The sequence below is a fragment of the Ranitomeya imitator genome, chromosome 1, assembly GCF_032444005.1.
Source record: "Ranitomeya imitator isolate aRanImi1 chromosome 1, aRanImi1.pri, whole genome shotgun sequence".
Lineage (NCBI taxonomy): Eukaryota > Metazoa > Chordata > Amphibia > Anura > Dendrobatidae > Ranitomeya > Ranitomeya imitator.
In genome coordinates, this window is record NC_091282.1 from 446,714,169 (window position 1) to 446,858,347 (window position 144,179).

Consider the following 144,179-nt stretch of genomic DNA (forward strand, 5'->3'; position numbering starts at 1 on the left):
CTAAATGCAGTTCAAAATTGTTAACAGGACTAAACAGGCGGCATTGCTTTGTTCAGTGGAGGACAACTGTAATGAGTGGCAGACACAGTTAGTAGGCCCAAATATTAAAGTAGGCTAAATGCAGTTCAAAATTGTTAACAGGACTAAACGGGTGGCATTGCTTTGTTCAGTGGAGGACAACTGTAATGAGTGGCAGACACAGTTAGTAGGCCCAAATACTAAAGTAGGCTAAATGCAGTTCAAAATTGTTAACAGGACTAAACGGGCGGCATTGCTTTGTTCAGTGGAGGACAACTGTAATTAGTGGCAGACAGTTAGTAGGCCCAAATATTAAAGTAGGCTAAATACAGTTCAAAATTGTTAACAGGCCTAAATGGGCAGCATTGCTTTGTTCAGTGGAGGACAACTGTAATGAGTGGCAGACAGTTAGTAGGCCCAAATATTAAAGTAGGCTAAATACAGTTCAAAATTGGCAACAGGACTAAACAGGCGGCATTGCTTTGTTCAGTGGAGGACAACTGTAATGAGTGGCAGACACAGTTAGTAGGCCCAAATATTAAAGTAGGCTAAATGCAGTTCAAAATTGGTAACAGGACTAAACAGGCGGCATTGCTTTGTTCAGTGGAGGACAACTGTAATGAGTGGCAGACACAGTTAGTAGGCCCAAATATTAAAGTAGGCTAAATGCAGTTCAAAATTGGTAACAGGACTAAACAGGCGGCATTGCTTTGTTCAGTGGAGGGAAACTGTAATGAGTGGCAGACACAGTTAGTAGGCCCAAATATTAAAGTAGGCTAAATGCAGTTCAAAATTGGTAACAGGACTAAACAGGCGGCATTGCTTTGTTCAGTGGAGGACAACTGTAATGAGTGGCAGACACAGTAAGTAGGCCCAAATATTAAAGTAGGCTAAATGCAGTTCAAAATTGGTAACAGGACTAAACAGGCGGCATTGCTTTGTTCAGTGGAGGAAAACTGTAATGAGTGGCAGACACAGTTAGTAGGCCCAAATATTAAAGTAGGCTAAATGCAGTTCAAAATTGGTAACAGGACTAAACGGGCGGCATAGCTAGGTACAGGGGTGGGCTCCTATGCTGAGTAGCAGACAGTGGTAGTAGGCGCAAAGTATTAACTGGTCTAAATGGAGGCCAGGGCCCCTGTATATTTTAACTATCATCTATCATTTCAACAAATTTGTATTGGCAGTGCCATTGAAGGATTTAATAGCACAGACTACACAGTGGTGGAGCAGGGAGAGGTAAGTATTGCAAGTGGTAGAGCACTGTTCGAGCTGGGGGGAAACACTCTCTCGTGGGCGGCGGTACTGGCACAGGGCCCCACATATTACGACGGTGTGTCTGATGTTGGTTGTGCACCACCACCGTCAGAGACACTTCATTGTACTATGAGGGACCCTGTGCCAGTGCTGTTGCCCAAGAGTGGGCCCACCCACCTGTCCAGGCAAACAGCACTCACAAGGGTGCTTGCGCCAGGTGGTGACCACGGCCCTGTGGGGGGAGTCAGCCCATTTAGGGAGGTATAAAAATGGCCTATGGTGGACATTCAGCCACTGCAAATGGAGGAATTGGAGAAGTCAGTAAGAGGAGGCCAAAGCAAGACATTTTTCCGGCAAGCTACGTGTCAGCAGGGGAAGGTGGGGCAAAATAATTTGAAATCCATGATTGGTTCATTTTAATGAAGGTTAGATCATCAACATTCTGGGTAGCCAGATGTGTCATTTTTTCGGTCAGTATTGAACCAGCAGCACTGAAGACTCTTTCTGATAGCACACTAGAAGCCCAGTAATCAAAGGGGAATGACCTATGAGGGAGAACATCGATAAGGGAGGAAAAGTAGTTCATAACCATACTGGACAAATGCTGTCTACTGTCACTTTGAATGGTGCAGCAGTACCTGTCGTGTCAGCGGTCATTGCAAAATCACTCCACAACCTGGTTATAAAACCCCTCTGTCCAACGCCACTTCGTATTTGTGCACCTCTAACACCTCTGCCATGTTGCCCCCTACGGCTCGTGTGAGAACCATCACCGCCGCTGTGTGCTGGGAATGCCTGAACCAAATGGTCTACAAGAGTTGCTTGTTTGATAGCCAATATTTGCTCAAGGTTCTCATGTGGCATGATATTTTGTAATTTTCCTTTATATCAGAAAAAAAAAAAAATGGCCGACGGGAGCGCTCACTGTGTGACGTCACAAAAAGTGTGGAGCAACACTGGGACCAAGCAGACAACGGACGCGTTTCAAAGGAACGCAGTCCTTCTTCATCAGGGACCCGGGGATGAAGAAGGGATCAGGGATGAAGAAGGACTGTGTTCCTTCGAAATGCGTCAGTTGTCTGCTTGGTCCCAGTGTTGCTCCACACTTTTTGTGACGTCACACAGTGAGCGCTCCCGTCGGCCATTTTTTTTTCTCTGTTTTGCTTTACTGTCTCCAGGGACGCCACCGGCCGGGGCGTTCCTGGTTTCCACGCCGACTCACCGCCTTCCTGTTTGGCTGCTGCCACCTGGCGCTGGCTTCCTCGCCCGGTACCTGTTCCTCAGGAGCAGCGTCTCATGTGCTGGACTCACGTTCCAGGCGCTCGGATCCTTGGTACCTCTGGCACTACGTCTATCATCAGACCTCGGTGAGCCAGACTCGTATTGTTTAGTGCCAACACCTTTGGTACCACGTTGTGCTCAGCATAGTATTTATCACAGTGCACTTATCCTTCCACTTTTTTCCCATCACATGTAGCAGGGACTCAGCGGGGAGTTTATTCATAGGGGCAACTTTTGTATACTCCACCTATTGGTATATAGATTCCTCAGCACAGACATTTCCCTTTAGCGCGGTATCATCCTGTTTTACTAATATTGTTTACTTTCATTGACAGCCCTGGCATCTGGCTGTTTTGATACCAGCAGCAAAGGGTATCTTTTTTATTGGTAGCGCTGGTGTTTTCCTTTGTTGTATACACTTGGTCCATGCATCTGTTGTGAGGTGCACCTTTCTACTGACTGATTGCCTCAGTGCATGGACAATGCGGTCTTTGACATGCTGGTGGAGGGCTGGGATTGCTTTTCTCGCAAAGAAGTGCCAACTGGGTAGGTCATAGCGTGGTACTGCGTAGGCCATCATGGCTTTGAAAGCTTCGCTTTCAACCAACCAGTAGGGCATCATCTCTAAGAGATTAGTCTAGCAATGTGGGCGTTCAAACCCTGTGTACGCGGATGAGAGGATGAGTACTTTCTTTTCCTAACGAGAGTCTCTTGTAGGGTGAGCTGGACTGGAGAGGTGCATATGGTGGAACTAGCAGTGGTGGTGGTGGTGGACATGGCGGATTGAGAGAGGGTTCGTGATGGTATTTTCGATGTTGGCCTAGATAGTGTTTCCTACCAATGACCTTGTGATTCCCTGACTGCTTTGGCCTTGCGACGATACCTCCACATTTGCTGCTGGTGGTGTCCTAACCGGTGGCCTTACAGTGAGGGGAGCAATGTAGCGTTGCTGACTACCTTCATTCTGAGCAGGTGCACCAACGGTACGGGACGTTTGGTACTTAGTCCAGGCTTGCAAGTGCATGCTGGTTAAATGTCTAAGCATGCATGTTGTATTTAAATTTTGAAGATTCTTCCCTCTGCTAAAGGTCTTTGAGCATTTCTTACAGATAACTTTTGACTGATCATTCGGGTCTTGGTTAAAAAATTGCCACACTACACTCTTCCTACTATGGAATACCTTTTCAGGCATTGCACGCTGTGCTACTTTCACCGGATGGCCACGCTGTCCTAAAACTGTTTTTGTTTTTGACAAACGTTTTTGGCCTGATACGGGCCTGCCAGATGACAGCTGTTGCGATGTAGATGGCTGCTGCGGATCATCCTCCTCCGCTTCTGAGCTACTGGCAGCGGCACCCTCTTCCCCCAATGGCTGCCAATCTGGGTCAACAACTGGATTATCTATCACCTCCTCTTCAATGTTATGTGCACCTTCCTCTGTGTCACCGTGTAAGGTGCTATAGCGTTCGAGACGGGGCACCATAGTCTCAGCAGGGTCAGATTCTGGCTCAGTACACTGCGAGGGCAATGTGGTGATCTGAGTCAATGGAACAGCATAATAATCTAGCTGTGGCTGTGCATCAGTGCACTCCATGTCCAATTCATCTTGTAATGGGCAGTTAACAATTTCCCTTTCTAACCCAGGCACGGTATGTGTAAAGAGCTCCATGGAGTAACCTGTAGTGTCGCCTGACACATCCTTCACTTTTGGTTTGGGTGAAGGACACAAGGAAACGTCTTGTTCCTGACCGGGAGCATCCACTGACGACTCGCTGCTTTTATATTTGGAACTTTCTGAAGAGGAGGCGAAAGAGCTAGAGGCTGAGTCAGCAAGGAAAGCCAAAACTTTTTCCTGCTGCTCCGGCTTTAAAAGCTGTTTTCCTACTCCCAGATAAGGGAGCCTTCGAGGCCTTGTGTAGCCAGACGATGACGCTGGCTCAACACCTCCAGCTTTAGGTGCTATTGTGCTTTTGCCACTACCACCAGATGCACCACCACCATCAGTACCAGCTGGCAACCACTGCCCACGGGCTCTTCCACCAGACTTCCTCATTTTTTGGAAAATCTAACCAAAATAACAACCGTTATATGGTACTGTAAAACAAGGTAGAAAGTGTATATAAACTTGTTGAGAATTTAAATCTCACTTTTTGTGGGAGGGGGGGGACTGAATCAAACCTCAGGCCCTGTGCATAAAACAACACAAGTATTTTTCCGACCATAAGACGCACTTTTTTCCCTCCAAATTTGGGAGGAAAGTGTGGGTGTGTCTTATGGTACGGATGTAGCATGTGGGGAGGGGGGCAGCAGTGAGTGGGATTGCACTGTTATCCCACTTCAGGATGTCCCCGCTGCCCAGAATCGGTGCTGGGGAAACCATATGGTCCCGATGATTAAGTGCAGTGAATATTCATTAGTGACTCCCCGCCCACCTATCAGCTGAGCGGTGAGCCGGGAGCAGCAAATGAATACTGCACTTAAGCAGGGACACACATGGCTTCTCCAGCGCTGATTCCTGCAGCAGCTGGGGAGGTCTGTGTGTCCGGGGGAGAGGAGGCAGCAGCAGGGGCCAGAGGAGAGAGGAGATCGCTGCATACCTGCCTGCCATGCCTGGGCTGGACGCCAAGTGCTGTGCACAAACAGGACCTGTTTGATGTCATGAGTGGGTGGGCTGGAGCATCACATGGCAGCTCAGAGCCCTCCCTCTTCTTGACATCATCACAGGTCCTTCAGGCTCTCCACTAGAATCTGCAGCTTCCTCATAACCTGTGCTTTGGAAAGGAAACGAGGGAGGGCTCTGTGTGCAGTCATGGGATGCTTTTACCTCACCACAGTGTGGCTGGCTGCCACATTTAAGAGGTTAGTCTTTACAAAACACAATAAAGCACTCTGCCACTCCTTTGGTGAACTATTACTCCCAGCATGTCATAGGATCTGCAGGACATGCTGGGAGTTATAGTTCTCCCATGGGATTTTAAAGCAGCACTCCAGTGTTATTTTGCAGTGCTGGAGTGGTGCTTTCAATATAAGCCCTGTGCCCCCATTCTTATACTCACCCTCCAGCATCTTCATATAGTACTGTACAGACACCACACTGGTCCCGCAGCTTCCAACATAATAACATACTATTATATATAATAACACCACATATAATAGTATGTTATTTATGTTATTAAATATTTTACCACATTTTTTTGCTTCAATTATTTTTTGTTTCCCTATTTTCTACCTCTACAACCTGGGTGCGCCTTATAGTCCGGTGCGTCTTATAGTCCGAAAAATACGGTAAGTGGCAGAAAGTGGCTGGCTGATATGCTACGAATTAACAGGACTGAAATATATCCACTTTGTGATAATTTGAATATCACTTATTGTTTGGGGAAACTGAACCAAACCTCTGACCCTGTGCATAAAACAACACAATGTAAGTGGCAAAATGTGGCTGGCTGACATACCACTAACTAACAGGACTGCAGTATATCCACTTTGTGAGAATTTGAATCTCACTTTTTTGGGGGGGAGACTGAACCAAAACTCAGGCCCAGTGTATATAACAACGCAATCTAAGTGGCAGAAAGTGGCTGGCTGACATACCACAAACTAACAGGACTGCAGTATATCCACTTTGTGAGAATTTGAATCTCACTTTTTTTGGGGGGAGACTGAACCAAAACTCAGGCCCAGTGCATAAAACAACACAATGTAAGTGGCAGAAAGTGGCTGGAAGATATATGAAAAAATACAAGGACTGTAGTACAATTTCAATCTCCCTACAATGATCTCAGGACAAGTATGGCAGCAATAAAAAGGACTGCTGCACACAAAAGTGTGGACAAATAAACAAGATAACTGTGCAGAAAGGAGCAACAGGATTTTTGCTTTTAAAAAAGCAATTGGATTGCACAGCAGCAATGCAGCTATCAGGGAGCCTTAGAATGCAGCCTAAGAAGCTACAGAGCTGATGCACAAAAATATAGCCTCCACTGTCCCTGCAAAAAAATGGTGGTGTTGGACAGTGGAAATCGCTACAGCACAAGCGGTTTGGGGGTTAATCTTCCCTCCCTAACTATATCCCTTCTTCTGATGAAGCTGCAGCAACCTCTCCCTATGCTAACATTGGCAGAAGTAAGATGGCGGCCGGCGTGCATGCCCCTTTATAGCCCCGGTGACGCCGCAGAAAGCAAGCCAATCACTGTCATGCCCTTCTCTAAGATGGTGGGGACCAAGACCTATGTCATCACGCTGCCCACACTCTGCGTCCTCCTTCATTGGCTGAAAAATGGCGCTGAAAGCGTCATACAAAATGCGACTTTTGCGCGCAGATCGCCGACCTCATGGCCGATCCCACACTAGGATCGGTTTGGGTTTCATGAAACCCGACTTTGCCGAAAGTTGGCGATTTTTTAATTTGTCTGATCCGTTTTGCTCAACCCTAATCCAGACTGATGAGACTAAGCCATTTCTGGTAGAGGTGGATCCTCATCGGTAGGGGTGGGAGGAGTTCTGTCCCAGGAGGGAGAGGATGGGGTGCATCCCTGTGCTTTCTTTTCTAAAAAAAATTCAGAGACTGAGCTCAACTATGACGTTGGTAACCGAGAGTTGCTGGCTATTAAACTCGCGTTTCAGCATTGACAACATTTTTTGGAGGGGGCTAGACATCTGATACAGGTTTTTACTGATCATAAGAATCTGATATATTTGGATGCTGCTAAACATATGAATGCCCGTCGAGCTAGGTGGGCACTGTTTTTTTTCCCGCTTCCATTTCTCTGTAACTTATATCCCTGGGACAAAGAATGCCAAAGCAGATGCTTTGTCTCGTAGTTTCTCTCCAGCTGTTAATACTGAGAAGGAGGAATGTATTTTGCAGAGAGGGGTGGTGGTGGTGGAAGCATTGGATTCTGAGTTGGAGAAGAGCATCTTAGAAGCCCAGAATGCTGCACCAACAAACACTCTGTATGGTAAATTATTTGTGCTTAGAGCCTTGAGGAGAGCTTTGTTTGCTGAATGTCATGAGTCTCGTTTGGGGGGTCATCCAGGGATTTCAGAAACTAGAAAGTTGATCAGTCGAAGTTTCTGATGGCCAGGGTGGCAAAGAGAAATCATCAAGTGGGTGTGTCAGTGTACCGTGTGCGCTAGGTCTAAGGCCTCACATGCCCCGGCTGCAGGGTTGCTTTGCCCTTTGGAGGTTCCTAGTTCACCATGGATACATCTTGCTATGGATTTTATCACCGATTTGCCGGTGTCTGAGGGTTTTTCTGTCATCTTGGTTGTTGTGGATCGGTTTAGTAAGATGTGTAATTTGGTTGCGTTCAATAATTTACCCTGCGCCAAGACTCTAGCTAAGGCATTTGTGAAAGAGATTGTCAGGCTCCATGGTGTTCCCACGGACATTGTTTCCGATAGGGGACCACAGTTTGTGGCTTGATTTTGGCATGCTTTTTGTGACAGATTAAAGGTTCATTTCTCATTTTCGTCAGGTTATCATCTGGAGTCCAATGCACAGACCGAAAGGAAGAACCAGGATGTCGAACAGTTTTTGAAATGTTTTGTAGCAGACAATCAGGATATGTGGTCGGACTATCTACCACTAGCTGAGTTTGCTCTTAATAATCATACGTCTTCCTCGGCTGAGTGTTCTCCTTTTTTTTTGCAGTACAGGGAGACATCCATCTTTCCGTCTGTTTTCTAAGATTGGGACAGCGGTGCCTGAGGAGGGAAGTTTTTCTGGAAATTTGGAAAGGGTTTGGACCAGGGTGGATTTAATTTAAATCTAACTGATTTAAATCACGATTTAAATCACGATTTAAATCACTAGTCAGTAAGGCTTGATTTAAATCAGTGATTTAAATCAAAGTTTCTACCTAAACTAGTTCTTGCTACTTTAACATGCAAGTAGATGAAGATTTTTAGAATCACTTTTTATATTACTTTTTTCTCCCCAGTTTAATGGGTTAATCATTCATATTTGGACACCACTGTTCTGTTGTACTTGGGAAGGAGAAAAATAATCCTGACCTTAATAACAATTTAAATAGATTTATTCAAGTGAAACAATAACAACATTACAGCATAAGTTATTTGCTTAAACAAACATCCATGTTTGTTAACTAATTTGGCTAAACAAAAAATATATATATTATAAGAAACTTAGACTGTCAGCCCAGCCGACACATGAAAAACTTAAATACTACTGTCCCTGTTGTCCTCTGTAGCTCACTTGTCGTCATCTTCATCATCATCTTCTTCTTTGTTCCTATTCATAATCTGGAAAAGAAAAACAAGCTTTCCTGCTTTATTGGGTCCCAACCGATTTCTCAATTTAGAATGAATGAGTCCAAAGGAAGAGAATATTCTTTCAACGCCTGCAGAAGAAGCTGCAGATGAATTCCCCTAAACAAAAAAAGTCAATGCTGTTATTTTATTGTTTATACAATTTCTGCTTATTGTACACAACACATCACTGCCCCTGCCCCAAAAGGAATATTTGTTTTTCTTCATAACTGTACCAAATGACAGTAACATGCAGTAATAATAAGAAATATAATTTTTCTCACACATGACAGTTCAGTCTTTAGAAATAGGATTCAATAAAAATGTTTACCAACCTGAAGATCCTGCCTGTTCAGAAGTGTTTCTTTGGTCATCTTCATCACCGCACTTCTCATGATGTTGCCTCATTCGCGCCACCAGGCCTTGCATCTCTTTGTTGCATCGTTTGCATTTTGCACGCATGCCTGCCTTACCGATAGGCGAAGGAGCTTCATTAAAATATTCCCAAACTGGGTCTCTTTTACGGCCTGCTGCCATTATAAGGAAAGAATGTAACAAACCTCAGATCTCATCGTACACACAAACAGATCCAGACTTGTCTGTGGCTATGCTGCAGTATTGTGCTCAAAGTTTCACTTTCATTTTCTTGTCTGCTTGCCCTTCCTCCTCCTCACACTTAGATTCACATTCTTCTTGTGTTGTGCAGATCTATTCCACTCCAAACAATCAGAAACATATTGTCTAACTTCTTGGACTTGGCACTGAAGGGGTTGATTCTGTATTCATAGGTTTGTAGAACAATAGGATTAAGGTCTTTTTCTCAACTCTGTTCATGTTGTAACATTTTTGCCGTGAAGAAGAGGCTGGGACCTCTGCGGAGTCAAATTCAGTTTTGAGAACTGCGTAAGTAAAGCGAGCGTCTGTGATAATATAGGAGAGAAACTGCCCACTAATCCTACAGAAACCTCTGGAAGAGCATGGCATTGTGAATGTTACACATATAGAGCCTTTATTCTACTGAGTTAAACAACTCAGCTTTATCTCATGATGGAAGAACCTTTGGATGGTAAAATATTTTCCTCAAAAAGCAGTTTATTGAAAAAAATCCGATTTAAATTAAAAATATCCGATTTTTTTGATTTTTAAAAAAAAAAACCATTGATTTTTATCCACCCTGGTTTGGACCAGTGTACACCATAATTTGAAAGAGGCGAATAGGGGGTCAAAGAAATATTTTGACAAGAAAAGAAGGGAGGCGTTGTTGCAGTTGGGGACATGGTCTGGTTGTCCTCTAGGAATCTGCGTTTGAAGATCCCTTTTAAAAAACTGGGGCCCACGTTTGTAGGACCCTTCAAAGTGGTTCAAGTTGTCAACTCGGCAGCGGTGAGATTGGACATCCCCTTGACCTGGAGAATTAATTCAGTTTTTCACGTATCTTTATTGAAGAAAGTTGACACGCCAGAATGTCATGCAGCTGCAGTGCAGTACAGCACAACCTCCACAAGGGGGAGCTTGATAGGGAAGCGAGACTGCACACACTGAGCAGCAGGACAGATGTCACCAAGTGGCGAGAGAGTGGTCAGAAAAGCCGAGTCAGAGCACGAGATAGCATGACAGTACAAAAGGATTTAGATAGAATGGATAGTCAGGACATAGCAAGAGATCAGTAAACCAGGATGGGCAAAATAAGGGTACAATAGGGACAAAACAAAACGGAGTCAATAGCGAAGCCAGGAGGTCAGAACCGGAGAATCAAGCAGATCAACAGACAAACAGAGAAACACTGGGAAAGGGCATACAGAAGAAGATAACAGACACAGGACAAGTCAGGGTTCACAGCAGGACAAATCAAGGGCTTCCAGAGTCAGGTTCACACGCCGAAGGCAGAACTATAGCGGACACCACCCTCAGGATACCTGGGAGCTAAATAGCAAACCTGAGCCCAGAATGAGGCAGAGCAAAGTTAATCCTTGACATGATCCGCCCGTAGAAAGAGCAGACAGGACTGAACTCTGGAATGGATCATGACAGAGACGATGCCGATTGCTCCTCCAATTGATGAGGACGGCGAGTTTGAGATTTCACCCATTATAGATTCCAGGTGGCACAGAGGAAGGTTGCAGTATCTTGTGTGCTGGAAGAGTTTCGGTCCCGAGGATAACTCCTGGGTGAAAGCTGAGGATGTCTCATCCTCAAGGCTGATTAAGGCTTTTCACAGGAGAGTTCAGAACAAGGCTCAGCCAAGAGGATCCGGAGGATCCTCGTAAAAGGGGAGCTACTGTTAGAATCTATTTAGTTTTGACCATCCATCATCTTGTAGTGGTTTTCAGGCTGCTGGTCTTTTTCCTCTAGTGCTGGGTTTGTCCTAGGTCAGGTGATTGCATCACCCTTTATTACCCAGCACATGCCTCCTAGTCCATGCTGGAAAACAGTGTTAATCTGCTAGTATTCTGGCTTGGTGCCTTGTTAGCTTTCTGTGTTTAATATTGTGCAGTTCTGGGATCTCTAGTTCTGCCAGTTTTCTTTTTGGTTTTCCTTTCGTTTCTGCGGCTGCCTCTATTTTCCTACTAGGAGGTTAATTGTTTTGTGTTCCCAGTCCCTAGATCTTTCAGGGACTCCCTTCTCCCCTTCCTGTAGGTCTTCATTTGAGTCTAGCCTAGGAAACGTCGGTGGGTCTATTCACAAGGAATAGGTCGCCCACTCCATCGTAGGTTTTCAGCCTAGTCCATGTACAGGGTCCGCTTTTCCCCTTCTACCCTAGTCCCGAGATGCAGATCCGTAACAGGGCATTGAAGATGAAACGTGGATGGGTCTTTCAGCATGATAATGATCCCATGCACACTGCCAGGGAAACGAAAGAGTGGCTTCGTAAGAAGCATATGAAGGTCCTGGAGAGGCCTAGCCAGTCTCCAGATCTCAACCCCATAGAAAACCTTTGGAGGGAGTTGAAAGTCCGTGTTGCCCAGCGACAGGCCCAACACATCACAGCTCTAGAAGAGATCTGTATGGAGGAAAGGCCCAACATACCACCAACAGTGTGTGTAAACCTTATGAAGACTTACAGAAAACATTTGAACTCTGTCATTACCAACACAGGATATATAACAAAATATTGAGATGAACTTTTGTTAATGACCAAATACTTATTTTCCACCTTTTTTTTTTTGCAAACTAAATCTTGCCAAATCAGACAAGGTGATTTTCTGGATATGTTTTCTCATTTTGACTCTCATAGTTGTGGTCTAACCTATGATGTCAATTACAGGCCTCTCATCTTTTTAAGTGGGAGAACTTGCACAATTGGAGGCTGACTAAATACATTTTTTTCTCCACTATACGTGCAATGCACAGCTATGCATTCCGCTTAAACCAACATACACACGTGGTCAAAATTGTTGGTACCCCTCGTTTAATGACAGAAAAACCCACAATGCTCACAAAAATAACTTGCATCTGACAAAAGTAATAATAAATAAAAAAAAACTATGAAAATGAACAAATGAAAGTCAGACATTGCTTTTCAACCATGCTTCCACAGAATTAAAAAAATAACTCATGAAATAGGCCTGGACAGAAATGATGGTACCCCTGAAAATAATGTGACAAAAGGGACATGTTAAATCAAGGTGTGTCCACTAACTAGGATCACAGGTGTCTACAATTTTGGAATCAGTGAGTGGGCAACAGCAGTGCCTGACTATGGCTATGCTACAGAGGAACGCACAAAATGAACTATATGATGAAGGAAGCACAGGTGCAAAATACTAATAAACATACACATGGGTCATTTATGAGGGGCTGGATAATTAGTAGATTAATTGCACACAAATAAGACTTTTATAAGGTGACAGACACAGTTATGTGTAGTGCAATGTGCTAGCTATCAGCCTATTAGAGGGGCTTTCGAGCATTTCTGTAAGTACACCCCTTTTCCTTCCATGGACCATTTCCCACCAACATTAGAGGGTTGGGCTGCAAGTTGAAAACATGGATATTTGTTGATATTTGGGCCATCCCAGTTGATATCAAGGTTTGGCACTGAAAACCAACTCAAAACCACAGCAGATGATGAGGGATGACAATAGTCCAGAAATTTCTGGACAGTCGGTAAATTGTTTCAGTGCCCATCAAAAAAAATGTAGTGTAAAGAGGGTATACGGTACTCATGGTTATAAGATGAGGTCTCCAAGTAGGGTTCCAACCCATAAATCATATAGTAGAGAAATTTGACACTCAGGAAGTAGCAGTGAAAAAAACAATTTTTTCAATGATACATGAATTATATACAAAATATATACAATATACATATACACATGTACCCAAACTTGTCCAATTTCACATTCTTATTTGCACTACATAATACGGTGGAAATCCGTATATCTTAAACTCTTGTTAAGGTAAAATAGATAACAGTAAATCTTGTGAGTCGGTGCTTGATTTGAGAACATATAGGACAAAGTAAGACTAAGGCTGGGTTATCATTACGTTACTGGCGTCCGTTAGATGGACTACGTTACACCGCGGCATAACGCAGTGTAACGCAGTCCGTTAATGCTGCCATTGAGTCCAATGTCGGACGCATCACTAGTGCACGCCCACAATGGGCGTGCGCTAGCGATGTGCCGTCATTGAGTGACGGACCCTGGGACGCGGGCTGCAGCGTTTCCGGGTCTGTCACTGCTAGCGCAGATAGAGCATCTGCTAGCTCTATCTGCACTAGTGCGCTGACATATCGTCCCTTGCGTTAACAGCAGCCCGTTAACGCATGTGTTGAACGGGCGGCTGTTAACGCAATGTGAACCTGGCCTTAGAAGGATATTTGAAAGGATATGCCGGTGATGTAGTTGTGAACTCAACTGAGCTTCCAGGTTCTGTCACTAGGTGGTAGCCTGTCCAAAAGGGAGAAAAGGTAGTGCAGTCTTGTAGAAGTGCAAGTATAGGAATTTCTCAATCCCAGTTATAAAATTAGGAAATACGTATAATAGACCAAAAGAAGAAAGCGTACGACAAGTTGTTCCTTGGGGAGGTGAACAATTTGTGATTTGGTACATCGTACATAAAGATCAGTCAAGGGAAAGGATTACAGTAGGCTAGAGTAAGGACAGAAATGGCCATAAAAATGAAATAGTACAGTAGGTACAGTATGAAGGACTCATATTTGGGTAAAGTTATAAGGGCACATGATTGCCTCTGAGTAATGAAAATGTCAGTCCACATGTAGCAGCGCGCGGTAACCCAGATGCACTAATCAAAACCTGCAGAGCTAGGATCTAACTCAAGCCTACCTGGCATTGCTACAGTATAAATAGAAAGTAGGGTTTTTTAAAATTAATATAAAGAGTCTTTTTTATTGGCTTTCTAGGCAGTTTTTGGACTGGACCCACTCCAAAAGACTCCTCATAATACTTCAATGCCCATATTCCCTAAGGCTACATGCACACGTTGCGGAAAGTCCTGCGGATTTTTCCAGACTGATTTAGTTTTTTTTGCGGTTATTGTGCAGATTCCACCTGCGGTTTTACACCTGCGGATTCCTATAATGGAGCAGGTGTAAACCGCTGCGGAATCCGCACAAAGAATGAACATGCTGCGGAATAAACAACACAGCGTTTCCGCACGTTTTTTTCCGCAGCATGTGCACTGCGGATTTTGTTTTCCATAGGTTTACATGTTACTGTAAACGCATGGAAAACAGCTGCGAATCTGCAGCAAAATCTGCAACGTGTGCACATACCCTAAGGTGTTAAAATGCAAGCTCACTGCATTTTCATTTGAGTGCAAGTTTCCAAGTTTAGGCTTTTTATGCAGTTTTTGAAGCTAGAGCAAAGCAGAACCACTCAAAAAGAAATAATTCTGTGCATGCAACATTTTTTCAGGTGGGTCCGATCTGCACCTCACCGGTAAAAGAGCTAAATAAACTCTAAGAAGAATGAAAATATTCATTTATGTTTAAGGGGGTTATCCAGGACTTTGCTTATTTTTCTTTAAGGCCTAAGAACTTACACGCAAATAGTTACTACCTATCTGTTCTGCCCCACACCATTCTCTGCTGACATAGCACATTCAAGGGCCACTCCTGCTGGCAATTCTGCGACTTTTGGTAATGTCACAGTTCAGCTTCTTCTTTTTCACTCTGCTCTTTTGAAGGGGCATGACCGCCAATGTCTTGCTGATTTGTAATAGAAAAACGGGGCACTACTGTGTTAGGTGCTCAAGTAGGGTCCCAAATCATAGTGTATAAGTAGAATTAACCTGTCACTCAAAGACAGATTATCAGAAGATAGTTTTAATGCAGTCCACACATAGTACAAAATACATACGTTTCGGACATTTAAACGTCACACTTCTCACTTTTCTCAGCTTGAGAAAGGACACTTTGCGTTCGAAACGTGTAGCCATTTATCATGTCACATCATGTCTGTCATCATCTTCTTTTTTAATTTTGATAAATAAAATTGAATTTTATTAGAAGCTGGAACAACACCTATTTTTTGATCACTGTATGTGGGACTAGGCCTTGGTCCCGGACGAACTTTGCGTAGACCAAATTAAACCCCAACCCACTGTCCAGGAAGGCGGAAACGTTCACCTTATTTCCACTCACGAGTAATGTAGCTGGTAAAATAAAATTAGTCTTACCCACCGAGGTAACAAGTACACCCGGGTTGCAAACCTCCCCGCAACCAGGGCCCACTTGTTTTACGGTGGTTGTTTATAGTGAAGTCGGGAAGGACATGTGCTCACAAAATGACCCTTCTTGCCACAACAGAAACACACACCTCCCCTATGCCGGACAACTGTCGATTTGCCAGGTTGAGACGCCGCCCTCACCTGCATGGGTTCCACCGTTGGCTCAGTAAAGATCAGACGACTCGGATTTTCAGAGAGAAGCAAGGGAGCTCACAAATTGCTTCAGGAATCGGCATTATCCTCATAGAAGCATTTCCAGGGCATACCAGCGAGCCAAGGCTCAGACGCAAGACTCTCTTCTGGAACCAAGAGCTAAGGTATGTGACAATAGGCCCAGATTCATCACGGCCTACAATAAGAGTTGGGACAGCCTGGGTGCCATCCTACGGAGACACTGGGGCATTCTAGCTACTGACCTTAGCACATCCAGAATAGTGGGGGAATGTCCTTTACTCACGGCCAGGAGAGCCCCAAATTTCTGGGACCTCCTAACCAGAAGCCACTACGTGAGACAATCGACTAGGACAAACCAGGGGATTAGGCTTTGTGGCTCCTTCGCATGTGGGAGTTGTAATGTCTGTGCCCATGTGGGGGCAACTAGGGATTTTTTTATTAACCCCCTGGGTGGCAGTCAACACAGTCTACGGTCCTACATTAACTGTAAGACTACCTGCGTCATTTATGCGCTGGTTTGCCCCTGCCGGCTGGTATATGTGGGCCAGACCTCGCAGGAGTTGCGACGTAGAGTGCAGAAGCACTTTTCTACGATTAGCTTGGCCGCGGCTGATGAGGCCAAGGGTAGGACTCTCACTCCTGTGGCGGCCCACTTTTTGGCCCATCATTCGGGTCGAGTATCCACTACACAAGTGGTGGGGCTGGAGAGGATCTATTGTTCCAACAGGGGTGGTCCTATCAAGCCCCGGCTCCTTAGATCTGAGGCCCAATGGATATTTGATTTGGGTCCGGTGGCCCCGGCGGGACTCAATGAGGAGTTGCTGTTCACAGGCTTCCTGGGTTAACTACCTCTGTCTTTTTTCCGCTTTTTAGGTTATATGCCAGATCCTTCTTGGGATCCCTTTGGAATCTACTATGGTGGACCTTACTGGTGTCGTTCTGGAATTGAAACGGTCTAATGGAAATTCAATATCGGTGGTCTTCTGATCATCCTTTGGCACACTCATGGATTTTGTCTATACCCATTTCTCCTTGGACTTTGAATATACGTGTTTTTTGTTATCTGTTTTCCTTCTATACTTTGTATACGTTTCTCTGTACTATGGTGGATTTGAATTACAGATACGCCGTCCCCATCTGCATATGTTTGGGTACATTGGGCATTTCTGCATGTTTTGTGTATGGGGTCTATCTAGTGGTCTTTGGTTGGGTAGACCAGAGGTCCCCAACTCCAGTCCTCAAAGCCCACCAACAGGTCATGTTTTCAGGATTTCCTTTGCATTGCACAGGTGATGCAATTATTACCTGGGCAAGACTAAGGAAATCCTGAAAACATGACATGTTGGTGGGCCTTGAGGACTGGAGTTGGGGACCCCTGGGGTAGACTTCTCAGTATCACCTGATCTTGATACTATTCTTATACCTGGCTCATGGGGCTTTTCTTTGCCCGATTGTTAAAAATTTGGTGGGATACTGGGCGCCCTACTTTACATTGTTAGGCATGGTTATTATTTATTATTATTTTTGGCTCATACCCCTTTCTCTCAACAACATTATCCTGTGGCAGGGCGTGGACAGGGGACTCGTATGTTCCTGGCACGGGAGTTTTCTACCTTTGGGCGCTCAATCGGCCACGGAACTATCTTTTGGGCTCAAGTAGGGGGATACTTAAATATATATTTTTTAGGCCGTATTATGGGTCATGTGCATTTATAGAATTTTATATTAAAGTGTAGTCTAATATTTATATGTCTTTGATATTGTGATATTTAATAAAACTGTTATTACACAAGGACTTATTTGGGTCTTTGCAGGTTGTATGGTTTTATTTGTCTTTACGTATGGTTCGAGTGAATTATGCATGCTGTATGTGTTGTATACCCTCGGGGGCTGTATGTGGCCTGTATGATCATGAACCAATTTTCGGTATATTACTTGGGCTTCTCTGGTGTGTGGGTGTATATTTGGGAGGAGTGACAATTTGTCGATTTCTCCAGTTTTCATATACACATTGTTTAGCCCTGTCTATATATATATATATATATTCCTATTAATGGGGGGATTGCCCTCACGGTTTGGGTATTATCGATATCATATGGTGTGTGCCCCATTTATGGGCTGCTTGTATTTATGCATACATATAGTGTTTTTTGTTTTATTATATACAGTGGGGCAAAAAAGTATTTAGTCAGTCAGCAATAGTGCAAGTTCCACCACTTAAAAAGATGAGAGGCGTCTGTAATTTACATCATAGGTAGACCTCAACTATGGGAGACAAACTGAGAAAAAAAAATCCAGAAAATCACATTGTCTGTTTTTTTTATCATTTTTTTTGCATATTATGGTGGAAAATAAGTATTTGGTCAGAAACAAACAATTAAGATTTCTGGCTCTCACAGACCTGTAACTTCTTCTTTAAGAGTCTCCTCTTTCCTCCACTCATTACCTGTAGTAATGGCACCTGTTTAAACTTGTTATCAGTATAAAAAGACACCTGTGCACACCCTCAAACAGTCTGACTCCAAACTCCACTATGGTGAAGACCAAAGAGCTGTCAAAGGACACCAGAAACAAAATTGTAGCCCTGCACCAGGCTGGGAAGACTGAATCTGCAATAGCCAACCAGCTTGGAGTGAAGAAATCAACAGTGGGAGCAATAATTAGAAAATGGAAGACATACAAGACCACTGATAATCTCCCTCGATCTGGGGCTCCACGCAAAATCCCACCCGTGGGGTCAGAATGATCACAAGAACGGTGAGCAAAAATCCTAGAACCACGCGGGGGGGACCTAGTGAATGAACTGCAGAGAGCTGGGACCAATGTAACAAGGCCTACCATAAGTAACACACTACGCCACCATGGACTCAGATCCTGCAGTGCCAGACGTGTCCCACTGCTTAAGCCAGTACATGTCCGGGCCCGTCTGAAGTTTGCTAGAGAGCATTTGGATGATCCAGAGGAGTTTTGGGAGAATGTCCTATGGTCTGATGAAACCAAACTGGTACTGTTTGGTAGAAACACAACTTGTCGTGTTTGGAGGAAAAAGAATACTGAGTTGCATCCATCAAACACCATACCTACTGTAAAGCATGGTGGTGGAAACATCATGCTTTGGGGCTGTTTCTCTGCAAAGGGGCCAGGACGACTGATCCGGATCAGAAAGAAAGAATGGGGCCATGTATCGTGAGATTTTGAGTGCAAACCTCCTTCCATCAGCAAGGGCATTGAAGATGAAACGTGGCTGGGTCTTTCAACATGACAATGATCCAAAGCACACCGCCAGGGCAACGAAGGAGTGGCTTCGTAAGAAGCATTTCAAGGTCCTGGAGTGGCCTAGCCAGTCTCCAGATCTCAACCCCTATAGAAAACCTTTGGAGGGAGTTGAAAGTCCGTGTTGCCAAGCAAAATGCCAAAAACTTCACTGCTCTAGAGGAGATCTGCATGGAGGAATGGGCCAACATACCAACAACAGTGTGTGGCAACCTTGTGAAGACTTACAGAAAACGTTTGACCTCTGTCATTGCCAACAAAGGATATATTACAAAGTATTGAGATGAAATTTTGTTTCTGACCAAATACTTATTTTCCACCATAATATGCAAAAAAAATGTTAAAAAAACAGACAATGTGATTTTCTGGATTTTTTTTTCTCAGTTTGTCTCCCATAGTTGAGGTCTACCTATGATGTAAATAACAGACGCCTCTCATCTTTTTAAGTGGTGGAACTTGCACTATTGCTGACTGACTAAATACTTTTTTGCCCCACTGTATATATATATATATTTTTTTCTTTGAATAGTATCCCCTATTGCGCCCTCTAAGGGGCTACGCATGCACGCTTAGGTCCCGGGGCCTTGTCTGCTCCCTTAACTGGGGGGCAGATTAATTGCTTTTGAGTCCGTGCCCGCATGCGCATTCAGTGTTATTTTTTTATTACTGCCCACTTTTCTGCTTATTGGTGCTTTGGACCGTACTGTGCCTGCGCATCGATGTCTTCCTGATATCCCATTGCGGAGGCCATTCCCGCATGCGCACTTAGCATTATGTTCCATCACGGCCCACGCTTGGTTCATTGGCGCTTCATATTGTGCCGCGCCTGCGCATTTCCTTTTCCAGGTCTCCCTTCTGCGCCGGCAGGGAAGTACGTCATATCTGGGCTTCCCATGTTCCGCATGCGCAGTAGAGGCAGTGACACTCTTCCGTCCGGTCCATGCTCCTGTCCACCTGACTTCTATCAGGTTCGTTATGATAATAATGGTTGTTACATAAACGGGATATCATGTGTAAACCACATCTTCCCCTGACGAAGCCCTATTTGGAGGGCGATACGCGTGGGGTCACGTTAGCCTTGGTCCCTGCCTGCCTGCCTATGGGGAGTTTTTCCCCTATCACGTGTTCAGGTAATATTGCCTTCCTTGGCTCAATCATGGGTCATTTGACTCGTTAACTACATATGCTTTTGGCGCTGTCTGGGCTGCCCATTCATTTAGGGGAGTTTGTTTTTCCCCGTATACTTGGCATCGGTGGTCTTTTATGGGTCACACCATTCTAGCCAGGCACCCATTTCGCTCATTGTGTACACATTTCCCACCAGTTGGGTGGTTTGGGGCGGTCAATGTTGGTCGCCAGGACATGGTATGTTCTTAATTCTGTCCCATGAGCCAGGAGATAGTTGTTCTCTTCATGTGTTTTGCAGGCATATGACTGTATATTGAATTATTATATTGTACATTTATATATGGACCAAGTGGTGTATTTGTATTGTTTTTAATTATGTTTTAACATTTTGTGTGGATTACTAATTAAATTCCTGTTTTTGTATATGATTTATTGTTGTCTCATATATCCGTGGTGTGCATACATATAGTGGCTTCCTTTTGTCTTTCTTTTGGCTCAGTAAAGATCACTCTCAACCCTGGACCTCCCGCCCCCCAGAGGTGACTCCGTATGTCTCTGGCGAAGACGGCGATCTACCCGGATCTCCAGAGACTTGGCTGCCTCAAGGGAGTCAGAAGTCTCACAGAGTGCTAAAGCATCTCTTACTGTCCTTGAGATGCCCTTACAGAACTGACTATGGAGGGCCGAGTCATTCCACCTAGTGTCTGTGTCCCACCTCTGAAATTTGGCGCAATATTCCTCCGCCAGATGGTCTCCTTGCTGGTGTTGGCATAGACAGGACTCAGCCAGGGTGACACGAATGGGGTCATCATACACTAGGCCCAGAGCATGAAAAAATCCCTCTACTGTCAGAAGTGATTGTGAGTCAGACGGGAGAGAAAAAGCCCATGCTTGAGGGTCCCCCTGGAGGAGCGAGATTACAATCCCCACCTGTTGCTTCTCTGTACCTGAGGATACTAGATGCACCCTGAAATAAAGTTTGCAGGCCTCACGGAACACCACAAACTTGTCACGCCTCTCAGAGAACCTGTCCAGTAACGTGACCTTGGGCTCCACAAAGGTTTGCCTAGAGAGTGAGATCCTCACACCAGATGTAGTAGGGTGCTGTGAAACCACCGTGTGCAAATCCGCCACTGACCTCCTGCAACTGCCCTGTCAGAGCCACAATAGGATACATCATGGATCAGAAATATTGATTGCAGTCAGTGTTAATGTCACAATTCGACTGACCAGTGACCTGGGACCAGAGGGCACCTTTCCTGGCCCTAACACTAGGGGGCGCCCTAGCTCACCCTGTTCCCCGGGATACTTCAGATGGCGAAGATGCCAGGGCCTGCGCCCTTGCCTTATCTCCAAGAACAGCCCTACATCTGTCCCTTCCCCTACCGGGGGAAGAGAGGCGCTACTGTGTACCACAGTACACAAAGCCGACAGACAGGGTGACGAAGACAAGGGTAAACTGAAAACTCCACACACACAAAATATACACTCACATGTAATAGAAGTATTCACTAGGGTGTGTAGGGAGGGGGAAGAAAATAAAGCAGGGAATGATAAGGGATTTCCAAGCGTACAAACCAGCCAACAGTCGCTAATAAACTCCTTCAGCTCTCCTTCACAACACCAGCTTCTCCCACTCCAAGATCATGCAGCAAATTGCGAACACTGACAATGACTAGGTAAACGAGCCCAGATTTTATAGGGAAAAGGAGTGGCTAACTGAGCACAGCTGAATGTAGGAGTTTTCCAATATGACCAATTAAACCCTGTTCTGCTGGAAGAAATAAACACGTTTAATACACTGGAGAAGTGCTTTTTCTCAGCATAGTAGGAGCGACCAGACTCTGCAGTCTTCTGGCTCCACTCTGTTGCAGCAACCCCGTACCAGTTTATTTTTGCTAATGATGATTATGGCTTACAGCCAATGAAAACCCAAATGTCATTATCTCAGTAAATTAGAATACTTTATTACACCAGCTTAAAAAATTATTTTAAAATCCGAAATGTTGGCCTACTGAAATGTGTGTTCAGTAAATGCATTCAATACTTGGTTGGGCTCCTTTTGCACAATAACTGCATCAATGCGGAGTGGCATGGAGGCAATCAGCCTGTGGCCCTGCTGAGGTGTTATGGAAGACCAGGTTGCTTTGATAGCAGCCTTCAGCTTGGCTGCATTGTTGGGTCTGGTGTCTCTCATCTTCCTCTTGACAATTGAAGAACTGAAATAAATTAACTTTTTGATGATATTCTAATTTAGTGAGAAGCACTTGTATATTACTAGAGTCAGCGATCTTATGTTAGTGACACCACTCCAGCACCGAAATAAAAAAAAACACTGGAGTGGAGCTTTACCGAACTTAGCACATTGTTCACCTGCTTTATTCAACAACAAGAAACATACACCAGTCGGTAACTAGCGTACATTGCTATTGTAATTTGGGTGTGTGCTAGGCTACACCTCCTGCCAGGCCGTGGTTCGCTTACTTGTCAAAAAGATTGAAATGGCATAAAAACGCTTATTCTAAAAGGCCCCTGAGACCACGCCTTCTATCTGCTATTTTAACCCCATAGCGACTGGTCCATTTTCTTTTTACGTGTTGATTTTTCCTCTCTCTCTTCCAAGAACCTTATTTTTTTATTTTTTTATTTTAACACTAGATGGCAGCCCGATTCTAAAGAATCGGGAGTCTAGAATCCATATATACTTTATTTATTCAAATGTAAGAATAATACAATTAATAAATAATAGTAAGAAAGAACAAAAATAATAGGCAGTACATGGAGAAAACACCAAACAAAAGTTCAAAATTGGTGTGAAAATGTCACTGAACCACTTCACAACTAAATATATATAGTTTTGGTAAATGGTATTATCATTTTTTTGACGAAATTCGGCAGGAGCTTGAAGAGCAACGTCACTGGGCCCGCCTCCACGCAGTAGAAACTTGCTGTGAGGTAAAAATTCAAAAATCACACCAAAATGGCGGGCGGAGTGTGTCACAGTACGGCACGTTTCTGATTGGTCGCTCGCAGCAGGCGGCAACCAATCAGACACTGGACACTGTTGACGTCACTTATCTCCGGACATTAGCTCCGGACATTAGCTCCGGACATTAGCTCTGGACATTAGCTCCGGACAAAGCCACGGAAGTTGGCACAAATTGCAGGAAGTAGTATTCTAGGCAATTATATATTAGATAGACATAAGAGAGCTTGTTTTTTGTAGGACAAGTTCATCAAAGCTTTGACGCTAACATTCTGATGTAAAAGCTTTGAAAAGTTGCAAAATTGTGTCACAACTGAGCCAAAATGTTACAAATTTTGGCATTTTTAAGACAGTTTCTCCCAGCTCAGCCAAAATGGGCAGAGAGGCACAGAGGGCATAGCTTTCAGATGTAGGGAATGCCACAGTTCATCATGAATTAGGATCTACTGGAATAAGATTTGTGGCGTGGCGCACGAAGGCGCACGTCACTTGTCAGACAATCCTTATTCGTGAGGATTCATGAGGAGATGTGGACCTTTTCATGAATCTGGAGGATCTGACTCTTGCACGCCCCGTCATGAAGACCTGCATGAACAATGCCAGTCTCGATGAATTGTAGTAGATGCAGCTTGAGTTTTTGCATAGTTAGCTGACTTTTTTATTGGTACCATTTGGGGGTAAATTTGACATTTTTATTAGTAATGAGCGAATATACTCGTTACTCGAGATTTCCCGAGCACGCTCGGGGGTCCTCCGAATATTTTTTAGTGCTTGGAGATTTAGTTTTCATTGCCACAGCTGAATGATTTACATCTGTTAGCCAGCATAAGTACATGTGTGGGTTGCCTGGTTGCTAGGAAATCCCCACAAGTAATCAAGCTGGCTAAGAGATGTAAATCATTCAGCTGAGGTGAGGAAAACTAAATCTCCGAGCACTAAAAAATACTCGGAGAACACCTGAGCGTGCTCGGGAAATCTCAAGTAACGAGTATATTTGCTCATCACTAATTTTTATTGCTTTTTATGGCATTTTTTCGGGGTGGTGTGGCAAGCAAAACAGAAATTTTGGCATTTCAAATCGTTTTGTTTTATGGATGTTACCTAATGGGTTAATTAATTTTCATATGCTGATTGATCAGACTTTTATGAATGTGGTGAAACAAATTGGATTTTATTTTTTATTTCTCTAAACTTAAAATGGGATAAATGGGGGGGGGGGGGGGTATTAGAATTTTTTTATATATTTTTAAAACTGTTTTCAACTTTATATTTTAGCGCTCCTGCGAGAACTAGAATTTGTGATTGTCTGGTCACTTGTTCTATATAATACAACACCTAAGTATTACTGTATAAAGCTAAAATTGCCGTTTCCTGTGAAGTCCTGCCTGTGCCTTGGCTTCACAGGAGTACAGACATGGCAGTCATGAGGGCCTTCAGAGGGAAGGGGCGATAGGCATGAAGCAATTTCAGCAGCAATTAAAGGGTTAATGGCAGTGATCACAACTTTAGCTCTGATTTCTGCTGTTACAAGCAAATTCGTCTGCCGGAGTACCCCCAACCCTGTGACTACACAAGCAGCTGACATAGGATGTACTTGTATATCCTATGTTGGAAAGAGCTTATTAACACTATTAACCTGCAGATGTAGGTTACGCCTCCATGATTGAACGCTGGTGAGTCACCCGCCAGGGCCTAGGGGATACTCGGTATCGGGCCCGGTACTTAAAGGGGGATGTCACGGTGGCAGTGACCCGGTCCGTGGCCCTGGGTGCCCATGTTAAAGAGAATGTCTTTAACCCCTTCATGACCTTGGAATTTTCCATTTTTCCGTTTTCGTTTTTCGCTCCCCTCCTTCCCAGAGCCATAACTTTTTTATTTCTCCGTCAATATGGCCATGTGAGGGCTTATTTTTTGCTAAAGTTGTACTTTTGAACGCCATCATTGGTTTTAGCATGTCGTGTACTAGAAAAAGGGAAAAAAATTCCAAGTGCGGTGAAATTGCAAAAAAAAGTGCAGTCCCACACTTCCGTTTTTTGTTTGTCTTTTTTGCTAGGTTCACTAAATGCTAAACTGACCTGCCATTATAATTCTTCAGATCATTACGAGTTCATAGACACCTAACATGACTAGGTTATTTTTTATCTAAATGGTGAAAAAAAATTCCAAATTTTGCCAAAAAAAAAAAAAAATGTTTTGCCATTTTCCGATACCTGTGACGTCTCCATTTTTCATGATCTGGGGTCGGTTGAGGGCTTATTTTTTACATGCTGAGCTGGCGTTTTTAATGATACCATTTTGGTGCAGATACGTTCTTTTGATCACCCGTTATTGCATTTTAATACAATGTCACGGCGACCAAAAAATCGTAATTCTGGTGTTTCGAATTTTTTTCACGCTACGCTGTTTAGCGATCAGGTTAATGCTTTTTTTATTGATAGATCGGGCGATTCTGAACGCGGCGATACCAAATATGTGTAGGTTTGATTTTTTTATTGATTTATTTTGAATTGGGTGAAAAGGATTTAAACTTTTATAATTTTTTTATTTTTTTCATATTTTTTTTAACTTTTGCCATGCTTCAATAGCCTCCATAGGAGGCTAGAAGCTGGCACAACTCGATCGCCTCTCCTACATAGCAGCGATCATTAGAACGCTGCTATGCAGCAGAAATGCAGGTGTGCTATGAGCGCCGACCACAGGGTGGCGCTCACAGCTACCGGGGATCAGTAACCATAGAGGTCTCAAGGACCTCTATGGTTACAATGCAGAAGCATCGCTGACCCCCGATCATGTGACGGGGGTCAGCGATGCGCTCATTTCCGGCCGCCCGGCCGGAAGCGCCGGTTAAATGCCGCTGACAGCGGCATTTAACTAGTTAATAGCAGCGGGTGAATCGCGAATTCACCCGCCGCTATTGCGGGCACATGTCAGCTGTTCAAAACAGCTGACATGTCCCGGCTTTGATGCGGGCTCACCGCCTGAGCCCTGCATCAAAGTGCGGTATCTGACCTTGGACGTACTATCCCGTCCGAGGTCAGAAAGGGGTTAAAGGGGTTTGAAAAAAGTTTGTGTTTGTGACGCCACCTGTGGTATTCGGTCAGTGGCAACCGACACTGCTTAAAGGGGTCCTCTGGGGTGATGTTATGACAGCTAAGATGGTATAACTTCCCACAGGTGAAGTTGGTCCCTAGGGCTCCCGCTGTGTAGATGAGGATGGTGAGTGGTGCAGTAAAGAACTGAGGATACAGGTTTGCAGTCTCTACCTGGTTTACCGGAGACTTCAGAAATCCACAGTCCAGGGCACCAGATCACAGGTACAGGCAGGGTCCAGCCAGCTTGGAAGCGAGTTCAGAGTCCCCTTTACCAGGTGGAGATGAAAGCCTTCCTACCAGCACTTTGGTGTAGTCCCTTGCTGCCTGTGGCTTCTATCAATGTCCTCACAGTTCTCTCTGTCCTCCATAAAGGTGGGACACTAACCCGTTTGACAGGTGGCTCGAGCCTTTTTTCAGGGTTTCTATCACGACCCGGGCTCTATGCGCCACTGTGTCTCCTGGGTATTAGGGCGGACAGGTGACGTGTAGTCCAGCTGTCCTGCTGGTTTCTGCTGTGCCTCCTAGAGTCCGACACAACTTTGGTCTTCTGGCTACCAGAATCTGCGCTCCGCAGGAAGGTAGCCCAGTCACAGATATCCCACCCAGTTGTCACTCTCCTGTGCTTCGCTCTCCTGCACGCTCTCTACAAATCTGTTCTTCCTTCTGTATTCTCTCAATCCTGGAGCTGCACGGCCCTTCACATGTCTCTCTTCCTCAAACTGCTCCAGTCTGCTGTATGGCACAAACTAACTGACTTTCCCTTTAGACCAGAATATATATATATATATATACAGTTAGGTCCATATATATTTGGACAGAGACAACATTTTTCTAATTTTGGTTATTGACATTACCACAATGAATTTTAAACAAAAAAATTCAGATGCAGCTGAAGTTCCGACTTTCAGCTTTAATTTGAGGGTATCCACATTAAAATTGGATGAAGGGTTTAGAAGTTTCAGCTCCTTAACATGTGCCACCCTGTTTTTAAAGGGACCAAAAGTAATTGGACAGATTAAATAATTTTAAATAAAATGTTCATTTTTAGTACTTGGTTGAAAACCCTTTGTTGGCAATGACTGCCTAAAGTCTTGAACTAATGGACATCACCAGACGCTGTGTTTCCTCCTTTTTGATGCTCTGCCAGGCCTTCACTGCTGTGGTTTTCAGTTGCAGTTTGTTTGTGGGCCTTTCTGTCAGAAGTTTAGTCTTTAACAAGTGAAATGCTGCTCAATTGGGTTGAGATCAAGTGACTGACTTGGCCATTCAAGAATACTCCACTTCTTTGCTTTAATAAACTCCTGGGTTGCTTTGGCTTTATGTTTTGGGTCATTGTCCATCTGTAGTATGAAATGACGACCAATCAGTTTGGCTGCATTTGGCTGGATCTGAGCACACAGTATGTCTCTGAATACCTCAGAATTCATTTGGCTGCTTCTGTCCTGTGTCACATCATCAATAAACACTAGTGACCCAGTGCCACTGGCAGCCATGCATGCCCAAGCCATCACACTGCCTCTGCCGTGTTTTACAGATGATGTGGTATGCTTTGGATCATGAGCTGTACCTCGCCTTCGCCATACTTTTCTCTTTCCATCATTCTGGCAGAGGTTGATCTTGGTTTCATCTGTCCAAAGAATGTTCTTCCAGAAATGTGCTGGCTTTTTTAGATGTTTTTTAGCAAAGTCCAGTCTAGCCTTTTTATTCTTGATGCTTATGAGTGGCTTGCACCGTGCAGTGAACCCTCTGTATTTACTTTCATGCAGTCTTCTCTTTATTGTAGATTAGAATACTGATACGCCGACCTCCTGGAGAGTGTTGTTCACTTGGTTGGCTGTTGTGAAGGGGTTTCTCTTCACCATGGAGATTATTCTGCCATCATCCACCACTGTTGTCTTCCGTGGGCGCCCAGGTCTTTTTGCATTGATGAGTTCACCAGTGCTTTCTTTCTTTCTCAGGATGTACCAAACTGTAGATTTTGCCATAATTGCTAATATTGTAGTAATTTCTTGGATGGGTTTTTCTGTTTTTGCAGCTTAAGGATGGTTTGTTTCACCTGCATGGAGAGCTCCTTTGACCGCATGTTTACTTCACAGCAAAACCTTTCAAATACAAGCACCACACCTCAAATCAACTCCAGGCCTTTTATCTGCTTAATTGAGAATGACATAGCGAAGGGATTGCCCACATCTGTCCATGAAATAGCCTTGGAGTCAGTTGTCCAATTACTTTTGGTCCCTTTAAAAACAGTGTGGCACATGTTAAGGAGCTGAAACTCCTAAACCCTTCATCCAATTATAATGTAGATACCCTCAAATGAAAGCTGAAAGTCTGAATTTCAACTGCATCTGAATTGTTTTGTTTAAAATTCATTGTGGTAATGTCTATAACAAAAATTAGAAAAATTTTGTCTTTGTCCAAATATATATGGACCTAACTGTATACATATATATATAGGGAAGTTACCATGAAAACCAGGTTTAGAACTCCCCCTTCTGGCCTGGAGTGTGAACATGTTGTGCATGTTTGTGTAGAGAAGATCCTCGCTCGCTTCCAAGCGTGACATCACTCTCCCCGTGAGGAAAGCAATACCACTGTGACAACCAGGACCCTGGGGTGTTACACTGGTGGCTCCCAGAAGAAATAAAGTTAATTTTTGCTCAGTGTGCCACACCTTCATAACGCTATTAACCTATTAAAACATGACAGGTTTCCTTTAACCATGTACTGCTAAGCTCCGATCGCTAGTGTTACAGGCAGATGTCGGTCGGTCGTGTAACACAGCTGACATGTCCTGAATATGGCACAGGCTCAGCTACTGAGCCAGGTCAATACACAAGGCACCTGAGACGAGACGTCCAAGTACATCCTTTGTTGACAAGGGGCTAACTGGTTACTGGTACAGCTTTTTTTCAGTGATATTTTGTGGTTTTGATTTCATTTCAGGGACTACGCAGTAAAAATCAGCATAAATAAGGCAGCTTGGTAATCAGGTGGTGTCTCTGCCACAAAGGGGTCAGAGGCAACTCAAGGAAATATGTGAGCGTATGAAAATCCAGACTATGAGGCCACATGCACATATTGAGTATCTGGTGAGGTTTTTACCTCAGTATGTGTAAGCCAAAGCCAGGAGTGGGTGATAAATACAGAAGTGGTGACGTGTTTCTATTAGGCTATGTGCACACATCAGGATTTTATGCGAAAATTTCCTGAGTAAAACCGGAGATTTTCCGCATAAAATCCGCACGCGTTTTTCTCGCGGTTTTGACGCGTTTTTGCGTGGATTTTTCACATTTGTTTCCGGAGCTTCCCAATTCAATCACATAGTGGGAAATCTGCAAAAAATCCGCAAAATTAATGAACATGTGTCACGCTCACGCCCTGACTGGTGGGCGTGAGCCAGGGGGTTTGTGGCCCCACTGTGCCACGAACCAGACTACCCTGGAAGGGGCGTGACTATGACAGCTGCCTTGGTCTTCTCTGGAGCCTCTGATGGTGAGGTCAGACTTGAGCGGCAGGCAGCTGCCAGTAGCTACTCCAGGATGGTGTCTGGCTGTGGCTGCTGATCCCACTTGGAGATCAGGAACACTAGGACAGGTGCGGGCATCAGGCAGGACTAGCAGATGAGCATGGATGAAACTCAGACGAGTAGGCTGGCACGGCTGAGACACAGGGCGGGCAGAGACACAGGGCTGGCAGGAACGGCAGAGACACATGGCTGGCAGGAACGGCAGAGACACAGGGCTGGCAGGAATGGCAGAGACACAGGGCAGGTTGGTGTGGTGTATAAAGGAACAGGTAGGGACCTGTTCACACAGGAGGTGCAGGTACGGATATGAAGTATGAAGGAGACAGGGCTGGCAGGAACGGCAGAGACACAGGGCTGGCAGGAACACAGGGCTGGCAGGAACGGCAGAGACACAGGGCTGGCAGGAACACAGGGCTGGCAGGAACGGCAGAGACAGGGCTGGCAGGAACGGCAGAGACACAGGGCTGGCAGGAACGGCAGAGACACGGCTGGCAGGAACGGCAGAGACACAGGGCTGGCAGGAACGGCAGAGACACAGGGCTGGCAGGAACGGCAGATACAGGGCTGGCAGGAACGGCAGAGACAGGGCTGGCAGGAACGGCAGAGACATAGGGCAGGTTGGTGTGATGTATGAAGGAACAGGTAGGGACCTGTTCACACAGGAGGCGTAGGTACGGATATGAAGTATGAAGGAACAGGTTGGGACCTGTTCACACAGGAGTTGCAGGTACAGAAACAAGCCGGAAGGAAAGGAGTATGAAGGAACAGATTGGGACCTGTCCACACAGGAAGAGAACCGCAAGGCTGTAGATAGGGGCGGTAGAGCAGCAAGAGAGAGCAGCAACAGAAGCTAAACAGAGCGGAACCGCAAAGAATGCGGAGAGGAGCTGTAGCAAAAGATTCCTGCAGCAACAGGAGCAGAGCAGAGTAGAACGGATCATATCATATGTCCATAAATAGTGTAAAGCACACCTCCAGTAATTCATCTCTAAACCAATTTCCCATCACTTCATATGATAGGAATTAAGAGGCAAATGACAAAATACATAGAATAAAAAATATTATTTATTAACAATAATTAAAAATATTCAATAGCAGAAAAATTCTAACATAAAAACAAACGCTAGGAACAACACACAGCAGAATCATAACGTATGCAAATGAGGCATAATACGAGATGGCCTTATATTGCCATATATGCATATGTGAAATGGAAGAAAAAACCTATGCTCTAAATGGGAAAACAGCAGGAACTGCTAAATATAATCCCCATAGAGACTAAAAAGTACTTTACTCCCAAATTAGTAACAACAGCAACTAAGCTCTAAGAAAATAACTAACACAGCTGAATGTCCCCTAGATAATAGGCTAAATAACCTCCCAAATACTGGGGAATACTAGATATAACAGCTGTCTGCTAAATGCAAAGTGCTGCACCTGTGACAATGAAAATACAATGACAGGCTCGTAGTGCCAAATGATGTAGCTGTAAACTTACAAAGTCAAATGATCCAGCTGAGTGTGTTCCACAGCGACCCCGACAGCGCCGTTTCGCCTACCGGCTTCCTCAACAAGGGGGGCGTATTATGCCTCATTTGCATACGTTATGATTCTGCTGTGTGTTGTTCCTAGCGTTTGTTTTTATGTTAGAATTTTTCTGCTATTGAATATTTTTAATTATTGTTAATAAATAATATTTTTTATTCTATGTATTTTGTCATTTGCCTCTTAATTCCTATCATATGAAGTGATGGGAAATCAGAGTAGAACGGAGCAGAACCGCAGGAGTGCGGAACAGAGGTAAAGCTGGAAGAGAGCAGAGCACAGGCAAAGTCACAAGAGCCGCAATACTGTGGAGCATAAGCAAACAGAGAGGACACAAGGAAAGACACAGCAGGGAAAGAAGCCACAGACAGGGAGACAGAAGTAGGACAAAGTTCAGACAAGGTACAAGAACAAAGACACAGGAACCAGGATATTCTGCCTCCTGCAGGGCAGACAACAAGATCAAGGTAAGGCTAGAACAGAAACACTGAGACCAGTATATACAGCCTCCTGGAGGGCAGATTGACAAGATCAAGGCAAAGCTAGGAGTAGAACCTCCTGAGAAGGAGGAACACAGAGCAAGGTCTGGCAACTCAGAAGCAAAAGACTAACTGAGTTAACACATTGCACAGGCACAGTCCACAGGGTGGAGCTGCCCTAAATACTGGAGGCCTCTTGGTAATTGGTCAGGAACAGATTAGACAGGTGCACCTTGATTCCATAAGAACCAGAGAGTTCAGGCGCCGGCCCTCTATACACACAGCCAGGAAGCAATCAGAGAGCAGAGGCACAGAATATGGAGCTTTCAACAGACAGAACACAACATGATATGGAGCAGTGAGTAAGATGGTGTGGGAGGGATGGAAGGCCATGTAGTGATGCCAGCAGAGTTGTTACAACATGCTGCGTATTTTTCCGCATGTGTTTTTTTTTGCGGAAAAATCTGCAACATGCACAAAAATTGCGGAATGCACTGGAAATGATGGGATGCATAATGTATGCGTTTTTCATGCATTTTTGCCGTGGAATACCGCCGAAAAAACACAAAAAATCCGCGAATAATCCAGAACGTGTGCACATACCCTTAGGCTATGTGCACACGTTCAGGATTTCTTGCAGAAATTTCCTGAGCAAAACCGGACATTTTCTGCAAGAAATCCACATGCGTTTTTGACGCGTTTCTTTCAGGAGCTTCCCAATGCATTAAATAGCGGGAAAAACGCTAAAAATCCGCAAAATTAATGAACATGCTGCGTTTTTTACCGCGATGCGGTTTTTTTTTCGCGGAAAGAAAATGCATCATGTGGACAAAAATTTGCATAATGCATTCTAAATGATGGGATGCATAATGTATGCGTTTTTTTTAGCGACGCAACGTGTGCACACGGCCTTATACGTTTCCTGTGGTTGTTCCTCTCCTGGCTTTGGCTTCGAACTCCTGAGGTAAAAAGCGCACCAAACACTGATCGTGACCAGTGGGGTCTGGACAGCACAAGTCCATATTTCACTCCTCTTACGGTCTGAATTATTTGGGGGTCTGGTCTGGGGTATATTTGTGCTGCTCCAGAGGTTGTGACGAGTCCGAATAAGAAACCAACTTCAGCCTCGTTGTGTACAGGAGGAATGGCCGGGCTGGGAATGTGACGACTTAAAAATGTTGTCTGTCAAGCAGTTGTAAATAAAGTTTTTATAAGAACAAAAAACCCCTTCTGTTTGTGTAGCGTGTTCGCTCCACCCCTTTCACATGACCTGTGACCTCAGTCTCTGCGCTCCTCCATCCGACTTCCCGTTCCAAACCACGTGTGCTGCTGTGGCTGCTGCACCTCGTCCAGGCGGAGGCGGCATGGCGGCTGAGGGGCACTGCCTGCGCTTCGAGGGCTGCAACTTCTTCAGGCAGCGGCTGGTGCTGTCCACCCTGAGCGGGAGGCCGGTGAGAATCCAGGGCATCCGGGTGAAGGACGAGAGCCCGGGAATAAGGGGTAAGGTGCCGCCTGGGTCTGGTCCCCCGCTAATAGGTTACACCGCAAGCCTCATCCCTTTAAGACATGCCTGGTATCTGTTGTTCCCTGGTATCAGCCATGTGATGCTGACGAGATGGGGATTCCTCTGCCATATGAGTACCCGCCATAACTAGAGTTGTGGATCAGCCTGCAGTTTACAGCTGCCATCTGCTGTTCTCTGGTATCAGCCATGTGTGGCTAGGCACAGGCTGACTGTGGGAATGCTGTAGTAAAGTCTATAGCTAGAGGTGTTCTCACCCTGTAGTGTCTGGTTGTTGTTCTCTGGTATCAGCCATGTGTGGCTAGGCACAGGCTGACTGTGGGAATGCTGTAGTAAAGTCTATAGCTAGAGGTGTTCTCACCCTGTAGTGTCTGGCTGTTGTTCTCTGGTATCAGCCATGTGTGGCTAGGCACAAGCTGTGGGAATGCTGTAGTAAAGTCTATAGCTAGAGGTGTTCTCACCCTGTAGTGTCTGGTTGTTGTTCTCTGGTATCAGCCATGTGAGGCTAGGCACAGGCTGACTGTGGGAATGCTGTAGTAAAGTCTATAGCTGGAGGTGTTCTCACCCTGTAGTGTCTGGCTGCTGTTCTCTGGTATCAGCCATGTGTGGCTAGGCACAAGCTGTGGGAATGCTGTAGTAAAGTCTATAGCTAGAGGTGTTCTCACCCTGTAGTGTCTGGTTGTTGTTCTCTGGTATCAGCCATGTGTGGCTAGGCACAAGCTGTGGGAATGCTGTAGTAAAGTCTATAGCTAGAGGTGTTCTCACCCTGTAGTGTCTGGTTGTTGTTCTCTGGTATCAGCCATGTGTGGCTAGGCACAGGCTGTGGGAATGCTGTAGTAAAGTCTATAGCTAGAGGTGTTCTCACCCTGTAGTGTCTGGCTGCTGTTCTCTGGTATCAGCCATGTGTGGCTAGGCACAAGCTGTGGGAATGCTGTAGTAAAGTCTATAGCTAGAGGTGTTCTCACCCTGTAGTGTCTGGTTGTTGTTCTCTGGTATCAGCCATGTGTGGCTAGGCACAGGCTGTGGGAATGCTGTAGTAAAGTCTATAGCTAGAGGTGTTCTCACCCTGTAGTGTCTGGCTGCTGTTCTCTGGTATCAGCCATGTGTGGCTAGGCACAAGCTGTGGGAATGCTGTAGTAAAGTCTATAGCTAGAGGTGTTCTCACCCTGTAGTGTCTGGTTGTTGTTCTCTGGTATCAGCCATGTGTGGCTAGGCACAGGCTGTGGGAATGCTGTAGTAAAGTCTATAGCTAGAGGTGTTCTCACCCTGTAGTGTCTGGTTGTTGTTCTCTGGTATCAGCCATGTGAGGCTAGGCACAGGCTGACTGTGGGAATGCTGTAGTAAAGTCTATAGCTAGAGGTGTTCTCACCCTGTAGTGTCTGGCTGCTGTTCTCTGGTATCAGCCATGTGTGGCTAGGCACAAGCTGTGGGAATGCTGTAGTAAAGTCTATAGCTAGAGGTGTTCTCACCCTGTAGTGTCTGGCTGCTGTTCTTTGGTATCAGCCATGTGTGGCTAGGCACAGGCTGTGGGAATGCTGTAGTAAAGTCTATAGCTAGAGGTGTTCTCACCCTGTAGTGTCTGGTTGTTGTTCTCTGGTATCAGCCATGTGTGGCTAGGCACAAGCTGTGGGAATGCTGTAGTAAAGTCTATAGCTAGAGGTGTTCTCACCCTGTAGTGTCTGGTTGTTGTTCTCTGGTATCAGCCATGTGTGGCTAGGCACAGGCTGTGGGAATGCTGTAGTAAAGTCTATAGCTAGAGGTGTTCTCACCCTGTAGTGTCTGGCTGCTGTTCTCTGGTATCAGCCATGTGTGGCTAGGCACAAGCTGTGGGAATGCTGTAGTAAAGTCTATAGCTAGAGGTGTTCTCACCCTGTAGTGTCTGGTTGTTGTTCTCTGGTATCAGCCATGTGTGGCTAGGCACAGGCTGTGGGAATGCTGTAGTAAAGTCTATAGCTAGAGGTGTTCTCACCCTGTAGTGTCTGGCTGCTGTTCTCTGGTATCAGCCATGTGTGGCTAGGCACAAGCTGTGGGAATGCTGTAGTAAAGTCTATAGCTAGAGGTGTTCTCACCCTGTAGTGTCTGGTTGTTGTTCTCTGGTATCAGCCATGTGTGGCTAGGCACAGGCTGTGGGAATGCTGTAGTAAAGTCTATAGCTAGAGGTGTTCTCACCCTGTAGTGTCTGGTTGTTGTTCTCTGGTATCAGCCATGTGAGGCTAGGCACAGGCTGACTGTGGGAATGCTGTAGTAAAGTCTATAGCTAGAGGTGTTCTCACCCTGTAGTGTCTGGCTGCTGTTCTCTGGTATCAGCCATGTGTGGCTAGGCACAAGCTGTGGGAATGCTGTAGTAAAGTCTATAGCTAGAGGTGTTCTCACCCTGTAGTGTCTGGCTGCTGTTCTTTGGTATCAGCCATGTGTGGCTAGGCACAGGCTGTGGGAATGCTGTAGTAAAGTCTATAGCTAGAGGTGTTCTCACCCTGTAGTGTCTGGTTGTTGTTCTCTGGTATCAGCCATGTGTGGCTAGGCACAAGCTGACTGGGAATGCTGTAGTAAAGTCTATAGCTAGAGGTGTTCTCACCCTGTAGTGTCTGGCTGCTGTTCTCTGGTATCAGCCATGTGTGGCTAGGCACAGGCTGTGGGAATGCTGTAGTAAAGTCTATAGCTAGAGGTGTTCTCACCCTGTAGTGTCTGGTTGTTGTTCTCTGGTATCAGCCATGTGTGGCTAGGCACAAGCTGTGGGAATGCTGTAGTAAAGTCTATAGCTAGAGGTGTTCTCACCCTGTAGTGTCTGGTTGTTGTTCTCTGGTATCAGCCATGTGTGGCTAGGCACAAGCTGTGGGAATGCTGTAGTAAAGTCTATAGCTAGAGGTGTTCTCACCCTGTAGTGTCTGGTTGTTGTTCTCTGGTATCAGCCATGTGTGGCTAGGCACAAGCTGACTGTGGGAATGCTGTAGTAAAGTCTATAGCTAGAGGTGTTCTCACCCTGTAGTGTCTGGTTGTTGTTCTCTGGTATCAGCCATGTGTGGCTAGGCACAAGCTGTGGGAATGCTGTAGTAAAGTCTATAGCTAGAGGTGTTCTCACCCTGTAGTGTCTGGCTGCTGTTCTCTGGTATCAGCCATGTGTGGCTAGGCACAGGCTGTGGGAATGCTGTAGTAAAGTCTATAGCTAGAGGTGTTCTCACCCTGTAGTGTCTGGTTGTTGTTCTCTGGTATCAGCCATGTGAGGCTAGGCACAAGCTGACTGGGAATGCTGTAGTAAAGTCTATAGCTAGAGGTGTTCTCACCCTGTAGTGTCTGGTTGTTGTTCTCTGGTATCAGCCATGTGTGGCTAGGCACAGGCTGTGGGAATGCTGTAGTAAAGTCTATAGCTAGAGGTGTTCTCACCCTGTAGTGTCTGGTTGTTGTTCTCTGGTATCAGCCATGTGTGGCTAGGCACAAGCTGACTGGGAATGCTGTAGTAAAGTCTATAGCTAGAGGTGTTCTCACCCTGTAGTATCTGGTTGTTGTTCTCTGGTATCAGCCATGTGTGGCTAGGCACAGGCTGTGGGAATGCTGTAGTAAAGTCTATAGCTAGAGGTGTTCTCACCCTGTAGTGTCTGGTTGTTGTTCTCTGGTATCAGCCATGTGAGGCTAGGCACAAGCTGACTGGGAATGCTGTAGTAAAGTCTATAGCTAGAGGTGTTCTCACCCTGTAGTGTCTGGTTGTTGTTCTCTGGTATCAGCCATGTGTGGCTAGGCACAGGCTGTGGGAATGCTGTAGTAAAGTCTATAGCTAGAGGTGTTCTCACCCTGTAGTGTCTGGTTGTTGTTCTCTGGTATCAGCCATGTGTGGCTAGGCACAAGCTGACTGGGAATGCTGTAGTAAAGTCTATAGCTAGAGGTGTTCTCACCCTGTAGTATCTGGTTGTTGTTCTCTGGTATCAGCCATGTGTGGCTAGGCACAAGCTGACTGGGAATGCTGTAGTAAAGTCTATAGCTAGAGGTGTTCTCACCCTGTAGTGTCTGGTTGTTGTTCTCTGGTATCAGCCATGTGTGGCTAGACACAGGCTGTGGGAATGCTGTAGTAAAGTCTATAGCTAGAGGTGTTCTCACCCTGTAGTGTCTGGTTGTTGTTCTCTGGTATCAGCCATGTGTGGCTAGGCACAGGCTGTGGGAATGCTGTAGTAAAGTCTATAGCTAGAGGTGTTCTCACCCTGTAGTGTCTGGTTGTTGTTCTCTGGTATCAGCCATGTGTGGCTAGGCACAAGCTGACTGTGGGAATGCTGTAGTAAAGTCTATAGCTAGAGGTGTTCTCACCCTGTAGTGTCTGGTTGTTGTTCTCTGGTATCAGCCATGTGTGGCTAGGCACAGGCTGTGGGAATGCTGTAGTAAAGTCTATAGCTAGAGGTGTTCTCACCCTGTAGTATCTGGTTGTTGTTCTCTGGTATCAGCCATGTGTGGCTAGGCACAAGCTGACTGGGAATGCTGTAGTAAAGTCTATAGCTAGAGGTGTTCTCACCCTGTAGTGTCTGGTTGTTGTTCTCTGGTATCAGCCATGTGTGGCTAGGCACAGGCTGTGGGAATGCTGTAGTAAAGTCTATAGCTAGAGGTGTTCTCACCCTGTAGTATCTGGTTGTTGTTCTCTGGTATCAGCCATGTGTGGCTAGGCACAAGCTGACTGGGAATGCTGTAGTAAAGTCTATAGCTAGAGGTGTTCTCACCCTGTAGTGTCTGGTTGCTGTTCTCTGGTATCAGCCATGTGTGGCTAGGCACAAGCTGACTGGGAATGCTGTAGTAAAGTCTATAGCTAGAGGTGTTCTCACCCTGTAGTGTCTGGTTGTTGTTCTCTGGTATCAGCCATGTGTGGCTAGGCACAGGCTGTGGGAATGCTGTAGTAAAGTCTATAGCTAGAGGTGTTCTCACCCTGTAGTGTCTGGTTGTTGTTCTCTGGTATCAGCCATGTGTGGCTAGGCACAGGCTGTGGGAATGCTGTAGTAAAGTCTATAGCTAGAGGTGTTCTCACCCTGTAGTGTCTGGTTGTTGTTCTCTGGTATCAGCCATGTGTGGCTAGGCACAAGCTGACTGTGGGAATGCTGTAGTAAAGTCTATAGCTAGAGGTGTTCTCACCCTGTAGTGTCTGGTTGTTGTTCTCTGGTATCAGCCATGTGTGGCTAGGCACAGGCTGTGGGAATGCTGTAGTAAAGTCTATAGCTAGAGGTGTTCTCACCCTGTAGTGTCTGGTTGTTGTTCTCTGGTATCAGCCATGTGTGGCTAGGCACAGGCTGTGGGAATGCTGTAGTAAAGTCTATAGCTAGAGGTGTTCTCACCCTGTAGTGTCTGGCTGCTGTTCTCTGGTATCAGCCATGTGTGGCTAGGCACAAGCTGTGGGAATGCTGTAGTAAAGTCTATAGCTAGAGGTGTTCTCACCCTGTAGTGTCTGGCTGCTGTTCTCTGGTATCAGCCATGTGTGGCTAGGCACAAGCTGTGGGAATGCTGTAGTAAAGTCTATAGCTAGAGGTGTTCTCACCCTGTAGTGTCTGGTTGTTGTTCTCTGGTATCAGCCATGTGTGGCTAGGCACAGGCTGTGGGAATGCTGTAGTAAAGTCTATAGCTAGAGGTGTTCTCACCCTGTAGTGTCTGGTTGTTGTTCTCTGGTATCAGCCATGTGTGGCTAGGCACAGGCTGACTGTGGGAATGCTGTAGTAAAGTCTATAGCTAGAGGTGTTCTCACCCTGTAGTGTCTGGTTGTTGTTCTCTGGTATCAGCCATGTGTGGCTAGGCACAAGCTGTGGGAATGCTGTAGTAAAGTCTATAGCTAGAGGTGTTCTCACCCTGTAGTGTCTGGTTGTTGTTCTCTGGTATCAGCCATGTGTGGCTAGGCACAGGCTGTGGGAATGCTGTAGTAAAGTCTATAGCTAGAGGTGTTCTCACCCTGTAGTGTCTGGCTGCTGTTCTCTGGTATCAGCCATGTGTGGCTAGGCACAAGCTGTGGGAATGCTGTAGTAAAGTCTATAGCTAGAGGTGTTCTCACCCTGTAGTGTCTGGTTGTTGTTCTCTGGTATCAGCCATGTGTGGCTAGGCACAGGCTGTGGGAATGCTGTAGTAAAGTCTATAGCTAGAGGTGTTCTCACCCTGTAGTGTCTGGCTGCTGTTCTCTGGTATCAGCCATGTGTGGCTAGGCACAAGCTGTGGGAATGCTGTAGTAAAGTCTATAGCTAGAGGTGTTCTCACCCTGTAGTGTCTGGTTGTTGTTCTCTGGTATCAGCCATGTGTGGCTAGGCACAGGCTGTGGGAATGCTGTAGTAAAGTCTATAGCTAGAGGTGTTCTCGCCCTGTAGTGTCTGGTTGTTGTTCTCTGGTATCAGCCATGTGAGGCTAGGCACAGGCTGACTGTGGGAATGCTGTAGTAAAGTCTATAGCTAGAGGTGTTCTCACCCTGTAGTGTCTGGCTGCTGTTCTCTGGTATCAGCCATGTGTGGCTAGGCACAAGCTGTGGGAATGCTGTAGTAAAGTCTATAGCTAGAGGTGTTCTCACCCTGTAGTGTCTGGCTGCTGTTCTTTGGTATCAGCCATGTGTGGCTAGGCACAGGCTGTGGGAATGCTGTAGTAAAGTCTATAGCTAGAGGTGTTCTCACCCTGTAGTGTCTGGTTGTTGTTCTCTGGTATCAGCCATGTGTGGCTAGGCACAAGCTGACTGGGAATGCTGTAGTAAAGTCTATAGCTAGAGGTGTTCTCACCCTGTAGTGTCTGGCTGCTGTTCTCTGGTATCAGCCATGTGTGGCTAGGCACAGGCTGACTGTGGGAATGCTGTAGTAAAGTCTATAGCTAGAGGTGTTCTCACCCTGTAGTGTCTGGTTGTTGTTCTCTGGTATCAGCCATGTGAGGCTAGGCACAAGCTGACTGGGAATGCTGTAGTAAAGTCTATAGCTAGAGGTGTTCTCACCCTGTAGTGTCTGGCTGCTGTTCTCTGGTATCAGCCATGTGAGGCTAGGCACAGGCTGTGGGAATGCTGTAGTAAAGTCTATAGCTAGAGGTGTTCTCTCCCTGTAGTGTCTGGCTGCTGTTCTCTGGTATCAGCCATGTGTGGCTAGGCACAGGCTGACTGTGGGAATGCTGTAGTAAAGTCTATAGCTAGAGGTGTTCTCACTCTGTAGTGTCTGGCTGCTGTTCTCTGGTATCAGCCATGTGTGGCTAGGCACAGGCTGTGGGAATGCTGTAGTAAAGTCTATAGCTAGAGGTGTTCTCACCCTGTAGTGTCTGGCTGCTGTTCTCTGGTATCAGCCATGTGTGGCTAGGCACAAGCTGACTGGGAATGCTGTAGTAAAGTCTATAGCTAGAGGTGTTCTCACCCTGTAGTGTCTGGCTGCTGTTCTCTGGTATCAGCCATGTGAGGCTAGGCACAGGCTGTGGGAATGCTGTAGTAAAGTCTATAGCTAGAGGTGTTCTCACCCTGTAGTGTCTGGTTGTTGTTCTCTGGTATCAGCCATGTGAGGCTAGGCACAGGCTGTGGGAATGCTGTAGTAAAGTCTATAGCTAGAGGTGTTCTCTCCCTGTAGTGTCTGGCTGCTGTTCTCTGGTATCAGCCATGTGTGGCTAGGCACATGCTGACTGTGGGAATGCTGTAGTAAAGTCTATAGCTAGAGGTGTTCTCACCCTGTAGTGTCTGGCTGCTGTTCTCTGGTATCAGCCATGTGTGGCTAGGCACAGGCTGTGGGAATGCTGTAGTAAAGTCTATAGCTAGAGGTGTTCTCACCCTGTAGTGTCTGGCTGCTGTTCTCTGGTATCAGCCATGTGTGGCTAGGCACAGGCTGTGGGAATGCTGTAGTAAAGTCTATAGCTAGAGGTGTTCTCACCCTGTAGTGTCTGGTTGTTGTTCTCTGGTATCAGCCATGTGTGGCTAGGCACAGGCAGACTGGGAATGCTGTAGTAAAGTCTATAGCTAGAGGTGTTCTCACCCTGTAGTGTCTGGCTGCTGTTCTCTGGTATCAGCCATGTGTGGCTAGGCACAGGCTGACTGTGGGAATGCTGTAGTAAAGTCTGTTATGATCCGGTGACCTAGGAACTGCATGAGAACTTTCACTGGAGAAAGTGGCCACTGTACTGACCGCAATCCTGAACTTAACACCGCAACTAGAAGTAGCCGTGAAGTGTACCTAACACATCTAGACACCTCGTCACAGCCGGAGAACTAAATACCCCTAAAGATGGAAATAGGAATACTATCTTGCCTCAGAGAAAATCCCCAAAGGATAGACAGCCCCCCACAAATATTGGCGGTGAGTCGGAGAGGAAAAAACATACACAGGCAGAAAAACAGGATTAGCACAGGAGGCCACTCTAGCTAGATAGGACAGGATAGGACAGAGTTCTGTGCGGTCAGTAAAACACCCTTCAAAACATCCACAGCAGAATATACCAAAACTTCCTGCATCTACTAAAAGATGCAGGAGCGTATATCTGCAACTCCAGTGAATCCTACAATCAGAGCAGGAATAAAACTGAAACAAGCACACCGGCAGTGTGCCACAGAAACAAAAACCAAACACTTATCTTTGCTGAAATGGCAGCGAGCAGGAGAAGCCAGAAAGTGATCCAACACTTCACAAGAAACATTGACAACTGGCAGGGACTAAAGAGTCCAGCAAATCTAAATACCCCAGTCAGCCTTGCAATTAGCAGATACACCTGTCCAATCCTGCAGTCCAGGCACAACTGCATTACCATCTACAACCACAGGAGGGAGCCCAAAAGCAGAATTCACAACAAAAGTCTATAGCTAGAGGTTTTCTCACCCTGTAGTGTCTGGTTGTTGTTCTCTGGTATCAGCCATGTGTGGCTAGGCACAGGCTGACTGTGGGAATGCTGTAGTAAAGTCTATAGCTAGAGGTTTTCTCACCCTGTAGCATCTGGCTGTTGTTCTCTGGCATCAGCCATGTGTGGCTAGGCACAAGCTGACCGTGGGAATGCTGTAGTAAAGTCTATAGCTTGAGGTGTTCTCACCCTGTAGTGTCTGGCTGCTGTTCTCTGGTATCAGCCATGTGTGGCTAGGCACAGGCTGACTGTGGGAATGCTGTAGTAAAGTCTATAGCTTGAGGTGTTCTCACCCTGTAGTGTCTGGCTGCTGTTCTCTGGTATCAGCCATGTGAGGCTAGGCACAGGCTGACTGTGTCCAGTCAGACTCTCCCTCGGTTGATAAGAAGGCGACAGACGCCAGCCGCACATTAGCGAGTGATCACTCCTGAGGTGTAGACCTGAGCTATAGAGTAGTGAGTCAGCACTGATCATGGAGGCAGCGATATCCCCTCGCATATCTCCAGCTCGGCTTGCTAGACGTTCTTCGCCTGTGATCCAGGCTTATATCTAGCATTTCTTAAGGTACCGTCACACTCAGCGACGCTGCAGCGATATAGACAACAAGCCGATCGCTGGAGCGTCGCTGTTTAGGTCGCTGTAGAGACGTCAAACACAGCAACTCCAGAACGATGCAGGAGCGATCCAGTGACGTAACGGCGACTCACTTCTCGTTGTAGCTGGTTGTTGGCTCCATGTAAAACATTGCTGGCATCGTTGCTTTTGCTGTCAAACACGACGATACACGCCGACCTGACGACCAAATAAAGTTCCGGACTTCTAGCTCGGACCAGCGATGGCACAGCGGGATCCTGATCGCTGCTGCGTGTCAAACACAACGAGATCGCTATCCAGGACGCTGCAACGTCACTGATCGTTGTCGTTCTCGTTGTAAAGTTGCTCAGTGTGAAGGTACCTTTACTAGTGCAGGCGAGAATGCCTGAATATCAATCATACTGTTATACCCGCTCAGTGACGGGAGACTCCGCTGTCATATCCGGTACATGTACATGGTGGATGAGACGACATTTGAGCCACAATCATGCCATTAGTGCCATTAGCAGTCAGTGACATTGCCTCATGGGGAAAGTCTATTACAGTAATATACTTAGTCACATCAAACGTTTGTCTGCCAATATCCACCTCCATCATTTTTAGGCCATGTTCACACTGCGTCATGGGGTCCTGTCTGAATCTTAAAAAGAGTCACGCAGAGCCCTTCACAGTGCTACATTATTTTGCCAGACATTGCCAGAAAAAAGCCCAAGTATTGTCCATCTGAACTCATTGCAGACTATCGCTCATTTGGGGTTTTGGTCAAATTCCATTTTCTGAGAATTCAGGCAAAACTCCTGGACATGTTGTATAAACGCAGTGTGAACAGTGCCTTAAGGTACCGTCACACATAGCGACGCTGCAGCGATACCGACAACGATCCGGATCGCTGCAGCGTCGCTGTTTGGTCGCTGGAGAGCTGTCACACAGACAGCTCTCCAGCGACCAACGATCCCGAGGTCCCCGGTAACCAGGGTAAACATCGGGTAACTAAGCGCAGGGCAGTAAAAAGTAAAAAAACAAACGCTACATACTTACCTACAGCCGTCTGTCCTCGGCGCTCTGCTTCTCTGGTCTGGCTGTGAGCGCCGGGCAGCCAGAAAGCAGAGCGGTGACGTCACCGCTCTGCATTCCGGCTGACCGACGCTCACAGCCAGTGCAGGAGGAGAGCAGAGCACAGCGCTGGAGGACAGACAGCGGTAGGTAAGTATGTAGTGTTTGTTTTTTTACTTTTAGGATGGTAACCAGGGTAAACATCGGGTTATTAAGCGCGGCCCTGCGCTTAGTTACCCGATGTTTACCCTGGTTACCAGCGAAGACATCGCTGAATCGGTGTCCAGCGACGAAATAAAGTTCTGGACTTTCTTCCCCGACCAGCGATCTCCCAGCAGGATCCTGATCGCTGCTGCCTGTCACACTGGACGATATCGCTAGCGAGGACGCTGCAACGTCACGGATCGCTAGCGATATCGTCTAGTGTGACAGTACCTTTACTTGGGCTTATTCCAACACCTTATCTTTTGCATTTCACAAGCTATTTTCCTGCATCTGGACCTTGAAGGGAACTGATCACATCATTTAGGTTTCATAAATCGCCCCTCAACCCACTGGCTGCTTTCCTAGGTTTAGATTTGTCAGGTTCCCTTTAAAAGGTTTGCTAGGTAGAATATGCAATCACTTTATGATCCCGGGGGATTCGCCATCTAGAGCCCATCCAAATCCTGAGAAATGAAAGGGATGCATTGTTGGTGTAGTAGATCGCTCGAAGCTGCTTCACACGCCTGTGATATTTCTCGAGTGTGAAAAATGAGCTGAGTTTCATCAATATTTTTGACCAAATTGATGAGAATTTCGTCAGTGTGTCAATTTTTCCCATCAGTTTTCTAGGGAAATAACTGATGTTTTTATTTTCATCAAGTCTTTATCAGTTCATTACATCTGAGCATTTTCATTTTTTTTTCTCATTCGAGGAAAATGTTTTATTTATTATAATTGTTTTCCGTAACACAAACCAGACATCTGAATGAGCCCTTAAAAAGTTTATCAATCAGTAGCCGCACTTTTAGGAGAGGTATCGCCTGTGTTCGGATTTGTGTGTATTACTGCGTTCCCTATGACTTATACACGTTTCCCTCTCATGGCCATTTTTCATGGTTGAGTAGTTTTGTTTTTGTTTCATTTTCTACTGTATATCTAACTAGCATTTTCCTTATTGCAGACTTTGAGGCAAGTTTCATCAGACTGATGGATAAAATAACCAATGGAGCGAGAATAGAGATCAATCAGACTGGTGAGTGTTGTGTAACGGTCCAGGATGCAGCAGACAAGTGCCGGAGAGCTGTGATGTGCGGTTATCAGTGACTTCACATGTTTGATCCCGCACTTTGTACTGTTGTTTGGTAATTTTTTTGTTATAATGCTGACTTTTCTACAATCTGATGATGACCGGGTACTCCAGTGAGATTCTGCAGCCGTCTCCACCCCGGTTTGTCCTTCCAAGTGGCTTAAGATGGTGCTAACCGCACCCAGAATTCCTCTCGCTGCGTGTTACGAAGCCAGTGGGAAAACCTTATGAACTCTTTGAATTTGGCTTAGTTATATGTGTTTCCTTTTAGTAATGGATGCCTGTGATTGAAGCTGGAAGCCAGCGCCGAGTAATATGATGCAGAGTATGGTATACAGTGCCTGGTGCAGTTGTGCCCTATATGACATCCGGAGAACATATTTGAGTTGCGCTGAAGGGAGTTTCTCAGTATAGTAGGATTTGGTGTATAGCTTGGATAGATCAGTGCCAGGCTGCTGGGACTGATTACAAGGTTGCAGCTCTTAACCTGGTGCTGTCTTAAAAGACTGTGAATGGGGCCAAGTTGATACATGCACAGCATTGGGGAAAAGTGTGACAGATGTCAGATGAACCCTGGGAGATAAATCGCTACCAGTATGTTGCCTCCCTGTCCCCATCGAAGTACACATAAGTGGGAGATCAGAGAAGATAGCTGTGAGCTGCAACGGTTGCAATATATGCGTGACTGTGACCTAATAGGGAAGTTGTATGAAAAAGCAGAAAAATGATTAAATTAGAGCAGAGAATATTAAAAATAGGAAGTATGTAAATAAAATGGTAGTTATGATACTTATAAACCTAAAACTAAATAGTAGCCTATGCTGCTCCCAACTGGGCTGGTGGGTTGAGCAGCAGATACGATATATTCACCGAATAGGACTGCCCACTGGACTCATGCATACGGTTATACAAGGGAGACTGGCATTCACTGAATAGGACTGCCCGCTGGACTCATGCATACAGTCATACAGGGAAGACTGGCATTCACCGAATAGGACTGCCTGCTGGACTCATGAATGCAGTCATACAGGGAAGACTGGCATTCACCGAATAGGACTGCCTGCTGGACTCATGCATGCAGTCATACAGGGAAGACTGGCATTCACCGAATAGGACTGCCTGCTGGACTCATGCATACAGTCATACAGGGAAGACTGGCATTCACCGAATAGGACTGCCCACAGGACTCGTATGCACACTTCAAGGGTTTCAATGAATAAAATGCACGTTTTAGTGAAACATTTCTGTACAAAAATTCATATAAATCTGGTCAGCTCCTCCCGCTCTGTAATATACTGCTGGTAGATCAGTTACCAGTTTCAACAAAGGTTCTCTATAAGGGTGTTTGTATTCCCTAACCAGGATTGCTACATATAGGTAAAAACTATAATTGAAAGATTGACACCTATGTCTTGGAGACACTCCTGGTTTTGGTACACGTGTGAATAAAGTAAGTGTTTATAGGTAGTTGTCGTTACATTGCGTTAAAGAGGTTGTCCGCTACTTTATCATTGATGACTAGTGATGAGTGAATGTGTGTGGAGAAGGTGTTATCGGAGCATGCTCGGGTGCTGAGTGACTTCGATGTGCTTAAATAATATGTTCAAGTCTCCGCACCTGCATGCCTCGTGGCTGTTAGACAGCTGCAACACATGCAGGGATTTCCTGTTAGGAGGAGACATGCAGCCGCGGGGACTGAAACATATTTTTCAAGCACGCCGAAGACACTCGGTTAGCACGCGAGCATGTTCAGATAACCTTATCCCCCCAGCACGTTTGCTCATCACTATTGTTGAGCTATCCTCCTAGGAACTGTTCTCAGGGTGGCCGCTTGGCGAAATTGCACAGCTTACAACCTACAAAGAGATTTCTGTGGCCAAAACGGAATTTAACCCCTTAGGCCAATCATGTGTACCGAAAGAGTGCTCAGCAAGAGCAAAACTAAATTTGGGTCCATGTAATAATTACACTATGCAGTAACAGTGCACGACACTATAAATATAAGAAATCTATACCAAGGATTCCCAAAGAAAGCAAAGAGGGGTTATTATAATGAAACAGCATACTTTTATTAAACATGTATCAAAAATGAGACAGGAATACAAAAAGGGGTATAAATTGGTAAAGTACAGCTAAAGGATTATTGACACCATAGAGATGACAGTATGTGGTGCCAAAAGGTGAAAAAATAACATTAACGTGTCTCAATGGGCACAGCCGCACATAGTATCCAGGATATTAGACCAAATAGTAATCTCCAATTGGAAACATGCCATTATATAATTAGATTAACACCATCAGCTGGGGTAAAAAGAGCTGAAATCCAGATGTTATCCCACTGTGAAGGATCTCTAGTGTCTTAATAATGACCCAATGTAATACAGCAATAACGATAGTTATAAACTGGCAGTCATTTCTGTCTAAAGTTCTAGAGCAAGGCAACGGACCATAATAGCATACCTTGGGACATGGTGTTCCTTATGTGCTACTGTGTCCGTGAGACGCGCTGGCCTCGACGCGCGTTTCACCGCCTATGGCTTCGTCAGGAGGCGTGGTTAAAATGTAGGGGTCAGGGGTATATGTAAGGGAAAGTGAGGGCCAATCGGCGCACAATTGTGTGTGAAGTCCCGCCCCGTGAGGAGGTGGCTCGGCGCGCGACGCGAATGATGGGAAGGAGGACATACGTCATCACCCCCCCCCCCCCATCCCCAAGGCGACGCGTCCCGGCTCGCTCCAACATCGGGTCAGTAGAGCGCACGCGCGAAGGGCGTCTGTACCTGAATGTTTATTAGAAGGCGGCGAATCAGCGCGCTGTCGTGTGTGATGCCCCTCCCCATGAGGAGGCGGCCCGGCGCATGACGCGAATGATGGTGAGGAGGACTTACGTCATCACTCCCCGTCATCACTCCCCATCACCACGTCAATGCGTCCAGGATCACCCCGACACTAGGCCGATGCAGCGCACGCGCCTTAATCTATGTTGTTATACCTGAAAGGGTAAAGGAGTTCCTGAATATACAACAAGAGTAATGTGTCTTTGAAGTTGTCATGGCAACTGACTAATATGACAGACAATAAGTTAATATACCTGTCAGTCATGAATATTTCAAAAGATATAATATGATATACAGTTAAACCGAAGCTATATATTCTATGAAGGGGAGATTACATCAAACAATCATTACAGAAAATATATCCAAATATGAAAAGTTGCCTAGAAAATGAGTTTAACAAAATACTTATATACGTTCCACAGTAACACAAAAAAGAATAAATGTAATGCATTATGGCGAATCAATCCACCCATGGCACTAGAATCTCGGCATAATTGCCAAAAATAAATATCGAATAATCTAATTAGTGATCCCGATATCGTGGAGATCAGACATATATAAAAGGTATTCCATGCATGCCCTTAACCCCTTCATGACCCAGCCTATTTTGACCTTAAAGACCTTGCCGTTTTTTGCAATTCTGACCAGTGTCCCTTTATGAGGTAATAACTCAGGAACGCTTCAACGGATCCTAGCGGTTCTGAGATTGTTTTTTCGTGACATATTGGGCTTCATGTTAGTGGTAAATTTAGGTCAATAAATTCTGCGTTTATTTGTGATAAAAACGGAAATTTGGCGAAAATTTTGAAAATTTCGCAATTTTCACATTTTTAATTTTTATTCTGTTAAACCAGAGAGTTATGTGACACAAAATAGTTAATAAATAACATTTCCCACATGTATACTTTACATCAGAACACTTTTGGAAACAACATTTTTTTTTGCTAGGAAGTTATAAGGGTTAAAATTTGACCAGCGATTTCTCATTTTTACAACGAAATTTACAAAACCATTTTTTTTAGGGACCACCTCACATTTGAAGTCAGTTTGAGGGGTCTATATGGCTGAAAATACCCAAAAGTGACACCATTCTAAAAACTGCACCCCTCAAGGTACTCAAAACCACATTCAAGAAGTTTATGAACCCTTCAGGTACTTCACAGCAGCAGAAGCAACATGGAAGGAAAAAATGAACATTTAACTTTTTAGTCACAAAAATTATCTTTTAGCAACAATTTTTTTATTTTCCCAATGGTAAAAGGAGAAACTGAACAACGAAAGTTGTTGTCCAATTTGTCCTGAGTACACTGAAACCTCATATGTGGGGGTAAACCACTGTTTGGGCGCACGGCAGGGCTTGGAAGGGAAGGAGCGCCATTTGACTTTTTGAATGAAAAATTGGCTCTACTTTTTAGCGGACACCGTGTCACGTTTGGAGAGCCCCCGTGTGCCTAAAAATTGGAGCTCCCCCACAAGTGACCCCATTTTGGAAACTAGACGCCCCAAGGAACGTATCTAGATGCAGAGTGAGCACTTTGAACCCCCAGGTGCTTCACAAATTGATCTGTAAAAATGAAAAAGTACTTTTTTTTCACAAAAAAAATTCTTTTAGCCTCAATTTTTTCATTTTCACATGGACAACAGGATAAAATGGATCCTAAAATTTGTTGGGCAATTTCTCCTGAGTACACCAATACCTCACATGTGGGGGTAAACCACTGTTTGGGCACATGGTAAGGCTCGGAAGGGAAGGAGCGCCATTTGACTTTTTGAATGAAAAATTATTTCCATCGTTAGCGGACACCATGTCGCGTTTGGAGAGCCCCTGTGTGCCTAAACATTGGAGCTCCCCCACAAGTGACCCCATTTTGGAAACCAGACCCCCCAAGGAACTTATCTAGATGCATAGTGAGCACTTTAAACCCTCAGGTGCTTCACAAATTGATCTGTAAAAATGAAAAAGTACTTTTTTTTCACAAAAAAATTATTTTTGCCTCAATTTTTTCATTTTCACATGGGCAATAGGATAAAATGGATCATAAAAAATTTGTTGGGTAATTTCTCCCGAGTACGCCGATACCTCATATGTGGGGGTAAACCACTGTTTGGGCACACTGCAGGGCTCGGAAGGGAAGGCGTGCCATTTGACTTTTTGAATGGAAAATTAGCTCCAATTGTTAGTGGACACCATGTCGCGTTTCAAGAGCCCCTGTGTGCCTAAACATTGGAGCTCCCCCACAAGTGACCCCATTTTGGAAACTAGACCCCCCAAGGAACTTATCTAGATGCATATTGAGCACTTTAAACCCCCAGGTGCTTCACAGAAGTTTATAACGCAGAGCCATGAAAATAAAAAATAATTTTTCTTTCCTCAAAAATGATTTTTTAGCCTGGAATTTCCTATTTTGCCAAGGGTAATAGGAGAAATTGGACCCCAAATGTTGCAGTCCAGTTTGTCCTGAGTACGCTGATACCCCATATGTGGGGGTAAACCACTGTTTGGGCGCACGGCAGGGCTCGGAAGGGAAGGCACGCCATTTGGCTTTTTAAATGGAAAATTAGCTCCAATCATTAGCGGACACCATGTCACGTTTGGAGTGCCCCTGTATGCCTAAACATTGGAGATCCCCCACAAATGACCCCATTTTGGAAACTAGACCCCCAAAGGAACTAATCTATATGTGTGGTGAGGACTTTGAACCCCCAAGTGCTTCACAGAAGTTTATAACGCAGAGCCATGAAAATAAAAATAAAAAATTATTTTCTCAAAAATGATCTTGTAGCCTGCAATTTTTTATTTTCCCAAGGGTAACAGGAGAAATTTTACCCCAAAAGTTGTTGTCCAGTTTCTCCTGAGTACGCTGATACCCCATATGTGGGGGTAAACTACTGTTTGGGCACATGCCGGGGCTCGGAAGTGAAGTAGTGATGTTTTGAAATGCAGACTTTGATGGAATGCTCTGCGGGCGTCACGTTGGGTTTGCAGAGCCCCTGATGTGGCTAAACAGTAGAAACCCCCCACAAGTGACCCCATTTTGGAAACTAGACCCCGAAAGGAACTTATCTAGATGTGTGGTGAGGACTTTGAACCCCCAAGTGCTTCACAGAAGTTTATAATGCAGAGCCGTGAAAATAATAAATATGTTATCTTTCCTCAAAAATAATTATTTAGCCCAGAATTTTTTATTTTCCCAAGGGTTACAGGAGAAATTGGACCACAAAAGTTGTTGTCCAGTTTCTCCTGAGTAAGCTGATACCCCATGTGTGGGGGTAAACCACTGTTTGGGCACACGTCGGGGCTCAGAAGGGAAGTAGTGACTTTTGAAATGCAGACTTTGATGGAATGGTCTGCGGACGTCACGTTGCGTTTGCAGAGCCCCTGGTGTGCCTAAACAGTAGAAACCCCCAAGTGACCCCATTTTAGAAACTAGACCCCCCAAGGAACTTATCTAGATGTGTGGTGAGCACTTTGAACCCCCAAGTGCTTCACAGACGTTTACAACGCAGAGCCGTGAAAATAAAAAATAATTTTTCTTTCCTCAAAAATGATGTTTAAGCAAGCATTTTTTTATTTTCACAAGGGTAACAGGAGAAATTGGACCCCAGTAATTGTTGCGCAGTTTGTACTGAGTATGCTGGTACCCCATATGTGGGGGTAAACCACTGTTTGGGCACACATCGGGGCTCGGAAGTGAGGGAGCACCATTTGACTTTATGAATACAAGATTGGCTGGAATCAATGGTGGCGCCATGTTGCGTTTGGAGACCCCTGATGTGCCTAAACAGTGGTAACCCCTCAATTCTAACTCCAACACTAATCCCCCACACCCCTAACCCTAATCCCAACTGTAGCCATAACCCTAATCACAACCCTAATTCCAACCCTAACCCTAAGGCTATGTGCCCACGTTGCGGATTCGTGTGAGATTTTTCAGCATCATTTTTGAAAAATCCGCGGGTAAAGGGCACTGCGTTTTACCTGCGGATTTACCGTGGATTTCCAGTGTTTTTTGTGCGGATTTCACCTGTGGATTCCTATTGAGGAACAGGTGTAAAACGCTGCGGAATCCGCACAAAAAATTGACATGCTGCAGAAAATACAACGCAGCATTTCCGCGTGGTATTTTCCGCACCATGGGCACAGCGGATTTGGTTTTCCATAGGTTTACATGGTACTGTAAACCTGATGGAACACTGCTGCGGATCCGCAACGGCCAATCCGCTGCGGATCCGCAACCAAATCCGCACCGTGTGCACATAGCCTAATTCTAAAGGTATGTTCACACGCTGCGGAAAATGCTGCGGATCCGCAGCAGTTTCCCATGAGTTTACAGTTCAATGTAAACCTATGGGAAACAAAAATCGCTGTACACATGCTGCGGAAAAACTGCACGGAAACGCAGCGGTTTACATTCCACAGCATGTCACTTCTTTCTGCGGATTCCGCAGCGGTTTTACAACTGCTCCAATAGTAAACTGCAGTTGTAAAACCGCAGCGAAATGCGCAGAAAAACCGCGGTAAATCCGCGATAAATCCACAGCGGTTTAGCACTGCGGATTTATCAAATCCGCAGCGGAAAAATCCGCAGAGGAACAGAATACGTGTGCACATACCGAAACCCTACCCCTAACCCTACCCCTAACCCTACCCCTAACCCTACCCCTAACCCTACCCCTAACCCTACCCCTACCCTTACCCCTAACCCTACCCCTAACCCTAGTTCTTACCCCAACCTTAGTGGAAAAAAAAAAATATTATTTTTTTTTATTGTCCCTACCTATGGGGGTGACAAAGGGGGGGGGGGCATTTACTATTTTTTTTATTTTGATCACTGAGATAGGTTATATCTCAGTGATCAAAACTCACTCTGGAACGAATCTGCCGGCCGGCAGATTCGTCGGGCGCACTGCACATGCGCCCGCCATTTTGGAAGATGGCGGCGCCCAGGAAAGAAGACGAACGGATCCCGGGAGGCCAGGTAAGTATAAGGGGGGGGAGATCAGGGCACGGGGGGGTGAATCGGAGCATGGGGGGTGGATCGGAACACGGGGGGGTGGATTGGAGCACGGGGTGGGGGATCGCTGTGCAGGGGGGTGGATCGGAGCATGGGGGGGGATCGCTGTGCGGGGGGGATCGCTGTGCGGGGGGTTTGACTAGAGCACGGGGGTGTGATTGGAGCACGGGGGGAGCGGACAGGAGGACGGGGGAGCGGAGCACAGGACGGAGGGGAGCGGAACACATAAGTGTTTCCAGCCATGGCCGATGATATTGCAGCATCGGCCATGGCTGGATTGTAATATTTCACCAGTTTTTTAGGTGAAATATTACAAATCGCTCTGATTGGCAGTTTCACTTTCAACAGCCAATCAGAGCGATCGTAGCCACGGGGGGGGGGGGGGGGGTGAAGCCACCCCCCCTGGGCTAAACTACCACTCCCCCTGTCCCTGCAGGCCGGGTGAAATTGGAGTTAACCCTTTCACCTGGCCTGCAGGGACGCGATCTTTCTGTGACACAGCATATGCGTCACAGGTCGGATTGGCACCGACTTTCATGACGCATACGCTGTCACAGGTCGGGAAGGGGTTAAAATGGATAGACCATAGTTTGTTCTCCTGGGCAACTTGTCCATGAGATCTGAATAAATTATTTATATCATAACTATGGCCATATTTAGAGGGAATGCATGATAAGATTACATATAGATGGAGACAGAATACATACATGAACCATACTCTAACAGTATTACAATACGGGATTCAGGTCCATAATATTTGTCGCGATTCGTCCTTAGTCCATAAGGTTATTAAATCTTGAACCGTCTTCTCAATGTTTTCACATATAGTGTTAAATGCGACTGGTCCTCGTGAAGATATAATATGATTAATAGTGACGTATCAAGAGAATATCTAGAAATTTAAAATAAAAAGTAAATGTCTAATAGAAAGGGAAAAACAACAACCAAAACCCAGTTAAAATAACGCACAGATGGAATTTAACCCCTTCATGACCTTGGTATTTTTTCGTTTTTCCGTGTTCGTTTTTCACTCCCCTCCTTCCCAGAGCCATAACTTTTTTATTTTTCCGTCAATTTGGCCATGTGAGGGCTTATTTTTTGCGGGACGAGTTGTACTTTTGAACGACATCATTGGTTTTAGCATGTCGTGTACTAGAAAACGGGAAAAAAATTCCAAGTGCGGTGAAATTGCAAAAAAAAGTGCAATCCCACACTTGTTTTTTGTTTGGCTTTTTTGCTAGGTTCAATAAATGCTAAAACTGACCTGCCATTATGATTCTCCAGGTAAGTACGAGTTCATAGACACCTAACATGACTAGGTTGTTTTTTATCTAAGTGGTGAAAAAAAAAATTCCAAACTTTGCTACAAAAAAAAAAAAAAAAAATTGCGCCATTTTTTTCCCGATACTCGTAGTGTCACCATTTTTCGTGATCTGGGGTCGGTTGAGGGCTTATTTTTTGCGTGCCGAGATTATGTTTTTAATGATAGCATTTTGGTGCAGATACATTCTTTTGATCGCCCGTTATTGCATTTTAATGCAATGTCGCGGTGACCTAAAAAACGTAATTCTGGCGTTTCAAATTTTTTTCTCGCTACGCCGTTTAGCAATCAGGTTAATGCTTTGTTTTTAATTAATCGGGCGATTCTGAGCGCGGTGATACCAAATATGTGTAGATTTGATTTTTTATTTTTTATTTTTTTAATTGATTTATTTTGATTGGGGCGAAAGGGGGGTGATTTAAACTTTCATATTTTTTAATTTTTTTCACATTTTTTTTTTAACTTTTGCCATGCTCCAATAGCCTCCATGGGAGGCTAGAAGCAGGCACAGCACGATCGCCTCTGCTACATAGCAGCGATCTGCTGATCGCTGCTATGTAGCAGAAATGGAGGTGTGCTGTGAGCGCCGACCACAGGGTGGCGCTCACAGCTACCGGCGATCAGTAACCATAGAGGTCTCATGGACCTCTATGGTTACCATCCTGACGCATCGCCGACCCCCGATCATGTGACGGGGGTCGGCGAATGACGTCATTTCCGGCCGCCCGGCCGGAAGCGGTGGTTAAATGCCGCTGTCTGCGTTTGACAGCGGCATTTAACTAGTAAATAGGTGCGGGCAGATCGCGATTCTGCCCGCGCCTATTACGGGCACATGTCAGCTGTTCAAAACAGCCGACATGTCCCGGCTTTGATGCGGGCTCAACGCGGAGCCCTGCATCAAAGCAGGGGATCTGACCTCGGACGTACTATCTCGTCCGAGGTCAGAAAGGGGTTAAAGAAAATACTTGAAACTGATGGCTTCATTAAGGCAGCATAGTATTAACCCTCCGTCACATACAATATTCGGACTAACGAGTTCACATACAATGTGCCTGTCAGGCGCCTGCTGGAAAAATACCTATAATATCTAATGTTTGCAATTTCAGTGCTCTAAAAGTGATCAGTGACCTTCATAGGGATGTAATAAAAGAGACTACACATAATCAGTTGCAAAAAAAAACATTTACTTAACATAAAACTAATAACTATGAAATACAAACTTTTCAAAACTCCCGCCAAATAGTCCCCAGTTCGACTCTCTCAAAAAAATGTACAAAGAAAATTTTTGAACACAAACTTAATTTTAAGGTACCTTAAGTACTATTAAAAACATATTCAATCAGAAGTAGATGCTGAGGTTTCCCCAGAAAAGTCACACTTGCAGAGCAAATAGCAAGAATTACACACCATTTTTGCATGTGTCAGGCAAATTGCTTTATGACATTTGAGACATTCATAATTTGAAAGCCTTCTGGTTCCGCTTTCCGTTTGGCAGGTGGTGCATCTCCTTCTTTTGTGAGGTGCTGCAGATGGTGACTTTTCACCATCATCTTCTGGGCGGAACCTTTTGAGCTGAACTTGAAGGCGAGAGGGGATACCGATTGTTTTCACGCTTCTCCTGCGTAGCTCTCCAAGTACTAGTTCATGGGCCAATTTTTTCAGATACAATCGTCTACGGAGTGGTTCAAGCTTGTTTTCAAGATAAATTACTTGTGAATTTATACCACCCAAATTCAACATAGCAAAAAATATGACCATTGGCCAGCGTTTGATGTTTCTGCTGACGTTGAAAGTGGAGCACATCTGATCTGCTGTATCCACACCCCCTTTGGTGGCATTGTAAAACGTAATTATCTCCGGTTTTTTTTCTGCCCCAGTCCCAGGATCGATGGCAGCATCATCATGAAGTGTTGATAGAAGAAGTACGATTTTTTTGGCATGTGGTACATAGGAAACTAAAGCCTTTCCATTATGGAATGCAAACATACTGCTGTACTGTTGTCTCTCTTTCACACTTACAAACTGTGGCGGCAATTCCCTTTTGTTTTTTCTTACAGTTCCCACATATGACAGCTTCTGAATTTTCAGATAATCAATCAGATCACAACTTGTAAACCAATTGTCAGCTGTAATATTGCGACCCGATCCAAATAAGGGTTCAGCCAGTCTTTTTACAACATCAATGGGTTTGTTGCTCACACAGTAAGGACCTTCTGGTTGTTTTCCTGCATAAACTTCCAGGTTGTAAGTGTAGGTCTTACTGGCATCAACAAGGGCATAAATTTTTATTCCATATTTGTTTGGCTTTGATGGAATATATTGACGAAAGACACATCTACCACGAAAACCAGGGAGCATTTCGTCAATAGTGAGATTCTCTCCAGGGTAATAACTTTGTTTACAGTTTACAACAAATCTTTGAAATATATCACGAATTGGAGCAAGTCGGTCATGTGTTTTGCGTTCGGTTCGGGTAGTTCTGTCGTCAAACCGAAGGCAACGAATTAGAATCTTGAATCTGTTTATGGACATAACAAGGCTAAATTTTTCAACTCCATCCCCATCTTTACCCCAAAGTTCCTCCAAACTTTGTCTATTTGCCCTATAAGCTCCTGCAAGGTACAGTAATCCAAAAAAAGCACGCAGTTCTATTTCATCTGTGGGCTTGATGGTTCTGTTGCAGATGTACTTGTCCTTTATAATGTCTATATATTGGTTGGTATATGTGACAATAGAGTCCAGAATGTCATCTGTAAATATACTGTTCCAGCATTCAACTGCAGTTTTTGCATTACGTGCAGTTCCTATTACAGCAGGAAGGTGAGTAATAATGTTTAAAGGTTCCCTACGTTTTTTCTGGAATGGCTTCTTGTTCCATTTAGTATTTTTATCTTTTCCAATATAATATGATCCAACTTCTTCATCCTCACCACTGTCACCATCTTGCTCTGTTTCAGAATCCAGGACACATTCTTCCACCTCATCATGAGAATCAATCTCACTTTCCTCTCCTAAATCCTCATTCAGTGTGAGGTCTCTATCATCTAACAGCATGTTTGTTACTTCCTCAACATCAAGTTGTTTGGATAAATTGTACATTTTCCTCTCCATTTCAGCAGATAATCTGAAGCAAGAGAAGGAATATGTTAGGGAACTACTGTATATGCCTGAGCAGCACACTTTCTTTTATAAAATCTCCCTTATTTCTATGAAATATCCTCACATTTTGTGCTATACATTCATAAAACAAGCTAAATAAACTATTGTGATGAATAAAAACATAAAATACCAACCTTACTGAATGTGACGTATTCACATACAATGAGCCTGAGAGATCTGTGCAGCTATATCATCTCCCCTGAAGCTCTGAAATCCAACTGTGATATCAGGTTTCACAGACCTTCAAGAGACAGGAGACTACCTGAAGGGAGGGGGTTTCCTCACAATCTGGTGAGGAAGGAGAAATGAAAGTAAAAGAGAAGCGCCTGTCAGATCAGTTGTATGTGACGGAGGGTTAAGCGTAACAATCCAGCGTGTCTCTTTCTGCAGCAATTTTTGTTTAAGATTACCGCCACGGATCCCCATATAGACATGATCTATGCCCCGGGCTATCAGGCCTTTTGGGTTGCCTTGGTGGACATCCAAAAAATGTTTTGGGATAGTTTAAGAGATGTGGTTCTGGGCACTCTGCTGCATTTTTAATGTCTCTGACATGTTCTTGTATTCGAATCTTAAATTGCCTTGTTGTCATGCCTATATATATAAGGCCGCAGGGGCAACTAATATGGTAAATAACTGCCTCTGTATTACACGTGATATGATGCACAATTTTATATGTCTTGTCTCCCTTTGAGTTTGAAAATTCCTTTGTTCTTATAATGTTGCGGCGTACTGAGCAGTTACCGCAGGGGAAGCTTCCCCAGGGTGGCCCTTTACTGTTTCTTGAAAAAGGATTAATCTTGGGAGGTATGTAGTGGCTCCTACATAGTGTGTTGCCCAAAGTCTGAGATTTCCGCCAAGTAATGGAGGGATAAGGTATTAATTGTTTTTGCAGGTCTTTATCCGTTAATAAAATAGGCCAGTGTTTTTTGAACATTTGAATATTCTCGGCCCAGTTTGAGTAGAATTTCGTGATGAATCTCGGCCGTGTGTCTGCTGATGTAATCATCTTACAGGGAGGTTTTGACAAAAGGCTAGATCTATTCTCTCGTAAGGCGCGAGAGTAGCCCCTTGCTATGTTCTTAGTTGGATACCCTCTATTTTTGAATCTGCGTTCTAAATCCTTAGCTTGTCTATGGAAAATTACATAATTTGAGCAGATACGGCGAGCCCGCAAGCATTGTCCTATGGAAATTGAACTTTTAAGTTTAGGTGGGTGCGAAGATGAAAAGCGTAGTAGTGCATTAGTTGCAGTGGTTTTTCTAAAAATATCTGTACAGATCATGCCATTATCGGATTTTAGAATTTGTAAGTCAAGAAAATCAATTACAGTTTGACTGTATTTCCAAATAAGTTTGATATTGAGTGGGTTTTTGTTGAGGAGGCCAAGGAATCATTCGAGTCGCGACGTGGAGCCCTGCCAGATGAAAAATACATCGTCGATGTACCGCAGCCACGAGATAACGGAGCTATGACCAACTGTGTCAAGGACCGTATCCCTCTCCCACAGCTCCAGGAACAGATGCACAGCTACTCAGTCTTTGGATAGTGTCCGCTTCTGTGTACTGCGCATCCGTCTCTTATTCAGATCCATAGGAGGCGGACGTCCAGTTCCCTGCGGTGGCCACTATCAGAAGACAGGGTAGCTGTACAATTAACCATTTCCGGTTGCTGACACCGAGAATGGCTGATTGGCAGGGTTGCCAGGTGTAGGACCCCAACTGATCAGACATTGACGACTTATTATAAGTATAAGGTGATCAGTGATAAAGTAGTGGACAACCTCTTTAACCTTTCCAACAGCTCAACTTCACACAATTTATCCTACTATGTACATTGCATTCCAAGCCAATAACATACCACCACTGTCCTCTAGCCAAAAAAAAGTATTTTTTTCTTAAAATAAATACTAAAATTTATTTTTTGAGTGACCCCTTCAGGAATTTCTCTTGGTGTTGTATATCATACCTGTTGTAAATTGAAAACTTAAAGATCAAAACTGTGAAAAAAGAAAATGGACCTCCTTGGCAATAGCCATCTATCGTGGCGTAGAAGTTTAAAAAACAGGTTTACAAAAACCTTTGATTGCAGTTTTCTACCTCTAAGGCCTCTTTCAAACTTCCGTTTTTTGCAATCCGTCGGTTTGGGCAAAAAATGGATCCTGCAAATGTGCTCGCAGGATGCGTTTTTTGCCCATAGACTTGTATTGGCGACGGATTGACACACGTCGCGTCTGTCGTGCGACGGATCCGTCGTGTTTTGGCAGACCGTCGTCACAAAAAAAGTTCAATGAAACTTTTTTAGTGCGTCGTGTTCGCCATTTTCGACCGCCCCCTCCTCCCCGATCTGCAGAATGGGCAGCGGATGCGCCTAAAAACTGCATCCGCTGCCCACGTTATGCTAAGAATTCAGAATGTACGTCGGTACGTCGGCCCGACGTATTGCGACGGGCCCGTACCGACGGAAATGTGAAATAGGCCTTATTAGCTTTGGACAATAGTGTTTTGTATTTTTTTTTTTTCCTGAAAAACGTGCAGCTTTTTTAGAGTCTGGCAGCACAAATCGCTGTCACCCAAGCCCAGTTCTCCTTGGTGCACCCCACGTGGATAAGTAGTTCAGTGACCTTCCAACCTATATCTTTTCCATCCATCTCCTTCCTCCTCTTCCTTGATTGAGCGCTCTGAAGGGCAGAGATAAATGGGCACATTTGCACTGATCTGATGGGCCATGCCAATGGTGCACCACATGCTTTTGCTTGGTTTGAACAGTCATATTTTGTGCCAACAACCCCCCTTTAAGGTAAAGCAGTCCCCACATACCAATGCAATGGAATTGTGAAATTGTTGTGGAGATCCAAAGAAGTGTGATTTGTCATACTGTGTTCCAGATCCGTATCATGTGGAGAGCACTGTAGCCCTGTGATGGGAGGCCGCTGTGCGCTAATCCATTATTGACATTGCAAGTCAAGTGACTCCTGCCTCGCTGCCAGCAGCATCAGATGGCTGTGTGTTAAGGCTCGCTTATAACCTCCAGAGATTCACCCAGAAAGCAAATATTCAATATTGTCTCATGTAATGTGGTGATCAGGGAAGATCGGAGATGGATGGGAAGCGGTAATCATTCTCTGGAGGTGGCTTTGCTTTGGCAGCTCTGCTGAGCAAAGTACAAGCTGAGAGTCTACCCATTGATGTTTATTTTCTTTGTATATTTTTATTAAGCAAAACATGTCCTTCTGAACAACAGTCACAGCACAGTCTAAAGGCTAAAGCTGGGCTGACATGTCCGGGAAGCATGGACCAGACTCAAACCGCGAGACTGCTCCAGATGTGAGCAAACTATCCCCTATACGTCTGTGAGACCGCTGGCTCCATCTGGCTGGTCTTGGGGTCATAATCGTGGTAAGGGCCTGTGCACATGTTGCAGATTGAAGGGTTTCCTGATGCCAGCAAAGTGAATGAGAATCCTGAAGTCTCGTGCACACGTTGCTTATTTGTGACTTGGAGAGAGAAATCTGCAGTATGTCAATTCTTTCGGGTTATTTGCTGCTGGTTTCACCCATACTAATGAGAGGGGGGGAAAAATCTGGACCAAAAAAGCGACACAAACTTTTGCACCAAATACTTAACGTGTACACCTACCTTGAGGCTATGTTCACACGTTGCTTTTTTTGCTGCGTTCTTTAGGCAAATTTTAAGGCTGTGTGCACACGTTGCAGTTTTTTCGCGGTTTTTCCCAATAAAAACGCTATAAAACCGCAAAAGAACTGCATACAATAAGCATCCCATCATTTAGATTCATTCCGGGGGAAAAACGCATCGCGGTAAAAACCGCAGCATGTTCATTAATTTTGCGTTTTTTGGCGGATTTCCCACTACGAAATGCATTGGGAAGTGTCCGTAAAAAGCCGCGGCAACAACGTGTCAAAACCGCATGCGGTTTTCTTGCGGATTTTTTGCAGAAAATGTCCGGTTTTCTCAGGAATTTTTTGCGAGAAATCCTGAACGTGTGCACTTAGCCTTAAAGTAAAGTACTAGCAGGAGCTATGAAAACTCAGAAATCTCATGCACACAGCTTTTGGCTTTATTTTCCTAACTGATTTGGAAAACTGCTGTCTTATTTAAACTGAAAAAATGCTGAAAGAAGTGACATTCAGGTTGTTTTTTTGGGGGGCGGGGGAGCACTAGCGCTTTATCAGCATGCACAAGAGATAATAAAAGCTCACCAAAACCTACTTCTTGTAAGCAGCTCCTTTACTGCCAAGAGAGCAGGTTTTGCCTGTGGAACAAAATGAAACGTGTGAACATAGTCTTATTGTTACACAGTTCACAGTTGACCCAAAACTGTGTGCAGTCCTTCCTCTTCTTTTGTGCTAGCACCCCTTTTTGTTCTCTACCTCCACCCTCTTTGGCCTCCCACAGTCTTGGCTTCCTCACTGCACAAAGTAGTCTGAGCATATAATGCATAAATATACTGATACTAGATGGTAGCCCGATTCTAGCGCATCGGGTATTCCAGAATATGTGTGTAGTTTATTTCTGAAGATTTTAGAATAATACATTGAATACACAGGATTTGGCCGGCCGCGACCAATTAGCGAAGCGTGGTTCAACGCCTGCGAATGCGGGCGGACTGCGCCTGTCGCTGATTGTTCGTGGCTGGCCACGTAGTGTATATAGCAGAGCCCACGGAGTATATAGCAGAGCCCATGGAGTATAGAGCAGAGCCCACGGAGTGTATTGCCCAGCCCGCATAGTATATAACAATGTGGGCATCATATCCCTGTTTAAAAAAAAAAATAAAAAAAAAAGAATTAAAATAAAAAATTTATATACTCACCTTCTGTTGGCCCCCGGATCCAGGAAGCGTTTACCGACGCTCCTCGCGCGCTCCGGTCTCAAGAGTGCATTGCGGTCTCGCGAGATGATGACGTAGTGGTCTCGCGAGACCGATATGTCGTCATCTCGAGAGATCGCAATGCATGGAGCGGTCACCGGCGCGTCGCAAGGAGCGGGAAAGGCCTGTTGTGGATCCGAGGGGCCGACGGACAGTGAGTATATAATGATTTTTTATTTTTTTAAATTATTTTTAACATTAGATCTTTTTACTATTGATGCCGCATAGGCAGCATCAATAGTAAAAACGTGGTTACACGGGGTTAATAGCAGCATAAATGGAGTGCGTAACACCGCGGCATAACGTGGTCCATTAGCGCTGCCATTAACCCTGTGTGAGGGCTGACTGGAGGGGAATATGGAGCGGGCACTGACTGCGGGGAGGAAGGAGCGGCCTTGTTGCTGCCGGACTGGGCCCGTCGCTGATTGGTTGTGGCAATGGTCGTGGGCATTTTGCCACCACCAATCAGCGACTTGGATTTCCATGACAGACAGAGGCCGCGACCAATGAATATCCGTGACAGAAAGACGGAAGTGACCCTTAGACAATTATATAGTAGATATTGGAGCTCAATATAACATTTCTATAGGATTTAATGAGTTACTAGGTTACAGGGCCCCTTGGAAACAAATGCCAGGTTCAAAAGTAACCCCCTTTTAATACCACTGATGAGTGAAGTGGAAAACCTGAATTATCTACTTACCATAAGACCTGCCATGTGGTGAGAAATATTAACCAGCAAAGAATGGTCCGATCTTCATGTATTGAAAACTGAAATAATTGGCAATTGTAAGGATCCGATAAGGCTAGGTTCATATTGCGTTAATGCGACCGCGCTAACGGACAGTTGCACGGCGAAATTAACGCCGTGCAACGCGTCCGTTAGCGCGCCCATTAACAGCAATGGGGACGCGCATCACTAGCGCGTGCCATTTTCGGCACGCGCTAGCGATGTGCCGGTGTTTTGTGGCGCGCCGCGGACGCTGCCTGCAGCGTCCGCGGCGCGCCTGAAGTCCGTTCCCCGCTCTCACAGATCGGAGATCTGCGAGAGCGGGGACGTTTAACGCGACCCCATAAAACAACATTGCGTTAGCGCATTCTGCTAGCGCTAGGCGCTAAACGGATTGCACTAACGCAATATGAACCTAGCCTAAGGCCCCTTTCACACATCAGTTTTTTTTTACCATCGGTCACAATCAGTTGGCTTGATGGATCCGTCGCAGATTGTTAAAAACTGATGCAACGGATCCGTTTTTTGGATGGATCAGACTGGCGGATCTGGCTAATTGGATCAGAGCATGCTCAGTTTAAAAAAACAAAAACAAAATGGAATCCGTCGCCGGATTCTGTCATTTGATGGAACCGGCACCATAGGCTTCCATTCTAGCAAACGACGGACGTCGACATACTGTATTATTCAGTATACTGCATTGTATAATTAGTATTGTACAACTTGTCCCACAAAAACCAAGCCATCATACTGCTATATCAGCTGGAAAATCAAAATGTTATGGCTCTTGGAAGAAGGGAAGTAAAAGTGAAAAATTGCCCAATCCTTGAGGGGTTAATGTATGTGGAGAGCAAATGCTGATGTTTTCGGATCCCAAGGATGATCTTGGCTCCTATTTCCAGAAAGATAATCCTATCAGAATCCCTGTGCTCACTGATGGCTCTGTGAGAGGATGTGCAGCCCCAGTCCGCAGCTATAATGAGGGAGAAGCCAGGGGATTTAACAAGTGAAAAAAAGTTTGACTTTCTGTCAATTTCCCAATAGGATTCTGATAAAAGGCATGTTTTGAATGTATAAGATGGACATCATTGGGGTACGTGTACACACTACGTATTTGGTGCAGAAATTTCTGTGTAAAATAGGTGTGCTACGGACATCTTTTTACCTGCATTTTTACCACTCATTAGTATGGTTGAAATCTGCAGCAGAATACTGAAATAATCGATATTCTGCAGATTTATATCTGCCAGAAAATTGGGGACCCGAATAACATATTGTTGGTCAGTGTGTGTAACTATCCATCTGTTTCCTGACATGACATTTTAGGCCTCGTTCAGCCGTCCATGTTGTGATGTGATGTGTTTCTTACCACAGACTGTATGTCCATGCGAAACTCAGACAAGGCCAGTACAAGTCTGTGGGTCCGTGAAAAACCCGTACAGCACAGGGATGGCGTCTGTGTGATGTACGTGTTTATTGTGGCAAAGTGTAGGAGAAGATTTGTCATTGGTTTCTGTGATGACACTTGGATAGTAAAACCAGTGATAACACACGGCGCCATTTTTCGTGTTTAAACACAGACATGTGAGTGAAGCCTTACACAGAGTATGGAAACCTAATGGTAGAATTCACTTAGAAATAATATTCAGTCCTCCTGCGTTTGTTCTTCTTCCACTTTGATCTGTCTGTTCCACAAGTCGAATTCATGTGAACAGAAATGTGTGGAAAATTGCAGCTGTGTGTGTCACTTATGGAAAATCTGGAAGATAGCATGTGGTCATAACAGTTTTTTGCTCGGTGTATGGAATTTATTTTTGGTTCTGTTTTACAGTGTTTTTTTTTTTTTTACAACACAGGTTGTTGTGCAATACTGTTTGCGGTGGCTTCTCTACGCTGTACAGCATGTGAGGCCTTGTTTTTCCATTACAACAATCATTTCTATGAAGCCTTCTAATACCATTTCTGAGCAGTGCGTAATGAATGGCTCTAAGGCTGGGTTCAGGCACCTTGCGGAGCACTATGTTGGGTTTCTGTCCGAATTCTGACAGTCTCACTCATCACATAACTAGTTGCGCTGGCCGATGGTCTAGGACCCCTGTTATGTAGTTGTGACGCCACCTTTGCAGGCTGTGAGCCAAGATTAGTGGGGAGAGTGTAGGCTGGCACAGGTTGAATTCTTGGATATCCCTTTTAAGGCTGCACCTAATTTGAATGATGCTGGTGCATATTTGGCTTTGTACATACCGTAATGTTCTTTGGCTGCCATCTTGCCAAGCTTACTTTATAAGACTCGCCACGCTCTGTCTCTTCCAGGTACCTCCTTGTATTATCAGCCGGGCCTTCTTTTTGGTGGAACTTTGGATCATGACTGCAATATACAACGCTCCATTGGCTATTACTTGGAGAGTTTGATCTGTCTGGCTCCATTTATGAAGCATCCATTGAAAATAACCCTTCGTGGTGTCACCAATGATCAAATTGACCCCTCAGTAAGTTGCCACAGCGCTCAGAGGAATCCCCGTTTTTCTTCTGCATCTCAGGCTATCGGAGCTTTTTGGTTCATTCGTTGAGTTGCATATTAATTGCACTGTAGTTTTAACCAGCATTCTTCATTTTTCTTCCGCTTTACTAGGTGGATACTCTAAAGGCCACAGCCATTCCATTACTAAAAAGATTTGGTATAGATGGTGAGCATTTCGAGCTAAAGGTAATATTTCATATTTAATAAAAGTGTAATAGAGTGCATTTCTAGAAGTCGGCTTGTGCTGGTTGTTTTTCATATCGGTCTGTACTAATGGGCCCCTACCGTTCTCACCTTGCCAGCCACATTCATCTCTGAGATGTTGTGAGCCACAACCAGATAACTGAAACCCCCATTGCTGGTCTAGTGACAGCCGAAACTTGCCCACAGACTGCACACCACACTACAGAAGGAATGCTTGTGTGCGCCCCAATGGGGACAGAGAATGGTAACCAATTATAGCCTTGTACAAAATGGTAGCACTATATAATCCAGCAGAATACTCTAGGCCAGTGGTCCCCAACCTTTCTGACCTTGAAAGCCACATGAAGCTTAGAGAGAGGGTCGCGAGCCACATGCAGCTCCCACCCTCTTCATAGTGGCAACCAAATCCCTCAATACAGTTTTAATGATAACCAAAGCTTTTCCACAGAAATCACTCCAGAGCAGTACACTGAGATCCAGGGGTTCCCACAATACCCCCATTCAGTATTCTCCCAACACACTGTCACATCCAGCTTTGAGCACCTCCTCTAACAGGTAGTACAAACCTCCAGCGTACCATACCTAAAACATCTCGAAATCCCTAAGACCAGTAAATGTACATCCAAATCTGCAATTCTGTGCAGGGCTACTCACAAAAATTCACCATTTTGAGATGTGGTCTTGATACCTGTTTGCTAGACCTAGACCTAACGCATCAAGCTGGCAGACAGTCGCTAGCCACAATTTATGGGGCCGCGAGCCACATGTGGCTCCCGAGCTACAGGTTGGGGAGCCCTGCTCTAGGCCCTACCTTCTAATTACCTTCCAGGTTCTCTGCAATGGCCCCTTTTTTTGCCGCCTTCATGCAAGCCCACTCCATATGGTGGCCATTGGAGGAACTAACTTATTTGCTTAGTATCTAACTTCTAGTGGCAGCAGTGACTCTATACCTGAAGTTTTACAATGAGCAGCAACATTTTAGTTCCTTTTCTATATAGTTTTTGAAATTTGAATAGTAAGTCTTGGGTTTGTATCAATCACGTAAATCATAAATTGCTAAGTCATAGTAAGCGCACCATAATAAGTCATTGTTGTGATAATCCCTGCAATATCGAGGGAGGGATTAAGGTGCTTGGGATGTCTCTGTATATATATATATATATATATATACACACACAGCATTAACCAGGAACATGCAAAATGTGGATATACTGCCGACCCTTGCCGTACTACATGTTCTCCATTGTTTTTAATAGGATTGGGGAATTAGGTTTTCCTTAAGCTGGAGTCACACATAACGATATCGTTTACGATATTGTTGCAACGTCACGCTTTTGGTGACGTAGCAACGATCCCGCTAACGATCTCTTTATGTGTGACAGCGACCAACGATCAGGCCACTGCTGGGAGGTCGTTGGGGAATGATCAGGACCATTTTTTGGTCGCTGGATCTTCCGCTGTCATCGCTGGATCGACGTGTGTGACACCGATCCAGCGATGTGTTCACTTGTAACCAGGGTAAATATCGGGTTAATAAGTGCAGGGCCGCGCTTAGTAACCCGATATTTACCCTGGTTACCATTGTAAAAGTTAAAAAAAAAACCAGTACATACTTACATTCTGATGTCTGTCACGTCCCCCGGTGTCCACAGGGTTAAAACTGCTTTCGGCAGGAGCGCTGCTAATGCACGCGCTCCGGCCGAGAGCTTCCCTGCACTGACTGTGTCAGCGCCGGCCATAAAGCAGAGCACAGCTGTGACGTCACCGCTGTTACTGCTGGCGCTGACAGTCAGTGCAGGGAAGTTCTCGGCAGCAGCGCGTGCATTAGCAGCGCTCTTGCCGAAAGCAGTTTTAACCCTGTGGACGCCGGTGGGGGACGTGACGGACATCAGAATGTGAGTATGTAGTGTTTTTTTTTTTTTTACTTTTACAATGGTAACCAGGGTAAATATCAGGTTACTAAGCGCGGCCCTGCACTTAGTAACCCGATGTTTACACTGGTTACCCGGGTGCTGCAGGGGGACTTCGGCATCGTTGAAGACAGTTTCAACGATGCCGAAGTCGTTCCCCTGATCGTTGGTCGCTGGAGAGAGCTGTCTGTGTGACAGCTCCCCAGCGACCACACAACGACTTACCAACGATCACGGCCAGGTCGTATCGCTGGTCGTGATCGTTGGTAAGTCGTTTAGTGTGACTTAAAGTACCGTCACACTGAAACGACGCTGGAGCGATATGACAACGATGTCGATTGCTGCAGCGTCGCTGTGTGGTCGCTGGAAAGCTGTCACACAGACAGCTCTCCAGCGACCAACGATCCCGAAGTCCCCTGGTAGCCAGGGTAAACATCGGGTTACTAAGCGCAGGGCCGCGCTTAGTAACCCGATGTTTACCCTGGTTACCAGCGTAAACGTAAAAAAAACAAACATTACATACTTACATTCCGTGTCTGTCCTCCGGCGCTCTGCTTTCCTCTGCACTGTCAGCGCCGGTCAGCCGGAAAGCAGAGCGGTGACGTCACCGCTGTGCTTTCCGGCTGGCCGGCGCTGACACAGGATGCAGGAGGAGTGCAGAGAAGCACAGCGCCGGGGACAGACAGCTGTAGGTAAGTATGTAGTGTTTGGTTTTTTTACGTTTACGCTGGTAACCGGGGTAAACATTGGGTTACTAAGCGCGGCCCTGCGCTTAGTTACCCGATGTTTACCCTGGTTACCAGTGAAGACATCGCTGAATCGGCGTCACACACGCCGATTCAGCGATGTCAGCGGGAGATCCAGCGACGAAATAAAGTTTCAGACGATCTGCTACGACGTACGATTCTCAGAGGGGTCCCTGATCGCAGTAGCGTGTCAGACACAGCGAGATCGTAACGATATCGCTGGAACGTCACGGATCGTGCCGTCCTAGCGATCAAAGTGCCACTGTGTGACGGTACCCTAAGCCTTTAGCTGTAGGATTGATCTTTGTATAGACATCAGGGGACCCTTCAGATTTGTATCTGGGTAGAAGGGCCGACACTCGCTATAGAGTATAAGCTAGGGACCCTAGGGAAAGCCATCGTTGAGCGGGGGTGCCACAACGCTCCCCCTAGGGTGCCAACCCCCGCAGTGAGGCATCAGTATAGATAAGATAATAGGTTTCAGCTAAACCCTCCCCCCCCCACCCCCCCTCTCAAACAGTGTTTTTCCTTTTCTATATCCTAAATTCTGCATGAAATCCTAATTGAAAGTCAAATTTAGCCGGACATCTGTTTTCCCCTTTGTAAAAGAGGAACTGTCACCACTCGACATGTTTACTGACACAAATACCAATGTTACCTATAAGAAAACTCTTTTCTCATAACTGCCATTCTGGAGGAATTGTAACTATATTGACCGCTGGTGGGTATTACTATCCCCCTTGTTACAGACATATGTAAACATATGGACACCAAAAGGGCTCATGCAGACAACGGTATTTGTGGTCCGAGTGCAATCCGACAAAACGTCAGATAGCACTCGGACCAGTAGTCTATGAGGCCGTGCCCATGTCCATTTTTTTTCCCTCTGACAGTATCCAAGGAAAAAGTCACAGCATGCACGATTGCCATTCGATAGTTGGTTTGCACTCAGCCTTGCAAGTTATTTGAAAAAAAAAAAAATCAGACTGCATTTGGATGACGTCTGAGTGCAGTCCAATTTTCACAGACTGACATAATGGAGGAGATTTTTTTTTTTCATCCCATCTTTTCATTCAAGAAAATTAAATCACACTGATCAAACTTTGATCAGAGTGTAATTAGCATAATCAACACAAATTTATTTATTTTTTTTCCCAACTAGTGGTGTGAACCTACTCTGAGAATGCTGGGATACACCCAGTTATTTAAAAAGATATTATCAAGTTTGGAAGTTGTCACTTATCCCTTTGGATTGAAGATAACTTTCCGATCGCTAGGAGTCTGACCGCTGGGACCCCCATCGATTATGAGAAACAACCATGTGAATGGATCACTGGGTAGTCATGCACACGGCTGCTCCACCCATTCTTATGGGCATACTGAAGACCTGCCAAGCGCAGAGCTTGGAATTCTCCAGCGTTCCCGATGAGAATCAATAGAGCTGCAGGACGCATGATCGACCTCCGCTTTACTCATTGGAGCCGTGTTTCTCGTGATGGGTGGGGTTCAGTGGTCGGACCCCAGCAACTAGGAGCTTATTCCCTATCAAATGGATAAGGGATAACTTACAAACGTGACAATACCCCTTTCATGTATTCATCAATTTCTAAGAGGAGCAACCATTTGCTTTGTATTCTGAGAGCAGCATGTGATGTAGGGGCAGAGAGCAAGATTCCAGTGATGTCACGTACACTAGGCTGTGTTGCTCTTTCAGTAAAATCATTGTTTTAACAGCAGTAGCTTATCACTAGAGGACTCCTTGTCTCATGCCTCCTAGTCAACTTCTCTGTATAACCTCGCCCCCACCACTGAATAGCATGTTTGTCAGTGCACAGTATATGCAAAAAGCTGCTAATCAATGTGTGCAGGGTTATACTGGGCTCTGCATTCAGAGAAAACTGTGATTGTATCAAAATGGCAGCAAGTGACACATCACTGGAATCAGGGTGTCGGCTCTTAGGCTATGTGCACACGATGCGGATTTTTCCGCACAGAAACGCTGCAGATCCGCACTGTGATTTACAGTACAATGTAAACCAATGGGGGAAAAAAAAGGTGTGCACATGGTGCGGAAAAATCCGCGCGGAAACGCTGCAGATTTCAAAGAAATGCATGTCAGTTCTTTTGTGCAGATCTGCAGCGTTTCTGCACCCTTCCATTATAGAAATCCGCAGGGGTAAAAACAGCAGAAAATCTGCATCAATTCCGCATAAAAACCGCACAAAATGCGCGGCAAATCTGGACCTGCGATTTCTGCCAGGAGATGCGGATTTTGTGCAGAAAATTCTGCATCCCATTCCGCAACATGTGCACATAGCCTTACACCTTTCTACCCTCAGACAACATAGCAAAAATCTGATGTCAGATTCCTTGTAAAGTTCTAAGAACAGAATTTTCTAGAAGTGTTATATATGCGAAAAATTATTTACGGGAACAATAACTGGAGAGCTGATAAGTCCTCTTTAAACATATTTTTTTGTTTAGTATTAGCTTTGTCTTTTACCATTTAATCTTTTGCTTTTCCAGATTTTAAAGAGGGGGATGCCACCTGGAGGAGGTGGAGAAGTCCTTTTCTCCTGTCCTGTTAGAAAAGTCCTCAGACCAGTTCACCTGACGGATCCTGGCAAAATAAAGCGTGTGCGGGGAGTGGCGTATCCTTTAAATCGAGGGCTGTACAAAAAGTCCTTTCTTACAATGCTAAAGCGTCCAGATGATGAACGTTTCTCACTTGTTAATTGGGACAATTTGCATCAAAAACTGTAAACTAAGAGACCTAAAAGCTTTAAATGCTTTAAAGATGCAATTAATAACTTAAAGGGGTATTCCCATATCCAAGATCCTATCCAATATGTAATAGGTGTAATAATAGCAAATAACTTCAGTTAGAAATGTAGTATAGTTCTTCTGATTCACTATGTCTCTTTCCTAATGTGCAGGCTTGCAGCAGCTTAGGTATCCATGGTTATGACCATTGACATGGTGACAGTGAGTTCCCAGTGTTCGTAACTATGGATACCTAAGCTGCTGCTATGCCTGCACATGAGGAAAGAGGCATAGCGAATGAGAAGAACTATACTTCTTTTCTATTTGGAGGTATTTGCTAATATTATTAACTGGGATAGGATCTTGGAGATGGAAATACCCCATTAATGGTAACATCTTGGCAGGAGATGGAAATCTTGCTTTGATACTTGGAATGATTTCTTAAAAGCTTTGCTATGTCATTTGCTTCCACAGTTGTTTCTGTTTTGGGGTCCACCCTGCCATTTTCTTTTTTTTATTATGATATAAGATTTTATCTTTAACCCTTGGTGAACAGATATTCTGTCCGAGTGTCTCCGCAAATTGGCAATAGAATTGTCGAGTCGGCAAGAAGCATATTGAATAAGTTTCTCCCAGATATTTATATATACACAGACCACCTTAAAGGGGCAAATTCTGGAAAGTAAGTGTATGTGTGTGATCACCACATGCTTTGGTGATAGTAGATAATAGTTTTATTGTGTATATTTTCCAAATAAATCCATGGGTTTTCTTTATTTCTAGGTCTCCTGGTTTTGGCCTGTCTTTAGTGGCTGAAACAACTGAAGGTTATTTCATGAGTGCGGAGCTTGCATCAAGCCCACAGGGGCAGGGAGCTACTGTATTACCAGAAGATTTGGGCAAGAACTGTGCAAAGCTGCTTTTGGAAGAGATCTACAGGGTATGTTGATGTAGAGTAAGGTGGTATTGCTCTCCATTTTACCATGCGAAAGATACATTGACCACTGACAGGAAAGGTCCACCAGAACAAGAGCTGCTCTTATAGTGCTCTCCATTCTACCATGGGAATAATACATTGACCACTGATGGGAAAGGTCCACCAGAACAAGAGCTGTTCTTATAGTGCTCTCCAAAGTATACACCAACCTATACTTCAGCGTTTAAAGATTTGAATAGGATTTACAGGGAACAGATAGTATCGTGGTGGGAATTACAAAGTTTAGAAAATTACATACAAAACGGTATTGTCCCAAGGGGACTACGCATCCCCCTACTTCCAGCTATACGGTGCAGGACCCCCCAACTTATGAGCCTCTGGGAAAAAGAGGCTACTTGCAGTTCTCTGAGGTTTATGCAAATATTGGCAAGTGAGGAAAAAATAAATCTTGAAAAACTGAACAATAAACTTAAAGAGCAGATTGAGATCACCAAAAAATTTAAGTCTGAGAGTGATTTTACAATAAAAGAAAGCCAACTGCAAAACTCTATTGAGAAGTTTCAATATAACCTCAAAGAGAGAAAACATAAGCAATACCTCAGAGACCTGCAAGATTTTAAAGAGGGGAAAATATACCAGTTAACAGCAGAGAGAACGGAGAGGGACAGGGAGATTGACCTGTCCTCTACTGAAACGGATATTTCGGACACTGAGGGTGGAAACAACTACTCTAGAGGCCGCCAAAGGGGGAGGGGAGGCGGTCACCGGAGAGGAAGTAGATATCAAACCTCTAATTTAAGAACCGGTTTTTTAGACCGGCCTTACCAGCTCCGGAGCCAGAACCCCTTCAACAGGGAGGAGAGTCACAGGTTTTAAATTTATCCAGTAGACAGTTAACTGCAGCAGAGATGGCAGTACTATCTAAAGGACTCTCATTCGTCCCAAGTACGGATTTTAGGATCTTTGATATAGTTAAGGATCTCAACCTTTTTGTCCGAAAGTTAAGATGGCACAAATTCTTTAAATTAAAGGATAAAAAAATGTGTGGTGACCTGAATATCCCACAAGATCTGCTTTCTGATGTCCGCCTGTTGGCAGATCTAGACACCGTAGCTGGTAATAGCAATGGGCAGGGTCCATTTACTCGATTGAAAAATCCAAGTAAAAAAATGGCACCAATAGGAGGTGATTTATCCGCGATAGATGTTTTTCTTAATCTAAGCATCACTGATATCAAAAAACATGCGATGAACCAAACCAGACATAATTTAACTAGGGAACAGATTACAGCACTGCGCAATTTGGAAATGGAGACCTCTCTTGTTATAAAGCCCTCCGACAAGGGCGGAAATGTGGTCGTGATGGATGTGGACAAATATAGAAAATTGTGTCTGTCCCTCCTAAATGATCGTACCACATATACACGGGTGACGTCAAACCCTACTAGTGATTGTGTCAGGACCCTTGGGGCGATTCTCAAAAAGGCTAAGGATGATATGCTGATTAGTGAAGATGAACTATCCTTTCTTCTACCTCGTCATCCGGTAATGGCCACGTTTTATGCCTTACCAAAGGTTCATAAGGGGATTGACCCCCTGAAGGGCAGACCCATCGTGTCCGGTATAGGGAGTATTGGACAAAATATTGGCATCTATTTGGATGATATACTCAGACCATTTGTGGTGTCACTCCCGTCTTACATCAGGGACACGATGGATCTGCTCCGTAAATTGGAGGGTATTTCCCTGGAACCAGATACCCTGCTTGCCAGCATTGATGTGGAGGCCCTGTACTCCTCAATCCCACATGAACAAGGGATTGGGGGGGTACACCATTTTCTTAAAACCAGGGCTTGTCAGTTTGATGCACACAACAAGCTCATTCTAACCCTCCTTGAATATGTACTCACTAATAATTATTTTACTTTTGATGGCAAGACCTTCCACCAGCTCAGGGGCACCGCCATGGGGAATCCCTGTGCGCCCACCTACACAAACTTGTTCCTGAGCTGGTGGGAGGATTGCATTGCCTTCTCAGAGTTGCATACCAAGTACCTGGCCCATATTGATTTATGGGTCAGGTACATTGATGATATTTTTGTTATCTGGAGGGGAACTAGAGACGAGTTCAGTCAACTCATTGGGCTACTTAATCATAATGATGTGGGTCTTAGATTTACTTTTGACATACAGGATCACCAGATACCTTTCTTGGATGTATTGATATCTAAATCACAAGGAGGGGACCGGCTAGAGAGCACGATATACAGGAAACCCACTGCAACTAATTCGTTACTAAGATGGGACAGTAACCACCCATACTCCCTAAAGAAAGGCATTCCAAAAGGCCAATATTTGCGACTACGGCGTAATTGTTCTAGTAAGAAAGATTTTAAAATCATGGCCGACGATTTAAGACAGAGGTTTCGGACTAGAGGATACCCAGATCGGATCCTACGGGAAGCATTCCAACATGCCAATAAGCAAGATAGGGAGAACCTCTTAACACCCCGAAGGGAGGAGACTGAACCAACAAAGGTGACGAGAATTATTTGCACATATGACAATGGAGCATCATCAGTTAAAAATATCGTAAGAAAACACTGGGACATCCTCAAGATGGATGAGGACTTGAGGGACACCCTGGGGAACGAACCAATAATTACATACCGTAGAGCTAAGACACTAGGTGACAGATTGGTACATAGTCACTTCAGTGCACCTAAGGAAACAACTTTGCTCCCACAGAGACCAGCGGGATGCTTTAGGTGTAGTGGGTGTATAGCGTGTGACTCGATATGCACGGGCAAAGAGTTTTTTAACGAGAACACACAGGAGACCTTCAAACTTAAGCAATTTGTTAATTGTAGGAGTACAGGAGTTATATATAGGGCTCAATGTCAGTGTGGCATTACCTATGTTGGGAAAACAACAAGAGAGTTTAGGAGGAGGGTGGGGGAACATTTAGGTGACATTCGAAACCATAGAGATACCCCGGTTGCTAAACATGTCAACAGTATGCATGAGGGAAATGTCAGAGCCATACGATTTATGGGTATCGACAGGATTGACATGCCGGTGAGAGGCGGGGACTTTGACAGATTGTTGCTTCAGAGGGAGGCAAATTGGATATTTAATTTGGACACTTGTTACCCTAGAGGCCTGAACGATCAGATAAATTTTGGATGCTTTCTATAATTTTCCTATATGCAGCTCTCTTCCTAAGATAGTTCTTTCTCATCCTTCCCCTTCCTCCTCTCCCTTCTCCCCCCTTCTCCCCCTTCCCTTCTTCTCCTTTTGGTTGGTTTAATTCATGTCACTCCTCGCTTTGTAGACATGGGCCTCGAGTGTATGGTACCTACATCACATCTTGGGCTCATATATTTGATTGATCACCTTTGATATTCGTATATTTCATGCTCTGTTTCGGGCCTGTTGCTTTTAGGGAACAGCCAAAGAAAACAAATGTCATATTTGAAGTTTATTATATAGGTATGGGACTAATGTCCCTTCCTATTAGAAACCCTATGGCTATATAGATTGGGGCCCTATTTGGGGATTTTCTTTCCAATCAAACCTTTGAGGGGTTTCACTTTGAGGACCTAACTTTTATCCTACTTGGGGTGTTTCTTATCTTATACCCTTCTCTGTACGGCTGCCCCCTCCTCCCACCCTCCCCCCCCCCCCCCCCCCCCAACTACAATGAGACGGATCGCTGTACTACAGGTTCATGACCAATAGGTATATATAAGATGATACGTATTTACATTTTCCACGAATATGTGTGGATTGAATAGGCGTAGGGGTATTTAGATACATCTTTACCCAATATCTATGATGTTAGTAATATCAATCTTTATTATTATATATACGCTGGTGACCTCCAGCGAATGGGAGCGCTGGGTTCCAATAACTTGGTGAGCATAAGGGACGCCTTTAATATGGCGTTGCCGCTATTAACATGTGGGAACACTGGACGCCATTTGCATGGTAGGTAGAGGCGACGCTTTTTGGAAACAAGGCTTACATTGCCGCAGTTATCCCACCCAGCCTCCACTTTTGGGAATACCGGGCTTCACTAACATGGTGACCGGATATGACGCTCTCATAATGGCGCCGATACTTCCGGTCATAGGCGCGACAGTAGCCGAAACTGTTCCGCCATACGAGGAGAAAACCGGCTGATGGGAGCGCTGTGTTCCACCAATATGGTGGACGGATATGACGTTTTCAAAATGGCGCCGGCACTTCCGGCGACAAGCGCTGCGTTCCACCAATATGGTGGACGGATATGACGTTTTCAAAATGGCGCCGGCACTTCCGGTGACAAGCGCTATGGCGCCCGGAGCTATTCCACCACGCGATGAGAGAACCTGGTATACAACGCCGAACTTATAATTAAGGTACAATTTTATACAGCTGTTTTGGTTTTTGGGGGCTATATAGGGGGAGCATTTTGGCCAGTGTGAAGGGACTTTCTCCAAGTTGCGGACACAGCCGATACCTGGGGACTGTGTATTGGGACTCCTTGCCACTGCGGATCCCTTGAGGACACGGATTTTCATGGACCTATATGGATTCCATGTGACTGAACCTTTTTCTTGGACTATTTGAACAGACCCACTGGTTTTTGCATCGCATTGAATACAACTCCCCTGATGATTCTCCTTCATTGGAGTTGAAACGCGTTGGGAGATATAGAGACATTGCATTTATTTTGCATTTTCGTTGGTTGGTGGGTGTCCATAGTAGGACTTATTTGGGGCCTGTCCTTGTCAGGGCAGGAGCTCTTAGGGGGGTTTTACAGGGAAGATAGCAGTGACACATCTTTCCCCTACCCTCCAGTCCAATGCTTATTTTTGATACCACTCCCCTGACAGAAGCGTGAGGGAGTACCTCTATGTCCGTCTAATTGGTAAGACCGCTCCAATTTTTTATCTTGAGCACTGATTCACTTGAGCACATTGTTTAATGTCTATATATGTGTTGGTTAGGATCCGAGTTTTTTATTTATTTATATATATTAAAAGTTACGTTTTATTAAGTGGATATCCTCCACAGCTATTTCCATTTCTTTTTTTTTTATCAGATAGATTTTTATTATCCGCAAAGAATAAACAATCAGAATAATTCTCATGGCAATGTTTCATTAAACATTTACAGATAACTTTTTCCCCCCGACTCAGAGCCCCCCCACCCCGCCCAACCCCAGAGACCTCAGCCAGAGCCACCCCACTTCCCATCATCATACAAACATTTGAATAAACATCCGTTATATTTCCATTGAATACTAGGTTCCCTAAATTCTCATTTATCATCCTAATTCAAGTCCATCCACGGTTGCCACAGCTTGTGGAAGATGTCCAGCTTATTCCTTTTGGTGTAGATACTTTTCTCCAAAGTAAGTATATGCTCCGCTTGCTTAAGAAAGTCTTTTCTTGTTGGAGGTTCCTCTCTAATCCAAAATTTGGCGATCAATTTCCTAGCAATGAATAACAATCGTGCAATAGCTATTTTAAACATGTTGTCCGTAACAATTTCCTCCACATATCCCAATATGCAAGTCAGTGGAACCCTAGGGACAGAACATCCATACACCAGTTCAATACGATTTAAAACAACTATCCAGAAGGAGGACAGTCTAGGGCACTGCCACATCATATGCAATATCCCCGCCTGGGATTGTGAGCACCGAGGGCATTCCGAGTTCTGCCTAAGCCCAGCCTTGAACAACCTGTCAGGGGTTCTATAGGCCCTATGGATTACGAATAACTGTGATAGCCTGCCTGGTTCACTCATTGATATCTTGGGCACATATTCTAGGACCGACTCCCATCTATCATTGTCAATTATTCCCAATTCAGCTTCCCATTTCCCTTTGGCTCGGATGGGATATTTTTCCAGGAAAGAAAAAAGTAGAAACCCATATATTTCTGAAATCGCCCCCTTCGTGCAGCTATTCTTAAGGATATAGTCGAGCATGAGATCAATCTGTACCACTATGGCTCCCCTTTTATTCTGTGCCTGATAAGCATGAGAGATACGATTATACTGGAACAATTCAGACCGTGGCAACTGAAATTCTTCCTGCAACTCCTCAAATGTTTTAAGTCTGCCCTGACTTATCAGCTGCCCCAGCCGTTTAATACCTGCTGCAGACCAAAAGTGAAAACCCTCCCTCTGCCTAAATTCCGGTAGATAAATGTTGTCCCAAATAGGCGAGAATCTGGTGAACCCACTCACTTCCCTAATGAGTTTGACTTTTTCCCATACTCTGTGAATTAATTTGATAGTGCACCCCTGTGAACCCATTTGTTTGAATTGTCCTCCCTCCAAACTGTCACTCAAAACGTCTGCCTGTAGTAAGAACCTCAAGCTATTAGGTATTTGCACACTCCCTGCCTCCTCCCCCCATCCTTTGAGATGTTGACACTGTGCTGCTAAGAAGTATAGCCATGGATTAGGAAGTGCAAGACCCCCCTCTGTTTTGGCCCTCTGAAGTATCTCCTGTTTAAACCTAGGACTCTTTCCTCCCCATATTAATTCCCCAAACAAAGACCTAATCTTACGGAATCTGCATTGTGTAATCCAAATGGGAGAGTTATGTAGCACGTACAACAACTGTGGCATTACAATCATCTTTAAGAGGTTCACCCTACCAACCACCGATAAATGTAATTTGTTCCATGCCGCAATCTTGGTACGAATTTTCTGCATTAATGGACTTAAATTCAGTTCCTCAAAGGTAGTTAGAGGAAGAGCAATCTGAATACCCAAATATTTGAATTTTTGAACAATCTTTAATTTTGTGGTTATCGCCCTCTCTCCACTGCCAATACTGTCCCCCTCAATCAACAACATACAAGACTTATCCCAGTTTATTGTGAGACCCGAAAACCGACCAAACTCCTCAATCAAAGCAACCGCATTGCACAGGGACCTTTCAGAATCCTCCAGGAACAACAAAATATCGTCAGCATATAATGCAATTTTGTCTTCCCTCCTACCATAGATGAAACCTCTAACCTCCTGAGCACCTCTTATTTTAGCCGCTAACGGCTCTACGGCCAGAGCGAAGAGCAACGGGGACAGCGGACACCCCTGTCTGGTACCCCTAAACAGCGGGAAACTCTCTGACAAATTATTATTAACTCTAATTTTTGCCGTTGGGAACGAGTACAGCAACTTAACCCAGGAGATGAATTTTGGACCAAACCCCAGGCGATCCAGTACCGACCACAAGTAACTCCACTCCACACAATCAAAGGCCTTGTGGGCATCTAAAGACACCACAACTCTTTTTCCGGCATTGTCTGCAGGAATTTGCATATCTAAAAATAGCCTTCTCAAGTTAATTGCCGTGGATTTATTGGGCATAAAGCCAGACTGGTCTGGGTGAATCAATTTATCGATCACTTGGGACAGCCTGTTCGCCAGGGCCTTCGCCAAAATCTTTGTCAGCCGTTAGAAGTGAAATTGGTCTATACGACTCTGGCTGTTGAGGATCTTTATCAGCTTTAGGAATAACCACCACAATGGCCTCTCTCATTGATGGAGGCAGCACTCCCCTCTCCAACGACTCAGAGAACACTCGCTCCAATTTGGACATTAACTCTGCATTAAGAATTTTATAAACCTCTACTGGGATACCGTCCGTCCCCGGAGCCTTGCCCCCCGCCATATCCGCCAAAGCCGCCTTCAATTCTTCCTCCCCAAGCGGTCTATCCATCCACTCCCTTTCCTCTCTACCTAGTCTGGGTAAGTCAACCTCTTTCAGATATCTATTCATTTCCTCAGGACTTTTATCCACCCTAGAAGAATATAATTTACTATAAAATCTCCGAAAAACGTCTAAAATTTCCTCCCCTTGAGTAACCGTTTTACCTTCCTCTGTTCTTATGGAGTATACATGTGAAGAATCCCGCTGCGCAGAAACCACCACCGAGAGCAAATGTCCCACCTTCTCTCCCTCAGAATAAAATGTTTCCTTTTGAAAGGCTCTCAACCTATCTGCCCTACGCATATGGAGTTCATCGACCGCTACCTGAGCCGCCCTCATACGAAGTTGCGCTTCTCTTGAATTCTGAGAGGCCAGTGTCTCTTCCGCCACCCTCAGTTCCTCCATCACTGCATTGTCTTGAATTTTAGACTTAGTTTTATGTCTCGAGATGTCCCGGAATAAAATTCCTCTCAGGTATGCCTTCATGGTGTCCCACACTACAAGATTCCCCGCACTCCCTTCATTAATCCTGAAAAACTCCCCGAGTTCAGTTCCCACCTGTTCCATATCCAAATACTGTAGCCAGGAGGGGTGAAATTTCCATCCCAACCCCGTCAGACCACTCTTCCCAGTCATTTGTACCGAGACCAGTACTGGGCTATGGTCCGATATTACTCTAGGCCTATACTCCACCTCATGTATTAGATTATTCACCCCCCCATTTCCCAAAGCCACATCAATGCGAGATAAAGATCCGTATGTAGCTGAATAACATGAGTAGGCATATGTCCTAGGATTACGCACCCGCCACAAATCTATCCATCCTATTTCTCTTAGATAATTTCCAAAAGGAGTAGAGTTCTCTTCACTTCTCAACTCCGCATGTCTACCCTTGTCCCAGTGATCATTAGATATATTGTTCACATCCCCCACTATAAGGAGGGGCACCCCATCCCACCTACCCATAATTTCCAGAATCTCCTGTATCTTTTTCTTGGAATATGGTGGTGGAATATAAATTGACACAATACAAATTAACCTGTTAAATATCTTGCATACTAAAAACACAAATTGGCCGTCTTTATCGGTGGTTACCTCAATCTCTTCCAACGGAACACTAACGTGTATCAAAATTGACACACCTCTGGCATAATTTGAGAACAGTGAGTGATACGCCTTTCTCACCCATCTCTTCTGTAGAATAGCAACCTTTTCCTTCACTAGGTGAGTTTCCTGCAGACATATCACTGAAGGCCTCTGTTTCAGTACATATTGGAAAATAGCTGTTCTTTTAGTAGCATTTGCAAGGCCCCTAACATTCCAACTTAGGATTTTAACCTCCCCACCCATTGTAGCTTATAGAAACAATGAATGAGTTCAAGCTCCCTAAGGTCTCAACCCCAACTCCCACCCCCTCCCTCCTCCCCCCCATCCCCAATTCCCAACTGAAATCACTCTCCATCTCTCCCCTCTCTTAAGCCCACCCAACTCCTCTCTACTCTTAGAATATCAAAATAAACTCTCCCTCTCAATTTGAGATCTGGGAACGCTGTTTCACAGCCTAACGATAAAAACTCTGCGTTCCTTCAGCTCCCCCGCCCACCATAGCCAAAATGCAAATTCCGTTGCGCCGCCGAACACAACCTGATGATATCAATATACCATAAAGTCACAGTATAAGTACCAGTTAACTATCAAACCAAACATAACAGTGAAGGGTTAACAATTGCCTCAGTAGCACTTAAATCAGTTTCAGCGGGTCTGCCCCGCTTTGACATGCTTAGTATTGAGATCCAGCCATTGTAACGCCTCCTCTGGATTTTGGAAATAATGCACCCGATCCAGAGCCACCACCCTTAATTTTGCTGGGTAAATCATTGAATAACGGACATCTAAGTCTCGCAACCTCCTCTTGACCTCTCCAAACTTCATCCGAAGCTTTTGGACCGCCGCAGAGTAATCCGGATAAAGGGAGACCCGATTACCATCAATGGTCAGCTCATCACAATTCCTGGCTTTCCTCAACAAAATGTCTCGGTCCTGATAGTTCAGAATTTTAGCCAAGATAACTCTTGGGGCCGAGCCGGGGGGGAGGGGTCTGGTGGGCACACAGTGCGCTCTTTCAACGGCAAACATCTTAGTAAGGCCATCTCCACCCACAGCGTTTTTTAGCCATGCCTCAATATAAGCCGTGGGGTTGCTCCCTTCCGCCTTTTCTGGGACCCCCACAATCCTTAGGTTGTTCCTGCGGGATCGGTTTTCAAGGTCATCAGTCTTAAACTCCAGATCAGCAATACGTTGAATATACTTTTTTTCCCTGTTTAACAATTCACCAATCCGATCTTCTGCACTCCCAACCCTTTCTTCCACCTCTTCCACTCTCTTTTCAACTTTACGCATAGCAGAGTTTAAAGCGACCATCTCTCCCTTTAATTCATCCGCTCGTAGGTTTAGAGCCCCCAGGGCAGACTTACAGTACATCACCACTGAAAATATGTCCTTCAGAGTCGGCTCCTCCATTTCTGGCATGTCAGACTGTGCAGGCAGAACAGCTCCTGCGGCCCTTGTAGGAGATCCCTGGTCTGACCCACCGCACTGTAGCTGAGCCCCTCCTTCCTGCTGTTCTCCGGGGGCACCAGCTGCTCCAGACTTCACACCTCCAGCCTCTGACTGCAGATTTACAGCCTCCTCTGACCTGGCAAATCGCTCCAACTTAGCAATCACATCCATCTTCCTCTGATAAGCAGCGCTTGCCCTCGCCGCCTCCTCTGCAGTCTCGGCGCCATCTTGGGCCTGTGAGCTTCCCGCAGCTGTCAGCTCCTTCTGTCTCCTGCGTGTCATCCTCAGATACGATTCCGTTCCTTCGGGTCACACCTCGCTCCCCGAGACTATGTGCACTCCTGAGAGTATGATTTGCGTTCGGCGCCTCTAAGGGGTTAATACAGAGATAATGAAGCGGGAGAGCTCTGTTGCACGTCTGTTCACATCGCCTGCCAGGCCACGCCCCGCTATTTCCATTTCTAATCCAGAGGATATAGACACGGCCTATTCTATTTATACGCCCTAGCTGCGTTCCCTGCTCTCCATTCTACCATGGGAATGATACATTGACCACTGATGGGAAAGGTCCACCATAACAAAAGCTGCTCTTATCATGGTCTCCATTCTACCATGGGAATGATACATTGACCACTGATGGGAAAGGTCCACCAGAACAAAAGCTGCTGTCCATTCTAATATAGGACAGTCCTAAACTTGGATTTCCATAATACTATTCAGTACCAGATACTCAGTTATTGCACAAGGGGAAGAAATAAAAAAAATTTTTTTTTGTAAAATTACCCTTAGTTTTCTATTCTCAGGGTCATGATGATGTAAGAATTCTGTTCTAACAGGGCAAATAGTAGTAGGTTGTATAGATGAATCCCCCTCTATAATATGAATGTAAAAATGAAATTTTATGATATATAGACTGGATCTACATCACAAGATGCCAACTAAAGCTCTTGACATTGGTAGACGACCTTCTCTGATTTCTTCTAGAAAACTGTGCCACACTTCTGCTATTGGGGATTTTTTTTAAATATTTTTTGACAATCACGTTTAGGCTGTTCGATATTCTGTGTTTCAGTTTCAAAGTTTGTTCAGCAGCCTTCACTCTTGCATTGGGAGGTGAGCAGTAAAGACATTACATCTACACACTAGCACCCTTCACCTCTCATTATGGAACAGAAGCTGACAGCCCCTTTAAATGCATGGAAAGCTGGCACATTTTTGAACCGGTCCATGGCTTTTTGCATTGACTTTTATTTTTTAATGAAACCACATACAACCTTATAGCTTTTTAGCCAAAATGTGTAGACCTAAAGGAGATGCTAGTAATGTTGCATTTTGCACAAGGTTGATGTTTTTCAGTTACATGAGGAGTGGGCCCCAAAGCGCTACAAAGCTAAATCTGTACGGACTAGTCTTGGAAATGCTCCCTATAGTACCTTCCAAGTATCCGCGTCTGCTTGGCTCATTTTACAAGCGTCGATGGAAAGGCTTTGTTTTTCTGGCTTTATTCCTGCAAAATTTTGCTGATTCACTCTGCTGTATTGTTGGCTTTGACAAGCCCAGAAATGATTTGGTGGTACGATAAGTTTACTATTACCTATTTTAAAATAACAAATATAAGTGCAATGTACTTGTAGGTGACAAGCATACCCTAAGGTTGCTCTTACACCGGTTCAGTGTCTTGTGTCTGAACCCCACGCACAGCTGGGGCCATAAACTTTATTGGGGCCTGCAGAGCTAATGTACACTGTTGTGCATAATTTTCGGGCATGTACGCCTTCTGAAGGCAGACAAAATTAAACAAAAGTAGGGACTTTCAGTGAGAGCCGCGAGTCATGCGGCCACAGGGACTTGAACATATTATTCAAGCACGCCCAAGATACTCGGATAACACGTTTGCACATCACTATATAATCTTTTATCTTTCAAGAAAAAAAATGTTGTTTTCTGGGGGTGTTTTCTTTTTTTTTTTTTTTTTCCTTTAGTTTGCCTCTTGCTTGTGATTGGTCAATGTCATGCAGTGGGCAAAGTATACAACCCCAAAAAAAGCATCTCTGGTATCATCCCTTCAAGGCCTCATAAATTATACCCTAAACTTTACATGTTTTATTCAGCTTTGCAGCCATTATTGTTTGATGTGGCAAGTTTTACATGTTTAAAACTGGTGAACGGTCCTCTTTACATTAACCTTGCGTTCCCATTTTTTTTCTAATAAGAGGGGTACATGAGTCTGGCAGATAAGACTTGGACGAACCGTAAAATAGCATTTATTCAGGAATTGGGAGGAAAATAAGTGAAAAAAATAAAGAATTTGGGATTGAGCAACTATTAAGAGAGTTTCAAACGAGCTGTGAGTTGGCATATGTGGTGCTGAAAAACTACATTTTAACCCCTTTCTGCCATCAGACGTACTATTTCGTCCATGTGACCTGGGCCTTACTTCCCATGGACGGAATAGTACGTCATACGCGATCAGCCGCACTCACGAGGGGAGCGCGGCCTATTGCGGCCGGGTGATTATCACAGCTAACACCCGACACTGGTCACGGACCGCTCCCGGAACTTTAACCCCTGGAACACTGCAATCAAACAAGATCACAGCGTTCCGGTGGCATAGAGCCCCCTCCCTGCGAGTTTCCCTGAGACCCTCAGAACAACGCGATGTGATCGCGTTGTTCCAAGGGTCTCCTCCCTGCAGGCCCCTGGATCCAAGATGGCCGTGGAGTCCTTCTGGGTCCTGCAGGTAGGTGGCTTGTCAGTACCTGCTGAGAGCAGGTGCTGAGAAGCCTCCTACACTGCCTGTCAGATCTCTGATCTGACACAGTGCTCTGCAAACTACCCTTGGGGGTTAAGGGGTTAAGAAATATATTCTAGGTATTCAGAAGAATGCTTGTGAGTGGCTCATTAATTAAAAATCCATCTAGGGGTATGATCACTCAGACTTTTTTTTTTTTGGTGCAGAAACTGAGGGACCCCTCTCCCAACACCTCCCCCCCCCCCCAAAAAAAAAAAAAAAAAAAAAAAAATTAAAACTCCTGCCTCAAAAACTAGGGAAAATATTTAAGCCCGATATCTTAAAAAAAATTAAGCTTGTGTATTACAAAAGGAAGCCCCCCTAGTGTTGCCTTCTGCAGTTTGTGCTCACAGCTCTGATCCAGTGCAGTATATACTATGCTGTACGCTGTTCTGAGGGTTTCATAAGATGTTGTGCAAAGTGCTAGTTAACATTTTGTTGTTGGAGTGAAGGCAACCTCCGTTGTATTTGGTTTCAGTTAATAAATACCAGTAAGGCTGCTTGCCCAGAAAGCATAGCTAGCTTGTGTGGGGATGACACGGTGGCCATTAAAGTATAGGACGAGTTCGGGGGGACGTTGCTTCAGGCAGGGAAGGCAAGAAAGGCTAAATGTAGACTACAGGTAAGTGGCTGTGGTTTTTGTGTGGTCTTTATAGCTTTAGGAATATTCACTACACAGAATTATGTGGCTTACAAGTACAGAAATGCTTAATTTCCACCTTCACGCTTGAGACTGAGGTAAACAAGCTGGCTTCCCCCTTATGTTCTTGTAAAGCCTAACTTCATATGGTGAAATATGGCAAATCCTCAAGGTTTTGGCTTAAGGATGTCCTCTAAGGTGAGCAGCTTACTGGGGGGGGGCACATGTAGGTGAAAATGGTACTCCTTTCTGTAATGGTTTCTGGTTTGACCATGTCACTGTCAGTAAAATTAACTAAACTGGACAAGTACAAGGTGTCCATGTTTGAGGTAAAAATAAGTGTGTGTTACAAAAAATACTGACATACTGTATGTTTGTGTGTGTATATAATATATACGTGCTACTATACACACACGTTTGTGCATGTATGTGTGTGTGTGTGTGTATATATATATATATATATATATATATATATATATATATATATATATGTATGAATATATAATATATGCGTGCTACTATACACATGCTTGTGCATGCATATATATGTGTGTATACAGTACACATGCATTATTTACTTGCATGCACATATGTGTAAGTATACACACACTATCACTTTAATACACAGAAAGCGCAAGTTTTTGTTTTGCTCGTGTGTATGTATATATTCACATTCTTATATGGCTTTAGGCAGTGGCGTAACTACAAAGTGAGGGGCCCCGATGCGAACTTTCAAATGGGGCCCCCCCGCGCCAAAATATTTCCCACCGAAATTCACATTTTCCCTATTCATTTCGCACACTATAGTCGTGTTGCAATGTTGTGTAGTCTGACCTAATACTGCCCTGTACTCGCTGAGAAAAATGATTTTATAACTAACATGTCCCTATAGTAATATGTCCTCCCTCGCTCTAATTCCAAGCGCACTCCCGGCGTTTGAACTCTGTGTGCTGTTTCTTCCTGGTATGACGCTGCAGTGCGTCATTTCCAGACCTGTGCAGTGTGGGGGTGTATTGGGTGTACTGGTCGGCTCTGGAGCATACGCACTGCACATTCTGACACTGGCAAGTACACGCAATACTCCCCCACAGTGCACATGCTGGGCTCTGCCCACAGCCGTGTACAGCCCGTACACACACGGCTTCGCTCCGAGAACCCGTACACACACGGCTCCGCTCCGTACACCTTGTACACACACGGCTCCGCTCCGTACACCTTGTACACACACGGCTCCGCTCCGTACACCTTGTACACACGCGGCTCCGATCCCTACACCTTGTACACATGCGGCTGCGCTCTTTACACCTTGTACACACGCGGCTCCACTCCTTACACCTTGTACACACGCGGCTCCGATCCCTACACCTTGAACACACGGCTTCGCTCCGAGAACTCCGTACACCTTGTACACACGCGGCTCCGCTCCCTACACCTTGTACACACACGGCTCCGCTCCCTACACCTTGTACACATGCGGCTGCGCTCTTTACACCTTGTACACACGCGGCTCTGCACCGTACACCTTGTACACACGCGGCTTTGCTCCATACACCTCTTACACACGCGGCTCCGCTCCATACACCTCTTACACACGCAGCACCACTCCATACACCCCATACATACACGAATCCGCTCACCTCTTTCACCCACGGCTCAGCTTTGTACACACCTGACTCCGCTCCGTACACCTTGCTCCACTACATACATACACGGCTCCGCTCTGTACACCTTGTACACACACGGCTCTGTTACATAAACATCCCCTCATACAGCACCATGACAATCAAGCACAGCAGAGTCCTGCATAGTGCATACACTGAGGCCACTGATCATGTGACCCCTGACTCCTCCCCTCCTGTGACCTCATCACAGGTCCTGTGCGCATAGAACAGGTAGGTGTGTGTGTGTGTGTGTGTCAGGTGTAAGCAGCACATCACTCACCAGCTAATGCCTGCCATCTCTCCAGCTTCAGTCAGTGACACGCACAGCCCTTCTGCTAGGTCACATGTCCTTCACGGACACGCCCACTCGCCGCACACTGCTGAAAGTCTGGGGAAGCTGTGGGCGTGGCCAGCAGGATGCGTGCGTGACTTGTCTCCTTCCCCTGCTACTTGTTTGCTGGACTGGGCGGGCCCTGAAAACACTGTGGGCCCCGTCGCGGTCGCGACCCCTGCGACCGCAGTTGTTACACCCCTGGCTTTAGGCTAGGTTTACATGTCCAGTAATCATCAGTTAGAACCAGGGCTGTGGAGTTGGTGTAAAATGGACAGACTCTGACAAAATATAATACATTGAGTTCAGTAGTACAATGCAGGATGTGCTGTAAATGTTTCCATAAGAATTTGGGAAAGTTATGAAATGTCCTAGAAGTGTCTGTTTGTTCCTGATCTAAGGATCTCGGCTTCTAGTTGAGATGAATCTGTGCTGCACTTTATGTACATGCTCAGTAGTGACGCAGTATTATGGGGTCTGAGTCTGAGGATCTGTTTTTTGTTTTTTTTTTGTTTGTTTTTTTGTTTGTTTTTTTCCTTCCTGGCTCCATTACAAATTGAAGAAAACATGGTTATTTAACCAATTTTCTTAAATCGTTTTTTTTTTTTTTTAAACCGACAGTTGTCTGCACAACTAATTCCTGCTGGATCCATTTTAACTGATTATTGGACGTGTGAACATGGTCTTAGTTGCCCTAGTCTTTGTTTTAGTTTGCTGTATAATCCGCTGTATCCTCAATCAATGGAAGTGGCACTGATCAATATTTGGGGCACTTCATATTTTAGAAAAAGCTTGCCGTAGACATAAGCAATTCACTGGACCGTGAATCAAGCTTTTGCTTCCCTTTTATTTTCCTGACAAGTTGGTGTAGTTGTTAGTTTTTCTTTTACATATACAGTGGGGCAAAAAAGTATTTAGTCAGTCAGCAATAGTGCAAGTTCCACCACTTAAAAAGATGAGAGGCGTCTGTAATTTACATCATAGGTAGACCTCAACTATGGGAGACAAACTGAGAAAAAAAAATCCAGAAAATCACATTGTCTGTTTTTTTAACGTTTTTTTGCATATTATGGTGGAAAATAAGTATTTGGTCAGAAACAAACAATCAAGATTTCTGGCTCTCACAGACCTGTAACTTCTTCTTTAAGAGCCTCCTCTTTCCTCCACTCATTACCTGTAGTAATGGCACCTGTTTAAACTTGTTATCAGTATAAAAAGACACCTGTGCACACCCTCAAACAGTCTGACTCCAAACTCCACTATGGTGAAGACCAAAGAGCTGTCAAAGGACACCAGAAACAAAATTGTAGCCCTGCACCAGGCTGGGAAGACTGAATCTGCAATAGCCAACCAGCTTGGAGTGAAGAAATCAACAGTGGGAGCAATAATTAGAAAATGGAAGACATACAAGACCACTGATAATCTCCCTCGATCTGGGGCTCCACGCAAAATCCCACCCCGTGGGGTCAGAATGATCACAAGAACGATGAGCAAAAATCCCAGAAACACGCGGGGGGACCTAGTGAATGAACTGCAGAGAGCTGGGACCAATTTAACAAGGCCTACCATAAGTAACACACTACGCCACCATGGACTCAGATCCTGCAGTGCCAGACGTGTCCCAATGCTTAAGCCAGTACATGTCCGGGCCCGTCTGAAGTTTGCTAGAGAGCATTTGGATGATCCAGAGGAGTTTTGGGAGAATGTCCTATGGTCTGATGAAACCAAACTGGAACTGTTTGGTAGAAACACATCTTGTCGTGTTTGGAGGAAAAAGAATACTGAGTTGCATCCATCAAACACCATACCTACTGTAAAGCATGGTGGTGGAAACATCATGCTTTGGGGCTGTTTCTCTGCAAAGGGGTCAGGACGACTGATCCGGGTACATGAAAGAATGAATGGGGCCATGTATCGTGAGATTTTGAGTGCAAACCTCCTTCCATCAGCAAGGGCAATGAAGATGAAACGTGGCTGGGTCTTTCAACATGACAATGATCCAAAGCACACCGCCAGGGCAACGAAGGAGTGGCTTCGTAAGACGCATTTCAAGATCCTGGAGTAGCCTAGCCAGTCTCCAGATCTCAACCCTATAGAAAACCTTTGGAGGGAGTTGAAAGTCCGTGTTGCCAAGCGAAAAGCCAAAAACATCACTGCTCTAGAGGAGATCTGCATGGAGGAATGGGCCAACATACCAACAACAGTGTGTGGCAACCTTGTGAAGACTTACAGAAAACGTTTGACCTCTGTCATTGCCAACAAAGGATATATTACAAAGTATTGAGATGAAATTTTGTTTCTGACCAAATACTTATTTTCCACCATAATATGCAAATAAAATGTTAAAAAAACAGACAATGTGATTTTCTGGATTTTTTTTTCTCAGTTTGTCTCCCATAGTTGAGGTCTACATATGATGTAAATTACAGACGCCTCTCATCTTTTTAAGTGGTGGAACTTGCACTATTGCTGACTGACTAAATACTTTTTTGCCCCACTGTAGCTTTATTTTCTGCATACATAACACTGAACACCTTTATTGTATGAATTAAATGGTAATCAATAGCATCACTATAGTCTCTTGTGTACATGGTACTACAAAGGTAAGTATACATATAATGGAATTGTTCCTCCTGTCTCCATGCCCTTGGATTAGGATCACAGTGTGAATGTATATGCCTGGCATCCTAGGCGGTAATATGCGCAGTAGGGTCGTTGAGGAGTGTTGCCCAATGCTTTTTTATATACCTCCGGGTAATCCTAGTCCCTTCAGTAGCCTTGGAGTAATATGAGCTCCTCACAATGTGACTGTGGTTGGAGCCTCTGCTGAGTAGGCACACACTATGCCACTAGTTTTAGAGGGCATAGTGTCCTGAATACTTGATTGCTTCTGACAATGCAATCTGCAGCAACTTAAGTGTTTACGTGTGAAGCTAATCTTTCTTATTATTCTCACTTATTTCTATAGTTGCTTTTACCTATATATATTAGATGGTAGCCTGATTCTAACGCATCGGGTATTCTAGAATATGTATGCGTAGTGTATAGCGCAGCCCGCGTAGTATATTGCCCAGCCCGCGTAATATATTGCACAGCCCATGCAGTCTATAGCAATGTGGGCACCATATCCCTGTTAAAAAAAGAATTAAAATAAAAAAGTGATATACTCACCCTCCGTTGGCCCCCGGATCGAAGCGGTTACCGATGCTCTTCGCGCGCTCCGGTTTGAAGAGTGTATTGCGGTCCCGCAAGATGACGTAGCGGTCTCCCGAAACTGCTACATCATCATCTCGCGAGATCGCAGCATGGACCCGTTACCGGAGCGTCGCGAGCGGGAAAGGCCTGTTGTGGATCCGAGGGGCCGACGGATGGTGAGTATATAACGATTTTTTATTTTTTTTATTATTTTTAACATTAGATCTTTTTACTATTCAAGCCGCATAGGCAGCATGAATAGTAAAAAGTTGGTCACACAGGGTTAATAGCAGCGTTAACCGAGTGCGTTACACCGCGGTCAACGCTGCCATTAACCCTGTGTGAGCGCTGACCAGAGGGGAGTATGCAGACACCGGGCACTGACTGCGGGGAGGAAGGAGCGGCCATTTTCTTCCGGACTGTGCCCATCGCTAATTGGTTGCGCCAAAACAGCCACGACAAATCAGCAACTTGGATTTCCATGACAGACAGAGGCCGTGACCAATGAATATCTGTGACAGACAGAAAGACAGACAGACGGAAGTGACCCTTAGACAATTATATAGTGTATATATATAATTTTTTTATTACTGTCATATAAAAGAACTACTGAAGTGCTTTTGTAGTTAATTGCAGCATTGGATATTTCATTTAGGAAAACCTTTTGTGCAATGTGCTATAACATACTCAGTTGAAGAATGCATTTTGTTTCTGCATTTCTCCATGTTCTTTAGAGCTAATATTCCCTTTCACGGCATTGAAGTGGAGATCATCTTTTGTAGTGATCTAGTGTCATCACTAGGGGGCGGTGTAGTCAGGACGGTTACATTAGGCTGGATATAACAAAACAAGGCTTCCTGGCCGCTCCTATTGATTTGTGATTGCTCGGGTTTGATCCTTGCAAACAGTGTACTCCCAGGCACCACTCCATGGTCTGTGCAGTCTTGGTACAATTCTCTGCGATGTTGTCAATTCATTAAAGGTCCAAAATCCAAGGCACCAGAGGTTCTCCAATTAACATGCAGCATTGTGGCCACATAAGGCCTTTGCCAGTCCATACATATTATTGTATACTTCTGTCCTTATGGCTTGACAAAGTCCCTATGAGGCCGCAGCGTTGCATGTTATTTGCTGTGTATGCTGTAACCAATAAAGTGATTAATTGAAGGCGATCGTCTAGTGCCTTGGATATTTGGTGTTTTTATGCTCTTATTTTATCCTTTATTTGCCTATTTCCACCTATGACCTGCCCTTTTTACTTTGGTTATCTGTAAATCCTGTTCTTTCATTCCCTGGTTTACGTGCTATGTTTTCTATGGTCTAATCCTACAACATAAGACTGACTTGCTTGTGTTTGCAGGGAGGATGTGTGGACTCGGTAAATCAGAGCTTGGTTCTTCTCCTCATGACCCTCGGACAGCAGGATGTTTCCAAGGTTTTACTTGGACCTTTGTCTCCTTACACGTAAGTTTTAGTTTTTTCTTGCACTGTGTAGTGTTTATTTTTTCTTCCATAATGCATATGATACCCTGGCTGGAGGTTGTTGGATAATATATGGTAATCGGTCATGTAATGTTGTTTGGAACTATTCTGTAGAGAGGATCATCCTTGGCCTGGTGCTGAGTCGAAGAATGTGAACTGTCCTTTTTCGGTTATCATGGTACCGGTGCTGTATATTTGTAAGGTACAGTACTGTGATAACTGAAGAATGGTGGTGCCATCAAGAGACTGACTGCTCAGGGTCTCACTAAACAGAACATGGTCTCATCTATGGCTGTAAATGAAATCTAGTAAGATTTAACTGAATTTCCTTCATTCTCTGGCTAAAGTGAAATAAGGAATTGGTCACCAGGCTTTTGCTACCCCATCTAAGAATAACATGGTGGAGGGGCAGAGACCCTGGTTCCAGTGATTCATCACACATTGGGCAGCTCACTGCTTTTTTTTTAATTTATTTTTTATAAATTCTGTTTTCTCTACTGCCGATCTACCAGTTCTCTGAATGCTGAGCTGTGTAGTTCAATGTACACTGCATAGCCAGAAAGCTGCCAATCGGGTGTTGGTTATAGACATGGCTCATGAATATGGAGTACTACATGACCGCAGGTTTACTAGTCTTCTAGTGATAAAATCCCTTCTCAGCAGGAGATTATCACATCTACGGCATGTAGCCCAGTGACACATCGCTAGAATCGGAGTGTTGCCCTCAGATGAGGTGGCATAAACCTGACCAGTTACTTTTCAGAGCTGCGCAGCGGTGCCGAGGCATGGCTCCTGCTTTACAACACACTGCTATATGGTGTATATGTATTTGAACGTGTCCGTTTTGTGTGTACTTGGCAGGATTGAATTTTTGCGTCATCTAAGGAGCTATTTCCAGATCATGTTTAAAATTGAAAGCAAGACATTTGAAGAACGCAAAGGAGCGGAGAAAGTGCTGATGACAGGCGTCGGCGTTGGATATTCCAATCTCAGCAAGACCATGCGATAATGCAGCCAAATTCTCTTTGGGATGGTACTGACAGATGTACTCGTTGTCCTAGAGTCAGAATTTGAGGATTACTGGGCTGAATCACTTGGGAACCGTGAAGAAGAAAACAAGACTCTAATATCCAAAACTCTAGGACTTGGATCAGTGCTACCTCATCAATAACACACTGACCTTCCAAACATACTCCGCATCTAAGCCTCTGCCACCAGCTATTTGTAGAATCTTCTGACATCAATTAGCAAAAACTGATTTTTATTTTTATTATTTTTTTTTTTTACAACTATATTTATTCCCTGTTGCCGTTTGGTTAGGATACACCCTTGGATATGTAAATATTTGTCCGTTTCTGCTAGCATTTTACATACTTTTTGCAAATCCAGTCCACTTTTGAAGCCTTTTTAGTGTGCTCGTTGGTATGTTTCACAAATGTGAAAAATAGACTTTTGTAGACGGTTTGTAAAGAAATGCAAACTGGAGAAAATCCATCACTGTTTTGTTTGTTTTTGTTTCTAAAAGGAGCAACCAGATGAGAGGTTTGGACTTGGGCTAGTAACGTTGCCATCTCAGAATGGTTACATAGTCTCCTTCTGGTGCGGAGGCACACAACCTTTTATTGCCAAGGGCTGTATTACTGTATGACACGGCTATAAAAGTCTTACCAGAATTATTCTTACATCATCCAAGTATTGTAGCTGTACTGAGTAGTTTGATCTCAGGCCACCACTGTTTTCCAGAATGAAACGGTTTATAATGTGGTCTTCCACTTTCTCAAAACAGTATCTCATTGCAGAAAGGTTTGAAGCTGGCAAATCCACACTATATCTAAGACCTAACCTAAGGGAAGGCTCATTCAGAAAATAACAAAGATTTTCTCTAACGAGAAGGTTTCATCCATTTTCCACCGCCGACTTGAAATGTCAATTTTGACCTGACATTGGAATCAAAATTGGACATGTATCTGCATTTTTTTTTTTCTTTTCGAGGAACATTTATTTCACAATAAATCACGAGCATACAAACTGTACTATTCACTATTATCGGTACAAGAATCACCCTTAAAAAACATGGATGGCACTCGTATGAGAAAAAATGACAGGTGAATTAAGCCTCAGTAGGTTGAATCGCAAAAAAGGCAAAAATTAAGAAACCACTGCAAAATGTTCAGTGTCTGATTTTTATCTTTATAGGTATATTTTTGAGTAAAATGTAAATTACTCATTTATTCTATAAACTTGCGACATGTCTGAATTTCCAAGCAATAAATTTTTTTTTTTTTCCTGAAAACTAGAAAGGCTGTGTGCACACGATGTGGAATTAGTGCGGATTTGCAGCAGATTTTTCCGCACAGAAACGCTGCAGTTCCGCAAAGTGATTTACAGTACAATGTAAATAGATAGGAAAAAAAAAAAAGGCTGTGCTAATGGTGCGGAAAAATCCGCATGAAAACCACTGCGGAACAAAAGAAGTAGCATTCTACTTTTGTGCGGAACTGTAGCGTTTCTGACCCCTTCCATCATAGAAATCCGCAGGGGTAAAAACCGCAGAAAATCCGCATCAATTCCGCAACAAAAACGCACAAAATCCGCAGCAAATCTGCACCGGTGTTTTCTGCCAGGAGATGCAGATTTTGTGTGGAAATTTCTGCACCCCAATCCACAACATGTGCACATAGCCAAATGGTCAAGATTAAACAAAAAAAAATACCGGATTACTTACCGGTAATGCTCTTTTATAGAGCCCACGAAGCACCCACGAGAGAGGGGATCCGCCCCTAGGACCAGGAAACCTACAGAGAGATAAAAGGGGCGGCCCCCCTCGCTCCTCAGTTGTTTTACAGAGAATAGGAGGAACCGCCGCCAGGTTTTAGTTAATAGGTTCAGGTATATATATGTATATAGAAACACACATAATCCTCTACGGAGTATGTTAAGAGGATAAGAAGTGAAATGAACAATAGTTTAGGATTAAAATAACTGTTTATTAATACAATTGTTAAAAAACAGGGGGGGGGGGGGGGAGTATATGTATGTATATGTGTGTGTGTATGTATATATATATATATATATATATATGTGTGTGTGTGTGTGTGTGTGTGTGTATACACACACACACACACACACACACACACACACACACACACACACACACACACACACACATATTTACAACCTCATACTATATTTTTCTAATATTTACACCTCACCAAAAAGCACCACGTGCAACTATATAAAGAAAAGGGAGGGATGTGAATGGGTGCTGTCGTGGGCTCTATAAAAGAGCATTACCGGTGAGTAATCCGGTATTTTCCATTCGCCACGACAGCACCCACGAGAGTTTTTCAGAGACTATGGATTGGGTGGGTTAACTGAGTCAAGAACCCAAACCCCAAAGGTTAGATCAGAAGCAGCAGATAGGTCTAATCTATAGTGCCTATAAAAGGTGCCCGGCGAAGCCCAAGTTGCGGCCTTACATATAAGCTCTATTGGCACGTTCGCCCTTTCTGCCCAGGAAGTCGACAAGGCCCTTGTAGAATGCGCCCCCACATGCATTGGAGGAACTCTTCCTTTGGCCCTATAAGCCAAGATTATGGCTTCTCTGATCCAACGAGATAACGTCCCCTTCGTGACTCTGGATCCTTTGGTTTTACTCTGAAAAGACACAAACAGGGCCCTACTCTTCCTCCAGTCCCTAGTTCTCTCTAAATAGGCCAGAATAGTCCTTTTTACATCTAGGGTATGAAGTCTTACTTCCTCTGGAGACGAGTGGTCTTTATAAAAGGTAGGTAATAGGATCTCCTAGGATCTATGAAAACTAGTGGCCACCTTAGGTAGGTAACATGGGTCTGTTCTCAAAACTATTCTATCAGGTGTTATAGATAAGTATGGAGGATCGATTGACAACGCCTGCAGATCACTCACTCTTCTAGCTGATACCAAATCTACTAATAATATCGCTTTTAACGAGATGTTCTTTAATGAGGCTGCATGAATAGGTTCAAGCGGGCTTTGTGTCAATGCATCCAGGACCAAAGATAGATCCCACTGGGGTACCTGTGGTATATTTATTGGTTTTGACCGTTCACATGCAGATATAAAATGAGATATCTATCTATCACCTGCGACATCATAACTGAAGAGGGCCCCTAACGCTGAAACCTGAACTTTCAAAGTATTAACTGAAAGTCCCAATTCTAGTCCCTTTTGCAGAAACTCCAGTATTGAAAATATAGGTATCTCTGAAGAAATCTGTGTAGTGTGAAACTGAAGAAATTTTTTCCAGACCCTAACATAAATTTTGGTGGTAGAAGGCTTTCTACTCTTCATAAGGGTATCTATCAACCCACTAGAAAACCCCCTCCTACTTAGTAATTGCCTCTCAAATTCCAGTTAAGTTCATGCCCTTCACCTGAGGATGGAAAAACGGACCTTGAGACAGCAGGTTGTAGTCAGAGGCAGAATCCACGGGTCTGTAATTGACATGGCTCTGAGCCATAAATAACCATGGCCTCTTGGGCCAAAAGGGGGCTATTAACAGAACTCTTGCCCCTTCCTCTCTTATCTTTCTTATCACCATGGGTAATAGATTCCATGGGGGAAATGCGTATGCCAGGTCGAATGTCCATGGTACCTGAAGGGCATCCAATATGTCTGGATTGTCTAGCCTGCATAGGGAGGCAAACATTCTGACCTGACTATTTGATCTTGTTGAAAACAAGTCTATTTGAGGCATGCCCCATCGAGTTATCATTTTGAAAATCCTCCTGTTGAGCATCCATTCTCCTTGATGAAGAGTATGACGACTGAGGAAATCGGCCTGAAAGTTGTCTATTCCTCTTATGTGCACTGCCGACAAGGACAACAGATGACTTTCGGCTAACATTATGATGTCTGATGCCACCTCCATAAGAGTGTCTGACCGTGTACCTCCTTGACGGTTTAGATAGGCCACCGCAGAGGTGTTGTCGGAGAGAACCCTTGTGTGAGAGCCTCGCAGCTGAGGAAGAAAGTGGAGTGGGGAATAATATATAGCTCTTAGCTCTTTAACATTAGAAGAATCACTATACTCTGATCTGGACCAGAGACCCTGAACCATCAGACCTCGAAAATGTGCTCCCCAACCTTCAGGACTAGCATCTGTGGTGACTATATTTGAAGGAGAAATTACCCATAGGACTACTTTTGACAGATTTCCCAAATCCAACCACCATGTAAGGGAGTGTACCACTTCTGACGGTAGAAAAACTATCTGATTTAAACGTCCCTGATTTTTAATACTCTCCTGTAATACAAATTTCTGCAGCTGCCTGGAATGAAATTGTGCCCACTCAACTGCAGGAATACAAGAAGTTAAAGACCCCAGCAATGACATGGCACTTCTCAAGGTCATACTACGCCTATTGATTGCTAAGTTCACTTTATCAATTATGGAGGTTTTTTTTACTATCTGGCAGCCAACATACTTGATCAACCGAATCCAAAAGGAGACCAAGGAACTTCTGACACGTAACAGGCCGGAGTCTGGATTTCTCCCAATTAATAATCCAACCAAGAGATTGTAAGGAAAAAACTACCTCCTGTAATCTCTGTAGGGGGTCTTTTCCCACTATTAGTAGATCATCTAGATACGGGATGACTAGTGTGTCCTTTAACCGCAAAAAAGACATTACTTCCAACAATAATTTAGTGAAAACCCTCGGAGCCAATGATAGGCCAAAGGGCATTGCCCTGTATTGCAGATGACAAACCTGACCATCTATTACAACTGCTACCCTAAGAAACTGCTGGTGTAACCGGTGTATAGGCAGATGGTAGTAAGCATCTTTAAGATCCAGTACCACCATGTAACAATTGGGAAATACATTTTTAATGGCTGACCGAATGGACTCCATTTTAAAGGCTTTAGGTCTTATGAAGGTGTTCAACTTCCTCAAATTAAATATAGTCCTAAAGGACCCATCAGGCTTAGTTATTAGAAATAAGGGAGAATAAAAGCCCTTCCCTATTTCAGATGTTGGAACTTTTATTAATACTCGTTTGGACAAAAGAGTCTTGATTTCAGTTTCCAGTGCCTCTTGCAGTAGCCTGGATTTTAGGGATGTAAGAAGAAAAGAATCCGGAGGCGTCCGGATAAGGTCTAAGGTGAGACCCGATGAAATTAAATTTAAGGCCCATGTATTGGCCGTTATCTTTTTCCACTGTTCAACAAATTGTAGTAGTCTACCGCCCACCGGTGGAATAGGGTTCACGGAACTTATCCGCTGGTCTGAAGGGACGCTTATTGAACAAATTGCCCTTCTGCCTGAACTCCCTGTTACTCCAGCGGTCTTTAAAGCCTCCTTTCTTTCCAAATGGTGGCTTCCTGAATGCCCTTCTGTAGGAGGGAATAAAGGGATTAGGAAACCCCTTTTTCCTTTCGCCCGCCTTAGTGAGTATGTCATCCAGGACTGCTCCAAAGAGGTACTCACCCTGACAGGGTATGGCACACAACTTAGACCTGGACTGGGCGTCTCCCTTCCAGTTCTTTAGCCATAAAGCCCGACGAGCCGTATTCGAGAGGTTAGCTGATCTAGCCGCCAGGCGGAGAGAGTCTATTGAGGCATCGGATATAAATGCCGCAGCCCCCTTAATCAATGGAATAGAGGCTCGCAACTTCTCTCTGGAAACACCACAGCTGCATCAACTTTCTGTACTTTAGCCCAGGAGGCCAAGTCCTCGTCATCAAAGGGGTAGCGTCTTTTACAGGACACCGGCGCAAACCCCTTCTGACCTTTACTCCATTCTTTCTTGACAAGGTCCTTTATAGCCTGGTTTACTGGAAACACATGGCCCTTTCGTTGAGAAAGACCCGCGAACATCACCTCCTGCTGTGTCTGGGGTTTTTTTTTATTCTAAAACCCCCATAGTACTTCTTACCGACTTAACCAGGTTATTTATGCCATCCGTAGGAAAGCAGACATAGTCCTCCTCATCTGATGACCCCGATAACTGAGAGACATCTGACTCGACCTCCCCGCTTTCTGCCGACGTGTCAGCTTTTGGCGAGGATGCTCTGCTAACTCTCCTTTCAATATTTATGGATGGACTACTTCCTTTTAAGCTCTGAAGCTCCTCCCGACTCATAAGGCGTATTTCATTCATTTTAACAGACTCTTCCTGCCGCAGGGTGTTCTCTATGCAAGCTTGACACAGTTTTTTACTATGAGTCAGGCAAGGGCTCAGTACATATTGCACATTGCTTGTGCTTAGTCTTCCCAGTCCTCTTCGCCTATTAAAACATAAGGAGGGGAGACCCACATAAGCTTCCATGAAGCTAAATAAACACCCTGAAGTACACTTGTATACCGGTTCTTGGCTCCTTTGTTTGGCCTGGGGTGTGCTATGGGACGACCTCCTTCCTGACTTGTCAGTGGAGTCGCTCACTTTGGATAAGCCACTGCCTCTCTTTCTGACGTTGCCACTGGGTGCAACCACCTCCTCCACAGGGCGCTCACAGACCTCCTCATGGGACGACATAGTGACGCACCCTCTGCACAGCTGAGCTGTGATTTATAGTGCCGGAGGACACACACCCCCCTGCCGTTGTTTTTTTTTTACCTGCGCACAGCCTTCAGGAGCGTCAGGGAAATCCAGAACCGCCTGTACCAATATGGCGGTTCCCCGGGAAATGGAACGCCGACCTTTCAGGAAACTACATCCGGGAACCGCTTGTACCGCGCATGCGCCCGCGTCCCCGCAGTCTGCCGGCAGAAGCGCTACACCCACCATGCCGCCATCATACCTGAGGGACTGGGGGAAAGCTCCACATCACCCGGAGGCCACTGCTACCCGACCGAGGTCCGGGTTGGTCCAGGTATATACTGCCTTGTCGGTCGTCCCCTACAACGATGTCCCATCAGGGAGATCGTTGCCAAACTTCAGGCCTCTCAGCAGGCCACCGCAGAAGAGGAGGGAGCCAGCAGGAACCCCCGACTCTGTCTACCCGCTCTGGAGCCCCTGTCGCTCAACAGAGACGCACAGGCGGCATCCAGGCGAGTTCTCCTCTTCTAACAACTCCATAGAGTCTTCTCTGTGGGTTCCCATCCAGGAACAGGAAACCAACTGAGGAGTGAGGGGGGGCCGCCCCTTTTATCTCTCTGTAGGTTTCCTGTTCCTAGGGGCGGATCCCCTCTCTCGTGGGTGCTGTCGTGGCAAATGGAAAAAAATATAAATTAAAAATGTAAAGGCAGGCGCAGAAATGGTTAACAGTAGGGGGAGAGTGAGGGTATGTGCACACGCTGCAGATTTTGCTGCGGATCCGCAGCGGTTTCCCATGAGTTTACAGTACCATGTTAACCTATGGGAAACGAAATCTGCAGTGCACATGCTGCGGAAAAAAAAACACGCGGAAACGCAGCGGTTTACATTCCGCAGCATGTCAATTCTTTGTGCGGATTCCGTTGCGGTTTTACACCTGCTCCAATAGAAAACTGCAGGTGTAAAGCTGCAGCGGAATCCGCAGTAGAAACCGCGATAAATCCGCAGGAAAAACTGCAGCGGGTTTGCACTGCGGTTTTTCCAAATCCACTGCAGAAAAATCCGCAGAGGAGCTTTCTACGTGTGCACATACCCTGAAGCTGCAAACAGGACAAAACCACAAATTTGTCAAATACTGGCCAAATAAATAACTAAAAATGTTTGCGCTATCCAACACTCTCTACCATGTGAAAACAAATATGCAATATTTCATAGGGAGGTCACATCATAATAAAACACACCGATGGCACTGAATCAACGGATTACATTGAGCAGCGTGCATATAAACATAATGTCCCCCAAAATCTGGGTCTATACTCCAAATGTTCCAAGTGCTTATAGGTAGAGAAGTTCCAAATGCCACAGAGTGGGAGTCAAATGAAATAAGAAGCATAGCACTAAAGGGTACCTTCTTACAGATTATGGCAGTCTCAATTGTGAAGTTACCGTTTCGGAGATTCTTCTGTAAACGTTTCTGCAATGTGGGGAATCGAGGAAAGAATTGTCTTCAGGAGTTAAACCCGGTCTGTGGCATACACTCCCCCAGGCTTTCTTACCGATGGCGCGCCGGCGTTAGAAGCATGCAATCAAGACCTGTAGTGCGGCAAACACCGAATCGGACCTTGCATGACGTAGGTTGTCACGTGACCAGCACAAGTAAAACAAGTGAGAGTGAGAGGAGGTAGTAGAAACCTGTCCTTTTTTGAGCAAAACTTGGTTTTAGATCTATAGAAAAACCAGCCCCACTAATAAAAAAAATACATTTTATCTGCTTAAAATGCAATATCCTAGCTGACAGTTTTCCTATTCAAATTTGATACACGCTTACGTAAGTCACTAAGAGGGTAGGGTCACATGACTGGTTTTTCTACATCGGAGACAAGCGGTCCAATTATTCTGATCAGGCAAGACCTGGCTGTTGTTACAGGCATTATCTGCCAGGTATAGGGTAGGCTCACCCTGTGAACCCATGTTGTACATGTGCCATGGTTGTCTGTAAGGGGTTAAATGTTGCTACTTTTTTGTATGACTTAACTGACATACATAAAATCACTTCTGGGTGGACTGGAGTGGCTTTGCATCACATTTTGTAACTTGAAAAAAAAAGCTGTATTTCATGAATTGGTCTTAACATATGGAAAAGGCAAATAAACGTAAACGTCTGAAAACTAAGTACCGGTAAACCACAATTGACAAAAAAGCGCAAATCAAACTTATTGAGAAGTATTTACACCAAAACAATGGCAGACATACAATGATGCATCAAATCCTTGACATTTTAGAAGGTTAACAATATGGCACATTAAGGTCCAGATTCATCAAGACTAGCATGAAAAACGTTAAGCACAGCCGTCACTCCGGGCCTGTGGCGCCGCCTCCTTGCTTCATTAGCGTTCCCGGCACCTGCGCTGTAAGTATTTTTTTCCGGGCGTGCGCAGTGGCGCTGCCCTTCCTACAGCGCAGGGACGCTAATGAAGCAAGGGGCGACGGCCCTGGCGTGCACAGGTCCGGAGTGACGGCTGTGCTGCATCTGATTAGGGGGAATGACCCGCCCCGGGACGATTTCATGGTATGAGGGGGCACATTTTATAAGTGTTTATTTTAGCGTGTGCAGGGAGCATAACTAAAAGAGCCTCCTTGTCAGAATGCAGCATTTGTGCTGCACAAGGTGGCTCTTTTAATTACGAACGCCTGAGGGGGGTGACAGGTTCCCTTTAATGGGAAAATAGGTGGCGCTTAATACAAGGCAATCCCGGAGGAAAATCTGTTAGAGGCTTGCCCCTCGGACGTAGGTTCACCTTCCTGCAGGACCAAGACCCTAAACCTACTTGGAATGGTTCAGATCAAAGCATATTCATGAGTTTGAATGGCCCAGTCACAGTCCAGACCTAAGTCCCATTCAGAATCTGTGACCAGACTTAAAAATTGCTGTGCGCAGACACTCTCCATACAAGCTCACTGAGATGGAGCTAGCTTGCAATGGAGAATAACCAAAAATTTCATCCTTGAGATGTGCAAAGCGGGTAGAGACATACCCCAAAAGGCATGCAGCAGTAATTGCAGTGAAAGGTTGTCCTACAAAGTATTGACTCGTTGACAGAATACAAATGCATGTCATGATTTTCAGATGTATATTTTTAAAATATTTAGATAACCATGTATCATTTCCTTTACATTTCACAAATACTTGCTACTGTGTGTTGGCAGGCCATATAAAATCCCAAAAAATCCATTGTTTGTGGGTATAACTTGAAAAATTGTGTAAAAGTTCACAGGGTATGGATACTTTTTTAATGATACCACAATGGACCTATGACTATCAAAGAATCTGTACCTCATATGAATTGGGCCTCCTGATGAACCGTATCGGGGAAAACGCGTTGAGGCAGAGGCATAGAACGTCTCTACTCCCCAACATCATAAGTATCATTCCATCGTATCTTATATACTGCTATCCTTTTTTTTCCCTCTAGACAGTTGGACTATGTCTAGTATAGGATCCCCAATATGGTCTGATCATACAGACTAGCCTAGTGGTGTGATCCTACAGACTATTTGTAACTCATTTCTTGTTCTTTTTGTGCACTGTAGGGATTTATTAAAAATTCTTTTTAAAGGGTTACATGTACGCATGAGTAGGTTATGTAAAAACTGGATTCCATACAGATGTAAAAAATGAAGATATGGATGACAATATGTATGAATAATTGCTTTTTTCTGGATGAAAAACATCCAATTTTGCATATGCTGAACCCAGCCTTCCATTTTTGTCTGTGTGGAGGATTTATTTTTTATTTAACGGCCTTCAACTCAATCTCGAGCCATGGCAACTTGATGAACGGTCTGTAGGAAGATCGGTCTTGTGCAAGTCTAGATAAGTTCAGCACCATTAGGCTATGTGCCCATGTTGCGGAATGGTGTGCGGATTTTTCCGCACTGTTTTTGCAAAATCCGCAGGTAAACTGCACTGCGGATTACCCGCGGATTTACCGTGGTTTTTGTGCGGATTCTACCTGCAGTTTTACACCTGCCTATTCCTATTGAGGAGCAGGTGTAAACCGCTGCAGAATCCGCACAAAGAATTGACATGCTGCGGAAAAAACACCACTGCATTTCCGCACATTGTTTTCTGCAGCATGTGCACTGCGGATTTTGTTTTCCATACGTTTACATGGTACTGTACACCGCATGGAAAACTGCTGCGGATCCGCCGCAAATCCACAACGTGTGCAAACATAGCCTTATGGTCTTCATCTTTGCCTTGTTCCTTCTGTTTTTCCAACCATGATGTTCTTCTCCAGTGACTGCTCTCTTTGTATGATGTGTCCAAAGTGGGCAAGTCTTAGTTTGGTGATCCTTGCTCTGAGTGACATGTCTGGCTTTATTTGTTCCAAAATTGATTTGTTTGTTCCTCTTCCCATCCATAGTGTTGATACCATCCTTCTCTAGCATCACATTTCAAAGGTGCCGATTCTTCTTGTGCCTTGTTTCTTTATCGTCCAGGTTAGGGTCGGACACTGACAGCTTGGGGACCCTGTGCAGGAAATGTGTCTGGGCCCCCCTCCTTTTATGATGACAAAGCTACAGCAATATGTACGGTATATACAGTGCCTTGCGAAAGTATTCGCCCCCCTGGAACTTTTCAACCTTTTCCCACATTTCATGCTTCAAACATAAAGATACCAAATGTAAGTTTTTGGTGAAGAATCAACAAGTGGAACACAATTGTGAAGTTGAACGAAATTTATTAGTTATTTAAAATTTTTGTGGAAATTCAAAAACCGAAAAGTGGGGAGTGCAATATTATTCGGCCCCTTTAACTTAATACTTTGTTGTGCCACCTTTTGCAGCGATTACAGCTGCAAGTCGCTTGGGGTATGTCTCTATCAGTTTTGTACCTCAAGAGACTGAAATTCTTGCCCATTCTTCCTTGGCAAACAGCTCGAGCTCAGTGAGGTTTGATGGAGATCATTTGTGAACAGCAGTTTTCAGCTCTTTCCACAGATTCTCGATTGGATTGAGGTCTGGACTTTGACTTGCCATTCTAACACCTGGATACGTTTATTTGTGAACCATTCCATTGTAGATTTTGCTTTATGTTTGGGATCATTGTCTTGTTGAAAGACAAATCTCTGTCCCAGTCTCAGGTTTTTTGCAGACTCCAACAGGTTTTCTTCAAGAATGGTCCTGTATTTGGCTCCATCCATCTTCCCATCAATTTTAACCATCTTCCCTGTCCCTGCTGAAAAAAGCAGGCCCAAACCATGATGCTGCCACCACCATGTTTGACAGTGGGGATGGGGTGTTCAGGGTGATGAGCTGTGTTGTCTTTATGCCAATCATATCGTTTGGCATTATTGCCAAAAAGTTCGATTTTGGTTTCATCTGACCAGAGCACCTTCTTCCACATGTTTGGTGTGTTTCCCGGGTGGCTTGTTGCAAACTTTAAACAACACTTTTTATGGATATCTTTGAAAAATGGCTTTCTTCTTGCCATTCTTCCTTAAAGGCCAGATTTGTGCAGTGTACGACTGATTGTCCTGTGGACAGACTGTCCCACCTCAGCTGTAGCTCTCTGCAGTTCATCCAGAGTGATCATAGGCCTCTTGGCTGCATCTCTGATCAGTCTTCTCCTTGTTTGATATGAAAGTTTAGAGGGACGGCCGGGTCTTGGTAGATTTGCAGTGGTATGATACTCCTTCCATTTCAATATGATCGCTTGCACAGTGCTCCTTGGAATGTTTAAAGTTTTGGAAATCATTTTGTATGCAAATCCGGCTTTAAACTTCTCCACAACAGTATCACGGACCTGCCTGTTGTGTTCCTTGGTCTTCATGATTACTCTTTGCTTCAAACAGAACCCTGAGACTATCACAGAGCAAATGCATTTATACGGAGACTTGATTACACACAGTTATATTTATCATCATTAGGCATTTAGGACAACATTGGATCATTCAGAGATCCACAATGAACTTCTGGAAGCACTGAAAGTAAAGGGACCGAATAATATTGCACGCCCCACTTTTCAGTTTTTGAATTTCCACAAAATGTTAAAATAACCAGTAAATTTCGTTCAACTTCACAATTGTGTTCCACTTGTTGTTTCTTCACCAAAAATTTACATTTGGTATCTTTGTTTGAAGCATGATATGTGGGAAAAGGTTGAAAAGTTCCAGGGGGCCGAATACTTTTGCAAGGCACCTGTACAGTTGTGGCCAAAAGTATTGACACCTCTGCAATTCTGTCAGATAATACTCAATTTCTTCCTGAAAATAATTGCAAACACAAATTCTTTGGTATTATCTTCATTTAATTTGTCTTAAATGAAAAAACACAAAAGAGAATGAAGCAAAAAGCAAAACATTGATCATTTCTGTTATGGCTGGCAATCAGGCAACACAGCGTGCAGTAATCAGCGCACATACAGAGATCTGGCAATAACCAAAAACAATAGGACGAGCTCTGAGACGTGGAATCTCTGTAGACTGCAGTACCTGATCTATCCTCACAACAACTATAAGCAGCAGTGGATTGCGCCTATCAACTACCTATGCAACTCGGCACTGCCTGAGGAGCTGACTAGCCTGAAGATAGAAATACAAGCCTGACTTACCTCAGAGAAATACCCCAAAGGAATAGGCAGCCCCCCACATATAATGACTGTTAGCAAGATGAAAAGACAAACGTAGGAATGAAATAGATTCAGCAAAGTGAGGCCCGATATTCTAGACAGAGCGAGGATAGCAAAGAGAACTATGCAGTCTACAAAAACCCCTAAAACGAAAACCACGCAAAGGGGCAAAAAGACCCACCGTGCCGAACTAACAGCACGGCGGTGCACCCCTTTGCTTCTCAGAGCTTCCAGCAAAAGTTAATAGCAAGCTGGACAGAAAAAACAGTAAACAAACTAGAAGCACTTATCTAGCAGAGCAGCAGGCCCAAGGAAAGATGCAGTAGCTCAGATCCAACACTGGAACATTGACAAGGAGCAAGGAAGACAGACTCAGGTGGAGCTAAATAGCAAGGCAGCCAACGAGCTCACCAAAACACCTGAGGGAGGAAGCCCAGAGACTGCAATACCACTTGTGACCACAGAAGTGAACTCAGCCACAGAATTCACAACAGTACCCCCCCCTTGAGGAGGGGTCACCGAACCCTCACCAGAACCCCCAGGCCGACCAGGATGAGCCACATGAAAGGCACGAACAAGATCTGGGGCATGGACATCAGAGGCAAAAACCCAGGAATTATCTTCCTGAGCATAACCCTTCCATTTGACCAGATACTGGAGTTTCCGTCTAGAGACACGAGAATCCAAAATCTTCTCCACAATATACTCCAATTCCCCCTCCACCAAAACAGGGGCAGGAGGCTCCACAGATGGAACCATAGGTGCCACGTATCTCCTCAACAACGACCTATGGAATACATTATGTATGGAAAAGGAGTCTGGGAGGGTCAGACGAAAAGACACCGGATTGAGAATCTCAGAAATCCTATACGGACCAATAAAACGAGGTTTAAATTTAGGAGAGGAAACCTTCATAGGAATATGACGAGAAGATAACCAAACCAGATCCCCAACACGAAGTCGGGGTCCCACACGGCGTCTGCGATTAGCGAAAAGCTGAGCCTTCTCCTGGGACAAGGTCAAATTGTCCACTACCTGAGTCCAGATCTGCTGCAACCTGTCCACCACATAATCCACACCAGGACAGTCCGAAGACTCAACCTGTCCTGAAGAGAAACGAGGATGGAACCCAGAATTGCAGAAAAATGGAGAGACCAAGGTAGCCGAGCTGGCCCGATTATTAAGGGCGAACTCAGCCAACGGCAAAAATGACACCCAATCATCCTGGTCAGCGGAAACAAAACATCTCAGATATGTTTCCAAGGTCTGATTGGTTCGTTCGGTCTGGCCATTAGTCTGAGGATGGAAGGCCGAGGAAAAAGATAGGTCAATGCCCATCCTACCACAAAAGGCTCGCCAGAACCTCGAGACAAACTGGGAACCTCTGTCAGAAACAATATTCTCAGGAATGCCATGTAAACGAACCACATGCTGGAAGAACAAAGGCACCAAATCAGAGGAGGAAGGCAATTTAACCAAGGGCACCAGATGGACCATCTTAGAAAAGCGATCACAGACCACCCAAATGACCGACATTTTTTGAGAAACGGGAAGGTCAGAAATGAAATCCACCGAAATATGTGTCCAAGGCCTCTTCGGGACCGGCAAGGGCAAAAGCAACCCACTGGCATGTGAACAGCAGGGCTTAGCCCTAGCACAAATTCCACAGGACTGCACAAAAGCACGCACATCCCGTGACAGAGATGGCCACCAGAAGGATCTAGCAACCAACTCCCTGGTACCAAAGATTCCTGGATGACCGGCCAGCACCGAACAATGAAGTTCAGAGATAACTTTACTAGTCCACCTATCAGGGACGAACAGTTTCTCGGCCGGACAACGATCAGGTTTATTAGCCTGAAATTTCTGCAACACTCTCCGCAAATCAGGGGAGATGGCAGACACAATGACTCCTTCCTTGAGGATACTCGCCGGCTCAGATAACCCCGGAGAGTCGGGCACAAAACTCCTAGACAGAGCATCCGCCTTCACATTTTTAGAGCCCGGAAGGTATGAAATCACAAAATCAAAACGAGCAAAAAATAACGACCAACGGGCCTGTCTAGGATTCAAGCGCTTGGCAGACTCAAGATAAGTAAGGTTCTTATGATCAGTCAAAACCACCACGCGATGCTTAGCACCCTCAAGCCAATGACGCCACTCCTCGAATGCCCACTTCATGGCCAGCAACTCTCGGTTGCCCACATCATAATTACGCTCAGCAGCAGAAAATTTCCTGGAAAAGAAAGCACATGGTTTGAACACTGAGCAACCAGAACCTCTCTGTGACAAAACCGCCCCTGCACCAATCTCAGAAGCATCAACCTCGACCTGGAACGGAAGAGAAACATCAGGTTGACACAACACAGGGGCACAGCAAAAACGACGCTTCAACTCCTGAAAAGCTTCCACGGCAGCAGAAGACCAATTAACCAAATCAGCACCCTTCTTGGTCAAATCGGTCAATGGTCTGGCAATGCTAGAAAAATTACAGATGAAGCGACGATAAAAATTAGCAAAGCCCAGGAATTTCTGCAGACTCTTCAGAGATGTCGGCTGAGTCCAATCCTGGATGGCCTGAACCTTAACCGGATCCATCTCGATAGTAGAAGGGGAAAAGATGAACCCCAATAATGAAACTTTCTGCACACCGAAGAGACACTTTGATCCCTTCACGAACAAGGAATTAGCACGCAGTACCTGGAAAACCATTCTGACTTGCTTCACATGAGACTCCCAATCATCTGAGAAGATCAAAATGTCATCCAAGTAAACAATCAAGAATTTATCCAGATACTCACGGAAAATGTCATGCATAAAAGACTGAAAAACAGATGGAGCATTGGCAAGTCCGAACGGCATCACCAGATACTCAAAATGACCCTCGGGCGTATTAAATGCCGTTTTCCATTCATCTCCCTGCCTGATTCTCACCAGATTATACGCACCACGAAGATCAATCTTAGTAAACCAACTAGCCCCCTTAATCCGAGCAAACAAGTCAGAAATCAATGGCAAGGGATACTGAAACTTAACAGTGATCTTATTAAGAAGGCGGTAATCAATACACGGTCTTAGCGAACCATCCTTCTTGGCTACAAAAAAGAACCCTGCTCCCAATGGTGACGACGATGGGCGAATATGTCCCTTCTCCAGGGACTCCTTCAAATAACTGCGCATAGCGGTGTGTTCAGGTACGGACAAATTAAATAAACGACCCTTAGGGAATTTACTACCAGGAATCAAATCGATAGCACAATCACAATTCCTATGCGGAGGTAGGGCATCAGACTTGGACTCTTCAAATACATCCTGAAAGTCCGACAAGAACTCTGGGATGTCAGAAGGAATGGATGACGAAATAGACAAAAATGGAACATCACCATGTACTCCCTGACAACCCCAGCTGGTTACCGACATAGAGTTCCAATCCAATACTGGATTATGGGTTTGTAGCCATGGCAACCCCAACACGACCACATCATGCAAATTATGCAGTACCAAAAAGCGAATAACTTCCTGATGTGCAGGAGCCATGCACATGGTCAGCTGGGCCCAGTACTGAGGCTTATTCTTGGCCAAAGGTGTAGCATCAATTCCTCTCAACGGAATTGAACACCGCAAAGGCTCCAAGAAAAATCCACAACGTTTAGCATAATCCAAATCCATCAGATTCAGGGCAGCGCCTGAATCCACAAACGCCATGACAGAATATGATGACAAAGAGCACATTAAGGTAATGGACAAAAGGAATTTGGACTGTACAGTACCAATAACGGCAGAGCTATCGAACCGCCTAGTGCGTTTAGGACAATTAGAAATAGCATGAGTAGAATCACCACAATAGAAACACAGTCTGTTCAGACGTCTGTGTTCGTGCCGTTCTACTTTAGTCATAGTCCTGTCGCACTGCATAGGCTCAGGCTTACTCTCAGACAATACCGCCAGATGGTGCACAGATTTACGCTCGCGCAAGCGACGACCGATCTGAATGGCCAAGGACATAGACTCATTCAAACCAGCAGGCATAGGAAATCCCACCATTACATCCTTAAGAGCTTCAGAGAGACCCTTTCTGAACAAAGCCGCTAGTGCAGATTCATTCCACAGAGTGAGTACTGACCATTTCCTAAATTTCTGACAATATACTTCTACATCATCCTGACCCTGGCATAAAGCCAGCAGATTTTTCTCAGCTTGATCCACTGAATTAGGCTCATCGTAAAGCAATCCCAGCGCCTGGAAAAATGCATCAACATTACTCAATGCAGAATCTCCTGGTGCAAGAGAAAACGCCCAGTCCTGTGGGTCGCCGCGCAAAAAAGAAATAATAATCAAAACCTGTTGAATAGGATTACCAGAAGAATGAGGTTTCAAGGCCAAAAATAGCTTACAATTATTTCTGAAGCTCAGGAATTTAGTTCTGTCACCAAAAAACAAATCAGGAATCGGAATTCTTGGTTCTAGCATCGATTTCTGATCAATAGTATCTTGAATCTTTTGTACATTTACAACGAGATTATCCATTGAGGAGCACAGAGCCTGAATATCCATGTCCACAGCTGTGTCCTGAAGCACTCTAATGTCTAGGGGAAAAAAAAGACTGAAGACAGAGCTAAGAAAAAAAAATGTCAGGATTTCTTTTTTCCCTCTATTGGAAATCATTGGTGTGGCTCCTTGTACTGTTATGGCTGGCAATCAGGCAACACAGCGTGCAGTAATCAGCGCACATACAGAGATCTGGCAATAACCAAAAACAATAGGACAAGCTCTGAGACGTGGAATCTCTGTAGACTGCAGTACCTGATCTATCCTCACAACAACTATAAGCAGCAGTGGATTGCGCCTATCAACTACCTATGCAACTCGGCACTGCCTGAGGAGCTGACTAGCCTGAAGATAGAAATACAAGCCTGACTTACCTCAGAGAAATACCCCAAAGGAATAGGCAGCCCCCCACATATAATGACTGTTAGCAAGATGAAAAGACAAACGTAGGAATGAAATAGATTCAGCAAAGTGAGGCCCGATATTCTAGACAGAGCGAGGATAGCAAAGAGAACTATGCAGTCTACAAAAACCCCTAAAACGAAAACCACGCAAAGGGGCAAAAAGACCCACCGTGCCGAACTAACAGCACGGCGGTGCACCCCTTTGCTTCTCAGAGCTTCCAGCAAAAGTTAATAGCAAGCTGGACAGAAAAAACAGTAAACAAACTAGAAGCACTTATCTAGCAGAGCAGCAGGCCCAAGGAAAGATGCAGTAGCTCAGATCCAACACTGGAACATTGACAAGGAGCAAGGAAGACAGACTCAGGTGGAGCTAAATAGCAAGGCAGCCAACGAGCTCACCAAAACACCTGAGGGAGGAAGCCCAGAGACTGCAATACCACTTGTGACCACAGAAGTGAACTCAGCCACAGAATTCACAACACATTTCACGCAAAACTCCAAAAATGGGCCAGACAAAAGTATTGGCACCCTCAGCCTAATACTTGGTTGCACAACCTTTAGCCAAAATAACTGCGACCAACCGCTTCCGGTAACCATCAATGAGTTTCTTACAATGCCCTGCTGGAATTTTAGACCATTCTTCTTTGGCAAACTGCTCCTGGTCCCTGATATTTGAAGGGTGCCTTCTCCAAACTGCCATTTTTAGATCTCTCCACATGTGTTCTATGGGATTCGGGTCTGGACTCATTGCTGGCCACCTTAGAAGTCTCCAGTGCTTTCTCTCAAACCATTTTCTAGTGCTTTTTGAAGTGTGTTTTGGGTCATTGTCCTGCTGGAAGACCTATGACCTCTGAGGGAGACCCAGCTTTCTCACACTGGGCCCTACGTTATGCTGCAAAATTTGTTGGTAGTCTTCAGACTTCATAATGCCATGCACACGGTCAAGCAGTCCAGTGCCAGAGCAGTGCAGCAAAGCAACCCCAAAAACATCAGGGAACCTCTGCCATGTTTGACTGTAGGGACCGTGTTCTTTTCTTTGAATGCCTCTTTTTTTTTCTCCTGTAAACTCTGTTGATGCCTTTGCCCAAAAAGCTCTACTTTTGTCTCATCTGACCAGAGAACATTCTTCCAAAACGTTTTAGGCTTTTTCAGGTAAGTTTTGGCAAACTCCAGCCTAGCTTTTTTATATCTCGGGGTAAGAAGTGGGGTCTTCCTCGGTCTCCTACCAATACAGTCCCTTTTCATTCAGACGCCGACGGATAGTATGGGTTGACACTGCTGTACCCTCGGACTGCAGGGCAGCTTGAACTTGTTTGGATGTTAGTCGAGGTTCTTTATCCAACATACACACAATCTAGTGTTGAAATCTCTTGTCAATTTTTCTTTTCCGTCCACATCTAGGGAGGTTAGCCACAGTGCCATGGGCTTTAAACTTCTTGATGACACTGCACGGTAGACACAGGAACATTCAGGTCTTTGGAGATGGACTTGTATCCTTGAGATTGCTCATGCTTCCTCACAATTTGGTTTCTCAAGTCCTCAGACAGTTCTTTGGTCTTCTTTCTCTTCTCCATGCTCAGTGTGGTACACACAAGGACACAGGACAGAGGTTAAGTCAACTTTAATCCATGTCAACTGGCTGCAAGTGTGATTTAGTTATTGCCAACACCTGTTAGGTGCCACAGGTAAGTTACAGGTGCTGTTAATTACACAAATTAGAGAAGCAGCACATGATTTTTCGAACAGTGAGAATACTTTTGTCCACCCCCTTTTTTATGTTTGGTGTGGAATTATATCCAATTTGGCTTTAAGACAACTTTTTGTGTTTTTTCATTGAAGACAAATTAAATGAAGATGATAATAACAAAGAATTTGTGTTTGCAATCATTTTCAGGAAGAAACTGAGCATTATCTGACAGAATTGCAGGGGTGTCAATACTTTTGGCCACAACTGTATATGACTACATACAAATACATATATATCTTACATAGTCTCTTCATCATCTCCCGCCTTCACTACTGCAACCTCCTGCTCTGTGGCTTCCCCTCTAACACTCTCGCACCCCTCCAATCTATTCTAAACTCTGCTGCCCAACTAATCACCTGTCCCCCTGCTATTCCCCGGCCTCTCCCCTCTGTCAATCCCTGCACTGGCTCTCCTTTACCCAATAACTCCAGTTCATAACCATAACCATGACTTGCAAAGCCATCCACAACATGTCTCCTCTATACATCTGTGACCTCGTCTCCTGGTACTTACCTGCACGCAACCTCCGATCCTCACAAGATCTTCTATACTCTCCTCTTATCTCCTCTTCCCACAATCGCATACAAGATTTCTCCAACGTGTCCCCCCATATTCTGGAACTCTATACCCCAACACATCAGACTCTAGCCTACTGTGGAAACCTTCAAAAAGAACTTGAAGACCTACCTCTTCCGACAAGCATACAACATGCAGTAACCACATATAGACCAAACCGCTGCAGGAGCAACCCTACCCTCGCCTACTTAGTCTCACCCATCCTTTGTAGATTGTGAGCCCTCGCAGGCAGGGTCCTCCTCATGTACCAGTCGTGACTTGTATTGATTAAGATTATTGTACTTGTTTTTTATTATGTATACCCTCTTCACATGTAAAGCGCTATGGAATAAATGGCGCTATAATAATTATGTATATTGCCGTTGCTTATTGCACAGTGCCTTCTCTTACGTATAGCTCTATCCTGTCTTGTTAGATATATAAATGCAGTGACTGCTGATGGAGCAAAGAAAAGCTCCTTTTCTAATGGAGGTTCTGATGGTCTGGTCACTGGCTGCTCCATCAGCAGAGTCAAAAATAAGAATACACTATGTAAGAGACAGCACTATACAACAGTAGAGGAAGTTATATAATAAGGGACGGCGTCATATATAACTAGAGAGGATGGTACGATAAGGGATAGTGTTATACATAATAAAAGAGGAAACTAAGGGCAGTGCTATACACAATAAGAGTACACTATATACTAAGAGATTTTGCTATGCATAATAAGTGAGTACACTATAACACTAAGGGACTGTCCTATACAGAAGTCAGAGTACTATATACTAAGGGACTGTGCTATACATAAGGCTACGTTCCGGTATCCATGTGCAGTGTCTGTGCTGCGTGCTTTTACAGACGCATTGAGCATGTCCTATTCTGATCCTCAAAATCAGAAGAGGACATTCTCTGACTCTCACGGGTCTCATTCTCAGATCCGTGATTTTCCCGGATGCGTGAATAGACCTTTAAAATTCTGAGTCCGTGTGCCGTCTGATAAAAAAAATCTGGAAACACACAGACATATCACACAAATGTAACAATGTGGAATGTGGGATTTTACAGATAACATTATTACTCCAAGTCATACAGTGCAGATACATAATAATATTTACATCCAGGCACTTACCACTGACGTCTCGTCTGATTAGAGTTTTCTGCTGTTTCTTCTAAATCGGGTCAAACCTTCATGTCGACATTTCCCAGCCACGACTCGTCTTTTCATGGTGATCATCGCAGCCCTAAAAATAATAAAGTCACATATATTGTATACATTCATGTGTCTCACCCCTGAATGCAGTCATGTACCCCACCATTAAAAAATATAAAGTGATAAGCAGCACTATTCCCTCCTTTAACTATAATCTTCATCATTACCCTCTCCACCACCCCAATCATTGTTTTCCCCGATCTCCCTCCAATGTATTGTTAAAAATAATTTAAAAAAAAACAACACACAACCACTCACCTCTCTCCGCACGTTCTCCCCGCTGCATCATTGTTTTTCCTGGCAACTTTCTCTTGACACAGGTGTGCTGAATGCTGACGTCATCCAGCCGCACGACTGTGTCAGACAGAAAGCGCGGGGCAGGAAGCAGAGGATGGATCGCTGAAGCTCTGATCTGCTGCCATTTTCTCTCTGCTCACCACACAAGGGCAATCTGTCTATGGGACCCTTGAAGCCTAGGGATCAGTAAAATAGGCGAGATTGCCCTCATTATTACTACCCTGCAGGGGCCCCTCTACCCCTCCGGGCCCTGGTGCAGATGCATCGGCGGTATGTCCACCCCGGGTCCAGGTTTCGCATGCATATGTTACTACAGAAAAGACCAAACTATGTACGAGCTGTGTCTTCGTCGCCATTCAAATGTTCCTCAATTTGGAGACCTTTTCCAAGGTCTTAATTGTTGATTTGCCCATTAGTGATGAGCGAGTGTGCTCGGATAAGGTGTTATCAGAGCACATTCGTGTCCTAATCGAGTATTTTTGGCAAGCCTGAAAAATATGCTTGAACAGCCGCGGCTGCATGTCTCGTTGCTGTTAGACAGCCGCAACTCATGCAGGGATTGCCTGTTTATTAAGACATGCAAATATACAGATAAAGTCACAAATATCCAACCCCCATTGTAAGTTAGGTTTATTAGCAATATTTTCAAACTTTCTGCTATTTGCAATAAACCAATAAAATATGAGTGTAAAAAGCTCCAAGACAAATACAGCACGATATGTCACTTTTAATGACTGCAGTCTCAGAAATATTCAACTCTTTTATGACACAGTTTTTAGTACTCACTAGTGCACACTTTGGTTGAACTGCTGCAAATGTTATTTATAGCCAGACACCAGCTGGCAGCATTCCTGAAGAATCTTAGTCCATTTTTCATGGGCAATGCCCTCCAGTTCACTAATATTCTTGAGTTCTCAGGAGAGGGGACTAAAGCATTAAGAAATCATTCTGATGCATAAACTAGGAAAACATAAAAAAGATAGCAAAGGCATTGAATGTTCCTCGAGATACAGTTGGAAGATTAGTTCCCACGTTGTAAGAAAGGAAAACTTGCTACAAATACCTGGATGCACGGAAAGCAGAAGTCACAGTATCACCTCAAATCATCAGTGATGAAATAGTGCTGGAACTTTCCAGGCTTGTAGAGCAGAGGTATGCATATCTCCCAATTTTAAAAACTAGAACATTTTTTGTTCTCTAAGCCACATATCTAGACTTGGACTGGATTTTATTTGTGGCCTCTCAGAAGTATTGCTTCTAATGAAGCCCGTTATTGTTTCCACACAATATGATACCCCTTTTATGGCCACTTACACACAGTATGATGTCAACCACAGTTCCCCTTACAGGGTATACCGCCCCCTACAATCTCCCCACACAGTATGATACTACCCGCCATGCACAGAACATGTGCCCCTAATACAAGCGTCCCACTCCCTAGTCAGCATGTTATGTCACTTCCTTAGTGCTTCTCTGCTACTGAGCTGAGTTGTGTTGAGGTGGCCGTGTGGTCATTACAGGCTGTAAGTTTCTTTGAAGAGGTTGGTTTTCAGGTTTCTTTTGAAGGATCCAAATGTGGTGGATAACCGGATGGGTTGAGGCACAGAATTCCAGAGGATGGGGGACACTCGGGAGAACTCTTGGAGGCGATCGGGTGAGCAGTGAATAAGCGTGGAGGAGAGAAGGAGGTCTTGGAAGGACCGGAGATTATGTGAGGAAAGATATGGAGGAGAAAGGTTATGGATGGCTTTGTAGGTCAGCGTTAATAGTTTAAACTGGATACGCTGGGAAATTGGGAGCCAGTGATTTGCAAAGAGGGGAAGCAGGAGTGAAGCAAGGAGAGAGATTGATTAGTCAGGCAGCAGTTAAGATCGGACTGGGGGGGTGCGAGAGTGTTAGAAGGTAGGCCACAGAGGAGGATGTTGCAGTAGTCGAGGCGTGAGATGCTTAGGGCTTGCACAAGCATTCTGGTAGAGTGAGGGTTGAGGAAAGGATGGATTCTGGAAATATTTTTGAGCTGGAGGCGACAGGAGGTGGCGAGAGCTTGGATGTGCGGTTTGAAGGACAAGGGTTACTCCGAGGTGACAGATTTTGGGGACAGGGTAAAGTGTGATTTCATTTATTTTGATAGATCAGGTAGGGAAGATATGTGAGATGGAGGAAAGATAATTAGTTCAGATTTGTCCACATTGCGCTTGAGGAAGCGAGAGGAGAAGGAGGAGGATATGGCTGATATACACTCTGGGATTCTGGAGAGCAGAGAGGTAGATCTGAGTGTCATCAGCATATAGATGGTACTGGAAGCCATAGGACCTTATGAGTTGTCCCAGGCCGAGTGTATAGATTGAGAAGAGTAAGGTCCCAAGGACAGAGCCTTGAGGGACACCAACAGAGAGGGGGCGAGATGAAGAGGTTGTATGGGAGTAGCAAATGCTAAATGTGCGGTTAGTAAGGTATGAGGAGATCCAAGATAGGGCAAGGTCTTTAACACCAAAGGAAGAGAGGATCTGTAGTAGGAGGCAGTGGTCAACTGTGTCGAAGCCAGAGGACAGGTCTAGAAGGAGAAGTATAGAGAATTGTCTGTTAGCTTTGGCTTTAAGTAAGTTATTAGTAATTTTGGCCAGGGCTGTCTCAGTGGAATGGTGGGGACGGAAGCCAGATTGTAGGTTGTCGAAGAGAGGAAAGTTCAGCATGGACATGCTGCTCAAGGAGTTTGGAAGCAAATGGGAGCAAAGATATGGGGCGATAGCTGGACATAGCTCTTGGGTCAAGGGATGGCTTTTTGAGGATAGATGTGATTGTGGCATGTTTGAAAGCAGTGGGGAAGGTACCAGAAGTTAGTGATAGGTTGAAGAGATGGGTTAGGGATGGGATTAGTGTGGTGGTGAGGTTGGGGAGGAGGTGGGATGGGATGGGGTCAAGTGCAGAAGTGGTGAGGTGTGATTTGGAGAGAAGATGATCAAGCTCCCCTTCAGTGATTTTGGAGAGGGAAGTTATGGGGTTTGGGCATTGGTCTGGTATACAAAGGGGTTGTGGTGGTTTGACAACAAAGACTTGCCTTGTTTGATCTATCTTATTTTTGAAGTGTGTGGCAAAGTCATCGGCAACGATTAGGGAACTCGGAGGGGGCAGTGGTGGGCGGAGGAGGGAGTTAAAAGTGTTGAACAACTATCTAGGGTTGTGGGATAAAGACGATACAAGGGATGTAAAATAGGCCTGTTTAGCAGAGGTGAGAACTGATTTGAATGCGAGTGTTGCTTGTTTGAGTGCAGTGAAATCATCTTGTGAATGTGTTTTCTTCCAAAGCCATTCTGCAATTATGGATACTTGCCAAAGCTTTTTAGTGATGTTATTGTGCCAGGGTTGTCTACTGGTTCATCGCACTCTGCTATGCATGACAAGGGCGACCCTGTCAATAGCTGATGCAAGAGTGGCATTGTAGAAAGCAGTAGCAGTGTCGTGGAGGATATGGATACTAGTCGTAGGATAGAGTCAGAGAGTGTCTAGATGTGCGAGGTTCCTCTGTGGGTGCGCATGTTGCTGGACATGGGTGACAGGTGAGGAGGACAGGGATGAGAAAGTGAGAAGATGGTGGTCAGATAGAGGGAGAGGGGAGGTTGCGAAGTTAGATAGGGAGTAGAAACGGGTGAAGACCAAGTCTAATGTGTGTCCGTCTGTGTGGGTGGCTGAGGAAGAAAACTGAGTAAGTCCAAAGGATGAAGTAAGGGACAGGAGTTTGGAGGCTGCTGACTGGTGGGTGTCAATGGGGATGTTGAAGTCACCCATGATGATGGAGGGAATGTCAGCAGAAAGAGTGAAGGAGCCAAGAGGAGAATTGGTCAATAAAGGCAGTCAATAATTGGTCAATAATTAAACCCAATAATAATAATTAAACTCATTAAATAAATAATTTTAAAAAATGGCGTGGGATCCCCCATTTTTGATAATGTGTCAAGGTAAAGCAGAAAGCTGGCAAAATAGAAAAAGTAGGCGCGCACTTACCCTGTTGGGGTGAATATCACTTTATTAGGACATATAAACAAAAGGATAGCAGGGAGGGATAGAGTCAGCCACGGACAACGATCGTTTCGTGCTCTACGGCACTTCAATGGGACCTGAAAAATACTTTTTCTATTTTGCCATTGGATTCTGTATACATTTTTTCTGGCAGCAGCACCCCGTTGATTCAGGTGTAAAGGATTCATATAGCCAGTATCACTTTCTGTGGTGCTAGACCGATAATATAATACGGTCATTGAGTTTGACCTTTGAGCAGTGCGGATGTGTGTTTTCTCTACTATTGGACTAAAGCAGAAAGCTGCACTCTTATATTATCACGCTGGGAAGGTGCCTGGTTATTTGGCCCTTCCCAGCATAAAAATACAAAGCCGCAGCAACAGCAGAATTGGCACATCATATGAAATGCGCCAATTCTGGAGCTTGGCCCGGCTCTTCCTAATTGCCCTGGTGCTGTGGCAACTGGGGAAATGGTTTATAGGGTTGATTAAAGCTTTGTAATGTCAGCTGGCATTAATGGGATCCTGAATGACACTTTATAGGTCACTCCTGGTCATGCCTCACTAACATCATCGCTCGTGAGACATGGCCAGGAGTGACCTATGAAGCTTCATTCTCACAATAAAGGTACCGTCACACAGTGAAATTTTTATCGCTACGACGGCACGATTCGTGACGTTACATCGTCGCACAATTATCGCTCCAACATCGTAGACTGCGGTCACACTTTGCGATGCACGGCGCTGGAGCGACAATTTCATGACGTATTTGCGATGTAGAAGTCGTATGGGACAGTCGTACCGGTCATGTCACACAAGACGATTCAGAGCACATTTTGCATAATCTGTGTGTGACGTTGTTTACTAGGGGCGTGTCGAGCTGCTAGCTAATGTGCTGATAGGCCACAGGTTCTGTGCACACAATTGGTTGGAAAATTTGTCACCTGACCGCTATTGTTCCCAAAGCCACCTCACAGGTTTCAAAATTTCCTTTCTTCACTTTGTACTTGGACACTTGGTGGACCTGGACGTCGGATTTAGTATTTCCCAGAATATTACACGCTTTGCACCGCAGCTGCGAGGTATGTTAAACCGCTTGGGCATAGTGGATGGAACGCTGTACAGTCGGCATGAGCGCTTCGTTCCGCCGCTGAAGCGATGCGGATGGTACGCTGTTGGGACTGGTTGTGACTGGTGGGCTAGAGCGTGGTAGATGGAACGCTGTTTGGTCGGCATGAGCGCTTCGTTCCGCCGCTGAAGCGAAGCGGATGGTACGCTGTTGTGACTGGTGGGCGAGAGCGTGGCAGATGGAACGCTGTATGGTCGGCATGAGCGCTTCGTTCCGCCGCTGAAGCGAAGCCGATGGTACGCTATTGTGACTGGTTGTGACTGGTGGGCTACAGCGTGGCAGATGGTACAATGTATGGTCGGTATGAGGGCTTTGTGCGGCTGCTGTAGTGAAGCGGGTGGTACACTGTTTTGGGTTATGGTGGCCTAGGGCGTGGCAGATGGAACAATGTATGGTCGGTATGAGGGCTTTGTGCGGCTGCTGTAGTGAAGCGGGTGGTACACTGTTTTGGGTTATGGTGGACTAGGGCGTGGAAGATGGAACAATGTATGGTCGGTATGAGGGCTTTGTGCGGCTGCTGTAGTGAAGCGGGTGGTACACTGTTTTGGGTTATGGTGGCCTAGGGCGTGGCAGATGGAACAATGTATGGTCGGTATGAGGGCTTTGTGCGGCTGCTGTAGTGAAGCGGGTGGTACACTGTTTTGGGTTATGGTGGACTAGGGCGTGGAAGATGGAACAATGTATGGTCGGTATGAGGGCTTTGTGCGGCTGCTGTAGTGAAGCGGGTGGTACACTGTTTTGGGTTATGGTGGACTAGGGCGTGGAAGATGGAACAATGTATGGTCGGTATGAGGGCTTTGTGCGGCTGCTGTGGTGAAGCGGGTGGTACACTGTTTTGGGTTATGGTGGACTAGGGCGTGGAAGATGGAACAATGTATGGTCGGTATGAGGGCTTTGTGCGGCTGCTGTAGTGAAGCGGGTGGTACACTGTTTTGGGTTATGGTGGACTAGGGCGTGGCAGATGGAACAATGTATGGTCGGCATGAGCGCTTTGTGTGGCTGCTGTTGTGAAGCGGTTGGTACACTGGTAAAAGTAGTGTTTAAAGGACTCTTTGTCAAACGCGTAACTTTTTTTTATAATTATTTTGCAGATGTCAAATCGCGTGGAATTTATCAGGGATTTCATAGAAATCTACCAGTCTTTTCCCTGCCTCTGGAAGATCAAATCTCCAGAGTATTGTAACAGGGAAAAGAGGAAGGAGGGTTATTCAAAGCTCATTGAGTTTTACAATCGCCATGCCCCAGAAGAGCAAGCAAACGAAGCGGTAATCAAGAAGAAAATTCAGGCGCTACGCACGGTGTGGAGGAAGGAGCTTAACAAGGTTCTTCAAACTACAAAGTCCGGAGCTTCCACCGAAGATGTTTACGTGCCAAAGCTTTGGTATTTCGAACATATGAATTTTCTGAGGGACCAAGAGGTGCCACGGACATCCACGTGTTTTCACTTGTTGGCACCTGTGGAACAAACTGTATCGGAGAACCACGCCGAGCAGGACTCACAAGGGCAACAAGTAAGTACCTCATTGCACGACGGTTCAACAATGTGTCCTATAATTACATATAATTTATCAGCATTTTATGTTTTATACTTCTGATTGTCCCATCAATTTGAAGTTATTACAAAATCATGTACACATAAGTAACCCTGTCGCAGTTAAGTATTATATGGCGAACTTCATAAGTATGAAATGGCGACCTTTGTAAACCATACCATCTAAGCAATATAGAAAATAGTATCGCTTCCAGCTGCAGATAAGTATTCTTGTTGAGACTATTTCGACAATAAAATATTCATCAGGCTCACCTAGCAGTCAGAACAGTGTAGTTCAAAGTAATAAATAAATGGGAATGTTAAATAATCTTACTAAGCTAAAAATCAATTACAAACTTTTTTCACAAATACGAATATATAGTTTGGATGCGGTTATGGTGTTAAGACTTTTTGTTTCCGGGTTAATAACTTAATTTTTTATTCTCCCCAGGAGGACAGTGCACAGGACAGTACACAGGACTGTGCACAGGACAGCTCGACGACTGAATTTGTGGAGGCTGCACCTGCCAGAAGGCAAGGTCCAAGGAAACGGAAAGCCACCTCAGACGTCTCACTTGAACTGTTGAGCCTGGCAAAACAGGTGTTAACAAACAATGTCAACCCTGCGTTGCAGGGTTTTGGACACTATATAGTTGACAAACTGGCCAAAATGGACGACAGGCAAAGAACACTAACGGAGCGTCTAATTTTGGAAGCAAGGGTTCTGATGGCAATTGCCATCAGAACAAGTGCCATCTGAACAAGGGTTCAGATGGCAATTTGGACGAGCACACTCGTTTGGTCTCTTCCCGGCCAATGCAGCGGACAGAGCCCTCATATTATAATGGTTGGTCACAGTCTCAGACACCAATGCGCCACAATGTCCCCGTTTCCCACTTCGGCCAGCCACCCCCTAACTCCTACACGCCAATACCTTCTCATATGGCTTCGCGCATCAGGCACCCAAGTTGTCAAACAGAAGATTCGTCGTATCACGATTTGTGATTTAATTTTTTTTTTTTTTTACATTATTTTTTTTTTATTGTCTTGTTAATATAATGTGTTTATTAAAACCTTTTCCTTGAAATTCAATCTCGACTGCTTGATTGGTGTGTCTCGATCAGAGACAAAATGGGTACACAGCACTGTATGAGGGCAGAAATTCACGTAACAAAGTAATGTACATTTAAAACAAAAAAAAGAAATTGAATCAAAGTTTAACTATATTTTTTTTATTTAACAACATAATATTTACAAACCGGGAATAGTTTTTATTATTGTCCCGCCTCCAACTGTTGGCACATGTCCCTAATCTTCTTCAACTCTCCGATTGCCACATTCTGCTGCTCGTGAATCTGTGCCAGAGTCTCGCACAGCCTTTCAATCCTGGCTTTTAGATCGAGGATGGTCACACTGCCGGCTGCTGTTGGTGAGAAAGCATAAAAACCTAACATTAATACCACAGTATTATCCCGATAGTGGGCTGTGATCACATCCCCATAATAGCGTTTAAGATGAATGAAACATCTGAGGCGGCGGAAGGCTCTGAAACGGCCCTTGCTGTACGTGCTGCTGAAGTTATGAGGCAGATTCAGGAGGACTCGGAGCTCCTAGTCCTACCAGTGCCTGAGTGTGTGGCGCAGCTTTATACTACGTGGGCTGCGCTGCTATATACTACGTGGGCTGCGCTGCTATATACTACGTGGGCTCCGCTGCGCTGATATATACTATGTGGGCTGCGTTGCTATGTACTACGTGGATGTGTTTATATGCGATCATGAATCGGGGTATGTGTTAAAGGGGGGGCCCACTGAGACTCTTTCGCCCGGGGTACTCAAAAACCTGGAGCCGGCCCTGGTACAGGGTTACATAGAGAGAGGCAGTGAGTGACAATCTTAAGCGTGTTGGAAAAACTTACGTGGCAACACCTCATCTGGGGAAAATATTCTCCGAAGGAGAGAACCCCGGAAGAGCATCAGGGGGCCATGACTGCGCTGACTGGGATGCCTCGTGGTGGCGGCGCTGTGTCTTTGCCTCTTTTAATGTAAAAAAAAAGTGCTGTCAGCATTCATAAGTAAATAATCTTTATTTTTATATAGCGGTAACATATTCCGCAGCGTTTAACAGTTTTGCACACATTGTCATCGCTGTTCACGATGGGGCTCACGATCTAGAATCCCTATCAATATGTCTTTGAAATGTGGGAGGAAACCGGAGTGCCCGGAGGAAACCCACGCAAACACGGAGAGAACATTACAACACTTTGCAGATGTTGTTCTGGGTGGGATTATAACCCAGGACCCCAGCGCTGCAAAGCTGCAGTGCTAACCACTGTGCCACCGTTCTGCCCATGGCAACAATGGCTGCGGGGGGGGGGGGGTTTGTGGGTGGCATACCTGCAACCAAATCAAAATAACATTGTTGTGGGAACCTACTAGGGTGAGGTGGCATGGACACGGAGGGCACTTCGGTTTCTGAGTCGGAGTCTGTGTCGAATGCGTCGTGCTGTCTGCGGCGGCGCTGTCTCTTTGCCTCTGTGAAGGAAAAAAAAAGGTCTGTCAGCATATATGGCAACACTGGCTGCGGGGGCGGTTGGGGGTGAAGATGGGAACTTCAATCAAATCCAAATCACATTATTGTGGGAACCTACTAGGATCTGGAGGCGTTGAACCTGAGGGCACTGGGACACTTGACCCGGAGAGCACTGGTACAGCTGAGGCGGTGTGGGATGCCTCGTGGTGGCGATGCTGTCTCTTTGCCTCTGTAAAGGAAAAAAAAAAGTCTGTGAGCAAATATGGCAACACTGGCTGCGGGGGTGGGGGGTGGTGAAGAGGGGACCTGGAACCAAATCCAAATCAGATTATTGTGGGAACCTACTAGGATCTGGAGGCGTAGAACCTGAGGGCACTGGGACAGCAGAGGCGGTGTGGGATGCCTCGTGGCGGCGGCGCTGTCTATTTGCCTCTGTAAAGGGAAAAAAAAGGTCTGTGAGCAAATATGGCAACACTGGCTGCGGGGGTGGGGGGTGGTGAAGAGGGGACCTGGAACCAAATCCAAATCAGATTATTGTGGGAACCTACTAGGATCTGGAGGCGTAGAACCTGAGGGCACTGGGACAGCAGAGGCGGTGTGGGATGCCTCGTGGCGGTGGCGCTGTCTATTTGCCTCTGTAAAGGGAAAAAAAAGGTCTGTGAGCAAATATGGCAACACTGGCTGCAGGGGTGGGGGGTGGTGAAGAGGGGACCTGGAACCAAATCCAAATCAGATTATTGTGGGAACCTACTAGGATCTGGAGGCGTAGAACCTGAGGGCACTGGGACAGCAGAGGCGGTGTGGGATGCCTCGTGGCGGCGGCGCTGTCTATTTGCCTCTGTAAAGGGAAAAAAAAGGTCTGTGAGCAAATATGGCAACAGTGGCTGCGGGGGTGGGGGGTGGTGAAGAGGGGACCTGGAACCAAATCCAAATCAGATTATTGTGGGAACCTACTAGGATCTGGAGGCGTAGAACCTGAGGGCACTGGGACAGCAGAGGCGGTGTGGGATGCCTCGTGGCGGCGGCGCTGTCTCTTTGTCTCTGTGAATGAAAAAAAAGGTCTGTCAGCAGATAGCTGTGCCACATAGTGCTCTGCACCGTTCATACTGCCCCATAGCTGTGCCACATAGTGGCTCTGCAACGTTCCAACTGCCACACAGCTGGGCCACATAGTGGCTCAGCAACGTTCAAAGTGCCACATAGCTGTGCCACATAGTGGCTCTGCAACGTTCCAACTGCCACACAGCTGGGCCACATAGTGGCTCTGCAACGTTCAAAGTGCCACATAGCTGTGCCACATAGTGGCTCTGCAACGTTCCAACTGCCACACAGCTGGGCCACATAGTGGCTCTGCAACGTTCAAACTGTCCCATAGCTGGGCCACATTGTGCTCTGCACCGTGCATGCTACGCCATAGCTGTGCCACATACACACCACATAAACACCTAATTAACCCTTCGCCGTGCAATACTTTAGGGTACCTGGGTACTCACCTCTGCGGATCTCGTGGCGAAGCTCCTGCAGGCGTGCTGGGCATTTGGACTTGAGATCGCCCCATTTTTTAACAATCTGGGACTTACTGCGAGTTATCCCAAACTGCTTCATGAGGCCCGCAGATACCACACGCACCACTTCATCCTTGTGCTGGTTGCGGTGCAGCACCAGCCCTGTGGTTTCGTACTGCATCCCATCCATAGTGCTAATCATGAACTTTAGCTCTGGGATGCCCATAGGAGGATCACGTCGACTGGCAGCCATTTTCAGGATGTCAGGGAAGCAAAGCAAGGTTGCGCAGGCACGCAGGAACGCTGTAACGTCATCACGCCGTCATATACCACGAGCGCACATTACGTGCCGCTCCGGCGTTATATCTACATCCTTCGCACGGCATTTACTATGTGCGTTCCTTCCGTACCGCTCAGCCGTCACAAATGTGACGCTGTCCATAAACGGCAATGCTATAGCGATGCGGATCGCGCGGGAGAACGGCATAGTTAAGGACCTCCTCTGGGCGTGGTTAGGCGGTGCTTTATAGCGTCTTTTCACCTAAAATGGCTGGAAGACAAAGATCTGCCCCTCTGGGGCAGACCGAGCTCCGGTTTTTGGTACATCGCATGGATGCCCTTGATTATGAGTGCCAGAAGACTCTCCCAGCACACCCGAACCAACATAAGCAGGAGGTGCTGCGTCGCATTGTGCAAATGCTGGATAGGAGGTTTGGCGTCCGCCGGAGTGCGCAGCAGTTGCGTAAGAAATGGGCCGACCTCCGACACAAAAATCCACACCTTCTTGCTGAGTTGCGTGCGGAGACAAGGCGAGGCAAGGCAAGTACCAGTATGGGGGAATTGGGCGATGCACGCTTTTAGGAGGAGGTTGGCCACCCTGCGCGCTATTTTTTTTGGGGGGGGCTCTGGAATCCCTGTTCTTTGTTTTTAAAACATTGCGTTTCTTTCATTTATGTGTAGAGCAGACCTGGGCAAGATGCGGCCCGCGGGCCGCATCCGGCCCGCCTGATGATTTTTAACGGCCCGCCAGCTAGCTGTCAGTTCTGACAGCCGCCGCCGGCACCGCTCGGCCAGCCGCCAGATGCTTATGAGGGCTGGCGGCTGGAGTGAAGGCCCCGAGGTCATCCACACGCTGCGCATTGCAGCGCATACAGTTCCTCCATACGGGAGTCCTCCAGGGTCAGGATGTGATTGACACAGCATCAGGAGCCATTGGCTCCTGGCTGTGTCAATCATTCTTGTTTCCGGAGGCAGCATTATGCCACCGGTCACAAGAGGCTGCGCTCCGCATCGGCCCTGTACGTCACGTGCGTACGTCACCTGCGTACGTCACTCCACGGCCGCGCGGGATGCTGCGGTGAAGAAAGTTGCTGGCTGATGGTCTCCATCCTTCGGGTGAGTATCAGCGGTGGTCTCAGCAGTGGCGTATCCAGGGGGCCCCCGGGCGCAGCCGACAGTGCAGCACTATATGGGGGCCATAACATTTGTGCAGCACTATATGGGGGCCAAACTGTTTGTGCTGCTGTATATGGGGCCATAACATTTGTACTGCTGTATATGGGGCCCATACTGTTTGTGCTGCTGTATATGGGGGCCATACTGTTTGTGCTGCTGTATATGGGGCCCATACTGTTTGTGCTGATGTATATGGGGCCCATACTGTTTGGGCTGCTGTATATGGGGCCCATACTGTTTGTGCTGCTGTATATGGGGCCATACTGTTTGTGCTGCTGTATATGGGGCCCATACTGTTTGTGCTGCTGTATATGGGGGCCATACTGTTTGTGCTGCTGTATATGGGGCCCATACTGTTTGTGCTGCTGTATATGGGGCCCATACTGTTTGTGCAGCACTATATGGGGCCATACTGTTTGTGCTGCTGTATATGGGGCCCATACTGTTTGTGCTGCTGTATATGGGGGCCATACTGTTTGTGCTGCTGTATATGGGGCCCATACTGTTTGTGCTGCTGTATATGGGGCCCATACTGTTTGTGCAGCACTATATGGGGCCATACTGTTTGTGCTGCTGTATATGGGGCCCATACTGTTTGTGCTGCTGTATATGGGGGCCATACTGTTTGTGCTGCTGTATATGGGGGCCATACTGTTTGTGCTGCTGTATACGTGGCCCATACTGTTTGTGCAGCACTATATGGGGCCATACTGTTTGTGCTGCTGTATATGGGGCCCATACTGTTTGTGCTGCTGTATATGGGGCCCATACTGTTTGTGCTGCTGTATATGGGGGCCATACTGTTTGTGCTGCTGTATATGGGGCCCATACTGTTTGTGCAGCACTATATGGGGCCATACTGTTTGTGCTGCTGTATATGGGGCCATACTGTTTGTGCTGCTGTATATGGGGCCCATACTGTTTGTGCAGCACTATATGGGGCCATACTGTTTGTGCTGCTGTATATGGGGCCAAACTGTTTGTGCTGCTGTATATGGGGCCATAATGTTTGTGCTGCAGTATATGGGGCCATAATGTTTGTGCTGCAGTATATGGGGCCATAATGTTTGTGCTGCAGTATATGGGGCCATAATGTTTGTGCTGCAGTATATGGGGCCCATACTGTTTGTGCTGCAGTATATGGGGCCCATACTGTTTGTGCTGCAGTATATGGGGCCCATACTGTTTGTGCTGCAGTATATGGGGCCATAATGTTTGTGCTGTAGTATATGGGGCCCATACTGTTTGTGCTGCAGTATATGGGGCCCATAATGTTTGTGCTGCAGCATATGGGGCCATAATGTTTGTGCTGCAGTATATGGGGCCATAATGTTTGTGCAGCACTATATGGTGCAAGTGTCTGTATGGGGCATTGCCCATCATATGTATCATGGAACCCGCCAGCTGTAATGCCCCATGCAGATGGCCTTATTATATATATGTATACTACAGTATTGGGTAAAAATGAGTTAATTATATTAGTCCGGCCCTCTAAAACCATCCAAATTTCTCATGCGGCCCCATGGCAAAATTAATTGCCCACCCCTGGTGTAGAGAGAAGGCGACGGCAACACAGACCTGCCATTGCTGCCAGTTCTCCTTCATCCACCAACAGCAGCAGGCCACAGCCCGGGACCTCACGTAAGTGTACCATCACTCATAGAAATGTAATTATAGCATAGGTGACATAACAGTGTAGCGTACATATTGTATACCTTATCCTGCGCGCACAGTGCCCGGAGGGGAAATAATGGCAGGTAATCAGTAGACGCGCACAGCCGTGATGCTCTTCTAGTACTGCGGCATACACACCGTGCCGCACATAATACGGGGCACACACAGCGCCGCACACACAACGACGTACACACCGTGCCGCACACAGTACCATGTACACATCGTACGGAGCACACAATATGGAGCACACACTGTACTACACATATAAAAGACAAGCTTCTCTGTTACAACTTGTCCAAATGCTGCTGCAAAACACGATCAGAACACAGCGTTCATTCCCTTAGAATTTTAGGACTAATTAAAGCAGGAACCGTATTGGTTGCAATGATTCCCTTTGCTCTGCACTTGGTTTAGAACATACAGTATAGGAATGTCTAAACATTTTGTTTGTTTCATTTATGTGTAGAGAGAAGGCATCGGCAACAGGCACCTCTCATTGAGACAAGCTCTCCTTCATCCGCCACCAGCGGCAGCCAACAGCCCGGGACCTCAACATCTTTAGAGACCATGCGGCCTCGCACCCCAACACCACCCTCAACACCTCCCTTCCGGCCCTCATTTTCCTCCCCCGGGTCGGCGGCCTTCTCCCCAGAAGCTACCATACGTAAGTGACCAAAACAGCGAGCGCTTCGCAACGGCGTGTTCCATAGTTAACCAGATCTGTTATTATTTCCTTTTAGCTGCTGCAGCAGTGGCCAGATCTCATGGATGGGAAATAAGCAGTAGTGGTTCTGGCAATGAAGAACCGGAGTCCCTTCTCCGTAAGTATTAAGATAATACGAGTGGTTATCTGCGGGATGTCACAATTGACAACTAAAACTGTAAAATTTAATAAAAAAAAAAATCGCCCTGTGTGCCCGGACCAAATAGAAATTTACAACACACTAAATTTGGTCCAGCAACAGAGGTCGAGATGTATTTTCAGCAGAATCACCGTCTGTTCTCCAACCTCTTCTATCCACAGAACCGCCCACCGTGAGAGAGCTCCTGGCAAGACAACTGCGCCTGGAGCGTACAGCAGCGCTCCTGCAGCAGACAGCAGCGCTCCTCCAGGCTCAAGTAGAGCAGCAGGGCTTGACGCTGCGACACCTGTTGGGCCGTGGAAGGAGATAATTTTTTTTTTTATTGTTTTTTTTTGTTATGTTATATTTTGTAGGTAGATTGTTAAATATAAAGAAATTGTTATCCAAAAAAAAAAATTTCGCATTATTTAATGTTTATGGAGCTATAAGGGTTTACAACACCATTTTTTAGGCATCTCATCACATTTTAAGTCATTTAGAGAGGTTTATATGATTGAAAATACGATTCTGTGTGGGTACACCATTGTTTGTGTGCATGGCAGAGCTTGGAATGGAAGGAAGTCGCCATTTGACTTTGGAATGCAATATAGACCGACCGCTATAACGTACTATCTAAAATGAACAATCAAGAATAACGGGAGTAAAAAATACAATTTAATTTTATTACAGAAAAGACAGTGACCTACTCGCAAAATTACATTGTGGACACGAAAGAATAACATACATATTGTTGAGTAAACGGAAAACCAAAAAGAAAAATTTTTGTTAGACGGCGTGATCCTGCCAGGGTACAGCTCCAGAACCATTAAAGTACTGACAGTATTTTTCGCGACAGTCCCTTGCATCGTCTGCCTGTCTGCCAGATCCCAGTGCTTGAAGAGCTGTTAAATTTTCAGGTTGTGTACGCCATTCCCCGGGCACAATTTCTCCGGTTCTTGGGTCCACTGCATCAATAAATGAAGGAGGAGAATAGGAGATGGTATCATGACGTCTCAGGAAATTATGGAGCACACAGCATGCCAAAACCACAAAGTCTATAGACGGCAGCTTCAGGTTGATAGCTGTGTGGAACACTCTAAAACGATTCGCCATAATCCCAAAGGCATTTTCAACCACACGACGGGCCCTAGACAACCGGTAATTATAGATTCTGCGCTCCGCTGTGAGTGTTCGCTGCGCGAATGGCTTCAGCAGAGGGAAAGCTTCATCTGCGATGAAAACAAAATTTAAGTTTGCTTTTGTGGCTTCATTTTGTGGCAACTGCAGTTGATTGTTCCTCAAGTTTTCCCCAAATGAAGTGTGTTCAAAAACACCACCATCGGAGACTCGACCATTCATGCCAACATCCACATCGATGAACTCATAGTTCGCATTGACAAGGGCCATGAGGATCACACTGAAATATCCTTTATAGTTGAAAAAAAAGGATCCAGAGTTGGCTGGTTGCGTGATGCGCACATGCTTTTCATCTAATGCACCACCGCAGTTTGGAAACTGCCACAGCTGATCAAAATCGGAAGCAATCCTCTTCCAGTCATCCGCCGTCTTGGGAAACTGCAATATGAGAAGGAAGCATGTACAAATTAGGTCAAATATATTGTTGTGCACATACACTCTCATGTGGACATCCTAGAGTGATTGACGCGCAGTATGGATTAGTATAACAAAGTCAACAACCCTGAGTATGCAGGCAGCCATTTTATCAGATGGCTTCAATGACTGAGAGGGGGTGCTAAACAATATATCGAAATAATATAATCAATAAAATAACGTTGGGAGCAGCAAATAAAAGAAGGGTGGCGCAGTAATGGAGCAGCACATATCAGAATGGAGCCGCAAAATGGTAGCAGCACATGTCAGAATGTAGGCGCAAGATGGCGCAGGATCGCTGCAGCACATGTCAGAATGGGGGCGCAGGATGGCGCAGGATCGCAGCAGCACATGTCAGAATGGGGGCGCAAGATGGGAGCAGCACATGATATGATGGAGAAGATATACCAATAGAAATGCGCGCCACCAGGGCGTAGAACTGGTTAAATAGCTAGTATAATATATCGACATAACACAGCCACCCAAAAAAATTTGTAGTACCTCCATATAATGCCTTAAGCTCTGCACAATGGCCTCGCATGTCTCCAGAATCACAACGCTCAGGAAAGGTCTGGAAACAGCTGCGGAAAACTGCAAATCCTGAAGAGACCTTCCTGTAGCCAGGAACCGCAGTGTCACCGCCAACCTCTCATCCACGGGCACGGCTGCACGCATCGGCGTATCACGCCTCTGTATGAGTGGCGTAACAGCAGACAGTATTATATTGAATGATTCCTCTGACATCCTAAGGTAGTTTCGAAAATCATGAGGGTTATTATCACGTAACTCTCTTATGAGACCCATGTGTGACAATGTGGATCTTTTCTGCAGCCAGCTGCGGGTCCACATGCGACGTTTTCGTTTAGGACGTCTGTCCTCTTGGAGACGTGCTGCCTCAAACAACAGGGCAGCAGCAACGACAGAACTATCACCGGAAGTGAGCATACTTCCTAAAAAGAAAACAAACGTACAATAAATACACGTGCTTACAAAACAATGTCTTGACCATTTATCTAATAACTATATATGTTACTACTGGCATAAACGGGGCAGTCAACCATGCTACAGCTCGATTTGTAAAAGGATTAATTAATTGGGCCACGCTACAGCTGTGTACCTGAGGCTCTCTGGCCTTCTACCCTACTCTCCATAAAGGAACAATCGACCACGCTCCAGCGTTTATCCCGTTGAAGCACAACATCTGCTACGCTGTAGCGTTATACATACCTCGCGGTAAAAGTCTGTAGTTATAGTAGTTATAAAAGTCCAGGGAATCCAGCGAATTTAGGAGTTCTGTTTTCAGCAACACATGCGTGCTCCAGAGAGAAAAGAATAGAGCGCTCGACTGCTCCGGTTTTATCCGCCGGGAACAATAGTCCTTTGTCTGTCGAATGAGCGCACAGTATTGTACCGCCCAATCAGCACACAGGAGGTGGAGAATTTGGCGCTCCTACGTAGCCAGCTCCTCCACCCATTACATCGTATACAATATCGTGCACACCTTTGTTACACCATGCGATCATGCCGCCACAGCGGGACACTAGACGACGAAAGAAAGTTTCAAATGATCTGCTACGACGTACGATTCTCAGCGGGGTCCCTGATCGCAGGAGCGTGTCACACACTGCGATATCGTAACTATATCGCTCGACCGTCACAAATCGTGCCGTCGTAGCGATCAAAATTGCACTGTGTGACGGTACCCTAACACTCCATAGGTTGCAGTACTGAATCGATGGACGTCTTGGGAATTCCATGGGTTATGTCAGAGCTGTGGGATTTTTTTTTTAAATAATAAATTGGTGAATGAGGGAGTGTTTCTTGTTTTTATTTCTTTACCTTTCTCTTTTTTATATCAGGAACCCATTTATGGACAACTTTGGATTCGGGGAAATACATTGGAATCTCTGGACTGGATGTTTTTTAAAATTAAATTTGTATGTGTTTCTTACTTTTAACTTACTGGGTTAGTAATGGGGGTGTCTGGTAGACTTCTCTTCATTACTAACCCCTAGGCTGGATGCCAGCTGACATTACAAAGCTGACAGCAAACCGATAAACAGCTACATGAAAGGCTCTAAAGGAAAAAGTTTATCATATGTAGGGGACTTGTGAAATTATATGTCTACAGGATTTCTACCTAATCTATCTTTTCTATTTATTGGTCTACTTATTCTATCTATTCTATTTATCTACAGTGGCTTGCAAAAGTATTCCCCCCTTTGGCATTTTTTGGGTTTTGCTACCTCACAACCTGGAATTTCATATTTTTTTTGAGGGTTTGCATCAATTCATGTAAAGAACATGCCTACAACTGTGAACATTTGGTTTTCTTTTTACTTTGTAGTAAACAACAAATAGAACAAAATAACTGAAAATATCAGTGTGCATAACTATTCACCTTCCTAAAGTCAGTACTTTGTAGAGCCTCCTTTTGCAGCAATTACAGCTGGAAGTAGGTTTGGATAAGTCTCTATGAGCTTTCCACATATTGCCACTGGGATTTTTGCCCATTCCTCAAGGCAGAACTGCTCCAACTCCTTCAAATTAGATAGTTTGCTCTGGTGAACAGCAATCTTCAAGTCTGACTACAGATTCTCAATTGGATTAACGTCTAGGCTAAGGCTAGGCCACTATTAAACATTTAGTTAAGTAAATAAGGCAGCACACTGCAGCGCTAAAACATGTAAACTTGAAAACACGAAATTTGAACTGCATTACTGCACTAGAAATATGAAAAATGAGAGCGTTTAGCGCATAAAAATGGCCAATTTTATGTGTACCTGGTAGCCCCTTTACGGCATCTCTCTTATACCAGGTCCTAAACTTGCCTTACCTCGCTGAGAATAAACGTCTCCATCTGAATGGGTACATGTGAAAACCTCTTACTAGACTAAAATTCTCTCTCTCTGTGGAGGGGTATTGGACCTGCTGTAATTAAAACACCTGAAGCTAGGAGGCGGAGTGCACGATCAAAAGGCTAAAGGTTTTTGAAATGTATTCTTTAGCCTTCTGATCGTGCACTCCGCCTCCTAGCTTCAGGTGTTTTAATTACAGCAGGTCCAATACCCCTCCACAGAGAGAGAGAATTTTAGTCTAGTAAGAGGTTTTCACATGTACCCATTCAGATGGAGACGTTTATTCTCAGCGAGGTAAGGCAAGTTTAGGACGTAGTACGTAGTATGCACCATATCCCTGTTAAAAAAAAAAAGAATTAAAATAAAAAATAGTTACATACTCACCTCCTGGAGCCTCCGGATCGAAGCGGCCGGTTCCTGATGCTTGGCGTGTGGTCCGGTCTGAAGATTGCATTGCGGTCTCGCGCGATGATGATGTAGCGGTCTCGCGAGACCGTACGTCATCATCTCGCGAGACCGCAATGCATGCAGCGGTCACCGGGGCATCGCGCGGAGCGGAAAAGGCCGGTTCCTGATCCGGGGGGGCCACCGGAGGGTGAGTATGTAACTATTTGTTATTTTTTTTTATTATTTTTAACATTAGATATTTTTACTATTCATGCTGCATAAGCAGCATGAATAGTAAAAAGGTGGTCACACAGGGTTAATAGCAGCGTTAACCGAGTTCGTTACACCGCAGTCAACGCTGCCATTAACCCTGTGTGAGCGCTGACCGGAGGGGAGTATGCGGACGCCGGGCACTGACTGCGGGGAGGAAGGAGCGGCCATTTTTTTCCGGACTGTGGCCTTCACTGATTGGTCGCGGCAGCTATGACAGGCAGCTGCCGAGACCAATCAGCGAATGAATAACTGTGACAGAAGGACAGACAGACAGACGGAAGTGACCCTTAGACAATTATATCGTAGATTTATGTTCTAGAGACACAAGACACCACCCCCTGGAATGCTGAGATAGCAGAGAAGAAAACAAACATTTGGCAGACATGACTTATTAGCTTTTCAGGTCTGTTTTGCACAGTCAGAGAACCAACACAAGGGGAAAAAAAAACTTCTTTTACAATATGCAATCTTGACAACTGAATTTATTTATTTTTAGAGGAAAAGCAGGGTAAATAATATACAGAGAAAAAAAATTGCACAGAACTGTACTGAAAGCCAATGCGTATGGTTTGTACTGAAAGCATGTGTAAATCTGCACCTAAAGCAACTGTTTACTTCATAAACAATAGTAGATGCAATAAGTAGTCAAAAAATAAATTATAACTCATTTGCTTTACTCAAAAATGGCTGAAATTAGCATAAAATGCTATTTGGTCATTTTTGAAAAAAAAAGGTACCCTTAGAAAGAACCCCTCAATTTAGGAAAATAGAAGTAACCACAAGTTTCAGAACCGCATAATGAATTTTTTAAAAAATATCAAAGTTCAAAAACGGTCAATTTGTGACCAAACAGAACAGCAGGGTTAAGTAAGAAGCACTGCTAACGAAACAACACCATGAAGACCAAGGAGATCTCCAAACAAGTCAGGGACAAAGTTGTTGAGCAGTACAAGGGTTGAGTTACAAAAAATATACATCCCAATCTCTGATGATTCCCCGCAGCACTATTAAATCCATTATCATCAACTGGAAGGAACATGGTACCACAACAAACCTGCCAAGAGAGGGCTGCCCAAAAACCTCTCAGCCCAGGCAAGAAGGGCATTAACCAGAGAGGCAGCACAGAGACCAAAGGTAACTCTGAAGGAGCTGCAGAGCTGCCAAGCAGAGACTGGAGTATCTGTCCATGTGACCACAATAAGCCGTACACTCCATAGAGGTGGCCTTTATAGAAGAGTGGCGCTGCTACAGGGACTATCAGCAGTCCCTCTGTCACCGGGGCAGGGTCGGCGTTCTTATCTGCTGCATCGGTGCCAGTCGGTTCCGTTGGTGGCGGAGTCTGCAGCGGTGCAGGCAGCGGCTCTGGAAGCAGTGCTGATGGATCGTCCGCAGGCGCCGTCCGACATGCGGCCTTGGCCCTCAGCCGCATCTGCAGGAGCTGGTCTATGAGCTCCTTCACACCGGTCTGCAGGAAGTCAGGGCCAACTGGTGATGCCTGGCCACGGTGTCTCTCCAGGTGGCTGGGGGAGTCTTCTGCTTCCACCCCACGCTCTGGTTCCAGGCGGCTGGCCATGGCGTCGTCCTCATGGCTGGCTCCTTCCTGGTACTTTTCCCGCTCTCTCCTCCGTGGGCGGTTTCTTTTTCTTTGTCTCCGCCCGCCATTGAGGATCAGGAGGCGGATCTCGGCTGCTGACGGACACGTCCTCAAGGTACAGAGATATTTAGACTGGCGGACATTATTTTTTGCGCTCTCAGTTAGTTCACGCCCACGATGGCACGCCCTTCTCCTGCGCTCCTCGTGGCCCTGTAATGGTGGCGGTTTTGGCGGGAATTTTTGGCATTCTTTTGCAATACACAGTCCTTTAATAAATCACAGTTCAAGCACAATTCTGGCACAGTTCTTAGGCGCACATGACCCAATTTTCAGGCTTAAGTAGATCCTGTTCGTGACGCCAAAAGATTGGAGCGCCCCCAAGGGCTAGGGGTACTCTGTACCGTGTCCTTTGGTTCTCATGGGGGAAGTCACGGTGGCTGACCCAGTCTGTGGCCCTCAGGAGGTCCGGTGTGAAAGGGGGGAAGGCATTTAAAGGGATAATGTTCGTGATGCCACCTGTGGTATTCAGTCAGGATGACCGACGCTGCGTTAAGGGGTCCACTGGGGTGATGTTATGGCAGCTAGATGGTATACCTTCCCACAGGTGAAGTATGTCCCCAGGGCTTCCCAGTGTGTAGATGATGGATGGTGAATGGTGTAAGGCGCAGTGAAGAACGACACAAGGTTGCAGTCTCTTTACCTTTTTACTGAAGACATCAGAATTCACAGTCCAGAGCACCAGATCACAGGGCAGGCAGAGTCCAGCCGGTTTGGAGGCAAATCCAGAGTCCCCTTATCCAGGTGGAAATCAGTAACCTTCCTCTAGCACCTGGGTGTTGTAATACCTTATTGCTGAGCCTCTCATAAGGTCCTCAAAACTGTTGTAGATGTTCTAGATGTTATGTCTCTCCCTGTCCCCCAGATGGATAGGACAAACCCGTATGACCAGTGGCTAGAGGCTTTTTACAGGGACTCTAGCACGCCCCGGCCTCTCGTGGGTGCCACCTTGCCTCCTGGGTATAGGGCGGATCAGTAACTTGCAATTAGCTGTCCTGCCGGTCTCTGGAGCAAGGGATAAATCAGGGTTGTTCCCTCGGTGTTCCGGCTACCGGATCTTGCGCCTCAGAAGGAGGCAGCTTGTGCAGTGCAGAACTGTTATGATAAGGTAATTCAGTACCACAATGGACATAGAGGTCAGAGCACATACAGTGACCTGACAATAACCCAAAAACAAAGAACGAGCTCTGAGACGTTGGAACTCTGCTGACCGCAATCCCTAATCCTCTCCAACCACACTAGAGGCAGCCGTGGATTGCGCCTAACGCTCCCTATGCAACTCGGCACAGCCTGAGAAACTAGCTAGCCTGAAGATAGAAAATAAGCCTACCTTGCCTCAGAGAAATACCCCAAAGGAAAAGGCAGCCCCCACATATAATGACTGTGAGTTAAGATGAAAAGACAAACGTAGAGATGAAATAGATTTAGCAAAGTGAGGCCCGACTTTCTGAACAGAGCGAGGATAGGAAAGGTAACTTTGCGGTCAACACAAAACCCTACAAAAACCACGCAAAGGGGGCAAAAAGACCCTCCATACCGAACTAACGGCACGGAGGTACACCCTCTGCGTCCCAGAGCTTCCAGCAAGCAGGAAAAAACAAATAGACAAGCTGGACAGAAAAATACAGCAAACAAAATAGCAAAGCGGAACTTAGCTATGCAGAGCAGCAGGCCACAGGAACGATCCAGGAGGAAACAGGTCCAATACTAGAACATTGACTGGAGGCCAGGATCAAAGCACTAGCTGGAGTTAAATAGAGCAGCACCTAACGACTTCACCACATCACCTGAGGAAGGAAACTCAGAAGCCGCAGTACCACTTTCCTCCACCAACGGAAGCTCACAGAGAGAATCAGCCGAAGTACCACTTGTGACCACAGGAGGGAGCTCTGCCACAGAATTCACAACAGTACCCCCCCCTTGAGGAGGGGTCACCGAACCCTCACCAGAGCCCCCAGGACGACCAGGATGAGCCATATGAAAGGCACGAACAAGATCGGGAGCATGGACATCAGAGGCAAAGACCCAGGAATTATCTTCCTGAGCATAACCCTTCCACTTAACCAGATACTGGAGTTTCCGTCTTGAAACACGAGAATCCAAAATCTTCTCCACAATATACTCCAACTCCCCCCTCCACCAAAACCGGGGCAGGAGGATCAACAGATGGAACCATAGGTGCCACGTATCTCCGCAACAATGACCTATGGAATACGTTATGTATGGAAAAAGAATCTGGAAGGGTCAGACGAAAAGACACAGGATTATGAACCTCAGAAATCCTATACGGACCAATGAAACGAGGTTTAAACTTAGGAGAGGAAACCTTCATAGGAATATGACGAGAAGATAACTAAACCAAATCCCCAACACGAAGTCGGGGACCCACACAGCGTCTGCGATTAGCGAAACGTTGAGCCTTCTCCTGGGACAAGGTCAAATTGTCCACTACATGAGTCCAAATCTGCTGCAACCTGTCCACCACAGTATCCACACCAGGACAGTCCGAAGACTCAACCTGCCCTGAAGAGAAACGAGGATGGAACCCAGAATTGCAGAAAAACGGCGAAACCAAGGTAGCCGAGCTGGCCCGATTATTTAGGGCGAACTCAGCCAAAGGCAAAAAGGACACCCAGTCATCCTGATCAGCAGAAACAAAGCATCTCAGATATGTTTCCAAGGTCTGATTGGTTCGTTCGATCTGGCCATTAGTCTGAGGATGGAAAGCCGAGGAAAAAGACAAGTCAATGCCCATCCTACCACAAAAGGCTCGCCAAAACCTCGAAACAAACTGGGAACCTCTGTCAGAAACTATATTCTCTGGAATGCCATGTAAACGAACCACATGCTGGAAGAACAATGGCACCAAATCAGAGGAGGAAGGTAATTTAGACAAGGGTACCAAATGGACCATCTTAGAGAAGCGATCACAGACCACCCAAATAACTGACATCTTTTGAGAGACGGGAAGATCTGAAATAAAATCCATAGAGATATGTGTCCAAGGCCTCTTCGGGACCGGCAAGGGCAAAAGCAACCCACTGGCAGGAGAACAGCAGGGCTTAGCCCGAGCACAAATCCCACAGGACTGCACAAAAGTACGCACATCCCGCGACAGAGATGGCCACCAAAAGGATCTAGCCACTAACTCTCTGGTACCAAAGATTCCAGGATGACCAGCCAACACCGAACAATGAACCTCAGAGATAACTTTATTCATCCACCTATCAGGGACAAACAGTTTCTCCGCTGGGCAACGATCAGGTTTATTAGCCTGAAATTTTTGCAGCACCCGCCGCAAATCAGGGGAGATGGCAGACACAATTACTCCCTCTTTGAGGATACCCGCCGGCTCAGATAAACCCGGAGAGTCGGGCACAAAACTCCTAGACAGAGCATCCGCCTTCACATTTTTAGAGCCCGGAAGGTACGAAATCACAAAGTCAAAACGGGCAAAAAACAGCGACCAACGAGCCTGTCTAGGATTCAACCGCTTGGCGGACTCGAGATAAGTCAAGTTCTTATGATCAGTCAAGACCACCACGCGATGCTTAGCTCCTTCAAGCCAATGACGCCACTCCTCGAATGCCCACTTCATGGCCAGCAACTCTCGATTGCCCACATCATAATTTCGCTCAGCAGGCGAAAACTTCCTGGAAAAGAAGGCGCATGGTTTCATCACCGAGCAATCAGAACTTCTTTGCGACAAAACAGCCCCTGCTCCAATCTCAGAAGCATCAACCTCGACCTGGAACGGAAGCGAAACATCTGGTTGACACAACACAGGGGCAGAAGAAAAACGACACTTCAACTCTTGAAAAGCTTCCACAGCAGCAGAAGACCAATTGACCACATCAGCACCCTTCTTGGTCAAATCGGTCAATGGTTTAACAATACTAGAAAAATTGCAAATGAAGCAACGATAAAAATTAGCAAAGCCCAGGAACTTTTGCAGACTTTTCAGAGATGTCGGCTGAGTCCAATCATGGATGGCTTGGACCTTAACAGGGTCATCTCGATAGTAGAAGGGGAAAAGATGAACCCCAAAAATGAAACCTTCTGAACACCAAAGAGACACTTTGATCCCTTCACAAACAAAGAATTAGCACGCAGGACCTGAAACACCGTTCTGACCTGCTTCACATGAGTCTCCCAATCATCCGAGAAGATCAAAATGTCATCCAAGTACACAATCAGGAATTTATCCAGGTACTCTCGGAAGATGTCATGCATAAAGGACTGAAACACTGATGGAGCATTGGCAAGTCCGAATGGCATTACTAGATACTCAAAATGGCCCTCGGGCGTATTAAATGCAGTTTTCCATTCATCGCCTCGCTTAATACGCACAAGATTATACGCACCACGAAGATCTTGGTGAACCAACTAGCCCCCTTAATCCGAGCAAACAAATCAGATAACAACGGCAAGGGGTACTGAAATTTAACCGTGATCTTATTTAGAAGGCGGTAATCTATACAAGGTCTCAGTGAACCATCCTTCTTGGCTACAAAAAAGAACCCTGCTCCTAATGGCGACGATGACGGGCGAATATGCCCCTTCTCCAAGGACTCCTTCACATAACTCCACATAGCGGCGTGCTCAGGCACAGATAAATTAAACAGTCGACCTTTTGGGAATTTACTACCAGGAATCAAATCGATAGCACAATCACAATCCCTATGCGGAGGTAGGGTATCGGACTTGGGCTCATCAAATACATCCCGGTAATCAGACAAGAACTCTGGAACCTCAGAAGGGGTGGATGACGAAATAGTCAGAAATGGGACATCACCATGTACCCCCTGACAACCCCAGCTGGACACAGACATGGATTTCCAATCTAATACTGGATTATGGACTTGTAGCCATGGCAACCCCAACACGACCACATCATGCAGATTATGCAACACCAGAAAGCGAATAACCTCCTGATGTGCAGGAGCCATGCACATGGTCAGCTGGGTCCAGTACTGAGGCTTATTCTTGGCCAAAGGTGTAGCATCAATTCCTCTCAATGGAATAGGACACTGCAAGGGCTCCAAGAAAAACTCACAACGCCTAGCATACTCCAAGTCCATCAAATTCAGGGCAGCGCCTGAATCCACAAATGCCATGACAGAATACGATGACAAAGAGCAGATCAAGGTAACGGACAGAAGAAATTTTGACTGTACCGTACCAATGGTGGCAGACCTAGCGAACCGCTTAGTGCGCTTAGGACAATCAGAGATAGCATGAGTGGAATCACCACAGTAGAAACACAGCCCATTCAGACGTCTGTGTTCTTGCCGTTCAACTCTGGTCAAAGTCCTATCGCACTGCATAGGCTCAGGTTTAAGCTCAGGTAATACCGCCAAATGGTGCACAGAGTTACGCTCACGCAAGCGTCGACCGATCTGAATGGCCAAAGACATAGACTCATTCAGACCAGCAGGCATAGGAAATCCCACCATGACATCCTTAAGGGCTTCAGAGAGACCTTTTCTGAAAATAGCTGCGAGCGCACCTTCATTCCATTGAGTGAGTACGGACCACTTTCTAAATTTCTGACAATATACCTCTATCTCATCCTGACCCTGACACAGAGCCAGCAAATTTTTCTCTGCCTGATCCACTGAATTAGGTTCATCGTACAGCAATCCGAGCGCCAGGAAAAACGCATCGATATTACTTAATGCAGGATCTCCTGACGCAAGAGAAAATGCCCAGTCCTGAGGGTCGCCACGTAAAATAGAAATAATGATCCTAACTTGTTGAACTGGGTCACCAGAGGAGCGAGGTTTCAAAGCCAGAAATAGTTTACAATTATTTTTGAAACTCAGAAATTTAGTTCTATCTCCAAAAAACAAATCAGGAATAGGAATTCTCGGTTCTAACATAGAATTCTGAACCACAAAGTCTTGAATATTTTGTACTCTTGCCGTGAGCTGATCCACACATGAAGACAGACCTTTAATGTCCATTGCTACACCTGTGTCCTGAACCACCCAAATGTCTAGGGGAAAAAAAAGGCAAAACACAGTGCAGAGAAAAAAAAATGGTCTCAGAACTTCTTTTTTCCCTCTATTGAGAATCATTAGTACTTTGGGCCTCCAGTACTGTTATGATAAGGTAATTCAGTACCACAATGGACATAGAGGTCAGAGCACATACAGTGACCTGACAATAACCCAAAAACAAAGAACGAGCTCTGAGACGTGGGAACTCTGCTGACCGCAATCCCTAATCCTCTCCAACCACACTAGAGGCAGCCGTGGATTGCGCCTAACGCTCCCTATGCAACTCGGCACAGCCTGAGAAACTAGCTAGCCTGAAGATAGAAAATAAGCCTACCCTGCCTCCGAGAAATACCCCAAAGGAAAAGGCAGCCCCCACATATAATGACTGTGAGTTAAGATAAAAAGAGAAACGTAGAGATGAAATAGATTTAGCAAAGTGAGGCCTGACTTTCTGAACAGAGCGAGGATAGGAAAGGTAACTTTGCGGTCAACACAAAACCCTACAAAAACCACGCAAAGGGGGCAAAAAGACCCTCCGTACCAAACTATCGGCAAGGAGGTACATCCTCTGCGTCCCAGAGCTTCCAGCAAGCAGGAAAAAACAAATAGACAAGCTGGACAGAAAAATACAGCAAACAAAATAGCAAAGCTGAACTTAGCTATGCAGAGCAGCAGGCCACAGGAACGATCCAGGAGGAAACAGGTCCAATACTAGAACATTGACTGGAGGCCAGGATCAAAGCACTAGGTGGAGTTAAATAGAGCAGCACCTAACGACTTCACCACATCACCTGAGGAAGGAAACTCAGAAGCCGCAGTACCACTTTCCTCCACCAACAGAAGCTCACAGAGAGAATCAGCCGAAGTACCACTTGTGACCACAGGAGGGAGCTCTGCCACAGAATTCACAGCACAGAACTCCTTCTGGTTTCTCTCTCCTTTTGCTATGACTTCTTTTCACTCTCTACAATAGAGTTCTCTGTTCATGTCCTTTCTTAGGAACTGCCGCATGTGGGGCAGGCGCAGCTCCGTGACCTTCTGTCTGGGCCTCTGACAGGCTCCCACCCCTGCCAGGGACCAACTACCTGAGCCGAAGCTCAGCCAGCAATTGCCTAACTTCCTATCCAGGCCACCAGTTTTACCTAAATGTGAAGAGTGCCCTAATAAATAGGAGCATAGCTCCCCCTGGTGGACTGGAGTGTGAAATGTGTTTTATGTTTGTGGTACCTGGTAAAGAGATCTCCTTTATTGCCTCCAAATGTAACATCACTCCCCCCTAGAGGAGAATGATATTACTGTAACGACCAGGACCCTGGGGCGCTGCACACTCTGGGACAAAGAAATTTTTTTTCATTCTCCAGCAAGATGGTGCCGCCGGCGCCTGCACAATAGTAGCAATCAGATCTCTATA

At 45.2% G+C, this 144,179-nt stretch overlaps 2 protein-coding genes across 2 annotated transcripts; both read left to right on the forward strand.

The window, feature by feature from the left end:
- Positions 1-33,008: 33,008 nt before the first annotated feature.
- RCL1 (RNA terminal phosphate cyclase like 1) lies at positions 33,009-93,875 on the forward strand. Its single transcript, XM_069764243.1, has 9 exons — positions 33,009-33,225; positions 44,847-44,918; positions 65,238-65,413; positions 65,557-65,631; positions 70,832-70,956; positions 71,625-71,750; positions 71,852-72,008; positions 92,262-92,365; positions 93,245-93,875. Exons 1-9 carry the CDS (start codon positions 33,090-33,092, stop codon positions 93,390-93,392), a joined length of 1,119 nt encoding a protein of 372 aa, XP_069620344.1. The 5' UTR covers positions 33,009-33,089; the 3' UTR covers positions 93,393-93,875.
- A 26,013-nt stretch (positions 93,876-119,888) lies between these two features.
- Positions 119,889-122,738, forward strand: LOC138671489 (uncharacterized). The gene is made up of 2 exons (XM_069759697.1): positions 119,889-121,958; positions 122,430-122,738. The coding sequence occupies exons 1-2, from the start codon at positions 121,539-121,541 to the stop codon at positions 122,736-122,738; spliced, it is 729 nt and encodes a 242-aa protein (XP_069615798.1). The 5' UTR covers positions 119,889-121,538.
- The last annotated feature ends 21,441 nt before the right edge of the window (positions 122,739-144,179 follow it).

Bases quoted from the DNA above. Each gene is read 5' to 3' on its own strand.
- RCL1 (XM_069764243.1), top strand. From the start codon at position 33,090: ATGGCGGCTGAGGGGCACTGCCTGCGCTTCGAGGGCTGCAACTTCTTC. The intron at 33,226-44,846 runs GTAAGGTGCCGC...TCCTTATTGCAG, and splicing joins CGAGAGCCCGGGAATAAGGG to ACTTTGAGGCAAGTTTCATC. The intron at 72,009-92,261 runs GTATGTTGATGT...TTGTGTTTGCAG, and splicing joins TTTTGGAAGAGATCTACAGG to GGAGGATGTGTGGACTCGGT.
- LOC138671489 (XM_069759697.1), top strand. From the start codon at position 121,539: ATGTCAAATCGCGTGGAATTTATCAGGGATTTCATAGAAATCTACCAG. The intron at 121,959-122,429 runs GTAAGTACCTCA...TATTCTCCCCAG, and splicing joins AGGACTCACAAGGGCAACAA to GAGGACAGTGCACAGGACAG.